The sequence below is a fragment of the Archocentrus centrarchus genome, chromosome 15 (assembly GCF_007364275.1).
Source record: "Archocentrus centrarchus isolate MPI-CPG fArcCen1 chromosome 15, fArcCen1, whole genome shotgun sequence".
In the NCBI taxonomy this organism is placed as follows: domain Eukaryota; kingdom Metazoa; phylum Chordata; class Actinopteri; order Cichliformes; family Cichlidae; genus Archocentrus; species Archocentrus centrarchus.
This window is the reverse complement of record NC_044360.1, coordinates 9,945,986-10,090,164: the sequence shown is the minus strand read 5'-3', so window position 1 is coordinate 10,090,164 and position 144,179 is coordinate 9,945,986. Positions and strand designations below refer to the sequence as shown.

Genomic DNA, 144,179 nt, shown 5'->3' with positions numbered 1-144,179 from the left:
AGAGAAACATTAGGAGTACTTTGACCTGAATATCTATCTGATCACATTCAGTGTTTTCCCCTCTAATCAAGGGCAGCCTAACTGCTTACTGATACACTGAAACATACTGTGTATCCTTATGTGGAGAGTTGATATAGGAGGTGGTATATTAAATCTTGTGTGAGGTTAGAACTTCAAAATTACACGACCTTGCCAGCTGTAATGTGTATTCACCATTTCTCCCTGATATTAAGTTAATGAGTGATAATAAATGTTTCAATATTTTGTACATTTTGTCTGTGCTTCCTGAATAATTATTTCTGAATGAACTTAATACTTCCAACAACAAAATGTAGACCAAACCAAGAAAAGACCCCCCCCCCCCCCCCCCCCCCCCAATTAAAAAGACAAACAAACTACATCACAAATCTGATTAGAGCTACAACCACTGATAAATTACTTGATTATAGCATCACTCATGGAAATACACTATATGGATAAAAGTACGGGGCCACACCTCTGAATTATTCAGGTGTTTTCAGTTCCATTGCGACAGGTGTATGAAATCAAGCACCTAGCCACACAGTCTGCCTTTACACACATTTATGAAAGAATGGGTCGCTCTAAAGAGCCCACTGAATTTGAGCATGGTATTGTAATAGGATACCACCATTGCAACAAGTCAGTTTGTGAAATTTCTTCCCTCCAAGATAATTAATTCACCATCAGCTGTAAGTAGTATTATTACAAAGTGGAAGCGTTTAGGGACCACAGGAACTCAAAGTGGCGCACCATGTAAAGTTACAGAGTGGGGTCACCAGGTGCTGAGGTGTATAGTGGGTAAAAGATGCCAGAACTCTGCTGACTTAATACCTGGAGAATTTCAAACCTCCTCTGGCATTAATATCAGCACAAACTTAATGCCATGGAAACCCATGGCGTGAAGCTCCCAGTGTCACATGTACGTGGAATACTACTTTTGTCCATATAGTGTATTTTGAGTTTGTTTTTTGTTTGTTTGTTTGTTTGTTTGTTTGTTTGTTTTACAATAAACTGAACATGTTTGGTTTTTGGAAAGTTTGAATAAGTTAAAGATTTAATTTTGGAGCCTTTATTGAGTGTTGAGTATAATATTTTCTTACATAAAATCAATCACTAGTTTATAATTCATAAAGTTCATTACTCACAACCCTGCTGTTATTGGCTGTAAGTTGAAAATGTTCCTTTATAATTTACGTACTCATTTTTGGACAACATTATGGAGGCATGAGCACTAAACACATTAGTCCTACAGCTGCGGCTGGAAGAGTATGAAGTCTTAAATGTCGACCTGAGGATACTGTTAAAATAATTGCAGTTGAATCTCTCTAGAAAACTTTTATGTCATTAGATCAATTTTAGAAAGGATTGTGGCTACTTGTAGACTGGACACTAGTGGTTTCTTTCGCTGATTCATGCTTATTCTCCTCTTAGGGTTGACTGACATTTAAATTACCCATTTGTCAGCAAGTGTACCTTTGTTTTAATTCTTAGTGCTTATTTCTTTTTACCCGTTTCCTCCCAAAAGGAATGCAAGCATCTTTCGATGCTCTCGTTCCCATATCTCCAATTTTTGCTGCTTTCTTTTGGCTCGAGTCATTGCATGAAAGAAATACAAGGAGGTAAAGTAGAGAAGCGAAGAGAAGATTATCATGTTAAAACAGTACGGTGTGAAGGGCAGGATAAGAAACAGATGAAGAAATAAGATAAAGTTTGAATTCAGGATGATCTTACTCTGGTGAAATGGGTAACCCTCCTGCTCTCGATTGTAAATTTCGGTGATCTTCTTTCTTTAGCGGTATGGATGAATTCCTCCAGCCGGTTAAGCATTCTTCTACCGATGCTGATTTCTTCTTAACCTTCCTCAACTTATTTTACAAATTCATCCATTTCTTCTCATCTCTGAAGATGGGAGCTGCAGAAACAGAACTTCAGTGCTTTCACTCTGTGCTGCCACATGTGTGCCCCGCGGATGACAGTTCCTGACAAGATTTGATCATTCACTCTCTCTGAAGATTAGCGGACTTTGGAAGAACTCTATCCACTGCATTCCTGAGAGGGGCTTTGGCTTGTTATAAAGTTGCTAAATACCAAGTATGTCTTCAGGAGGATCCAGTAGGCTTAGCGCTACAAGAGGATGGGGATCAGAAAGTTTTTTTAAAATTCCAAATTTTAAAAAACTTTGTTGCGGTACTACTGTGTAAGATTGTATTTTATTATTTTTTCAAACAAATGTTTGCATTTATAAATGAGCAAAATGAAATGTTTTGTATTTGTTTATTTTTATTAAACCAATCAGTCAGAGAAAAATCTACTTCAATCAACCAACTGAAGTAACACTTATTTGATTTCATTTTAGATTAAATTGCACGACTAATCTATTTTCTTACAGTATTCACACTAATTAATCACAATAGGTAAATTAGTTTGTTAAAACTGTTAATTATTGAAATAATTGTGTATTTTGTGAATTTAAATACAGTGTTTGTGTACATTTTTTCAGTGTTTTCTAGATAGTTTATCACATTTTTGTATCATACTGGAATTTCTTTTGAGAATCCATTTCCATAATTCAAATTGAAACCAGTTTCTACTCTTTTCGGTCTCATATAAATCATGAATCATCAAATGTAGTAGGAGCTTTAATGTTTCAGAATCAGAAAACTTGCCTAGTGTTCTATAAAAAATAAATAAATACTGGTATTTTCAATATTTAAATTCACTGACATTTAAAATATCGTCACCCTCTTAAAATAAGCCTAAGTCATTTTTTAACGAAAGTTTTATTTTTATGTTTTATCATCATATTTTCAATGATTTGTTTGGTTTTTTGTCTTTTATGAAAAAAATTACTTAGGCCATTGTTTTAGGAGGTTGACGATATTAAGCTTGACTAGTAATCTAAAAGAGCATTGTAAAATCATTCATAGTTTTTCAGTCATTACTCTCATAATGTACAATTAAAGCTATAAAAGTGAAATTACATTTCAAATGTGCTCAAGAAAAGAAAATGATTGTTTTTCCCTTTTCAAGGCAGGCGGTGATTATTTCTGAGTCTGGCTCAAATTCTCTGGTCTCACTGAGCTACTAGAGAATTTAAATTATCACATATAACGAACTGAACAAAACTTATGTGATGTGTATGAATTTCATATTCAAATGAGCAGAATACACATAATTTATAACTATACAGTAGTTCAGCTATATTAAGGTTAGGCTGCCAAAGACATCAAAAAGCTGGACAAGCAGAAGGAAGGTTGTTCTGAGGACTATTCTGGAGCCTCAAGAGTTAGTTGGACAATCTGCTGAATATAATGGACAACACCTGAAGTCCCCATTGTGAACTACTAGCCAAAAAGCACAGCGTTTTCAGCACCAGGCTCCTTCAACTCCATTGTAATAAGGACCGATATAGGAAATCTTTCCTGCCCACTGCAGTTAAAGTATTTAATGACTCCCCTCTGTGCAGGGAGAGCACACTTATCTGAGTGGCATTGCCAAGCATACTCTGCTCCTTATATGCACGCTGTACTTTACTACACAGTAGTAATATCTGAATTATCTCAATTCTATTTTAGTCTCTAACACACATACACACACACACACACACACACACACACACACACACACACACACACACACACACACACACACATATAATTTGAAGCTCAAACCTTTTTTTTTCGCCTTGTGAGTCTGCGTGTGTGTTAGTTGTTCACAGGTTGTAGTGAAAAGGGCATAAGTGCAGTGGCCATAAGAGGTATGTAATATGTTTAAATAGAGCAAAGTAGTGTTTGGAGAATTAGTAATTACTTACATCCCTCTCAGACCATAGGGACACTGTCCAGACCACCTTCTACTGAACCATACATACACAAAACACGTGCAAACTACGATGAAACGCAGTTAGACACTTCAACACAAATACCTAGTCAGCTCAAGTGTCACTGGTTGCCAGGTGGCAGACCTGGCAGTCATATTTTGTGGACAATAAACAAAATGAATGAATAAAAGAAACAACAAACATTAACAAGAGTAGCCTATAGAGAACTTATAAAGCTCTTCTTGTAAAAGCAAATATGTTTGGTACAATGATGCATTCGGATCATGATTCCGTTTGTGAAAACTGCCAGACATGACAGGCTTAAAAAAAAAAAGTGTCACTGGTTACAGCATTGATCAGCCGTAGCCAGCATAACAACGGACATAGTAGTTTAGTAGTCGTCAAGAGTGGCAAAATACCACCCATTTGTATTACAAATAGGTGGTATTTTATAATTAATAACAAATGTTATTACAAATATACAAATAGTGTATTGTTACAAATTGCAAAAATGCTAATTATAGTTACATTTCTTTACCTATCCCTGGTCTTCTCTGCAAGGTTAAGTGACCTAAGACACTCCCATTGCCCTCTACAGGACAAAACCTGAAACTCCTCCCACCATAAACCAAAACAAGTTGATGTTTTTCTGCAAACCCAGAAACCCAGTTTCATGCTGTTGTGATAATATATTCCATAACAGAAAGTGAACTAAAAAAACTGACTTTTAAAGACTGTTTCTAAAGATTATTTTTATTTTAGATAAATTGCTCTACAATTTAGCACAAACTACATTAAAAGCATAGCAATTACAGAATCACACATAAAATTTATTTTGCCTACATAGGTGAACAGTGCCTCTAACCTATTAATTTCCCTGCAGAGTTTTGCAGTTATGAACATTAATGTTATCAAGCCTCTGGCTGTTTTGCACCACCCTATTGAAAATAGCGTGCATGCATATTCCTTGTATTTACTAGAAGAACAGCATCATTGTGTATGATCACTGTCATATGCTGAAATAAATGAACACTTGTGACTCCAAATGGATTTTGCTGGAATAAAATTCTGCATATTTTTCTTGAAATTGCAAAAATTGCTGAATTAACAGAACAATATTTTTTTTTTGATGATGACAATGATGATTAATTAGCTTGTGATTAATCCAAATTAACCAAATAACAATTTCAGAACAGAAGTATTAAAGGTATTTGCAAAATAAATTGTAAACAGAAAAAAGTATTTGTCACTTATGTTGAAACGTCAGCCATGAGAACTACAACAACAAACACACTGGTACTTTCTCCTCTGAGCACTTTTTACTACAAGCCACATACATTAATGTGTTGCTTGCTCTATGCCTATTTTGGTGTTTTCTAATATAAATTAGAAGCAACATGGGGTTCAGTATCTTGCCCAAGGCCACTTAAACAGAAGCTGGAGATCAAACCACCAACCCTCTGATTGGTAGACAACCGGCTCTACCTCCTGAGCCACCCCAAGATCGTAATCACATGTGCGTGTGTGTGCATGTGCTCATCTACGGGTGTTTGTGTTTTGGGTAAGAAGGTCACAGGTGGCGCCAAACTCGCCTTTGGCTAGAGTGTTTAACTTGAATTTCCACTCTGCCTTTTACTAGTTCTGGCACTTAGTGCAAGGGAGACATCAAGATGTGACCACAATACCACATTCTGCGTAAGTGGACCTTTTTCACACTCATAATATTGACTCTGATAATGTTTTCATCACTGCATGGCAACACCAGATCAGATGAACTGCACTCTGCACAGACCAAATACACGACAGCTTTTGCGTGATTGAAGGACAGAACGATTTATGTTGCTTTTACCTTTTTACCTCTGAATCAATAGAAGATACTCTTTCACCTTTTCCTGAGTTGAGAAGCACGTGTGTGCCGTTCGCTCATCAAGACGCACACACTTGCTTTGCTCTTAGAGGCCAATCGTTTTGAGTGTTTCAAGGAAATGGACATGAAAATATACAGAATTGGCTGTAATTATATGTGAAGGTTTATTTAAGTTTGAGGGTAGCGTGAAGAAAAAAGACAGGCAGACAGAAATCCAAATGAGGGTCTTGTACGCCCCGTGAGCACGGTGGGTTAAGTCTCTGTGAGTGTGTGTACTTATCCATGTATGTGTGTCTGTATTTCACATTGTGACTTGATGATGTTGTCTGGGCCAATCTAGCAGAGTGAATGGTTTGAATTTACGAGCCCGCGACAGTCAAATTGTCCTAATCACTAAGTAAATAGATACTTCCCCAAACTATCAGGGCACACACACACACCGACAAAACTGCCTACAAGGACAAGGCTGGAGGGGGTGAAAAAAAAGGAGAAAACTTTCACTGTTAATTGTTGTTTTCCTTCTTATTCCAACTTAAAAACACTCGGTGTAATTATTCATAAGTGCCACTTTGATTTGGGCAAATTTGTTTGAAAGAGGCTTAAGGTGTTTTGGTTGAGTTATTCTCTTACAGAGTTTGGGTTATGCACGAAGGGTCTTTTGCTTACAGCGTTTTCAGTTAAATTGAAGCTGAGAGCCGGGGTTTGGATAGAATTACACACCTTGTGCCCCTTTCTGAATGACTTGCCTCTAATCTAACCCAATCTGGCTTTCTGCAAACCTTATGGTGCTATATTTCTTTACATGCATTAGGTCTTAAGATAGGATAACAACTGATGAAGATAATCCACTAAAATGAATTAGATTTGTAAAAAAAAAGAAAAGAAAATGCTCTTAGCTTAAGTGAATCCACCACGTCTTGTAAACATTTAGTTAAAGTTTACAGCACAAACAAATGTGCACAGATAACACAGGAAATCTGCTGTAATAAGCATCTGTAACAAGGTAATTACATCAAATTATGTTGCTATGCGAATGCAAATACAAAAATCATAGAATTCAACAGCCAAGCAATCTTTCAGGACAACCTGTTAGTTTTCAGATGTTTTGTGTTTTTTAATTACATTACCTAAAGGTGATGTACTGTTAAACATACAACATTGTGTACGGTCTCATCATTTATGTCACCTAAACTCCAAAAACTTTATATTTCTGCTGACAACACAGGTAAAAGTGCATTAATCATTCACAAAAAAAAAAATGTAACAACAGAAATGCTTTTAAAGGTGTTGGAAATCAAGGCATACACCACTCTACGTATGGTTCACCAGTGATTTGAACATTAGAGTGTAGCTCAGGCCAAGTAAGCAACTCTACACCAGAGTATAGAGTGTCTGTCATGCCTGGTTTACACTGGACCCATGTCTGGAACAGGAGCAGTGAGGATACTGTGACATACCGAAGACTGAAACTCTCAAGTGGCTCATGTCTCACGCAGCATTGAAGAAAATAAATTCATTTAAAAAAAACAACACTGAATATATGTGACACAGATCGGACGTTGGATTAACTTTCAGTTTGAAAATTGTAAAAGAAAGTTTATGAACTTTTGGTATATTTTATTTCTCCACACTTCACATGATGAAAAAAAAATACTATTTGAAATATGAGCTGCAGGACAGTTACATAAACTATTTAGTTGTACTCAAGATTGATATACAGTATAACTCAAATTAAACAATAGCTAGGTAGTCAACTTAAGACAAAATGTAATAAAAAAAATTAATGTGCATTTTTTTTACTTCCATTTTTCAAAATTAGTATGATGGGCTAGTATTTGAGGACACAAAAAAAAATATCAGAAGTTCGTCTAGACACTTACGTATCACATGTCCACATAATGTGGCTTATAGGAGCTCTCAGTCTTCTTAACCTACCTACACAGCAGCCGTGAGCTTTACAGTCTAACATTAACGGCCACAGCAAATACCAGAGCCAGTGTTTAAACTGTAAACTGTAAACGAGGCAGCTCAGTGTATGTGTGTAATTGTAGGAATGATACTAATCGCTTTTTAGCAGTTTGTAATAGACACAGTTTCTACTGCACGTGTGTACGCACGTGTGTGAAAGTGTCTGGCTATGTTTGAGAGTGTGTGTTTATGGGCTAATTAGGATTGCAGTTACACCATAATTAGTTTTGTGGCATTCCCACAGCACAGAGTATCATGTTACATCATATGCATAATTAGGCAAAATAAACACTCGGTGCTGTAGTTGGCTGTTATGACTCTTTCATCACCTTCCTGTTTTTTTTTCTCTTTTTTGACTCCCTCCTCTCTTCTTTTGTTTCTCTTGTTTTGTCTAACAGGAATGCTGACATGCAAACATACCAAGATGCAATGTGAGAAGTGGTGCCTGCAACACCTTTATTCACACACACACACACACACACACACACACACACACACACACACACACACACACACACACACACACACACACACACACACACACACACACACACACACTTTGATTTTTAAAGGGTGTCTGTAAAAGTGTGAAGACAGAGTTTCTATAAAGATCTAAAGGAGGATCAATTAGATGTTTGAGCCAGAGAAAATAAAAAGATTTTTAAAGCCTCACACACACATGTACATACACACACACACACACACACATGCGCGTGTGCACACACACACACACACACACACACACACACACACACACACACACACACACACACACACACACACACACACACACACACACAGAGCATTGGACAGTCTGGCCAAAAGATGATATGACAGTGTTTTGGTGTAGATTCACAATCCACAATCTTAAGAACTATATTTCTTACAAAGTCAGTGGCACTTACGTGAGCACGTGATGAGTTACACATGTGTAGTAGTAGCTGCCTCAATAAAAACCCTCTAAATAAAAATTCCCTGCATCCTTTTTTGTTCTGTTTTTTAGATCTGAAAGTTCTTCTCACTAGACATCGTGATTTGTGTCTCCACCACTTTAACACCTCTATAAGCAAGATTTTCATTTTACAGAAATTGCACTTTTAAGTTGTGGAGAGCAAAAGCAGCAAACCCTCAAAGATTGCAGTTCCTCCAGTGGCCACTCAAGGCTGACTTAAAAAGAAAGGCAATCTCTGAGGAGAATTCAGGCGACAGTATAGGTGTACACACATCACTGATAATCCTGAACACTGCAAACATTTTCATCAGAAAAAAGCTTAAGTGTGGCTTCTCTGTCTCTCTCTCTCACTTGCCAGCATTCTCTCTCTTCTCCCTGACTTCAGTTAAATGGCACTTATATTTCACTGTGATTGAATTTAAACTCTTGATAGCAATGTTAGGTCACCAAAGCTGTGCAGTGCCTAATGCACTTACAGTATCCCAACAAGTCAGTGAGTCCACTTTTTGGAAAAAAAAAAAAACACAACACAAACCAGAAACACATGAATTAAAGACCCATTAATTCTGGTGTGCAAGTGTTGGTTAGACATCCAGTTAAAAATAATAACCATAAAAATAAACCCTTTGCCTTTCAGTTTCTCTCAGCTCTTCCTTAATAAGTCCCCAGGCTTTTTTTTTTATATATATATATATATATTGGTGCTCCAGAGCAGACACATGATGTCAATACCACTATTTATTATGTTTATTTTGCTCTCTCTCCATACTGGAAATGTCAGGCTCAGTTTTTGCTCTGTGTCTCTTGGCTGGACCTTAAAAGAAATGACAGCAAGGCAGCAAGGAGTCTATTTTTCTTGTGTGTGTGTGTGTGTGTGTGTGTGTGTGTGTGTGTGTGTGTGTGTGTGTGTGTGTGTGTGTGTGTGTGTGTGTGTGTGTGTGTGTGTGTTAGTGTGTGTGTGTTTCCATGTCTGTGTGTGTGTTTCCATGTCTGTTTGTGTGTGCGCATGTTACTGACAGATTTTTCTTTACACTTCATGCTGACATTGACACTAGCCATTTAGACCTCTGTGTATTTGTGTTCCTCCAAAATCACGGGCGATGCTCAATTTGCCACAGCTGACATGAATTTGTTTGTCTATGTACAAATATGTGTGGATGGTGGATGTGTCTGTGTGTGTGTGTTTGCCTCCATATTTACAAATCTCTCTAATGAGAAATAATTGAGGTGCAGCACTAAATTAAATTAGCCACAGTCAATTTATTTTTTCTGGGAAATGTCCATATTTTAAAACCAGCTAATGCTTAACAAATAAAATGAAATTTCTGAACAAGTAAAACTGTAAGTCTCCACTGTCCACTCCTTAGATTTGTGTTTACAAGGCTGATTTTTAAATGTTTCTGACCTGGGGGTGTTTATAACTCAAGTTTAGCTTGTGAAAGTCTCAGCAGTCACTGAAACATGCTGGCTAGAGGGGGAGAAATTACTTCCAGAGAGAAGTGGGAAGACTTGAAAGCAAGCAACGGGGACAAACGTTATCATGTCTGAAAACCTCCCACATACACGCAATCACCCAAAATATAATTGAACTTCAAATATAACTTTGTGTAGACATACATGCATTCAGGCTTATGGGTTTCTGCATGACAGCGACCACATGTCCGCAATGTGGTAACTAGCTTACCTGTAATCAGGCTGCTACTGCATGTGCGTGCACACAAAAACTTGAGAGGTACATGCTAGTAGCCATGGCAGAGAGGGGATAACCTACCCTTCTTTTGTAAAACAAGTAGCAGTGTGCACACACTCACAGTCTCACATTATTCATCCATATCTTTGAAACAAATAAGTGAGAACTGAAATAACTAATACAAGTTCACATTGTAATCAGCCTATGCTGTAAGATAAAGAGGTTTCAGTATATGTATTCAAGCCTGCCTGTTTGGTCAGAATTAATCTATTACAAAGCTGTTTTCTCTCATAAAGAATAAATTAGATAGGATCACACTTTTCAGCCTCTCGGGGAAGCCCTATGCCTGGATAAGCTCTTTATCCCCTTGAGGATCCTCTAGGGTGTGTTGGACTTGGAGAAGGCATTCAGATGTGTTCCTCTAAGTGTCTCCATACTCCTGAATCACCTGTCCTGGTGATTCAAGAGTATGGTGCATGTGGCCCTTTGTTACAGGCTATTCAGTGCCTTTACAACTGTGGTGAAAGCTTGGTTCATATTTCTGCCAATGAGTCAGACTCATACATGGTGGGGGACTTATCAAATCTGTTCATAATTTTTATGTACATAATTTCTAGGCATAGATGAATGGCAGAAGTTCTCCACTTTGGTGGCCTCGAGACCTCACCTCTTTTTGAAGATGATCATCAGGAGGTGACCACCGGGGTAGTTTGGAGCATAGCATGAAGCACCGGAATGAAAATTAGCACTTCCAAGTCTGAGGTCATGGCTTTCAGCCAGAAAAGGGTGGAGTACCAGTTCAGAGATGAGTCCTACCCCAAGCGGAGGAGTTCTTGTATCTTGCTCATGTCAGCGGAGAGTGGAGCAAGAGACTTAACAAATTGATGTGGGATCTGCAGCATCTCTAACACTGTGCTGATCTGTTGTGGTGAAGAGAGAGCTGAAAGCAAAGCTGTCGATCTATGTTCCTAACCTCGCCTATGATCTCTGGATAGTGACCGAAAGAATAAGACTGCAGATACAAATGGCAGAAATTAGTTTTCAGTGAAGGGTGACCCTACGTATCTCTAAGGCCACAGCCACAGCCTTAGAGATAGTGTCAAAATCTCAGGAGGGGTTCAGAGTAGGGTCACTACTCCACCACACTAAAAGGAGCTAGTTGAGGTGTTTTGGGCATCTGACTAGATGCCTCTGAAACACCTCCCAGAAAAGGTGTTTTTTGGAAATGTCCTATTGAGAGGAAGCTCAGGGCAAACCCAAGACATGCTGAAACGTGATGCGTTCGTGTCCCCCTGGCAGAAGATGGATGGATGGATGGATGGATGGATGGATAAGCACAGGAGAGGGGAAAAAGACTATTACACTCAACATGGCTGCAGGGACTGAAAGCAAGGCACATACACTGCCCCACTGTGGCATATCTATATAAATCAAAGGAAATACACATCTTATTCAAACACTATTATTCTTAAAGTATAAATTCTAATAAAAAGTTAAATAGTAGCATTGCTATTTCATTTCATGGAATACTATTACTTACAACCATAGTGCATTGAAAGAAAGAAAGAAAGAAAGAAAGAAAGAAAGAAAGAAAGAAAGAAAGAAAGAAAGAAAGAAAGAAAGAAAGAAAGAAAGAAAGAAAGAAAGAAAGAAAGAAAGAAAGAAAGAAAGAAAGAAAGAAAGAAATGTGCAGTCACTGTTGAGATTTTGTTCAACAGCTGCACTTCCTCATGGCTCCTACTCAGCACATTTCCATCAACCACCTCTGCCAGACCACAACACACTCCAGAAACAGCCTGCTTCAACCAACACACACACACACACACACACACACACACACACACACACACACACACACACACACACACACACACACACACACACACACACACACACACACACACACACAGCTGAGTGCATTAGCTGTGCAGATTAATGAAAACATCTCACTGAACAAGGAAGGGAATACCTTGCACTGTGAAACTGCTTGCAGACTGTTTTGTGTGTATGTGTCTCAGAGGTGAGAACAGCATGTTTCATCTCAAACCTTGTTTCTCACTGCTACTCCTACTCTTTCTCTCTTTCCTTGTCCCTCCCTCCTTCATGCCCCCTTATTGGCCATTCATTTACACTTGTCAAGAGGTAGCCATTAAGCCCAAAAGCCTGTACCAAACTTTTATTACAAAACCGTTTGTATCCCTGAAAGAAAAATAAATCCAACATTCCCTCCGACTGCATTAGGGCCACGGTTTGGTGATCGCTTTAGGCTGATAACACTCACAGTGTACCAGCCTCTCAAACGTTAATGTGACTGGAAAAATAACTAGGCCTTCATTCTGTCTTCCTTGCTTGCTTGCTTTCTTTCTTAGGACCCATAGAAGGGCCCTTGTCTTAGTGTTAACCAGCTGGCTGTAACATAAAGTCATACTTTATTTGACTTCTATTAGGGGAACAAGATATCTAATGAAGAGGACTGTTTATGCTATGTGTAAGCCATAAGAAAGAAATAAAGAGAAGTGAGGAACTGGTCTCAATAAAGCAGTTGGATTGCTCAGCGCTCTTGTAAAATCAAGTGGGCGCAATCAAAACGGGCCGAGAGAGGGGGGGCTAACGGGGCAGGTCTTTCTGGAAAAGTCTCCTACTAACTCTTCTGGTGTGTAGATTTCTGTCCTGAGTGTATGTGGGTTCATGCAAGTGTATAGGCACTTTCATACATGTGTCTTTCATCCTGGAATGAAAAATTTACTGGAGTGTTTCTCCATTCGGCGCTGAAGCCCAGAGCCACGCTTTTTTTTTTTGTCCCCTGTTCAAAAACTTGAGCCTGATTTCCAGACTATTTGTCTGGCTGTTTCATGGTCGCAGTGATTTCATGACAGTATCCATATGCAAGCGCGGGCGGATTGGGGTTTTATCTTTCTGACATAGTAGCAATTGTACAATCTGATGGCCTTGGAAAGGTAATGGCTATTCACATTGAGCTGCCAAAATGAAATCCAACTCTAGATGACTGGGAGAATGTTCCCACATCTCTTGTTAAATTGTCTCTGTCTGGTCATTCATTTGTATGCTTTTTTTTTCCCTTTCTTTCTTTCCTTCCTTCTGTCTTTAGCTCTTGTCTTTTTCTCTTCTAGGCTTTGTTTGAAGTCTGCTTTAGGCCACTAAAGGAACTCCCCCATTCTTCCTTTGGCAATATAAATGACAGCTAGTGAAACTTGATACACTAACGCACCATGTAAAAAAAAAAAAGAAAGCCCGATAGCCATGGTGCTCATTCTGTTAATCAAATTTGCTGTAATTGTCATCTGTAGAGTTTAAAAGACGCAGAGGGAAAACCATAAGACGAACCTCTGAACTTAGAGCCCCGGGGTCAGAGTTGTGCGTGTCTTCAGGGATCGTCTGAGAGTTTGTATTTGGTCACGCTGAGTTAAGGAGCTCCATCTGACTTCTGGATGGCTAGTCTCCTAAGGGAAAGCCTATCATCCACCCACTCTGTCTCTCAGTCTAGTTGTCTGTCTCCCCATTCCTCATGTTAAACCCTCCCACCCATTGTGTCTGTTTTTACTTTTTCTCTCTCGTCCTTTCACTCTCTCTGCCCTTGGCCATAATTTTTACCTGTTGTTTAAAACAGAATTTTGCCACAGTTATCAGAACAGTTACAAAACAGTGTCAGGTTTTCAGCTATTTTAAAGACTAGCAAGTGATACAATCTAAAAAGAAAAAAAAACAAATTATTGAATGATGGCTATCTTTCTCTCTTTTCTCAACTACTGCATTTTGCAAAGATGCTCCAAAGCCAACACGAGTCCACTGTTTGATAACGTTACATTGACTGTAAATCTCTCTAAATCTCTACTGTAAATCAAAGTAGCCAGGACCATATAAATGTAATGGCCATTAGTGTTTTATATATCTGAGTTTAGAACTAAGTTCCCAATTCTGACACCACAACAATGCACATTTTTGAGCATTTCTCAATTTCTTTGTCAACAATGATTCATAGATCAGTCCTTTCTGAAAAACTCAGATCAGCCCGTCTGGCACCAATAACTATGCCATGCTCAAAGTCACTTGAATCACCTTTCCTCCCCATTCTGATGCTCGGTTTGAACTTCAGCAGGTCATCTTGACCATGTCCACATGCCTAAATGCACTGAGTTACTGCCATGTGACTGGCTGATTTGATATTTGCTTTAACGAGCACTTGAAGAGGTGTATCAAGCATAGCGGCCGGTGAGTGTATGTGTACTTTTTATATCATACAATAAAGATTTTGTGATAGAATGGGGGAAAAAGAGGATGGAATTTATTCAAGGATATTAAATACATGAAGGCACCAAGAAATGACAAGTGGCCATTCTCTTTGTTCCACCAGAAGTCCGTCAGAAAAAGAGGCTGAGGCTGATCCCCACTGGACAACCTGCATGATTTCACATCACTCTGCAGGCATTTAACAGTGTAACAGACCATATTACAGCACTGGGCAAATATGTACTTTATCGCCTACTCAAGTCTTTGATTTTCCTTTCTGCTCCATTTGGATTGACATAAATTGTGTAAAATGGTATTCTTGATTTCTGCTCCAGGCAGACAGGCAGCTGGCTGAAGAAGAGGGGAGGGGGCCGAGAGGAGAAATTTAATTCTGTTCAAATGAAGCCTTTGAATCGTGACTGTGCGTGTGCGTGTGCGTGTGCTTGTGCGTGCATGTGAGAGCGAGACAGTGGATTCACACCTACGCACCACTGACCGCACGTTTAACAGGACATCCTGTTGATCCTGCAGGCACAAGTGTTTACCCAAAGTCCTGACCTTCTTACACTGACACTTTCACTGCTGATACAAATACCACACACACAACACATACGCAGCTCACACGGCAGTAGCAGTGATGCAGGTAACTCAATCCTCATTGTCCTCCATTCTCTCAATTGGCTGACACCTGTCACATGTTCTCACTTTCAACCAATCAGAGTTCCTTTCCTTAATGATACAAAGGATATTTTTACATCATGTACTTGTTGTTGAGAGGCCTTCTGCAAAAATTGCGTTAGGGTGGGAAAAGGATCATATTGAGTTGCAGTGTGTTTATGTGTACGCATACACATGTGCATGCATGTGTGTGTGGTTTGAAACTAGATAGGTCAGAGAAGCCTGTGCTAATATGTCCTAAAGAATGCTTGTGACGAGGTGCTAACTCGAAGTGATTGCAACTGCTGGTGGCAGGGAGAGAGAACACTGCAGTTTTATTTGGGTGGCTGTGGAAAGGTCCCATCATGCATCATGTTGACAGGACATCTGTCAAACAGGAATGATGCAACTGCTCCTCTGTCACATGGAAAAGCTTCAATAACCCATACATTTCTTAGTGGAAAAAATGACTCTTGAGAAAATAAGTTTGTATTCATGTGTCATCAGGCATTAGCCAGGTGGGTCCCATGTCTGAAAGATGCCAACATTTATTTCATTTTACTTCACCAGCAGTTGAGGCACACTTCTTTCCACCCCTATTCATCATGATAATGGGCTGGTTTTACAGCTCACAAAGATATAATGAAGTTAGCCTGAATATTAGTATTCATGTCTAATCATTACAAAGTTAAATCCGAAAGATGATTATCATTTAATATTGAAAATAAATAAACAAACCACTGCAGGAAAGATACAAAAGAAAATATAATTTCATTTCTTTCATATCATTTCAGGCAGTACAGTGGTGCATCAGATAAAACTGTCACTAACTGCCGCACAACAATAAGGCTGTTGGTTCAAACATTTTAGTGTGGAGTTTGCAGGTTCTCCATGAGTGGAGAACCCCCCCCCCCCCCCCCCTCTGGGTACTCTGACCTCCTCCCACAGTCCAAACACAAGCATGTAAAGCACTTTGAGAGGTCTGTACAAAAAAGTGCAATATAAACACCAGTCCAGTCCATCCCACATCCTTTTATCACAGCAGCACAGTGATGCAGTGGTTAGTGCTTCTCAGTTCAAACATACAAGAGAGTTTTGTGTGTCAAGTTTGCATGTGCTTTGGAGGATTTTCTCCCTTAACTGGTGCATCTACATTGGTTGTAATTGTGAGCATTAGGTGTGAATTGTTTGTCTTTCTGTGTTTGCTCCGTAATGGACTGACATCCTGTACTCCATCTCTGAGCCAAGATACGTTCCGGCTCTAGTTGGATAAGTGGTTAGGACATAAACATATGGAACCTTTTATTGGTATTTTTGAGAAATATGTTGCTTTTAAAGTCATCAGACAAATTATATTGAAAATAAAAATCCTTTTTTGGCTCTTTGAGCTAGTTCTCATTCCTGAGGTGTCAAATAATGTTTTGCCAGAGCTACTAGCAACAGCAAGATGGGTCAGTTACTCCCACCTCAGCATTTTCAAGGTATTGAGTTACTCATGTAAGGGGTGTGCTTTAACCCAAATCATGATCTTGTAATAACCATAACCAAGTAGTTTTTACTAAGCAAAAGTGAAAAGTGAGCAAAAAGGAAACAAATCAAAACGGAAAAAAATGAACTACACCAATGCTACATACCAGCATGACAAGGCAACATGTCAAAAAAACCCACCTTTTTCTATTTGTGCATCTAGTAAAATGGCATTACGTGATATCACAGGGTGTGAGTGTATTGGTATAATAGGCTCACATCTCAATTTATTTCTCTCTCTGGAAAATGTCATCGATGGAAACTCGTGCAGTATTGTTGATCATGTTTGTGCTTTCTTCATCTTGATTTAAGACATGCATCTAGGCTTCGACACAAGCTGTCTCATCAGGTATTAACTCCAGGTATTAAAATGGATCTATCCACTATTCATTCTATCAAAGGTTGGCAGATTTAATTCAGTATCCATATTCTTCTATATCGAGTAGGTCGAGAAGACCAATGTAGCAGAAATGTAAGTGAAAGTCATTTGTTTTCTTCTGAGACAACAAATTTTGATCCTATACACACGTCAGGTCAAAAAGTGCACTCTGACATTCTGTATACAATAAATTAGGCAACTGAGGAAATTCAGAAGACATATGTTCCTGATGTCCAATATCATGACTTTATCTATCAAATTATAAATGGCCACTCCTGTATTAACAGCCTGGAAATGTGTATGTACTGTATGTCTGTGTTGCATCAGAGTCTGTGTGTGTCCACCGCCACAACCTGCAGACCAATCTGTCTATTAAGAGTGGAATTTATGTAAAAGTTCTCATATTCAGAAGTCATTTCCTTTTAATGTTTAAGCTCACTATTTCCAGGCAGGAATTTTTGAACTCTGGAGAAAAGAAAAAAAAAAAAAAAAACACAGAGGAAATGGCACAGAAGAGAGCAAGAAAAACAGAAATGAGTTATTTCTTCACACTCTTTGTCCTTATGTACTCTTCCTCTTAGACACTCATGGGTTTTTTTTGTTTGTTTGTTTCTTTCATAGATGTCAGACACTGCCGATTGCAGCAAGGAAGGTGAGTTTGTATGTTTAAGCATATTTTGATGTGTCCCTGTTTACTGTATTTTCCTGCTGCTGTGTCTGTTGCTCACTTTGCACATGCTTGTATTTAAGGACATGCTTGTCCCCATCTGCATTTCATTGTGTGTGCAGGCATTTATGCGTGTGTCTGTGTTTGTCGATATAGCTAATGGATTTTCTGCTGGCCCAAAGTTTGTTTGTTCAGTAATCCAATATTGCAGTCAGTTTATAAGGCAAGCCTTCAGAATAGAAGCATGACTCATGACTCTGTCTGACACAGCCGTTGATGACCTGACACCCATATCAGGTAGCAGGGGAGAGAGGGCGGAGGGAGCAGGAGAGAGGGAATAAGAGGAATTGTGATGATCGATAGACCATCAAGACAGGATGACATTTTAACCTGTGGAGAGGGAGGCAGGGGGTGGGTGGAGAGGGAGGCGGGGGGGGGGGGGGGTCAGGGGACAAAATGAGAAGAGGGGGAAAACTGTATATTGTGTGTTTCGAACCTTAAAACTCTAAGACAGATTATACTTCAGTGGACAATTAAACAATTATCAGTAAAAGAATGCACAACTGTACAACTGTTAGTAACACAGACAATCAGACAGAGTTCAGACAAAGCATGTTCACACAAACTTGGTAGTTAAATTGGCTCACTGAGTGAAAACTTGAACTTTAGACGAGATCATTACCACAGAGGGACAATGTTTCTGCCTCCTTTTCAGTACTAGATGTGTCACAGCTCTGTCTACCTTAAGGCCCCTCTCATTGGTCTGATATCACGCTTTGCCACATGAAAAGACACTCCAAGCAATTTGTAACACATTAAATGATCTGGCTATCCATTCATGATTCATGTAGTATTTGCTATCATATATAACAAAATGAGAATGTTTCTATTGACAGTTTTGACACATTAATTAATTTTACACAAAGTGTAGTAAAAAGAAAAACTGAAACATACTAAAAAAAAAGAGTGACAGAACAATACTATATTTCCATTAGTTATTTACTAACCTCAGTCTCTCTCACTGTTGGCTAGATCCCTGGATGTAGCAGATTTTAACAGCTGCCTCTTGTCCTGGTTTACTCTCACTTTTGCCAGTGCACGGTTTTTGGCCACAGAAGGCAGATTTTTTTCAGGTAATAAAGGTATATAAATTTGTAGTACACGACCTGTCAAGCACAGACAAGTTAGTCACTCACTAGTGAAGATATATGGACCATTTAGCGAGTATAGGGCCAAATCCTACTCAAGGACTGAAGACCAAGCTAAAAGAGAGTGAATTTTGGCCTTCAATGAAACACCCATCTGCTTGCACACAAGCTCACCGTATATATAAAAGGTCATAATAAACCATTTTTTTCCTCACAGCACTTTTACAAAAAGTTACAAAAAGGGAAAAAAAGAGGTCATCGCAGGTTGACTTAAATCAAAAACTTAGTTTGGTAGTTGCAAGTCAAGCTATGTAGTACATGCAGCATCATCCATCCATCAAGATGGCAGCAGTCTAAGCAGAGACGTCCAGACCTCCCTCTCACCAGCCAGCTTGTCCAGCTCATCTGGAGGGATACACTTCACCTGGGAGGCAATCAAGTCAGATTCCCAAACCACCTCTACTGTCTCCTTTTGATGTGGAGGAGTAGTGGCTCTACTCCGAGACCCTCCCAGTCAGCCTAAGCTCCTTACCCTATCTCTAAGGGACAGCCCAGGTACCCTTTGAAAGGAAGCACATTTCCACCACCTGAACCTGTAATCTCATTCTTTCGGTCACGACCCAGAGCTAGTGGCCATAGGTGAGGCTAGTAATGTAGATCACCCAGTAAATCAATAGTTGTTCTTTCACACTCAGCTCTCTCCTTACCACAATATTGTTTTTGATGTTTTGGTGTTAAAAGTTTAGGTATAGTCAGGATGAGGGCTGATTAGAAAGAATAAATAATTTAAACATAGATTCCGCAGTAAAATAAACCAAGAGGAATGGCAGGATGCTACTTAAAACAAATTAAAATCAAGAAGATTTAACAAAACATCAGAAAATAAGTTGGGAGCTATCAATCAGGACTTGTGAATCATGGGCTGAAGCTTTTATAACAACAATCAACATGGCTCGGCCTGAATCATGGCACATAACACCATTCAGAGCGTTAAGATTTCCCCCATATTTCTCTTTGTCTTCACTGTTTCACTGTCCTTTTCCCCTCACCAGTATGCCAGCCTAACATCCCCCAGCATTGTTCTTACAAAAACAGAGGATGGATTGTCTTACCTTTTCAGGAAGACAGAAAAAAAATAGGCAGAACATAAAACTCCCTAAAAAACACAGGGGAGAAAAGGGGGAAGTGATGGTGACAGAGGAAGGGAGCTGGGAGATGAATAAGTGGGAGGGGTGGAGGGTTTTGATAAGCAGGGTGTAAAGAAGAAGTGCAGCAGAATGGTCTTTGATTTTGGACACATTTTTCTAATCCAATGTGTTTACACGGTTATAACATTAATCGGAATTGACAGTTTGGTATGAACCTTGGTTTTGAAGTCATGGTTTGGTACAACAAAGATATGTATTCAAATACCAAACTATAATTCCTAGTATAATTGTCAGTGCTAGTCTCAGACTACACACTTTTTGCCTTTTACAATGGTCAGTCTGTCAAATTAGGTGAGTTTACAGTTTACTTGTGACTGAGAGACATTACCGACTACGCAGACATCGCGTTATCATACTTGCTGTCTTTCACGATGTGGGCGAAGTCCTCAGAAAAAAAAACAGTCCTCAAAGGAGGAGCTAGCGAGTGATTGCCAGGAAAAGAGTGTAAGCTGATAATGCCAACAACGGTGGTTTGTATGATACTGACTGCCAACTTTACAGCTCCACCCAGCTACAAACAATGTCATTCCTCTTTGGCTATGCCACGTTAACAGTTGTACAGAGCTGAGCAGTAGAAAAAGCCTTTGTTGGCAGAGTACTCTGTGCTCATCCTCAACGAACAGAAAAACCATCACTTAGAACATATTACTCTTCCCACTGGACATTGTGAGGAATACTAGATGCAACACTGGCTTTTATCCATTATGAAACATTTAACAAACCTAAATCATGCATTAAAGTCGCAGTGCAGTTTCACCTTTTTAAAAAAAATGCACAAAGTAGCACTGCCTTTCTGTTTTTGTCAACACTGACGACATACAGTAGCAGTCTCATTAAAAAAAAAAAAAAAACTTCACTGGAGTTGTCAAAAGACAAAAGCAACTAAATGATTGGTATTTACCTTCAGTGTGAGCTCCACCGCTTATTGACAATGATTATATTATTTTTTCCATTGATAGAATGTAATGCAGAGAGTGATAGATGCTGGTTTGGAAAACAGGTCAGGTCCAATTTAATAATTACAAATCAAGAATAACCATAACATGCTGCCTTACCCTCAGTCTATGTTCCATGACAGCAACATAATTCATGTCATCAACATCGCAGGTGAAACTATCATCTATTAATGACTTCTCAGATTACATCCTTCCTGTTAGTCACACTGGAAAACAAAATACCTGCAACACCACAAACACTGAACATTTTCCACTTGGCTAAGAAGCCAATAAATATTTCTTGAATCACATCACTGTTTTGCACTACTGCTAGGGCAACAGTCTTTTTATGTGCTAGTGTGCTAACCGCTGCACCAGTGTTCTGCTATGATAAGAGGATGTGGAATGGACTGCTGTTTATACTGCACTTTTCTATTCTAATCACTCAAAATGCTTTACACTATCCATCCATCCATCCATGGCAGTCCATCACAGGACTCACACAGAGAGTCAGACAACCATCCACACTCACCTCAGCCAATTAATCTAACCTCATGTATGTATTTGGACTGTGGGAGGAAACTCCACACAGGAAGGCCACCAGTCCACGGCATTGTGGGAAGAAAAAAAATGTCCTGGTAATTTTCTACCAGGACTTTTTTTTTTTTTTTTTTATAGAGGATTGTGGGCATTTCCGTAAATTGTAAAATCCAATTCCTGGTTAAAAATAAATAAATAAATTGCAGAAAAATCCTTAAAACATTCCAAATATTTCTTCATGTTTATTCAAAAATAAAACATAAACACACAGAAGCAACATCTATAAATTTGTCACATAAATTCTAACTAGGGAATTAAGTATCACGGTGTAGATAAAACATGTTTCAGACTTTGTGCTACCTTTCTTCTCCCACTCTTAAGTTACACACAACAGTAAGCAATTTCACAGTCATGAGACTTTTAATTCCATCTAGACTTATCTTGAAATTATTTCATATTTTGGGGTAAAAAGGGACAAAGTAAGAGTTCAATCCCTGTCGCGCCCTGCCTGTGAGCCATGAGGTGTATCAGGGGAATTTACAGAAAGCTGAGACTTCTCACAGGCACATGGGGTGGATGTTATCATCGTGATCAGGTATGTATGAGAAAAACGACACACACAGACTCGCTTGCCCTCTAGATAAGGAGGTACAAGTTTCCAGCTTTCTACTGCAGCCATATCCTGTTACTAATACTCTGCCCTGGGCATGCACACCTAGAAACGCACACACACAAGCACAATGCCCCAGGGCACAGGAACGGCAACTTCCACTGTTCCTCAGTTTCTCACCCTTTTGCAGTGTTTCACCTCTCTATCACCTCTTAGCTCACACCGTGACCTTTTCACACCTGTTCATTAACAACTGAAGGCAGACACACATAAACGAGTGTGAGACTTATTTCATCAATGGTATATACACACTATCATGTGTATATACATTTTGCATGATTAAATGATGTGTACACTGATTGATATTATATATATATATATATATATATATATATATATATATATATATATATATATATATATGTGGACAGAATGGTGTCACATGCAGTGATTTGATGGGAGTTATGAAGATAGTTTATACATAGAGTATTTTCTTCAACCCAACACTTTTCTTAAGGTTGCATTTACAATTTTAACTCCAGTAAATCAAAATACTATGCATATGGCCATTTTACAGAAAACATGTAAAGGTGCAGCATAAATAGAGACTTAACAACATGAAATATAAATAAATAAAATGTGGTTTGTGCTGTGCTGATTTGTGCAATGAAAGAAAAGCATAATTAAATCGAGAAGCACAGGAAAATAGATGTAGTAGAATTAAACTAGGACTGATAGTGAAGTGCAGGTGATTTTATTTATAAAGTGCAGGTGAGTGCACTTTGGGTCAGAAATGTAAGAAGATTCATGTCCTCCACCTCTGCTTCTTGTTCCTTCCCTGCTCTAAAACTGGTGCAACTCACTTCCTTAAGGCCAGGTTCAAAGGTCGTGAACTGAAATGCAGTGTCATCAAACATGTGCATTTGACTCTGAAACCTTAGATTTCCTTACGTCTGCCGCATACATTCTGCTCATCTGCATCCTTTCAACTGTCCCTTCAATCATAGGCTTACTCAACTCTACCTTCTTGATAAACAGAAACACACTTCCAAAAATATTTGTAGTAGGCTTACTAGAATTCATATTTATATGTAGACATGAACATAAACACAAATGTTGACACAGTTTCAACCAAGAAAAAGTTCTGCAATGCAATGGTTACTGGAGAACTCAAACTATCATTTTCTTTTGTTTGTTTGTTTCAGTTTCTAAATCCAGCTTTCCGGGATAAATCCGGGATTAAATGACTTGCTCAAACCGGTCAGGTCGGTGTTAACTGGCTATAAATCAGTTGAGTAAATATCTGGAATAAACACTTTGTCCTAGATAAAGCAAAAAAGGACAAAATGCACACTGCCCCTACAACAACAAAATTTAATGCAACAATTATGTTAGTGGATTTGGACATAGTCACTTAAGTAACCATTTCAATAGCACCAATGATAATTGGTTGAGCTATGGAACTCTCTCCCACCAGACATTCGCAACATCGACTCTCTTTATATCTTCAAATCACGACTCAAAACTTACCCGTTCCAAACTGCATACTCACTTTAGTTCTTTTGGTCATTTTAGCTTCTTGTTTGTGCTTTTGGTGGTTTGTCTTCTTTTCTCCCCTGTAAAGCGTCCTTGGGTGTCATGAACGGCCCTTATAAATAAAATGTATTATTATTATTATTATTATTAGCCAATTGTGTTTGAGCAGGCTCTGAAATAAGAAGCAATCATTTGACTTTTTAAAAATTTATTTGCATTTGCAATGCCTGGAAGTGAACAGGAAGTCTTGCCCTAGATATCTTCTGGCTATAGCAAAACCCCTGAAAACTGACCATTGCCCCCTGAGGCTGTCAGGAGACTAGTTGATGCGTTCCCAGATTGTGTCAACATAAGCTTAGCAGAAGCACCTGGATAACATGACAGAGTATCACTGTGTCTAAATCTCATAACATAGAAATATACACACATACACAACTGAGTAAGGTCTTGACATGTTCACTCAAAGCCTTAAGAGTCAGATTAGATGAGTCTATTGACAGTTAACACACACTCTCACACACAGTGAGTGGCTGGATGTTCAGCTCCCACAGCACTAAATGGTAAACAGCAGGTTTTAGGTGACATGTCTGGAATGTAGAAAATGCCTTTTCAGAATAAGCAACTCCCCAACACTGCAGGGCACTTTAATCTCTACATTTCTGCGGATGTGTGTATTGATGTTGATCAACCTTTCGATGAATATACCCATCACAGCCAATTACTGTTTATGCATGCATGTTAAAGAGCCAGAAGAGATGATAAGTGTGAACAGCTGAGGACAGGAGGTCTACTTGCTCAATTGTCCACTTATAATTATTACAAAAAACAAACAAAAAACAATCTGACAGGTTGATTGCATGCCAAACCTGGCAAGATGGCTCTAATACAGTCTTGGTCCAAATCTTTATCCAACTATATGATATCAATAGATGTACCAAAGATGCAGTGCTTGTGATTTGGTCATGGCACTAGATATTCTAAGCAAAAAAATCCAGAAGAAATAGAGTATGTACCCAGTCACAGCTAAGGAAAATAGGATTTTGCACAATTTCCTGTAATATGCCTATTGATTAATCTGTAAATATCTATTTTAAAATAATTAGTTGGAAGTTGACAAAGGCTGTTGGTCATTGAAGCAGCACATCTACCATCAATATTCTCACATTTTGATCAAAAGAGCACCACATTTGCTTGATGGCATATGCTCCTCTCCAAAAGTATTGGAACAGTGAGGTCAATCCTTTTATTTTTGCCTTAGACTGAAAACATTTGGGTTTGAAATTAAAAGATGAATATGAGACAAAAGATCAATATCTCAGCTTTTATTTCCTGGTATTTACATCTGGAGCTGATACACAATTCAGAAGATAGCACTTAATGTCTGAGCCTACCCATTTTTGTTGTGAGCAAAAGTACTGGAAAATGTGACTGACAGGTGTGTCCTGTTACACTGATTATTCAAACAATAAATAGTGCTGAATGTCTTCACCCAGCTTTAGATTTGGGTTTTACCTGTGCAGACTGTGCATTTATAGTGACCAACATGAAAACCAGAGACCCGTCTATGGGTGAAAAACAAGCAGCTCTTCTGGGATGGGCTCATTAATCTTCAATGATGATGTCACGCATGATGGCAGCAGTACAATGAACTCAGAAGTCTACAGAAACATTCTGTCTGTCAATTTAAAGGAGGCTGCAACCAAACTGATTGGGAAATCCTTCATCATGCAGGAAGATAATGACCTGAAACACACTGCCAAAACTATAAAGGGGTAAGAAGTGGAAGGTTTTGGACTGGCCTGGTCAATCACCAAACTTTAACCCTATAAAGCATTTTATCATTTATTTTATCTGAAGGGAGTAACTCCCCAGAACAAACAACTGAAAGAAGCTGCAGTGAAAGCCTGGTAAAGCATCATAAAAGAAGAATGCAAAAGTTTAGTGATGTCAGTGGGTCACAGGCTTGATGCAGTTATTGCAAGCAAATGATTTGCAATAAAATATTAAGTCTTACTCACTTTCATCTATTTTAAGTTTATCCATTTCAAGAAAAATGGGGGGTTCAGACAAAAGGTGCTATTTTCTAAACTCTGTATCAGATCCAGATGTAAATACCTGGAAATAAAAGCTGAGATGTTGATCTTTTGTCTCAAACTGATTTTTTTTTTTTAAACGTCAAACCCAAATGTTTTCAGTCTAAAGCAAAAATAAAGGGATTGGCCTCCCTGTCCCAATACTTTTGGAGAGGAGCATATGCCATCAAGCAAATGTGTTGCTCTTATGATCAAAATGTGAGAATATTGATGGTAGATGATAAACAAAGACAACACACACACACTGTAATAAGCACCTTAAGCTTGATTTCTTATACTGTGGGCCTTGAGGCGACCGTTTGTTGTGATTTGGCGCCCTATAAATAAAATTGAATTGAACTGAATCAACTATGCAAATCTAATTATAGCCATAAAAGACTGCAGACACTAAGTGCCTGTAGGCATGCTTGTGCATTTTACACAATTATATTAGCAGACCCAACCTTGCTTTGTTACTTTACCTGACACACTGTAACAATAGTGCAATTCATGTTAGTTCATTCAACAGACCAACTGGTATAGCAACATTTGCCACTTTCAGTTGTTTACAATGCTACACACACACACACACACACACACACACCCACACACACACGCACTGACTAAACAGTCTTACACACATTTCCCACACAGACACGTTGTCTCATTTCAATAATCATGTGGTTTTCTGCCATCACAGTGATCTACTTTCTGATTGTTACCTGTTTTTAGCCAGGTGGGGCTTGTGCTTGTGCTTGTGTGTCTAAGTGTGTATCTGTGTGTGTCTGCCATTTGAGTAGTGATATACTCAACAAAAAGTCAAAGAGAGTTCATCCAATGTGATCAGGAGACTCTGCCAGGACTGTCATGTCCCAACAACTTTACAGGAAAACTGAGACACACACACACACACACACACACACCCACAGAGAAATGAAACAATGCTCTGTGTACATGCCAACAAAGAAACTTTTAATCTTTAAAGAATGAAGTTAGGAGTTGGAATCAGGGAAGTAAATAAGATTTGCCATTGAGTAATAAAAATAACGCCTCTGAGAGAGTTTAAATACATCCAGAAACCACGTTAGATCCCTCAGTCTATTCCAAACCTATTCTTCCAATTTTCTGTATCAGTTAGAAAAAGGTGTATAAATGGCGTTGAACAACATTTGAACTTATTTCCCACTTCTTCCTCATGTCCTTGGAGCTTTCTGGAAGTCCCCTTGTGAAAGCTGAGAACAGCTGGGTCTCTTACTACAGTCAGGGCTTCATTCCCTTGGCCCATCCCCATCAAAGGCCTTCTGTTTGGGGGTAAAAGAGTCCAATTTCTGGGCCTCCCAAAACCAAGCCCTATGGAGGCTTGAAAAGAAGAGCCTGGGGTGGGGAGGCACTAAGCGAGCAGGGGCCCAGCAAGAGCCTGGGAAGTGAGTAGACAGGCCTGCCCGACTAGTGGTTCTCTCGCTGGGGAGAAGAGGAATTTCTTGTACGAGACAGGAGAGGAAAGAGGGGCTAAATATAAGTGATATGTATGGGTGAGTGTGTATATTTTGTTGGGAGTGATGAGTGTGTGTGCGGACTGCATTTCCCCACAGTGCTTCCATTAGGGAGACTCTGGAGAGAAATACATTCAGCACTTCATTCATTATTCTCAGCAGTCAGTTGTCATGCTGTGTACTCACAGGCAGACAAGCAGTCACCTCTGTATGATCAGAACCATGCACACATAGCAGACATACATATCAATGCACACAGGAATAAATGATGCATGTCACTGATACAGACAGTTTGGGTGACAGGATTAATTCCCAGAGGGTCTACCCAAACTACAACTGTATTCACTCAATGCAATTCTAGCTTAGGTTTGAAGAATACACGCTTTAAGAAGGAAAAATAAAGTCTATATGTAGATGTTGGAGTAAAGACGGACAATATAAACCAATTTACAACGCAATAGCATAAATATTGTTTTCCTTTTTATTGTCTTCTTCTATTTCTTCTCCAATCTTTATAATATTTCATGACCCTTAAGACTGATCTTGGAACCTCTTAGTGGTTCTTAATCCTAACACTGGGAAACACTGCCCTGAAGGAAGGCACTTCTAACAAAGGAGCCACTGTACTGTCTGAAGAAGAAGACACCATGAGGTGTACCACAATCAGCTTGCCACAGCAAAGAATGGCATCACAATGTAAACTTGACAAGAATGAACAAATATTTATTAAACTTAACAGTCATATAACATGTAGGAGTCAATATCTGTGATGTAGAACAGTGCAAAGAAGTTCTGGCAAATATGAGGTGTGTTTTACAAGTACGGAACAAAACCAAAATGCTAACGCAAACAAAAAGGATCCCAGCTGTTGGGATGGCATGTGGCAGTGTGTGTGTGTGTGTGTGTGTGTGTGTGTTGAAAACTGGGTTACAAAACATAATGTAATCTTTAACGGCATTCATGACATTAAAATGATTTTCAAAAATAAAAACTTTACTATCTTGTGGAAATTACTCAATGAGCACAGTCCATCACTGCGTCCACAGATGTAAGTCAAAACTATAATACGCACAGAAAAAAATAATAAAATAAAATCAAAATTGATGTAAGTGGAAAACTATTCTATGATGTGAATCAAAATTTGAAAGAGCAGCATGCCCAAGGCTAAAGAATAGAGGGACCATCAGCTTTGTTATCAGCACACCAAAACAGCCAGCACAGTATTGGGTGGGTGGGGGCATTAGTGGACATGGAATACTAAACTTGCACTTCAGGAGCAAGAAATGCTGCTATCCTTTTTTTTTTAATTTCAAAGAAGGTCTTACCTGTTTCAACAAGACAAAGGCAAATCACTTCCTGCATGTAGAAAACAGCATGGCTTCATAGTAAATAGGGTGTGTGTAAAAGGCGTTAAACTGGCCTGCCTGCCATCCAGACCTGTCATCTACTGACATTTGGCATATTATGAAACAGAAAATAGGACAACGAAGCTCTGTAACTGTTGAGCAACTGAAATGCTACGTCAGTCTCCTCAGTTGTCAAACATGCAGATTGTTGCTGAAAGGAGAGTTGAAGTTATACAGTGGTTAACACAGGCTTATCTCAACTTTTTGAAAGGCACTGCTGGCATCAAATTTATCATTAATAGAATAGAATAGAATAGAATAGAATGCCTTTATTGTCATTATACAGGATGTACAATGAGATTGGAGATTAAGATTTAATTTAAAAAAAAGTAGTTTCATAAGAATTTAATCTGGATAAATTATATTCTTATCTGTTAGACCCTGCCTATTTGGCATGGGGTCTTACTAGTTGTGAGATGCACCACTAGGTTTGTCTTGGTTTTTCTTTTCACACAACTGTCTTTCACTGCACTTATCCCAGTTCTTTAAAAATGTAGTGATGGCGTCAAATTCCTTTTTTTTTTTTAATACAGTAAAAATTCTCTTTTTCAACACTGAATATACTATTGTCTGTGTAATATTTTGATTTACCTATAAGGTTTAAATGATCTGAAATTTATTGCATTTATATGCACTTTATATTTTATGTCCCAGTGTTTTCTCTTTCCAGATATGGTACTGCGCAAAAGTCATGAGCTCATTTTTTAATATTTTGCTAGGAAAATGTCAAAGAGATGCTTTATTGATTGATTGAAATGTGTGCAAATATAAATGGAAATACAGCAAATAAGGCAAAACAAAAGCACAAACAGAGTTTGTACAATTCTAACAAGCTTGAGAGTCCATATTTGGGATGATCACCTTCTTCAACACAGCCTGAACTCTCTTAGGTAGCTTTCTTGTATTTTCTTTAAGTAGTCTTCAGGGATGGTTCTCCAGGTTTCTTGAAAGAGATTCAAAGCTCATTGTACATCCTGTATGACGACAATAAAGGCATTCTATTCTATTCTTTGGATGTTGGCTGCCTTTTGTTCCTTTCTCTATCAAGATGATATCACACTGCTTCAGTAATGTTGAAGTCTGGGCTCTGGGGAGGTCAATCCATGACTGTGTTCCATCACATGTTTTCTATCCAGTTATGCTTTCGCTGCATTGGCAGTGTGTTTGGGATCATTGTCTCTCTGAAAAGTAAAGACGTTGACAGCCAGACACTTTCACGATGGTATTGTATAGATGATCAAAATCTGATGGTACTTTTCTGCATTTATAATTCCATAAATTTTGACAAGATCCTCAATACCACTGGCTGAGATGTACCTCCAAATAATTTCAGGGCCTCCACCCTGTTTTACAGATGGCTGTAGACACTGATGTACTTCCCTCCTAATCTTCTCAGCATGTATTAATTATAATTTGAACCAAAATGTTCAAATTTCATCACTCCATAAGACTTGCACAAGTCTGATCTTCAGTCCAGTTCTTCACTTGCAGCTTGGCATACCTCTGCCTTTTCTTCCTGTTTACCTTCCGTAAGAAGGGCTTCTTGACAGCCACCCTTCCACTGAGACCATTTCCAATGAGGCCATATGCACCTCTCAGGTCCTGTGTCAGGTCTTTGCTGATTTTCAGATATAGTTTATCTCCTATATATATATACATATATATATATATATATATATATATATACATATATATATATATATATATATATATATATATATATATATATATATATATATATATATATATATATTTTTTTTTTTTTTTTAGATCTGCCACTTCTTCTTTTGTCCTACACTTGTAAAGTTTCCTTTTTTTTTTAAAGGACACACTGCACACCGTGCTGAGATGTGCCACATTTTCAGCTAATAGCTCTTCGGGAATCACCTTGCTGGTGCAAAAATACTGTTATCTTTAGCATTTTTGATAGACTCAACTAAGTGAAACAAATTATGCATTTTTGCTACAGGCTGCTAGTAACAAGGTGCGTAAAGATACAATTTAAAATATAAAGTTCTGTGCTAAGTTATCTGCTATGTGTAGCCACAACACTGGTTCATTCCTAGAGTTTAGTCCCTTTTTATGCTTGAATGATTCTTAGGTCAGTGCTAAGTGGTTCAACAAACAAACAAACAAAAACATTCCTCTGAAAACGGTCAAGTACAAGATCTGAAAATGAGTGAAAAAGCCACCAATGCCTGGAGAACTATTGAGCACTTTAACAACTACAAGAAAGTCTGGCTCCTTGGAAGCAAAATATAAAGAAATGATTGGCGACTCCAGACTTTGCACAGTATCGTATACACAAAGACACGTTCGTGTATTTAATTTTAATATTTATATTTTGATCCCCAGCTGACCCCACCCATCTTTACAGCTTTATGCTGCAGACAATAAAAGACGGAAGAAGCTGGAAGGATGGAGGGGAGGATGTGTCTCTCCTGTGAAAATAAACATGTGAAACAAATACTCGGGGCTTGGGGTTTGGGTTTCGCTGCTGTGACGACACTGAGCGTGAGGTCATTGTAATCAAACCCTACTGTAAAGGAATGTCTATCGAAATACGCACACTCTGTCACAGAGATTTTCCAAAACGTGTGGAATTGTACACTCGGCAGTTTAGTGTGCAGTAATTAGATAAATAATGAGGACTGTGTAATCAAAAGTGCATGGTGGAAGAAGGATTCAATTCTTTCCCTAAAGTCAAATTAACAGTGCAACAGTGTAAAACTCTGGTAAAATATTCTCACTTATGTAAGTATTTATATTAATCTAGGTCTGCAGTGTAACTTGTGATTCAAGTTATGGGAATATTTCCCTGTGAAACATGGAAGTAGTGAAATGGAAGTATAATGTAACATGGAAACGGAATATGCTGGATGAACAAACACTGCATGCAAATGCACACAGAATCAACACAGTAATTTGATCAGACCCAACCTCAGCATAGCCACCAACATGAATGGAAAATGATGCACTCAACACAGTTCTGGGAATCCCCTCACATAACTAGCCAATGTGGATGCAAATACACATACATGCATGAGTTCCACATTAATAAGCAAAGTTGACTTTCCAGACTTCCTAGAACGTGTGTGTGTGTGTGTGTGTGTGTGTGTGTGTGTGTGTGTGTGTGTGTGTGTGTGTGTGTGTGTGTGTGTGTGTGTGTGTGTGTGTGTGTAACTGCATTATCTTCCTCTATATACCATATATATTTTAAGCAATTGTATATATTTAATCTTTGAATACTTAAGTATTTTCAAAGCAACTATTAGATTTAACACTGATTTATCACATTTACCATAGGGTTAAAATAAAATAATGTCCTGGAACATCCCCTTGTGAATGGGAATATAGACAGCTGAGGGGGAGGATGAAAATGTGAACAAATTATAATGTGATAACGAACGTGATATCAGATATCAGTGAAGTACATAAGAAAAAAAAGCATTACTCTGTTTCTCTCACAATTTCCCTCTCACACTTGTCTTCTGCCTCACCTGAGCAGAAGGGCCTGGGAACAACATGCTTCCTACTGCCGTGAGTGACAGCTCACGGCCCCAAGGCAGCAAATTCCGCCTTCAGGTGAGGTCCGACCATCTCAAGTTTCACTCTCAACCCCCACATTCATCTCCTGCCTTTGCCTCTTCTCTTTCAATTTCTTGCAATGCACTACTCACTCTGCCACCTGACAACACTGCACTGACTTGTTACAATATAGAACGACAAATGCATTAGAAATGCATATATTTAGTGTATTCATATATTGTAATGCACACAGAAATCAGTGTAAAGATTGGCAGCTATACTCACAACACAAAATACACATGCGCACACACAGACACACAAAGACACCTCCCCCATTAAGGCACAAAGGTGATGGGGACAGAGTATGTCTTTATGTGTATCTGTATTTTAATGTGTGTGTACAGAGCCTGAGGTAGTGGGGTTTCAATTACAGGTAAGCTTCCTTTCCCAGGTGAAAAGCCGAGCAGAGAGAGGCAGCACAAAATTTCACAGCCTCAGGTGGCTTCAGTACAATTCGTACACAGACACGCCACCACTAGTACTCTCGCACCTGTCAATAAATCAATTTATATTCACTCTGATAATGTGACCAAGAGCTTTATGAGTTACTGCTGAAATTAACATTACTGACACATAGAAACTTTAACTCAGGTATCTTACTTGTAATAAAATTAAAACATGACCAAGTGAAGCTCAATTAAGGCTCAATTGTGTGAGTTATATTTACTACACAGGATGCATTTATTCTGGTCTATTTATCATGTACCATCAAAAAAAAAAAGAGTGACTTGTCTCCTTATCCAATACATAAAGATAAAAAAAAATTATATTTCCTACTCATTGTTTCCCATACACCGCTGCAGCCTGTTCCAACCACATATGTAATGCTTATAAACATATATTTTTAAATATTTAATACATTTTTTTCCTTGTAAAGCCACATGTAGTGGATTGATTCACTCAACACTACCACACCCTGTTCTTTGCCTTTCATTGTTTGGTCCACACACACAAAAACATCGATGATGAACCTGATTCTGCATCTCCCCTCCTACATGTGCAAAACATCAAAACGTGGTCATGTGCAGTTGGCAGAGTAAACGGCTTGTCGAAATTCCTGATCAGATCAATTATCCAAGATCAGAATCATAGACCGTATATAAAATATAGTTTTAGGTAACCCCAAGCCTTTACGTGCCTTAAACCTGCATTCTTTCTACTGGCCAGCAGGGGGGTGATTGCTGTGGATGCAGCTACCATAACACCCACTGCTTTCTGAGGTTCTGTTTTGTAGCCTCATGACTACCATTTTCACTGTCGCTATCTTGGTTGCAAAAACAAAGCAGATGTAATGAGGAGGGGCAAGTCTGATTGTGAAATCACACGCTCACTGACTACTGACTTGTGATTGTTGTTAGCAAGTTGTTAGCAGATGAGAATGTGGTTTCATACCACAGATAACCCTCCATTTCGAAACATGGTATGACCAAATTTTACAAAGTAGGCTCAATTTTTTGTTCAACAGACCTCAAAACGAGTGAGCGTGTAAACTCAGCAGGACTGTTTACAGAGGTAAAGAGTAAGCTGTTTTCCCATAGAGTTCTACAGGACTGGGAGTGTTTTTGCAACCACAGCTATCGCCCTCTAGTGGCCTTCTGACAGAATGCAGGTTTTTGCATTTTTCCAACCCAGAAGCTACATCCATGTTTTTTTACTGTCTATACTCCTGTGATTACAAAAGAAGTCCATTTGTACAGGGAAAACTACCTTTCAGCTCATTTAATCTGTTACCTTATTAAACACTTTTCTGATTTGAATTGCTAGCTTCAAGTCTTAAATAAGGCATGCAAATTATGGTCCCATTAATGTCCAAAAGGACAATAAATTGGGTACACTTAAAGGTAAGCTTACCATATGCTTGACAAGTTGTTATTAAATGTGTTGAGTACCCCATAGTTTTAGAATCCAGTCCTTCATGCACTTTTTACATTTAGTTTCCAAGCAGCAAGAACCCTTGAACTTCAAATATGGGACTTTGCAAACAGTTGGTAACATTGTATTAGCTACACCCTCCATCATACAGTCTTGCTAAAATATAGCTGGGTTGCTGCGGTTACAGCTACTAGTCAATATCATTGATGCTTGACTAGTGTAATTCAAATAATTGGTGTAGAACATATCTAGATTTCGCTCAGGAAGAGATAGCAGAGGAGGAGAAAAACAGCAGCCAGTAAGGACGGTGCAACATGTGAGGCTGGCAGCAAACAGAGAGATATCGATGATAACCACAGTTCTGGAAACAGTGCAACTATGCATTACTGAGTGCTTGTTAGACAAATTAATAAGAGAATAAATTATGAATGCATGGGGAATTTGTGGAAGTGCGAATACTTGCTGTGAAAACTGCTGCTAACCTTGAGGAAACCTCACTGGTCCAAGGTTCACAACCTTTTTTTGGATCATATACCTTCAACATCTTTGTGGATAAACTCAACACTCAATCGGTCTTTTCTTCTGATTATAAAAATGCGAGGATTTCCTGGAAAAGCGATTTTCTGTTTCAATAAAAATACACCATTTTCACCACAGTTAAATGAGTGGTATGGTCTTTGGAAGGTTTAAAGTAAGCAAAAAAGAGCTTGCTAAAACTAGAGTCAATCAAATAACCCTCTCAGTCAATGAGACGCTTTAATATTGGAATTTAGATGAGTCAAGCTATATGCATATCTGTAAAGGCACTGTATTTATTCTGTTATTTGTATGTATGTGGATATGTGGGAGAGACATGAGATTGGATTTGCTGTATTTAATACAATAAATGTAAGAATAGACAAAAAGGCAAGGAGTGTTTTTGTACAGTAGGTGGAGTGAGGGGGTGAGTGTGTGTGTGCCCACTTGTTTAAGTCAATCACTTAGTTACTGTATTCTGGTAAAAGCATATAAAGTGGAGGCCCCAGAGTCGCCTAGAATGAGCTATGAGAAATTAAAACAAAGGGAGACGGGGATAATGTTCTCAGCTATTTAAATGAAAGTGCTAAAAAATGAGGTCTGAAAAATGTGTAAATTGAAACGGCCAGCTTCAAGCCATTCATTTCCTGCGGTATCCGGGTAAATATTATGAACTCTACTCCAGAATTCAGAGCAGACTATCCATCACGACTCACACAAGCCAAGTTTGAGCTCACTTTTACTCCACTACCAACATAATTAGTTAGAGAATTACAGTCTCAACAATTGTGTGTGCGTGTGTGTGTTTGTGTTTGATACCACTGTCCTCTGGCCAACTTCTAAGGACGACAAACACTTTGCCTCATTCCACAATACAGGGTTCCTGAAGCTATAACAAGATGGCAAAAAGCCAGTGCTGAAATTTAATTAGACATACAATACATGTATAGACACTTGCATATACATGCATATGCAGATGAATGCATAAACGTATGTAAGGCAAGCGGTCAATGAAATTTTCAGATTGACAGATTGATTAAATTATGTGCCTATCCACTTCTCCAGCCTGGCCTTTCAGAGGCAATTTGGTCATTTAACAACATTATCATCATTTCTTCTGTTGCACCTGCAGGTGCAGTAAATGCACTCAGGAATCAAAATGGAGTTTCAGTTCTGTAAATAAATGAAAAAAAGACCCAAAAGATCCTTTTCGCTTGGATGTCCTGTGCATAGCCTATATCCTGTGTGTCAGAGCACTCATGCTGTCCATCTGAAAGGTAAACTTACTCAAAATAATTCCTTCACCTTCTTTTTCTTCTTATTCTATTACGATACTTTCTCAACTCCTCTCTCATCAATGGTAAAACAATTTTAAGTGTTCAGCCTCCAGATAATCTTCTGAAATACTATATCTATTAAATCTATGCCTATCTTATTTTGTTTTGCACTATAAAAATTCCATGATTTGCAAGTCCTGCCATGCTAAAGCAAGCCAACAGTATCAATTGCTTCAGTTTTGTCATCCTCTCCACAACTGTTGCTGCCAGTTTCGTTATTATCTTAAAGAGCTGGGAACATATTTCTACAAGAAACATTTCAACCTGTTTGGAACTCTTTTCTTGCACTACAAGTCTTTATTTTGTTAAATCTTTATCATCTGGTCTCTTGTACCCACAGTATATGCAGTGTATTTAGGACTACTAAGTCTTGAACTTTACAGTACCTTGCGAAAGTATTCGGCCCCTTTGAACTTTTCAACCTTTTGCCACATTTCAGGCTTCAAACATAAAGATATAAAATTTTAATTTTTTGTGAAGAATCAACAACAAGCCTTTCCACGAGAGGCAGCCTTTCCACGAGGGAGGCAGCCTTTCCACGAGGGGCACGGAGACGGAGACTATGCTGTAGTCACGCGAGACTTTGTGAATCTCGGCAGTATCGTTAATGGCGGCGTGACTCTATCAGCAAACATTTGCGTGATTAGCCTTTTTTTTTCTCGCCAATTTATAACTAGACAGGCTTAAAACTAAAAAAATATAGGTAGTTTCTTAGCCTAACTTAAATTATTTTCAACAATCTGGAGGACGGTGGAGAGGACCTGGATAGTTTGCTGCGGTACATCGACGGGTGTTTTGAGCGAGTCGTCATGGGGAAAACAGACAAGACGCCGACTCCCTCCACCAGCAAAGCAACGCCGTCCACAAAAAGAAGCCGCCCAGAAGATTCCCCAGAGGCAACTTCGCCACCCACCACCAATATTGTGGACATTCTGGAGTCCATTAATAACAAATTGTCCAGCTTTGACGCCCGCTTGGCCCTGGTTGAAATCCTTCACAAGGAGTTTCAGGCCCTGCGGGAGTCAGTCGAGTTCAGCCAGCATCAGGTGGAAACACTGGCTGCTGAAAACGCTGTCCTCAGAGAGTCGGTGAATTCCCTCACCGAGGAAACGACCCGGCTCTCAGAAGAAAATAAGAAAATTAAAGAATCGATTATCGAGCTTCAGGCCCGCAGCATGAGAGAAAATCTTGTGTTTTCAGGTATCCCGGAGAAGGCAGAGGAGGACCCGGAGGCTACAGTGAAGGAATTTATCCAAACTCACCTGAAGCTCCCGGAGGACGCCGTGAAGACCATCGCCTTCCATAGAGTCCACCGCCTGGGAGGGAAGCGACCCGGAGCACGCAGACCCAGACCGATCGTGGCCAAATTCGAACACTTCAAAGAAAAAGAGCTGGTGAAGAGCCGCGGCCGGGAGCTGAGAGGGACGGACTTCAGCGTCAACGACCAGTTTCCAAAGGAGATTCTGGAGCGACGCAAGGCCCTATTCCCCATCCGGAAGAAGCTCATGCAGGAAGGCTCCCGGGCTGTCATCGCCGTGGACAAACTGTATGTAAACGGACAGCTTTACCGAGACAAAAACACCACGCCATGGCTCAGCTGATCGATCAGGTGATCTGTGTCCATATTAACGTTCTTTTCTGAGTTTTTTTTTTCAACTATCTAAACAGTACCATTAAATAGTCTAAATCTGTCTAAGTAGTACCATTAACGCCGACGAGTCAGCATAGTACCGTGATCGTTTGTTTGGTTGTTTGTTCTGTTTTGTTTTCCCCTCATCTAATTTCATTCTTATGTCACTTAGTTCACTTTTTACACGTCTTTTTTCTTTCTGCACTCAGCAATATGTTTACGTCACTTACAATGCTACAGTTTACTACACTAACATACAGCGCAGATGCACACACACCAACATACAGCGCACATACACACGCACACATCAATATAAAGGGCACACGCCAACATACAGAACATATGTACACACACACACACATCCTTAGTGAGCACACAACAGTCCATCAGTTAGTTTAAATATGAGCACACTCAGATTTGTCTCATGGAATGTGCACGGGGCTGGTTCGAGGGAAAAGAGACTAAAAATTTTTAATCGGTTAAAAGACTTAAAAGCAGATGTTGTTTTTCTACAGGAGACACATGTGTCCAAAACATCTGTGCTCACTCTTTCCTCTCCACAGTTCCCTCACACGTACTCAGCCTGCTATAACTCCAAACAAAGAGGTGTAGCTATATTGATTAACAAGAAGATAAACTTTAACATTAGCAACAGTACAATAGACCCTGAAGGTAGATTTATAATACTTAATTTATCTATACAGAATACAGATTTATGTATTGCTAGTATATATGGACCAAATGTTGATGACCCCTCCTTCTTTCATGCTTTGTTCACTTCACTCTCAGATCACTCTGACACCACACTTGTAATAGGAGGAGACTTCAACCTGGTACTTAATGCAGATATTGACAGGCTCAGTACAGCAGCGAGTCAGAGGAACTGGCAGTCTGCAGACATTCTTAAACAGTACATGAAGGATTTTGGACTTTGCGATGCTTGGCGTTCACATCACCCTACTTTGAGAGATTATAGTTATTTCTCACAAGTACACAAATCTCATTCCCGCTTAGATTACTTTTTAGTTAGCAGCTCCATAATGATGGATATCACAGACACTCAGATTCACCCTATCACTATTAGCGATCATGCACCGGTGTCTATGTCTCTGACACAGAAAAGAGTCACACCACCAATCAGGAACTGGAGATTTAATACATCATTACTTAAAGAAGAAGATTTTATTAATTATTTCAAAAAGGAATGGTCAGCATACTTAGAATATAATGATATTCCAGGAATATCACCATGTGTTCTTTGGGAAGCAGGAAAGGCAGTAATGCGGGGCAAAATAATATCTTACTGCTCGCATAGGAAAAATAAAGAAAAAGCACTTGTGTTAGAATTAGAACAAAAAATTAAATCTTTAGAAACTGCTTATGCCGCTTCACCACAAGAACATACAATTATCAGCCTGAGGAAACTGAAACTGGAGCTAAATGAAATAATTGATAAAAGGACACAATTTATGTTGCAGAGGCTGCGTTTGGAAAACTTTGAGCATGGAAATAAATCTGGAAAATTCCTGGCCAAGCAATTAAAACTGAATAAAGAAAAAACAGCTATTTTTTCTATTAAAGACTCGACTGGTATTATTACTCATGACCCACAACAAATAAATAACTCTTTCAGAGACTTCTATGAAGCCTTATATTCACCACAGATTAACCCATCTGATACTGAAATTGAAGAATTTCTTAATAATATAAATCTACCAAAACTAAATGACAGCCAGGCTGCAGCTCTGGATTTACCTCTTTCATTGTCTGAACTTAGTGAAGCCCTACAGCATCTCCCAAATAATAAAGCCCCAGGCCCAGATGGTTTTCCAGCCGAGTTTTATAAAGAATTTTGGTCTGAGCTAGCTCCCATTTTTTTCAGAATGGTAACTCAGATTCAGAATGACCACATCTTATCTCCAACCTTAAACTCTGCTAACATTAGCCTGCTTCTTAAACCAGGCAAAGACCCCACACTCCCATCCAGCTACAGGCCAATCTCTCTCATTAATGTAGATCTTAAAATAATTTGCAAAGCCCTTGCCAAAAGATTAGAAAGTATTACTCCATTTATTGTACATCCAGATCAAACAGGCTTTATCAAGGGTCGGCACTCAGCCAATAATACACGTCGACTGATAAATATAATAGACTATTGTTCTATTAACAAATTAGAGACGACAATCGTGTCTTTAGATGCAGAGAAAGCATTTGATCGGGTAAATTGGAAATTCTTACTAGCAGTTCTGCAAAAATTTGGATTCGGTTCATCCTTTATAAACTGGATCAGAACACTACACAGCTCTCCGAATGCGCGAGTTAGGACAAATGATCTCATTTCACAAAGTTTCAGTCTGCAGAGGGGCACTAGGCAGGGCTGCCCACTCTCTCCCTCTCTTTTTGTAATTTTCATTGAGCCGCTAGCAGCAGCAATCCGTCAAAATGCAAATATTAAAGGGATTCAAACTGAAAATATGGACCATAAACTTAGCCTTTATGCTGATGATGTATTACTTTTCCTTGGGAATTCACAAGGCTCTCTTTTGAAGACTATCACACTGATAGATAAGTTCTCATCTATATCTGATTACTCTATCAATTGGAGTAAATCAACAGTTTTGCCTCTGAATTGTAATTTCCAGAGAACCTCTAGGACCCCACTAAAGTCAGGAAATATTAGATATTTAGGCATAAATTTTTCCGCCAGGCTCTCAGACTTGGTACGATTAAATCATATCCCCTTATTAAAAACAATAGAGGATGATCTCACACGTTGGAACAGTTTACCTATATCACTTATGGGGAGAGTTGCTGCCATTAAAATGATGGTTTTACCAAAAATTAATTATCTATTTTCATTGATCCCTAATAAACCTTCTATTCCTTGGTTCAAGTCACTAGATTCAAACATCTCAAAATTTTTATGGAAAAACAAACCGTCAAGAATAAGCTTAAAAACTTTAAAAAAGCCAAAACACAGTGGAGGTCTAGAATTACCAAACTTTTATTACTATTTCTTAAGCAGTAGATTGCAGTATATTTCAAAGTGGATCAAATCCAACTCATTAGACAACCCATGGCTGGATCTAGAACAGGCGTTTTGTGGAAAAATAAAAATCTCAGATTTACCTTTCATTAGTTCCAGTATTAAACATCATAACTGCTATAAAGTCCTTAGTATAAATACCTCTCTGACAGCCTGGTGGGAATTTTTAAAAATAACTAAGTCTTCACTCATCCCCTGTAAACTAACACCCATTTGGAACAATCCAGATATTTGTCAGAAAAAGAAAATGCTGAATTTTCCGTTATGGCGTGATAAGGGTATAAATAACTTAGAACATATTATCCAAGATGGAAATTTTATCACGTTCCAAGAACTTATATCAAAATATAGAATTGACAACGGTAGATTTCTGGAATATCAACAAGTTAAGTCCGTCCTACAGGGAAGATTTAACCTTAATCAATTGAATCTAGAAATGCCTACTTGGGTAACAGAATTTCTTAACCTCTGTACCCCAAAATTGTTATCAAAATTATATAAATTATTAATAAAAACTGATGATTCAGTTTCCCTCCCAATTACAAAATGGGAGCGTGATCTTTCTGTCAACCTGGATCAAAATTTATGGACAGAAATATGTTTAAATATCTTCAAAATGACTAAAAGACCCCAAATACAACTTGTACAATATAAGATTCTCCATAGAACATACTACACTGGACAAAGGATGTTCCAAATGGGCCTTACACACTCAAACATATGCACCCACTGTACAAGCAATTCAGAGGATAATCATCTACACGCTCTGTGGTCTTGTGTACCAGTTCAGAGATTTTGGCAGAGGATTTGTGAAGATCTATCCACATGGTTTAGCTGTCATATCCCAACTTCCCCCAGACTATGCATCTTAGGTGATGTCAGTGAATTAATTATGGAGTTAAATATATCACACATAGTTCTTACTGCCTTGTGCATCGCTAAGAAGATGATCCTCATGAACTGGAAGACAAAAAATAAACTATGTATTACTCAGTACAGAAATTTATTAGTAGATCATGTTAGTTTAGAGAGAATGTCTGCTTCTTCTAAAAACAAATTGGAGGAATTTGACTCTCTTTGGTTCCCACTGCTCAGCTCCATTACTTAGTGGGGGTGGTGGGCTGCGGGCTCTGCTCCTGATGTGCTTTGTGGGGGGGTGGGGGGGGACTCCGGGGGCCTGGGTAGCTGGTAGCCTCCTGGGGCTGGGGTCCTGGGGCGACCTTCTGGTGATGTCTGTGTGCCTGTCCTGGTTGATGGTGGTGGGGGCTTGGATGGTGCTGCCTTCAGTCCTGGGGTGTGGGCGGGGTGCTTGGGGGGGTGGTGCCGGCCCTCGGTCGGTTGGCTGGTCTTCCCTGTATGGCTTGGGGGCTGGGGTCTGGGGCCCCGGCACTGGGGCCGCGCCGGCTCCCGGTGGGCCCCCCCTGGCGCGGGGGGGGCCTCTGCTGTCCCGGCCGCGCCGCCGGGTGGGGTGGGTTGGCCTGACGTCGGGATGTCCGGTCTACGCTTTTGGGGCCCTGGGGTGCCTGCATTGCAGGGGGGTGGGGTGGGGGATGGGGCCGCGGTGGGGTGGTTGGGGGGGACTGGGCACTGCATTTCCATGCCCAGGCCAGTATGTCCTGTCGCCTGTTTGTGTCTATTGTTGAGTGAATGGGCATCTAGGAGGAGCGGGCCGCCCTCTGCGGTGGGGGCGAGGGCGCCAACCTCGGGTGCTGCAGTGCTCCGGGATGCTGTCACCGCGGCCCCGGGCTCACCTCCCCCTGCCCTGTGCTGGGGTGTGGGAGGTCGGGGTGCCTATTGAGCCAGCGGCCAGCTGGCTCTCTTCTTCCAGGATTTTTCCTGGTCATATGCCCCCCCCCCCCTCCCCCTCCCCATACACAAACACACACACACACACACACACAGAATACACATCACTCACAGATGTAGGATGGAGAGGCCACGTGGAGAGCTGCACCACCACTTGCCTCTCCGTTTTAATTGCACTTTAGTCATTATAACTCACAACACATACACACTTACACCCTGATACACATAGGACCTTTGGGGCAGGCATGTTACTCAGAGGTTGATGAGATGGGCCGCTGAGGTGGCCCCACTCGGATCCTCGTCACTGTCTGTCTCCAAATTTTATTTGCACTTTAGACATGGAGGGTTTTGGGGGGGCAGTGTGGGCAAGCGCTGACGACCAACAGTTGGCGCTTGTGGCATAACTGTCCCCTCAATTTTAACTGCACCCTATACACCTCATTCACTCACAAACATTAACACATAGACCTACAAGTTGGGGAGGAGGAGGGGTGGATGGGCCATCTTACACCCCGATTTCTTGCGTCTCGCCCGGGGTAGGGGTCGGGTGGTTCCTTGGGGACCGGGCTGGTGGCGTCCTGGGGTCGCTGTTGGCCCTGGGGTGGTTTCCACTTGCCCCGCCTTCAGAGGGTGGGTAGCTATGGATGAATGTGTGTCTTTGTGTATTTGTCACCGTCTCCGTGAGTATGGGTGGGTGAGTGAATGTGTATGTATGGCATATCTGTGTGTGGGTAAGTATGTATGGGCATGTATGAGTATCTGTGTATAAATGTGTACACGGGTGTCTGGGTGTGTTTGTATGTATGGCTGGACCTGGGTCTGGGCCTTGTGCCTTGCCTCCTGGCCGCTCCTTGCTGGTTGCCTCCTCCCCCCTACCCCCCTGGGATGGGGGTGCCTCGGGGTTCCTGGGTGGGGCTGGGTGTTCTGGCGTGGGTACTGGCCTGCCCCCCTTGGGGGTGCGGTGCGGGGCTGCGTTGGCTTCTTCGGCGTGGGGGGGGGCTCTGTGGAGGGTCGGGCGGTCCTTGGGTGCCGTGGGCCCGGGAGCCCTGCCGCCGGCCAGTGCAGGGGGCTGGCCGCTGGGGGGGGGCTGGCTTCTCATCGCCTTGGGTTCCCTGGAGCCCTCGCTCCTCGACTGGGGGGGCTCCGTCTGAGACCACCCTCTCCCGTCTGCTGGGGTAGGTGTGCGGTTGTCTTTGGACTGAGTGGCCGGGGGTCTTCCTGGCCCTTGGTGGGCTGCTGGTGGCCTGGGGTGCTGGGGGCTTTCCGTACCTGCCTCTGGCTTCTGATGGGTGGAGCTGCAGCGTTTTGCCCTCATTGGTAAGTACGTTCCATGACACAGACACAAACATGACACAGACACAAACGCCCACTCAATCACAACTCAACAAAATTGTTGGTGTGCGTAACATGCTTTGTTAGTTTTGTTTTTCACACACAAATTTATTTTTGCAAGTATTGATAGTATTTTTTTTTATATGTTAAAGTGATGAAGTATCTGATTAATAGACTTGTGCTCTTTCCCCTTTTTTTTTTTTTGCTCCCTTTCTCTCTCCCTTTTTCTTCTCTTTATTTTCCTCTTCTTCAGCCTGTCAGCTCTGGCTGTTACATAGTATGTGGAAAAATAACTCAGATAAATAAAATAAAGGGTTAAAACAACAACAAGAAGAGCCTATTGAGAACCTATAGAGCTCATCTTGAAATAGCAAATATGTTTGGCACAACAACGCATTCAGATCACAGTTCTGCTTGCAAGATCTACCAGACATGACAGGCTAAAAAAAAAAAAAAAAAAAAAAAAAAAAAAAAAAAAAAAAAGAATCAACAACAAGTGGGACACAATCGTGAAGTGGAATGAAATTTATTGGATGTGTCAAACTTTTTTAACAAATAAAAAACTGAAAAGTGGGGCGTGCAATATTATTCGGCCCCCTTGCGTTAATACTTTGTAGCACCACCTTTTGCTGCAAATACAGCTGCAAGTTTCTTGGGGTATGTCTCTATCAGTTTTGCACATCGAGAGGCTGAAATTCTTTCCCATTCTTCCTCGCAAAACAGCTCAAGCTCAGTGAGGTTGGATGGAGAGCGTTTGTGAACAGCAGTTTTCAGCTCTTCCCACAGATTCTCGGTTGGATTCAGGTCTGGACTTTGACTTGGCCATTCCAACACCTGGATACGTTTATTTGTGAACCATTCCATTGTAGATTTGGCTTTATGTTTTGGATCATTGTCTTGTTGGAAGATAAATCTCCGTCCCAGTCTCAGGTCTCTTGCAGATTCCAACAGGTTTTCTTCCAGAATGGTCCTGTATTTGGCCCCATCCATCTTCCCATCAATTTTGACCATCTTCCCTGTCCCTGCTGACGAAAAGCAGGCCCAAACCATGATGCTGCCACCACCATGTTTGACAGTGGGGTTGGTGTGTTCAGGGTGATGAGCTGTGTTGCTTTTACACCAAACATATCGTTTTGCATTGTGGCCAAACAGTTTGATTTTGGTTTCATCTGACCAGAGCACCTTCTTCCACATGTTTGGTGTGTCTCCCAGGTGGCTTGTGGCAAACTTTAAACGAGACTTTTTATGGATATCTTTGAGAAATGGCTTTCTTCTTGCCACTCTTCCATAAAGGCCAGATTTGTGCAGCGTATGACTGATTGTTGTCCTATGGACAGACTCTCCCACCTCAGCTGTAGATCTCTGCAGTTCATCCAGAGTGATCATGGGCCTCTTGGCTGCATCTCTGATCAGTCTTGTCCTTGTTTGAGATGAAAGTTTAGAGGGACGGCCGGGTCTTGGTATATTTGCAGTGGTCTGATACTCCTTCAATATGATTGCTTGCACAGTGCTCCTTGAGATGTTTAAAGCTTGGGAAATCTTTTTGTATCCAAATCCGGCTTTGAACTTCTCCACAACAGTATCTCGGACCCGCCTGGTGTGTTCCTTGGTCTTCATGATGCTCTCTGCGCTTTGAACAGAACCCTGAGACTATCACAGAGCAGGTGCATTTATATGGAGACTTCATTACACACAGGTGGATTCTATTTATCATCATCAGTCATTTGGGACAACATTGGATCATTCAGAGATCCTCACTGAACTTCTGGAGTGAGTTTGCTGCACTGAAAGTAAAGGGGCCAAATAATAATGCACGCCCCACTTTTCAGTTTTTTATTTGTTAAAAAAGTTTGACACATCCAATAAATTTCATTCCACTTCACGATTGTGTCCCACTTGTTGTTGATTCTTCACAAAAAAATTAAAATTTTATATCTTTATGTTTGAAGCCTGAAATGTGGCAAAAGGTTGAAAAGTTCAAAGGGGCCGAATACTTTCGCAAGGCACTGTATATTTCAACCAATTAAAACAAACCTAGCTGTCATCAGTGGATTCTGGGTTTTCCAATACTCCCTAGCACAAGAATAATTCAATTTTGTTACAAATTATACTTGTTATTTGGACCAATTGATAATTATACAGTGTACTGAAGTCAATTAATGATGCAGTATATGAGAATGTAGAAAAATTTGCCAAAAAGGAATGAGGTCATCATACAGCTTTCTTCTTAACCAGTTGGAGACATACATCAGCATTTCCACACTTTTTGGTTCACATGTATCCATATTTGCCACGGTCACGCACGCAGTTTTCCTGTGCAATGAGGATTTTTTATTTTTTAACGACACTGAAATGTGAGTCCTTTTTTCTGCTTTTTGGTAGTGTTGTCTCAGAATTTTTAATTAATATGACTGACAGAAACAATGACCAAAGAAACACAGACACACAAAGGAATTAGACCTCTGCATTTACACACACATTAAAAGACCAAGATTGGTAGAAAACTATCTATGGGTAGCTTCTGAAACTATTATTACCATCCATAGTTATGTTGTTATATGAGCTGTAATGTTCAGTGTGCATTGGTGCTGTCACCATGAGATGGGGAAAACTTGATATCTTGGTAATTTAGAAAAAGGAGCTCACTCACATGTGTTTAACATTGTAAAAGTGTACGTTTTAACCCAAACCAGTCTCCTGGTTAGGGTTTGCCTGTATCTCCTCAATCTTCTCTGTGTCTTAACACAGACATTTTCTGTCTTTTAAAGTTTGCGAAACACTAATTTGTGTAATTTCAGAAACACTTACATGGGTCATTTAACTCTGAAGAAACAAACGACTGATATGATCGCTTAGTTGGAGGCCTATCTGCTAGAAGCAAAGAACAAATAAGCACACACACTACAAGCAGTAAACACACACTTCATGAGCAGGATACAGCCAGCTGCTGTCCCTAGGGAGTCGCTGTGGGGTGGCGGGGTTAGGTGCCTTGCTAAAGAGCAACTTATCTGTGGATATACTGTATGTTGAATCAAGCTGAAGTGCATTCCCACCCACATTTTTTCATGCCAGTCCACTGAAATGATTACAAGCAAATTCTTTAGGTTAAGGCTGCCTCCCTGAGCAGCCGGGTTGTAAAGCTGCAAAAATGAGAGCAAAGAGAAAAATTGTGAACTTTCTCTTAGCAGGAAAACGAGGAGAGGCAATTGGATAGATTTCTCTTCTCTTTCCAGTGCCTCCAACACTACTTGCCAGCTGGCCAGACAGAAGCAGAGACTTCTGGGATAGATTTATGTGTAGTGGTGGGTCTAAATTGGCCCCACATCAGGATGGCCTCTGACTAAAGTATTAATAATGATGGCTCCTGTTGAAATGTGTGTGTGTGGAGCATTCTGGCAGCCTTTACTTGTCTGAATTGCCCCTTCTAAGCTGTTCTCCGTCAGCGTTACCACAAAGGCACGTACAGACACACACAGAAAGAAGCACATTACCAGAAGCACTAGCAAAGAGTAACACGCAGGCATATGCACAGGGACACACACTATGTCCTTATCCCCACTTGGCTTCTGATGAACTGACCACAACTCAGCAGATAGAGCATGATGACTATAACTGCTTCTCATTCACCAGTCTCTTCAGGTCTCTCTCCCGCCTCTTCACTAACCCATCGTAAGTACCACTGGCGAGAAAATCTTCTCACATGTCCTCACATATGTACACTAAAATAGTCGTTATAACAATTTTTCAAATCTAAGAAGGGTTCATTCATCTTCAAATGAAATGTATTGAGTGTAGTGGCCTCAAGTGCCTGTACTGAACACAAAGACTTTTTTTTACTGGCAGAAGAAGGACGGTTTGAGGCACAATGACGATATCCTTCCTCTACTAAAATATTTGTAAAGCTTTTGAAACCACAGCCTGCCGAGACAAGTGCAAAACTCTGCTTGCTGACCAGAGTTCTGACCACACTTAAAGACCCAATCTCAAATTTCTTACCATATACTTTTCTCGATGAGTTAATTTGGTTAAAAAAAAAAAAGGAATTTATGTCTTTGCAAACTGGTCATAAATGTTAATAAATGAACTGAAGTGCTGTTCAAACATTGCAATTAAAAGCCTTTACTTGTATAAAAAAAATAATAAACAACTTTGGTTTCATGTTGTGAGTTTTGGTCAAAGGTATATATATTTTTAATCACATTTTAATCTTAGGTTACAAGTTGAAGGCTGAACCGCACCTATCAAAAGCATCTTATTGCCTCCTCTTTTAGTTTCTTTTTTTTTTAACTATTACTCATCTGCATTTTGCATCATTGCTCACAGGTGAAGTACTGCAGCTTCCCGTGCTGCCAGTTCTGCAATTTTTAACCAAACACATTAGACTCTATTGACACCTTTGTCATTACAGATATTGAAGCAAACAGTAAAAAAAAAGGGGAGGACAGGTACTGAAGTATTTACTGAAGAAAAAAACAACATAAATGTGGAAACATTTATCGGTAGCGGTGGTGTTTTCTTTCAGTAACACCAAGGGAATTCAAACTGGCTGGAAAGCACCTTTGCAGAACAAAGCTAGGTTAATGTTCATGGCTGTCTTTGAAGTAAAACAGGTTTTGTCGTTAGTGAAGAATATGTTTTACATTTTAAACCTTGTACTGTCAACAGTAAAAAAAAAAAAAAAAAAAGAACAAACAAAAAAACAAAACACAAAGTGCTGTAAACTGAAAAAAAAAAAGTTAAAAATAGTACAATTACCAGCACGCTGGCTCTCTTCAGTATAAGCAGGGGAAAGAGAGGAGAGTTCTGTTTCCTCACAAACCTTATTATCTCTCTTAACTCCATTACTTTTTTCAAAGCTGTCTGCAGCACCAGAGGTTCGCTGCTCTTTAAAGAACATCGCAGCCGTCCACAGTGGCAGCCTGAGAACTGTCACTGAGACTGTTAGAAAACCATTAACAACGGATCACGCTCCTCAACTGTAATCACAGTCTGTTTGCTTTGGAAATGGTGGGTGAAACAACAGTCAGTTACAACATTACCCAAGTTTTGATTAAAAAGACTCAGATGTGAGATTCAGGAACTGTTTATGCAAATAAATCAGGAACCTACGACGTGCACATGTGCATGCGTAATGGAACGGGGGGGGTTAAAACATTAAAGAAGAAAAGGAAAGAAACTTAGACATGTCTCTAGTTGTCATTTTCAATCTACGCAACATCTGACAACAGTATCAACAAGGACCCTAGTGCTCATTTACATGGCTATGATGTTTATGAGGTATATCCTTTACGCATCTGCACATGAACTAACTTGATTCCTCCAAACTAGTGTGTGTAAGTACTATGTCACATACTGTAATACTGTATACTGCAACTATAGAAGCACTGTAAGTAAAAAAAAGGCAACTCTGACTTATGATGCATAGTCAGTATGCAGACAGAGATGCAATGTGATATAGCTTGTGTGCAAACACACAGACATTCGCAACACATACTGTGAACTGTCAAAGAATATAAAAGGAGTCCTGAAGAATCTCAGAGTGGACTGATCATTACAAACTCTCTCTCTCACACACACATACACACACACAAAACACAAAGAAACTCTAGTGGTTTCCAGTGGAGCAGAAATACTATTATACCGTTAACTGTACATTACAAATGGGCTGCCAACTGTCTCTGGAGTATCACATGACCACCAATGGCTCCTCCAATTGGCTGGCAGGATGAACAGCATGGGTATCAGGTTAGCGATTGATTGGGTGATGTGTGGTGGAACAGATGGAACAGAGAGGAAGTGTATTCCCAGGAAACCACACCAAACCACTGGGTTTTTCCACAGGCAGGTGAGGATACACACACATGCACACACACACTCCATAACAAGTCAGTTTCTGAACCTACACCTCGCTCTCTCTCTGACTGGTTTAGGCTCTTCCTGTCTTTCTAGCCCTCACAGGGTATTTGGTTCTGCATAGATCTTCATTATGTTTAATTACCTTCTCATGTTACACTGGAATGAATCCACATGTGAGTGAGTTGGGGGGTGGGATTTCTTTTCCTTTCCAAATTCTGAAGCCATTTTTTTTTTTTTTTTTTTTTTATCTGTCCAAAAGGTAAAATAAATAAACAAAAGACAAAAAGCTGAATTGACATACTTTTCCATGGCAAGATTTATATTGGAGCAAAACTGAAAAATCAGTCTGCAAGTCTACTGTGCCGTGACACCGTTCATGTTGTTACTGGCTGATCGTGTAAAACATCAAACACAGGTGGTATTGTTGACAATAGGCTTTCAAAACACAAGAAATTTCTTAAAAAGACAAAAAAAAACCCCCTCAGATTTAAGTTAAGTAAAAATAAATCAACGTAGCTGTATAGTGGCCAACAAAAGCTGTTAAGCCAATCGTAACAGGGGGTCATTTATAATATGAAACTGGCACAGCTTTAGTTGTTTTTATTTTTTTGTCTGCATTCCCTTTTTGACAAGATGAACAAGTGACAGTAGCTACTACAAACAGAAATGCTGCACATTTAATAATTTTTGTTACAACATGACCCCAGGTAAGGTTGAGTTGTCAACACTTTTACAGTAAAGTCAAATTGGATATGCCTGATGTAGAAGTGCCTGTTCCACCTATATACACCACTAGTACCAAAACATTTTTATTTCATGACTGTTTTCAGTTTTGTTTTCAAACCTGTCTCCAATCTCACCTAACAATCTAAAAGTAGTTAATTAAACTAAAGAAGTAACCCCACTCACTGCATGTCTTTGGACTGTGGGAGGAAGCCGGAGTAGTAAAACTCACACAGACACGAGGCAAACATGCAAACTCCACACAGAAAGGCCATAGCCAGATGGTGGATTGAACCCAGGACCTTCTTGCTGTGAGGCAACAGTGAGTAACCACCTGCCCAACCAGTACATGGACATGTCTGTGGAACTCAAGTAATTTCTCAATAAAATGACAGATAAGTGCTTTAGTTCATCAAAAGCAATCTGACATGGTTTCTGAAAACAATTTTCTCTGATTCTTCTTTGAGGATTGATAAAGTATACATACCCCCTAACTCTTTCATTAGTCACTTGCCCACCACCCCAACAAAAAAATATCATTAAAAAATAAAAATCCATCTGGACAGCAGAGTGGTGCGGTGGTTTGCACCGTCACCTCACAGCAAGAAGGTCCTGGGTTTGGATCTACCATCTGGCCAGGGCCTTTCTGTGCAGAGTTTGCATGTTCTCCCTGTGTCTGCGTGGGTTCTCTCCAGGTACTCCGGCTTCCTCCCATAGTCCAAAGATGCACGTGGGGTTGGGTTAATTGGAGATTCTTAAGTGGCTGCAGGCATGAATGTGAGTGTGAATGGTTGTCTGTCTCTCTTTGTTGGCCCTGCAATGGACTGGCGACCTGTCCAGGGTATAACCTGCCTCTTGCTCTATGCCAGCTGGGATAGGCTTTTATTTTTTAAACAAATCTGAAATACCATGGACGAGTAAATTATGTTAATAGCTGTGTTAATCATTTGAAACTTTAGGGGAAAAAAACTTAAAAGTTTGCAAAGTACTTAAAGAAAAATCTAATCTGCTCTTTGGTTTATATTTAACTGAATCAGGTGGAAGATCAAATAAAAAGCATCTAATCTCATGACTCACTAGGAATGCATGACCTTACTGTATCTGTATTACAGGACAGCACTTTTCAAGATCATCCTAAAAATCCAGTTGAAATGGTGCCATTGCCATAAAACTGTATGCAAAACCCAATATGTGTATGCAAATAAGGTCTTGTATACTGTGAGATATGACTACAAACTGCAACTATACATGCACTGTAAGAACCCATTAGTTACTTTTTATAGCACATCTGTGAAAAATTAGCTTTTTGGTGTTTAAAAAAGTACCACCCACTGTTTTGATTTCCTTTTTTCCACACATTTCTGGGGGTTCCCAAGATGCACTATGAATTCCGGCTGCTGCAAACACAATCATTGTTCACCAGATTCAAATCAATACATCTCACCTACTGGTGCACTTTAAGCTTCACAAATAAGAGAGTTTTGTACCGTGCAACAATACCGATGGGATGATTTTGCAGCTGTTAAGCAGTAAACTTCACGAAAGGGGCTCATTTCACAGTGCCTGGGCAGGTGAGAGAAAAAGGAGAAATCAATGATGAAATAGGAAAAATAATCATACCAAAAAAAAGCCTGTCTCAGTGTTACACATGGCTGCAGCAGGGTGACTCAGCAACCTTCAATCCAGCCCTGTACCACAATGATTTGTTAAAAAAAGAAAATGAAGGCAAGAGAAAATTAACTGCATGAGTACCTGGAACTCGCTGAGCTAGCGAGGTGATTCTGCTGTGAAAGAGATGGGCTTCTTTGATTCTTCGTGACTTCTTTTTCAGTTTCTTTAATGTGGAACACAATATGGACAGCACTGTCCTCTTATTCCCCAGGGGGCAATTAAAATGTGGCAAGTTGAATGAACGTTAAAAGGCTGCACTGTTTTACGTACTGTGATCTTTTATTTACTCTGTTGTAGTTGTTCGATCAGATCGGATTGCATATTACAAATAAGTTGCAGATTTTCTATAGGACCAAAATGTAACTGGAACATGCATTAAACAAATCTGCAGGGTTTTAAAAAAATCAGCTACAGAAAGCGTGAAAATCTCCTTTCAGTGCAATGCACATGCATATAATGTTATACTGTTTAGTTTATAGGGGTGCATTTAAAATATTGTGTGATTTTTAGTATTCATAAAAGGTGCACCACTCCCCTTAGATTATAACTCCAGCTTAAATCCATGTCCAGGAAGCACTACTTTGGGAGCCTACATCCTTGTGTAATCTGTGTCAAGGAAATTGCTCCCATGTGTGTTAATGCTACTGACGGCACTATTAGATCTCAGTATTAATGGGTTGCTGTAACACACAGCTAAACAAACAAGTGCCAAATCTAGCTAACCCTGTGTGTGCTTTGAGGGGTTCACACAGGACGGAGATGGTTCTTAATACAGTAGCAGCTGTGCTGTAGCAGCAGAGTGGTCTGACATGCTGATAATGATTATGACACCACTGACTCCATTGCTTTTGTTCTATTTGTGGTTCTTTTTTCTTTTCTTTTCTTTTTTTTTGAGACAGTGTGAAGGATATTTTAGTGTTACAAATTAACTTCCATAAATTAAACTCCCATAACAATTTGATGAAATTTAATTTCATTGAAACTATGAGAACGTGATAGCAGAATATCAGCTTTAGTTGATTTCCATGTCTAACCACTGATGCTTTCCACCATCCAGAAGAGCCTGACAGCAAGTCTCCATTAGATTTCCATGAATTCCATGAAACATTTATCGAGTGTGTCAGCTCAGTTAGGTCGTTAGATCTCCCATATTTACTTTGGACAACTGTGCCTTGGAGGGTTTAACAGTTAAAGCAGTGCATAAAGTCATTATCACAGAGGCTGGTAAATACAACAGTACATGATGCTCATTAAAATAATCAATGTTTTGTCCACCCAGCTCCAGATCAAAACCCAATTATAGCCTGCAATTACATGCTCCACCTTAAGTGTAAATTAATTCCCCCCAAGCTCCCACTTCCTTCCTTCCCCTAACTTAACGTTGCACTGGTCTCAGACTGTGTTCCCAGTGGGATGAATATAAGATATGTCAATGAGATATACATGGATTGAGTATGCCCGTGCAGTCTGTGTTTGTGTGAATGCACATGCTTTGACACTATAGGTCTCTGTATGAGAATTATCTTGCCTGTGTCCTGCACTTGAGATGTATAAAGGCTTTGCGTTTAGTAAATCCCCAGAGGTGGCAGGCTAACCCAAACATTCAGCTGTCAATCACTTTAAGCACTAACTGTGGTCATGACCCGGTAACAGGAAGAGGCCTTGTTATTCCTGAGCGGATCTTACTGTGCTACTCTGGAGGAAGCCATGTATATAGAGATGTATCTGTGTTTACCTAACTATTTACCATAGTGTATGTTTGTGTGTGGTGAGAGTTCAGCATAGGTTGTGCACTTTTGCCACCAACCTCTGTACCTTAAATACAAATATAAAAAATAAGCATAGTAAATTCTCTAACTCAAACCAATGCATGTCTAAACATGTTAAGTATGACTTCTTTGTGTAGAATGTGCCTATTTCCATCCAACAAGCAAAGCATGTGGGAGCCATGCAAACTACTGAGTACTATTTTTGCTGCAATGAAATTTCAGCAACATGGACTAGCCTGCTGCATAATTTTTTCATTTTGATTTTCAAGATGTCTTTGAATTCAGCCCCCTGCAGGTTGATCATTTTCAGTTTCATCAAACAATGTGGCATCCTTTCATTCCCAACACATTACCCAGTCCATATCAGTATGGATATCTAGTATGATTGGCGATTAAAAGAATTATAATGCTTTCTTATAACATATATATGTATACAGGCTTATAAGGATAGGCCCATAAGTAACTGTACATGACAATGTGCCTTGATACACGCCCAAAACAGATTTTAAATAACTGGAACTGGAGCCAAACTGAAGTCTAGAGAATGGTTTTGAGGTCACTGATGTCTCTTCCAGTTGGATCCATGACTTTCCAAATATGGGAGGAAGGCTGGAGTAGGGGAGATACACTTGAAACTGGATTGGCATATCATTGGCATTGAAAGCAAGTGGCCTGTTAGCTGAAAATAAATAAATACATATATGCACCAGAATCCTGTCTCAATAACTGAAGCGTATACTAAGGAGAAAATTAAATAAGATAAGCTAACCAACAGCAACACTGCTTACTACACTGATAAATGAAAAATAAAAATTACTGTATCATAGCTCAATCAAAACAACATGAAATTCATGTTCACAATGAGTGACCCTACTGAGGGGTGCGATATGAAGTGAGATTGATGAGTTCGCAATGTTGCGCCTAAAGCCAGTTTTCAATGTTACAAATGTGACTCAACTTCTGCTGAACACATTAACTGATAACAAGCAGGATATGTTGAGTAACATTTAATTTTTACAGCTCATTTGGTATGTTTAATATGCAGCTGTCATGTTAGAAATAAAGATAAATTTGTTCTTTTTTTATAAAAAACACTTGACATGCTTGTGATTATCATGAATTTACAAAATTAAGGATTTTCTGCACACTTACCTTATTTGCAACACCGATGTTGCATCTTATTTGTTTAATAATTTTTATAGATCTTTATCACCCAGTTCCCTGCTGCTGTCTCTGATTGAAATAAATCCATTTAATGCAGAAGAAGAATCACTCACTCCCTTCTATGTGAGCGTGCACAGAACCTGAAGCCTGAAAGAAAACCGCTAACCGCTGTCATGATAGCAGTTATCGCTACTACCTCTGTTAGGTTTTGTCAAGCCAATTAACACAAACAAAGCCTGGCTTTGTTGAACTACCTTTGTAGGATACCCTTTTCGTCTGCCTCATTCAAACAGGTTCATCAGTCAGTCCGAACCAAACCTGCTAATTAAGCCAGTAATGCCCCCAAACATCCCTTTATTTGAAAAATGGCTGCTGACACACTGATCAGAAGGACTGAATTTAAGTTGTGGAAAAAATGTATTAACTACCTGATGACAGAAATTCATGTTGGCACTTTTGAAGGTAGCAACCTTCAGTTCTATTGCATTCCTTTCAGTGTTGAGCTGCAGCTGTGGCTGCTTTGTTATTCCTTTTTGTATATTGTTCTGGATTCATAAAGCTTAAGAAAAGTCTAATTATAATCCCCTTTACCAACTCCCCCTCTCCTTATTTATTTATTTTGCTATTTCTATGTGTCTACTTTAAAGGTTTTAATTATGTACTGTGGTCAGGTAAACACAAAAGAAATATATATATATATATATATATATATATATATATATATATATATATATATATATAAGAGATACATTGTGGAAAATGTCAAGTGAACACCTGGCACCTATGAAAATATTTACCTAGACTGGAATCAGTGCTAACAAGACTTTTTTGGCACACAGTACCCCATCCATTGGGGTTCCCTTCCGCTACTTTTCTACTCCAAGAAGATTTAATACTGATTAAAATAAACACACAGTCTTAAGTCATTACCCACTTTATGGAGATAAGTGTTAAGACTGTTGGAGACTGGGAATTCCAAGTGACATAGCTGTAGTTTAAAAAAATGGTTGGCAAAGCATTGGGAAACATATCAGCACAAGATGCCACCCCAGAAAAGAAAGCACAGAGTAAAGGAGGAAACATAAAAGTGCTTTGGAGATTACTCCAAAGTTAAGCAGCTTTGTTTTTACCCAAAGAAATTTTACTAACTGCTGGCTAACAATCAGGTGCCTGCACATCCACTGCCACTTATCTTTCAACTGACTGGATAAGCCAGCTTAAGCTCTGTTGGTGACATAAAATACAAAAAGCTAAATCCTCATCCCACAGGAGGCTTTAGTCTGTGTGTGTATGTTCTCAGAGAGCTTATGTTGTGGGTTCTGTTAATGTTTAATTTAATTTCAAAGAGCCTCATACTTTCATACTTAAAGACAAATTTTCCTCTTTGTCAGTATTTGTGCATCAGAGTCTCTAAGTGAATCTCAGCTTTTTTTTTTGAACATCTTGGTGTGTGATTAAGTATGTGAAACCTTGACAAAGAGAGTGCGAGAAAATGAACAGACAAAGAGACAAAAACACATGTACAGTGTGTTTGTCTTTGAGCCAGGGAATGAAATATAGGGCCTGAAGTGTGTGAGACTGAGTGTGTGTGTCCTGGCACGTGTGAGGTGGTGTGTGGGCGTCGAGAGGGAAAGCTCATAAAACCCATGATCACACTGATGAGGTCACAGGGAGTGAAACCAGAGAAAGCCTTTCATTTCCTGTCTCATTCCATCCCTCTCTCTCCTACTTCCATTCATCCATCTCTCCTCTGTCTATACTTTACTTCTGTTTTTCACAAGTAATGCCAAACGCTAGAGTCTTTCTCACCCCTCTGTCTATCTGGAATTTTTCACTGTGTCACCTAATGTTGGAAAACGGGGATATGAGAGAGTTTTGCTTTTTAATCTGACTGAGGATTGTGTTGAGCTTTTACAAATGGGGCAGGAAAATGTAATTCTTGGGCTTCACAAACTCCTTTTGCATGTGCTCTAGTTTTTTGTTTTTTTTACCACCAATATGTTCACACATGATGTGTTCATGTACGTGCTTCTGTGGATAACAACATCTGTCAATTATACAGTGCTAAGTTAAATGTAGAATTATTGAAACGTAGATAAAACAAAATGTATTACAGAAGAAACACAGTTATCTACATCGCCAAACTTTGGATTTGTGGTAAGATACAGTTAGCACTTAAGTTTGCTAAATAATGGGTTTCAGCACAGAGAACTACCAAGTCCATCACTGCAGTGTTAATTTCATTGCCGAAATATTTTCATCATAGTTTTCGTCAACGACCCTTTTTCTCATGACGATAACGAGAAGATAAGTAAATTAAAACTACCTAGAAGGATAAAAACTATGACGAAATTAATTGGCACTTTCGTCAACAAATGAAAATGAGACGAAAATGCTTGGCGGGGACGACATCCAATCAGAACTTATTTAATTTTGTGACAGGGTAGGGACAAGTTAGGAAAACATCCAATCAGAACGGATTTAATTTTGTAATAGGGCAGGACAAGTTAGGAAAACATCCAATCAAACGCGCAGTTGCACAAATATGCTCTAAACCAGTGTTTTTCGACCAGTGTGCCGCAGCACACTAGTGTGCTGTGGGAGATCGTCAGGTGTGCTGTGGGAAATTATCCAGTTTCACCTAATATGCCATGAGTGTCTGTGCTGTAGTAGTGACTGGGAGCATAATCATGTAATACTCTTCCATATCACTAGACTAGATAGCAGCAGGTAGCGAATTGCATTGTACATAGAGACGAGAATTAAGCCGCGTTTCCATACGGAAGGACTCGCCGCGGGTCGACTCGACTCACTGCGATTTGACGGCATCTCCATTAGAATCAGGTACACCCTGCCGGTCCTTTTTCCGTACTCACTCACCCGAGGTTCTAAGCAATCCGAGGCGATACAAAAATATGACGCGGCGTGCCACTGATTGGCCAGGGAGTATCGTCACTAGCGGAGGCATGAGAGCGACTCCTTCACCACAATCATTTTTAAAACCCCACAGCAAGAAACTGTAAAAAGAGTGCAAAAAGAAAAGATGCTGATGCTGAACCATTTCTTGAAGTTTCTGAGCTGCTTGTGTAATCTTTCCTGAAGTTCTCTGGTAGAGTTGGGCCTCCCAATCCGGTTGTTAAGTGATGACGTAGAATTCCATTTCCGGGTCCAAACTGTCACGTGATCCATATTCTGCAATGCTGCGTTCCTGGTTGTTTCAACCGATCTGACTCGAAAAAAAAACAAAAAAAAAAAACACTCAGCTGTGATTTTACCGATGTGAAAGTGTGACGGTTTTCAGTTGTCTAGGGGTGCCAGCCAGGTATCTCTCCTGACAATCTACCTGAGTAAGGTAGATTTTATGGGTAAGGACCTTAGTGTGTCCTAAGGTCAGGGTACAGACGTGAATTACTTTGGAGCTGGTGCAGTAACTGCTTTTGTCCGAACTCATCCAGTTGCGCGCTATTGACATCTCTCTCCAGAAGATCCACACGGGATGGTTGTGACAACAAGTCGGATGGTGCTATCGCAGAGAAAAAGGCAAGCTGTGAAGGTGGGTGGTTGTTTGATTCAAAGTGGCCCTCTCCAATGAACTGATATTGCTGTTTTTTGTCTGACTTGAACCAGTATTTGTTCCCAGCAACATCAACCTGCAAACCAGAGAAACAAATGAAGTCTAGACCCACAACTGCAGGAAAAGCAAGGCTGTGCCTTGGCAGGATCACACAAGGTAAGGATACCTGCCCAGTTTCGATAGTTAGAGTTAGCTCACACCATCCTAATGGTTTCCTCTCCTCTCCGTTGGCTAAATACAGGGGTCCTCTCACCCATGGTTTCAGCTCCTCCTGAGGCCCTTTCAGTCCTGACCATATGGTTTCATTTAGGAGCGTATATGATGAGCCGGTGTCCAGAACGGCCGTGCCTAGCCATTGCCTGATTTTCAGCGGCACCATTAATGTCCTCCTCCCATAAGAGACGGTTGTGCGAAGGAGGGGCCCCCAAAGGAACCAGGGTGTGAGAGAGAGCCAATAGTAGCACGTTCCTCTGCAGGTGGTTGAGTTTCTTTCATCTGGGCAGTTTGTTGGGCGTTTGATTTACCCCTGCCTGGCTTCCACTGTGGACAAGAAGCCGGTGGATGACTACTCTTGCAGCGCCAGCAGTAGACTTGCGGCGGTCTGGGACTGGGCTGGTCCAGTCGGGTGGTGGGGGTAGCAGCAGGCACAGCTGGGTGTTGAAAAGATTTTACCTGTAGTGTCCTTCTCTGCTCGTATTGTAGCTGGTTTTCCCGGTCCTTCTCCAGTTGCTGACCAAGACGAACAAGACCATCTACGGTCGTAAGTCTACCACTCCTCAGCTGACTGGCTAGTTGTGGGTTGATATTCTTCAAGGTCAGTTTTATGATTTCATGCTCTTGTATCTCTGGTTTCCAGCGTTTGCAAAGAGACTGGTACATATAAACAAAGTCTCTGATGCTTTCACCCTCTTCCTGTATTCTGGTGCGTACTCTTTCAGCTAACTCATCTTCATAATCCTCTGAGAGGAAGGCAGCCCGAAAGTGAACATGGAAGTCCTTCCAGGTCTGGACTTTATACTGGGCAACATCCCACCAATCCCTCGCAGTCCCATGAAGAACATTGCGAAGGGTGGCAATGAGCTCCTCATCAGTGAGTGGATGTAAAGCCAAGAAATCCTCACAGCGCTCCAAATACTTGAGTGGATCAGAGATGTCATCTATCTTTCCAAAGGTAGGGAACTGTAGTTTGATAGGGCTCTTTCCCATAATCCTGCTTCTTGTCTCCCCGTGAAGTGTAAGGCTGCCAGGTGAATCAAAAGGGCCATTAGGCACCCCATTCCTTACAGTGGACTGCAACCTGGGTCGTCCTGCCGTCTCTAGACGACCCCCTCCAGGCATGTCCTCCGGGCATGTCTGCACACATGCATTACCCATGGTAGTGTTTAATCTAACAGTTGTCATGCCTTCTGACATTGAATGCAGTGAGTTTTTGCAGTGAGTGAGCTCCTCCTGTAGGTGCTTCATAACATCCTGGATTGGAGTAAGCACTGAGCCCAAATTCATCAGTATTTCAGTTTGCTGGTGTTTCAACCTCCATCCCAGAGAGGCTTCGAACTGTGTTCTCGAATACTCCAGTTGTTTATTGACGTGACTGAACACTTGCTGTTGTTGATCCTGGATAAGGCAGATCAGTCCTTTACCCATCCTTTCCATTTCAGAAGTAATGGCTTTTGTCATCTGTCCCATGCTCTCTTTCAGCTCCTCCTGATGGTGACGTTGGGCATCCATAAGCCTCTGTATTTGCTCCAGAACGAGCTGGTTCTGGGTATTTGGCACGGGGGAGGAAGACCCAGCCATATTCAATGTGGGTATCTCATCCACTTGCCCATTTCCAGGGCTAGAACTCCAGGGGGTCAGTGGAACAGCAAGCTCAGGGACACCAGTAAGCTCCATGTCCAAAAGAGAATATGCCGTGTGAGGGGAGTCTGGTACAGGAGTTGGTTTTCCTGAGACTTCCTCCAGTCCTAGGAATGACTCACAGTTGGCAGCCATTTCTCTTTAATCCTGTGGTTTTATACAATAAACTTGGATTTATCCACAAAAGCCTGTTTTCCCATTGGTTCTTTTTCCCGTTTTAAGGTTTTGGTGCTCTAGTAGTCAAGTCGTTCTATTCGATGCATTATTAGTATTATTAGGGTCCCATCTGGGGTGCCACTTTTTTATGTGACGGTTTTCAGTTGTCTAGGGGTGCCAGCCAGGTATCTCTCCTGACATGTTAGATTTATTTTTTTCTTAACCCTCACAAAGGATGCAAAGCACAGCGACTTAACACCCTCTAGCACTGAATAAAACAAAACACATTTAAAGGTACTTATGCACACAATGAGTATATTAAATACAGGAAAAAACACACAAAATCATTTAGCACAGGTAACACAGTTCAACAGTTCCCACATGCCCCACAGCTCAGCAGAGTCCTCCAGGTCATTCATTCACAAGAACAAAACCAAAAGAAAAATACACCCGTTCTCCCCAATGTCTCTCAGTTCGTTTCAACAGAAAACCAAACAAAAGAAGCCCACTCCGGGTTTTACTCAGTTCTAGTTCATAAGCAAAAAGAAAGAGGAAAACAAACCAAATCCACTCCGGGTTATCCCTTAGTTCAGTTCAGTTCAAAACGGATGCAACAAAAGGCAAAGAAAGATCCCACTCCGGGTTTTCCGACAACATCCACAACAAGACAAGGAAGCACACTCCCGACTTCCTACAGGCAGCGTATACCAGCTGCTGCTGTCAACAGCTCAAAAACAAAAGAAATCCAGTGCGTCTGACCAGCTGGAGACTTACGACACCGCGGCACGTAGGAGAATGTCCGGTCCCGGGTCGTTCCCGTCAAATGATCCTGGCTGTTCCTTGCCGATAAGGTCCAGTCGCGAGGCTAAGCTACTTGCGGTGCCACTTAGCGAAGGCTAACTTGCCGTGTGTTTGGCCGAGGTCGCGGATAACTCACATCCGTCTTCCAGGCTCTCTCCCATCTACACTGAGCCCTGGCCCATAAGTAAAGTAGTATGGGCGGCGTTGGACGCTACAGCACCAAATCTGTGTCATCCCATTGGTCAGCATCCAGAGGGTGTGTGGGTGAGTAAAAAAACAACAACACGGGTGGCCATAATTTAAAAGCCATGCACTTAGTGTGGTTAGGTTAATTGTGATTCTAAATTGTGCATAGGTGTGAATGTGAGTGCAAGTGGTTGTCTCTGTCTTGACTAATGCTACCCTTGACTAATGCTATCCTAGTCTATTAATTAACAGCTAGAAAAGACAAAAACACATACCTTTATAACGTTCAATGAAGAATTTGTAGCCTTTGTCCAGTTTTGAACGTGTCGTTAGTGAAAACTTGTCTGCATGTCATAGTATATCCTAAAACCGTATTAGACTGTGTAAACTCCAAAGGCGCAGGCATGCACAATCGACCTGCACGTGGATCCTGCCCCTTCCTGTTTATTGACCTATAGTAGAGGAGCTGGAGCAAGAAGGCAGCCCTCCTCCTTTGCATAATGAGGCAGAAATGCATACAGTAAAGGAAAAGAGGAGACGAGAAAATGTAAAAAGAACAAAGGCTTGTATAAGGAAAAGGCAAAACAAAATATATATTTATTGACAAAAACACGTGTAAGAAAAAAAAATATATACATTTCTTGATGAAAAAGCATGTATAAGAAAAAGGAAAAACACTATATATTTACATTTCTTGATGAAAATGCATGTGTAAGGAAAAGGCAAAACAGAATATATACATTTCTTGATGAAAACGCATGTATAAGGAAAAGGAAAAACAATATATATTTACATTTCTTGACAAAAATGCATATGTAAGGAAAACGAAAAAGAAAATTTATACATTTTTTGATGAAAACATATGTATAAGGAAAAGAAAAAACTAAATCTATACAATATATATATTTCTGCTTTTATTTGTAATTATGTCAGTTTTGGTCCTCCATCACCATCCCCCCATTGTGCTCCAAAACAAACCAGAATGGTCTACTTTTTTAGTGCTCCATTTGTGCTGGTTTGTGCAGTTAAAATTTTCGTCCACGCACGGCACAGGGGTTGCTCAGCAATTAGGGTTTTTGACTGGCATACGAGGGGTTACTTCCTTTGAATTTTTGGTATTACGTAGAGGAATTTCTCCTCTTCTGCCTCGTTTTCGTTTTATTTTGTTCGGTTCAAAATTTCAGTCCGCTTGGTCCCGTCGAAGATTTGGCTCCAATTCAATTGACATAAAGTCACACTTCGGACGTATAGGATTGTGAGGGAGCTCTGAGCTGCATCCTTCACTTGATAGGTCCATTTCTGATTGGTGGGGGGTGGTGTTTTCATGAAGCGCGCACATGAGGATATGCCACCTGACTTCCATTCTTAATCAACGGATTGGACTGAACCATGGGATATGGAAGGCAGGGACGGGGGTTATTTTGCCATGGGGATTTTGTTAAAATGTTTTCTATTATTATTTAGATTTGTGCTAGTGTTGGTAGGATGCTCATGTTATTCATTTTAGGGTTTAATACAGGTATCTTATGAGATATTGTGTACATAATTGTAAATATCTTTGGGAATGACTCCCCTGTAGTTATAAGGAAGGTAATCTATAAATAGAGGAGGTTTTTTTGGACTGGAGTTATTGTTAGGTGTGTGTTTGACATCACTGTGTTTCACTGTTTTTTTTTGTATAATTGCTAAGTAAAAGAAAGACAGAGCTCTGGATAATCAAGTCACCTCTCATTTTGTTTATCTCCATGCACCTCAAGCCATGGGGTGGCCATCTTGACAAGGGTTGTGTTCAGCAAAAACCCCACAAGGATTGATTCAAAGGTATGTAGGAATTTAATCCAGCCTTTTTTCCTTCTGTTGATGAAGTTTTATTAAAATTTGTAGATGCGAAAATGTTTTTTGGAGCACCGGAATTTAGGAGGTCTTACCGGCTGGTTCATGGCCGCCGGAAAATCAGTGAAAAATGCACGATTTCTGCCCGATTAAACCAACGCCAATTCATGAAATCTCCTATATATTGCATCATCATGCCATAAAAACATCTTAAATTGACGATTATAATTTCATTTATAAATTTTAATGCATTATATGCTCGATGATCTGTGAGTTTTGTACGAATATTTTATGATTAATCACTAAATATTTGGTTTAAAAATTGTACTGACATGTCCTTACTAAAAACTAATTACATTCCAAATTTCATTTGATTCTGTTGGGAAATATGGAAGTTATGGCCATTTAGCTCCAGAGATCACAGACTTTCTTCAGTTAAACAGTAAAACAGGAGGAGAAAATTGCCTATTTTTTCTTCCCTTAAAATGTCATAACTTCCTTATTTGTAAACCAATTTTAACACAGATGGTGTCATTTTGTTTGTATTTAAAGGCTCCATAACTTTTGAGCCATTTGGGAACTTACATTTTTTTTTTGTAACATACCTAAGCAAGGTGGTGTTAATGATCAGGTGTGTGGGAAGCAGGTGAAATGCTAATGTTAATATTATTAATAATATTCCATAACTTTTGATAAATTTTTAATTTTGTGTAAATGTGTATGACTAATTCGAGGGAACTGAAGAAAAAGCATTTACATTTTACATTCATATTCATATTTTAGTAGACTAAATCCACTGTAGATTTAGTCGACTATATTCTTATAATTACTTCGACTAAAACTAAAACTATTCAGATGACTAAATTATGACTAAAACTAAATTACATTTTCGTCAAAAGACTATGACTAAAACTAAATCAAAATTTGCTGTCAAAATTAACACTGCATCACAGTACGGCAGTGCTTCTCAAAAGGTTTTCTTCTTCCTAGGGGGGGATAACAAAAAATAATTGAGAAGCACTGCCGTATGGTAAAGACCATTATTTTATAGTCGTTACCTTGCAATATAAAGCACCTTGAGGCAACTCTTTTGATTTGGCGCTATATAAATAAAACTGAATTGAATATTGAATCACCAGATATTTAGAGTCAGTATGCAGACTGCACATATATACATAAACACACTGATCTATGGCCACATGGATGACAGTAGATGAAAGAGTTCATACCACATGCACCTGACGAATGGAGACTAACTATAAGAACATGCTTAATATAAATCATCAAGCCTACAGTATTTACTGTATTGATAGCTGCTAACATGCCAAAGAGCTACTGTATATAAAATAAACATTGCATTTTGTCTTCAACATTCAAAGACAGACTCCTGAGTACTGACATGTCTTATGAGTGCGCTTTAAAAATGACTTACCTGTTTGTGATTTACCAGCTAAAGAAATACATTTCTTTAGTGCAGTACTCCAGTCTACAGTAACAGAAACTATCTACATGATGGCATCATCTAGAATTACTGCCACACCTATGTATACCTCTACACCACACTGACAGAAGAAGAAACTGAATTAAGTAAATTTTGCGGTTAAACGACATCCAGAAAATGTGCTTTGGAGAGAATTATGATGTCAAAGTGAAGATGACCTTTGGAATATCAAATTTCCTGAAGATCATTTATCCTCACATTTGTGTTAGAATAGAGAATTGAGAAAATGTCACTCCTAGCATATAAATTCTTGAGCTATGGACAAAAACAAAAACAAAAACGTTTAATGAACTCATTCCTGAGTTCAAACTTGAGTCTACTTTGAGGCATACTCCCATTAAGACTGTTTAGACTCATCAGCTGCATGTTTCTGAGATTTTCAAAACCTTTTTTTATGCACATATTTTGTAGACTTTGCCTGGGGTTAACTGCTGTTATGATGTTAAGCGTGGGGTTACTAACTGAAAAACCTGAAAGCATAAAAGATAAAGAAGCATGGATGTAGCACTAAACCTTAATGTTACAAGAAAAGAAAGCTTTGATTTATGATTTACAGAACTTTGTAGCTATTTGCATTATGACAGTGAATTCCAAATATTTCTTCTCAAATCTGATCAGATATCCCTATTCTGTTAACAAACTCATAATAGTACAAAATATGTTTTGCCATGTTTAAGGTAAAAGAACAAGTGTTGTTCCAATCCTCCACATACTCAATTACTGGCTAGGTGATGTCATGCAAGTCTCTGAGGGTTTAATGATCAGGCCTTTAGAGCATACAGACTTAAGAATGGAACAGATGGATGGAAACCCCAAAACCCCAAAACAGCACCAAATGCAACAAAAATGTATGTTTCATCTGCTCCAGTGTTTAAATAACCCCACAGAAATAGAGAGGCATGTAGCAGAACTCGATACAATTGCAAGTCAACAATGAACAAAATCTTTCCCTATAACACCAACCTTACATTACTTTTTTTTTAAACATTCTCTTTTATTGAGCATTTTCAAAATAATACAGTAAACAAACAAAACACAAAAGTAGTAATTATATATATATATATATATATATATATATATATATATATATATATATATATATATATATATATATATATATATATATATAAATATATAAATAAAAATACAGTGCATTTACAAGCTATTGAAAATATATAGCAGTCAAAATTACACCCATAGCACACAGCAATGTCCTTATTAAATATAATATTTCAGGCAGATGCCTTTTGAGTTCTCAGGTGCTCCAACACACTACCAGACTTTTCTGTAAAAAGGTCATTTTGATGGTTAGTATGGAACCTTAGCTTTTCCAAAGAGATGTAGTCTGAAATCAAAGATTTCCATAAATGTATTGAAGGGGGCTCATCTCCCACCCATTTGGTCATAACAGCCTTCTGGCCTAACATAAGCAAAAAGTGTACAATATCCCTATGTGATCTTACTGATTCTTACTAATGATAGGTCCCAATAAACATAATATTGGATTAGGCTGTAATTGCTGCTTGATTATCACACTAACCTCAGCACATATTTTTTGCCAAAACTGTTGAACCTTCTCACATTCCCAGAGGCAGTGAAATCTTGTCCCTAAAGTAGTCTTACATTTTGGGCAGTTTGGTGAAGCTCCTGTTGTGTATTTACTATACATATGTGGGGATATATAGACATTTTGTAAGATATTATATTGCATTTCTCTGAATCTGTTACAATGGATATTTTTGAGGGTAAACTTAAAATTTACTGAGAACGAAGGCAAAAAAAGTCCCCATCATAGATATTAGGAGCATAAATATTGTCTAACAATACTGATTCTCCATATAGTTCTCCTTTTACTAGAATTATCCTTCCATCTGTATCTTTGTAACTATCTTTGGCAGTAAATGGTACAAATTTATGTATTAGTATAATTTCACCTCTTTTATTTGTTGAATAAGATGTAAAATATATCTGTCCAACCCATTCCCTGAGATATATTTTGTGCTCCTCCTCATTTAAATGGGTTTCTTGGAGGAATGCAACTTGAATATTTTCCTTTTTAAGGGAATTTAGAACAGCTTTTCTTTTAACGTTATTTGAGCCCTTGATATTCCAGGTACAGATCTTAATATTTAAGATGATGTCATTATATCATGCTGCATACTTACTTTATAAAATAGTTTGAATATGCTTTAACCTGAAATCCAGCCTGGACTGGGAAAAAAAAAAAGAAAAAGAAAGCTTGGAAGAGACCTACCTAACATGGCTAAACAGAGCCAAAAAACAAACAAAACAAAAACAAACCCCCCAAAACAAATAAACCTTGTTATACTAAAGCTTTGCTGGTACAACTTTTTTTGGAGGGGGGTAAGACCACAAAAAAATAAAGATTAAACGGTCTCTCACCATCTGGGTTATAACTTAACCTTACTACCAGCATGTCAGTAGGTATGCAAATAATAATAACCAGCAATTCAGGTAACTGAGAAATACCCACATATAAATGTGTTTAAATTGAGGATGAGCAGACTTGAGCTTAATGTTGTATATTGCTCACTGTCCATACAAATGATGTTGTTTACCTGATTACAAGTAGATTTACAGTCATTAGGTAGTCAGAAGCGTTTTCACATAATCGTTGATTTCCTTCATTGTGGAGAGGGAGATCGGTTTTCTACTTAAAGGGAAAACCTTTATTACTGCTGGATACATAAAGGTATATTTAATCCCTGCTTCCCTAAGCCTTCTACGTGCATCTGCAGACTCCTGCCTTCGTTTCACAACCTCTGCAGAGAAATCCTGGTAAAAAGATACTACTTGACCATCCATCGTGATTCTGCCCTTGTTTCTCGCTGCATGTAGAATCCTCTGTCTGTCCATGTAGTTTTGAAGCTTTGCCAGGATCGCTCGCGCGGGCCTTGTTTACCAGTGAGTCTCGTTGGAGGTTCCGCGTGATGAGCTCATTCTATTTTCAGCTGCTCTCCTTGCATGTCCATGTTCAAGACCTCGGGAATCCATTTCTCAAAAAAAACACGCATGGGTTCTTGCCTTCTATACCTTCTTTTAATCCAATAATTCTAACATTTTTTTTGTCAATTCAGGTTCTCATAATTCTCAAGTTTCTCCATCGCTCGTTTCAGCTCTGAGTCCACCGTTTCAAGTCGTAGTGCGTTAGCTGCTGCATTATCCTCCAAGTCAGATACTTGTTCCACCGTCCCGAGTCTGTCCACTAACTTGTCTAGCTTTTCTGACATCTAAGTGACTGGTTTCAGGATACTTGCAAGTTTAGTGTCCAGCATCTCCTCAATATTGTGCGTCACCTGTTGAGCCACTGTGTCACTGCTAATGGAGCAGGTGGACTCTTTCCCGGGATCGGTATCCACAGGTTTCTGGAAGAGCATACAGTACGTAGGCTGCCATGACAGACTGCTACTTCCGCTGTACAGTTTTATACTTCCGGTTACCCAAAGTCAGAGCCAGAGTCAATGACAAAATTCGGTTACTTTGTGCTGTAATGGGTGGCTTTATTGGTTGGAACATGATCTCGGATTTAACTGCTGTTGTCGGTTGTCACTACATCAGTCTGTACATTTTTTCAAATTATTTTATTCTGTAAATTTGTTCTTTTTCCCCAAAATTATACTACCCAGTTGCACATCCTATTACTGTATTTTTTCCTTATGTTTTAAGTTTTCCTTTAATGTACAGCCTCTTATTTTTTTATGTTATTTTATTTATAGTGTGACACTACAGCATACAGCCTACACAAAGCTTTAACAATGCGTGGCTTCCCCATGTAAACATGTAGCAGAGTTAGCAAGATGACAGCTGCATGTCTCCTCGATCACAGCCTTCGGCCAGTCCAGTGTTCTTTTTCTAACTTCGTCTGGTGTTTCACTATGGGAATCGCCTTGGCGTGACCAACTACGGAAGCTCCAATGACACCACGTCTGTCTGTGACAGACCTGTCAAGCCATGCTTAGGGCCCCGCCCCTTCTACTATCACAGCTGACCAGCTCCCTACTCATTCTCGCTTTCTTCCCGTGAGAAACTACATCGGGCTCCCTCAGCGCATCCAGGCTAGCTTGGTTAGCTGTTAAACAGTTCTCAGGCGTCCCGTAGAGGAGTACGTCGCCGAACGCAGTTCTCCAGTTTTCAGTCTGGATTGTGCTGAGTAAGTCCTTCGAAAGAAGTGTACTGGTAGTTATAAACCCTGGACAGCGACCGCGTCGTGGCGAGCTGTCTTCAGTGGTCGCCTGGTTTTAATTAGCAGGGTAGCCGTTGTGTGTGTGTGTAACTTGGGCTAACGCGTCATGGCGAGCTTTTCGGTGTCTGGCTAGCATTAGCTTGTTAGCGGGTCAGTACCGTGTTAGGTCTGGCTAGCATTAATTTGCTAACTGACCCTAAACAGTGTTAGGTTTCAGTTAGCATTAATTTGTTAGCTGAATCCACTGGTAGAGCTCAGCTAACGTGTCACGACGAGCTGACTCTCACGGCGACTAGCTCGGACTTAACCCCGTTGCTAGCGCTAGCTACAAACAGGCTAATGTGTCACAATGAGCCTTGTATAGCTCAGTCTCACCATCTTTCTGACCACAATGGCTACGGCTCCTACCCCCACCAAAGGGTCAGAACCGAAGGCCAAAGAGGCTGCATCCCGCCCATGCCCCACATCATGCGGTGCTTCCATTTCGGGCAGGGACTCTCATCCGATGTGCATAGCTTGCATGGGTGCTAAGCATGCTCAAACTTCTCTGGCGGACCCGCAAGGTTGCTCTCACTGCGCCTTGATGCCAGAGAAAATCCTGGAAAGGAGGTTGAGAGTAGCAGTGGCTAACAGCCAGGACCCCTGTCTGTCAGCCAACAATGCTACGATTGATATCCATCAGCCGACAGCCACAACGAGCTGGGCGGACATAATGGACATAATGCCCCAGTTGTTCGACGGGCTCCTCGACCCAACTGAGGGTGAGCCGGCGGATGAGGATGCGGATGGCGATGCCAACTCCGACCTCCTTGGCCTAGAAGACATGGAGGAAGAGGAGGATGACTCCACCTTCCCTGCCCAGCAGTCCAGGCCCCCAAGTGGGGCTGAAGCTGTACCCCCAGTGGACAGCAACTTGTATGATGTTTGCAAACGGGCTGCTGCCAGGCTGGGCATCACATGGCCAGCAGCCCAGGAGGCTGAAGGGGCAGAACGTGACCTGTATGATGGCAAGAGGCTTCCTCCAGCCTCACCACCTGCAAAGCAGCTTCTGCCAGCAGTGCCTGCTTGCATGAAAGAAATGAGTCGCTATTGGTCTAGCCCTTTTAAGAGCAAGCTTCCTACCCAGGGCTGCTCTAAGCTGGAGATGCAAGGAATGGGTGAGCTGGGGCTAACCGGACCCCCAGCAGTTGAGCCTTCAGTGGCTTATCACCTTCACCCTAACCGCAGGTCAGTTTCAGCTTCTTCTAATATTTCTCGGCCCAGTAAGATGGATTGCCTCACCGCATCCATCTATCAAAGGATGTACAAATATTCAGCACAGTCAGTGTGTTCCCTTAATGCGGTTACACTGCTGTCAGCTTATCAGGCAGAGATTTTAGAGGACATGGGCCGTCAACTGGACTCGGGGTCTCCAAACCCGGCCCTCTGGGATGAGATCTGTGTGGTCAGCGATCTCATCCTACGCTCCTCCAGGGGAGCAGTCCAGGGTTGTGGGCGTGTAATGGGTCTTGCAGTCTCAGGTGAGAGAGCTTTATGGCTAAACCTGTCAGGATTGGGAGACACTCAGAAGGCTGAAGTCATGGATGCAGCCTATGACCCAGCCAAGGGTCTCTTTGGCCCAGCTTTGGAGAAAATGAGAGAGACAAGCACTCTCAGAAAGCAGGAGGGAGAAGCTTTCAATCTCTGCTTACCCAGAAAAGTGAACCCACAATCTCGCCAGGTGCCTAGAGTAGGCTTCGCAGCAGCAGCTGCAGCCGTGAGGGGTAGGCAGAGTGGGGCTAAAGTTCAGAGGCAAGCGGCAAGACTGCAGCCTTCCCACCAGGTCAAGGCAGAAAACCCAAGGCCTTGGGGCAAACACTCCTTTGCAGCAACTGCTGGAAAGAACCGAACGTCACACCCCGGGGAAGGGAAGAAGAAGCGTTCAGCCTAGCAAGCCTGCAACGTTGTGCATCACCTCTCTCTCCTCCCTCAAAGAGGAGGAAGGTGCTGGAAGAGGCAACCACACCTCCCAGGGTTCATGGTTCAGAGGCTCCTGGGGTTCCCAGTTCATCAGGAGCCCTCTCTCGGTTCCCACACCTAGTTCAGAGAGAGGAGATGTGGGGTCAAAGGTCGCAGTGTCACCATGCACTTCCCCGGTTTCATTATTCACTTCAAAGCAATCTATCAGTGTCACCAAGCACTGCCCAAAGTTTTCAGACACTTCATTGTGTTTCGGGGGTTCAAAAAGAAATAAAGTGTGCATTCCTGCAACCAGGCAGTTTGCCAAGGGCAGAATGTCCCCCCAGTTTAAAGAAAATGGAAAAAATGAAAGAAAGTCACTGTCACGTCACCACGTTCCCCGCGGAGGGAGCTCGCGCTCTTCACGAGGGGGACACCTCCATGCGGGAGGCAGAGGTGACGTCACACGTGTTCATGGGCCCGCTCTCTGCGCGGCTGGAGCAATGGCGCGCATGCGCAGTCCATCCCTGGGTTATGGCCACCATTTCCCAAGGATACAGGCTTCAGTTCACAATGAAACCACCGAAATTCAACGGAAAGTTGATTTCAGTGGCCAAGGGAGAGTCAGCAAGCGTATTGGAGGACGAAATTGCTTCCCTGTTACGCAAACAGGCGATCAGAGCGGTCCCGAGCGAGGAGGCTCAGCAGGGCTTTTACTCCCACTATTTCCTCATTCCAAAAAAAGAGGGTTCCTCTCTCCGGCCCATTTTAGATCTACGTGTATTGAACAAACACTTGAGAAAGTACACGTTCAGAATGCTCACACACAAAGCGCTCTGTCGGGCCGTTCACCCAGACGATTGGTTTGTGACAATCGACCTCTCAGACGCATATTTTCACATCGCCATTTATCCTCCACACAGGAAATATCTCAGGTTCGCCTATCAGAACGCAGCATACGAGTTTCAGACTATCCCATTCGGGCTATCATTAGCCCCAAGGGTGTTCAGCAAATGTGTGGAGGCAGCGCTGTCTCCGTTAAGGAACAGCGGCATCAGAATATTCTCTTACATAGACGATTATCTGATATGCTCCCGATCACGGGAGCAGGCGATCAGAGATTCCAGGGTGGTGGCAAACCACCTTACGGAGCTCGGCTTCAAAATCAACCTGGAAAAGAGCCGCTTGAAACCCGCACAGTATACGGAATATCTGGGGCTCATTTTAGATTCCAGATCTTATCGTGTCACGCTTTCAGAGCGCAGGATCGCATCCTTCACTCAGTGCCTCTCCCTCTTTCAAGTGGGGAAAGTCGTGCGTTTCCGGCTCTGTCTCCGCCTCCTCGGCCTTATGAAAGATACTTATGAAAGGGGCTGCTTATGATGAGGGATTTTCAGCGTTGGGTCACGTCCCTACGTCTGTGCCCTCACCGCCATCTCGGTCGCAGTGTAAAAATAACACCGTCATGTATAGCGGCTCTCCAGCCTTGGAGGAACCCAGCAGCTCTTGCGGCGGGAGTACCTCTGGGCGCGGTGTCATCCAGGATGACCCTGACCACAGATGCATCTCTGTCAGGGTGGGGCGCAACCATGATGGGGAGGGCAGTAAATGGTGTTTGGTCTCGGAGGCTCTCTCGGGCTCACATCAACATACTGGAGCTGCACGCAGTGCGCTTAGCTCTAAGGCATTTTCTGCCGTATCTCCAGGGTCAACATGTTTTGGTGAAAACAGACAACTCTACAGTAGTTGCTTATATCAACCGCCAGGGTGGTACTCGTTCCCTGCAGTTGCACAGACTGGCCAGGGAAATAATTGTGTGGAGCAGCACAAAATTTCTCTCCCTTCGGGCAACTCACGTGCCGGGTATTCTGAACAGGGGGGCGGATCTCCTGTCCAGAGGGAACCCGTTGTTCGGAGATTGGCGACTTCACCCGCAGGTGGTGGAGCAGATATGGCAGAAATACGGCCGTGCTGCCGTAGATCTCTTCGCCTCGCAGGAAAACACACATTGCCCACTGTTTTTCTCCCTGTCAGACCCAGTCGCCCCACTGGGCATGGACGCTCTGGCCCACCCATGGCCAGACACACTGCTATATGCCTTTCCGCCTCTCAGCCTTATCTCTCCAACCCTAATCAGAGTGAGAGATCAGGGGCTGTCGCTAATTTTAATAGCTCCACGGTGGCCGTCGAAACACTGGTTAGCAGAAATAATTCAGCTCCTGGCGGGCGAACCGTGGCCGCTCCCCATCCGCCGGGACCTTCTGTCTCAGGCGCGAGGGGAGATATATCATCCTCACCCAGACCGGGTGGCTCTCTGGGCCTGGCCCGTGTGGCTCTCTGGGCCTGGCCCGTGAAAGGTCGAATTTGAATGCTGCAAGTCTGCCTCTGAAGGTTATTGACACCATTCAGAATGCAAGAGCTTCCTCCACACGCTCTCTTTACAGTTGTAAATGGCGTGTTTTTGAAGAATGGTGCTATGAAAGGCAGGTTATCCCTTTTCAGTGCTCTGTGGTGGAGTTACTGTGTTTTCTTCAGGATTTGCTGGACGGAGGGAAAGCTTTTTCCACAATAAAGGTCTATTTGGCAGCTATTTCAGCCTGCCATGTGGGATTGGGTGATAAACCTATTGGTCAGCACCCTCTTGTGTGTCGCTTCATGAAGGGGGCACGCCGTAAGCTCCCAGTCTCAAGGCCACTGGTCCCATTATGGGATTTATCACTGGTTTTGGATGCACTCTCCTACCACCCCTTCGAGCCAATCGAGGCTGTAGGGTTGAAATTTCTCTCACTTAAAACCGCTCTGCTGCTGGCTCTAACTACAGCCAAGCGAGTTAGTGAGTTACAGGCTTTGTCCATTCACCCCTCTTGTTTACAGTTGGCCCCTGGTCTTACTAAAGCACGCCTGAGGCCAAACCCGGCCTTTGTCCCTAAGGTGATAGAGTCATCATACAGGTGCCCCACAGTAGAACTGCTGGCATCTCACCCCCCGCCTTTTTCCTCTGTAGAGGAGCGCAGGCTTAACACCTTGTGCCCTGTGCGGGCCTTGGGGTCATATGTGGACAGAACAGCTGGGTTCAGGAAATCTGATCAGCTGTTTGTTTCCTGGGCCCACCCCCACAAGGGCAGGCCTTTGTCCCGCCAGAGGCTGTCTCATTGGATTGTAGAGGCTATAACTCTAGCCTATAGCTGTAAGAGTACTCAGCCCCCATCGGGGCTTCGAGCTCATTCTACTAGGGGAATGGCTACATCCTGGGCTTTGTTCAGAGGGGTGTCAGTCCAGGATATCTGTGCAGCAGCAAGTTGGGCTACACCACACACATTTGTGCGGTTTTATAGACTGGATGTCGCTCAGTCATCCCTGGCTCAGGCAGTCCTGGAGTCTAGTGCCTCAGGTCTGAGCTGAGATCCTGGGCAGCACTGGAGCACAGCTTCGGGAGGGCTGGCGCAATCCGGGAGTGGGCTATATCTCCCATAGTGAAACACCGAACAAAGTTAGAAAAAGAACGTTGGGTTACGTAACATAATCCCTGGTTCTTTGATAACAGAGTGAGGTGTTTCACCATCACTTCCCTCCTTGCTTGGGCACGGAAAGAAATCTGCTTAGAATGAGTAGGGAGGAGCTGGTCAGCCGTGATAGTAGGAGGGGCGGGGCCCTGAGCACAGCTTGACAGGTCTGTCGCAGACAGACGTGGTGTCATTGGAGCTTCCGTAGTTGGTCACGCCAAGGCGATTCCCATAGTGAAACACCTCACTCTGTTATCAAAGAACCAGGGATTACGTTACGTAACCCAACGTTTCTGTTTCTGATCTGAACATTCTGATGTCCAGATAAGGGATATACCTTCCACAGAATAGCTGCTGCATGTCTACATGATTTCCCTAATTGGGCGATACAGGAACAGCTGACTGTCTCCACCGCTCCACTTTCCCTTAGCATGACCATGCTAAGTGCTTAGCTTGGACAATGCTCTGGCTCTGCTCTACAGCTGCTTTAAGGAAAACGTTGCCTTGTTCGTTCAGCATTATTTTATTGATTTTATTGCTTTGAAGGTAATCTGGTGCTCTTATATGATTCCTCACCATCAACACCTTTGGAAAAAACAAGGGAACTGATAATGTCGATAATTTCATGTCATTTACACAAGTGACGGGTGAGGCACTGCTACCAAATTGTCCTCGCTGCTTTTTAAAACATCCTTGCAATGTATCCATCTCTGGTGTGGTACCATTTAGGCCAGGTAAAAGAAACTGCAGTGTCAAAATGTTTAAATGAACAGCAAGTGTGTAAGCCCGCAACCGTAAACAGCGCAAATGGAAGTAAAATACCGGCTTCCGCTATGAATTATGGGTAATGGGTAAAGTCAGGAATACTGTGGATAGGAGTCTACTTCCCCTTCGTTAATTAGCTCTGGCTCAGCATCTGAGTTAGCTAGCACTTCACTAGCCATCAACTTGCTGTTCTTTTTCTGAGTATCTCTCTTCTTAGGCATAGTAAAAAAAATCTTCCAGCGACGTGTCCCACGTCAGGTTAGGTTAGTGATAGTTTAATCCCCAGTTTTAGCAAAGGATCAACCGAGAAAAATTGTTTTAGTTAACTCCAGTGAGGAGACCAGTAACCGTGTGTCTAACCTGCTCGTTGCATCATGTGATCCCCCTGTACTTTAAACTTTGCTTTTTGCAACACAACATATAAGTGTTACTGGTTGACAACAGTGATTCAGACTTCTAATACATCTCTATCAGGTGGTCTGAGAAATCTGAGCTCAACAGAGAAAGACATTCTCTATTCAATGTTTGCTTAGCAGGATGCATTTACTAGTTGCAACTATTCACTGTACTCTTTAGTGAAAAAAAGTTTATTTCATATCCACCTGTGCAACAAAAGATGTTGAAAGAGGGCCCACACAGCAAGTTGGGATGTTTTTCTTCATTAATTTGACATTTAATAAGCCAAGGACTTAAAAAGTAGCCGACATGTTTCATGAGTGAAAGTGTGACTCATTCAGAAGCTTTCTTAGAATCAATTTTCTTCACATTTCACCAAAACCTCAAGGCACACCTGAGCTCACTCCATAACACAACAGTCAAGAACCAGTGCAGCTGTGGATAACAGAGAACTACACAACCGCTCCTGCAGATACTCTGCTTCTTATTGCAGATTCATTACTGGTCAGTGTTTGGCAAAAACTCCAAGGTGCAGCAGTAGCTGGCTGCAAGATTGACTGTCCCATCTGTGTGCTCACGTTTAGTAGAGGGAGGAAAATTAAAGGCAGGAAAGGCAGGAATGGTGCCGAGGGAAGCTGTGTTTATTTGCACAAATAGTTGCGTACCCCAAGACAAAAACATTGAAACATTAAAATAAGAAGCTGCCAAGCTACAAGATATGAGCTCAAAACAAACAAAAGCAACTAAATGACAAGTGGAGTTAACATCAAATGAAATAAGGCACCTTGACTGTAACAGAAAATTTCTTAACAGAGGAGAGAAATACAGTATTTGTGTGCATTTTTGTAGATAATCACTAAGCAAACTGCCACTACTGATTAATCTTGATCGAATATCTTTGTGTTTGTGGGTCTACGACAGATTTGTTCCCCAAGGGAAGCTAGTGAAGCAACAGCACTAACAATGATTAGGTATTCTGCATCCATTGTAAGGCTTAGCACAGAAGACCTCAGGCTTTCTTAGAACCATATTTCATTTATATATATATATATATATATATATATATATATATATATATATATATATATATATATATATATACACACACACACACTTTTAAAAAATTTATTCCAAACAAACAAATTAGATAATGTGGATAGGGAGTCTGGGATTAATTTTGAAGCAGCTGATTAGTGTGTGTTTGGATAATTGTGTCTGGGACCATGCCTAAAAAGCCTTCAGGCTTTACCGCAGTCTGGAATACAGAAACACTCCCACCTCCTCCTACTATCGCTACCTCTGCCTCAACATACCCCCCCTTCTGTCTTTTCACATTTTCTGGTTGTGTTAAAGAAAAACTTGCTTCTTTTACTTGTTTTTTTTTCCATCATCAAATTGCACATCAGGTCCTCTATTTCTCACACCTTAAGCTTCTCCATGGCTCATGTCATCCTGCTCTCCCCCCCATTCTCATTTATGTGTTTCCTCATTAAAGTGAAGCATATCATGGTACAATTTGCTGAACTTTTCTTTTTTACACTAAGAACACACAATATATAGAACATATTTTAATGTCAAAGCAGTAACTGCAGATGAAACAAGGCTAAGCACAATTTCAATCTGTTTGTCCACCAATTTTCTTTAAGGAATTACAAAGACAAGAGACACTACAGAAGATAGAAAAATGTGAAAATTACTTCAGGGGAAATTAATTCTCCCAACTGTTAATGAGTCTAATAAAGTTCGGTTTGAATTTTGTTTTTATTTCTGAACTTGTAACAGCTGTGCATTCAATTGCACTATTTTAAAACTAGCAAAGGTGGGCCCCAGTCACACAAGTCTTGACTCAGACTGGTCGACAACCATCTGGCAGCAAGTGGTCATGAGCAAAAAAGGTGCATTCCTTGACTAGTTGCAAGTTGCTGCCAGGTTTTTCAATTCAATTCAAATTAAATGTGTCGTTTGCAGTCGTAAACCACAATTTTGCCTGGAAGGGGTTTTCCTTTTTCAGTTTATGCTGCACTTTTTCCAAGTTTCACTACAGCTCAAACTGTGAATTGCAAGTGTTTGCAGACAACTTGACATCTTATGGGTGACTGCGGCAATCTGGTAGCAACCAAAGCAATCACAAGCAGGTTTTTGGTGCAGCTTCCTCTTCACGACCAATTTTGCCTGGCAATGGCTAGCAACCTCCAGCAACCATATGCCAACTGGTTAAAGAATACAAATTTTCCCTATTGACGGGGGAGGTTGCCAGGGGTGGTGTAACCAACCAGTCTCTAGGCCTGTGTGTCTGAGGCCTTAGCAATTTAAAAACTGTAATTACCTATCACAAACCTAGTGACAATAAAGGGCAATAAGTAAATGTAAATCTATTGCAAGACTCTGATCAGATCCAGCCCAATCTGTCCCCTTTGTAGGTCAACATTTAGGACCCGGACCTCCACCCGCTCCCCAGGTCCCAGAACCAGACTGCGACGACGCTGGCTAACCGGCAGCTTGTCCAGAGTAATGTTGCTCTTGTGGATGAGGCCTGAGCGCCCAACGCCGATATCTACAAATGCCCCGAAGAGTGTGGTGTTGTCCACACGGCCTGTCAGCACTGCACCCACCTGCAGATCACTCATCGATACAATGCCCCGCTTAAAGTCCGCTTGGCCAAAATCTGAAGATGACAAAAAGACTGCTAGATGCAAGCTGTGGAGCAAAATCTAAGATAAAAATCATACATGAGTGGCAGATTGTCAAAGTGTTTGGAGTAAGAACTGGGAAAAGGGAATGCACAGAAATTAGTTGATAGAGCAGAAATGACAAACAGATACAGCATTTTGAGCAGTCACTCAATACTTGCATCTACAAGCTTCCAAACTTATCAGCAGTCTATTAAACTCCACTTTCCACTTTACCTGTTTATAAGATCTTTTTCCTTTCTGTAATACTAACACAAACAAGGAAGGACGGTGCTCCAGGAAATAGTCTCATCTAATTATCCTCCCAACAGATAGACAGAGTACTTTATTCATCCCCGAGGGGAAATTCCTATGTTGCACAGTGGCAGTACATATAAACACAATACACATAACTATAAAACTACATAAAAACCCTCATATATACATGTATACACAGAATACTCCAACGATCATTTATAGAAACTGCAATGTTCAGTGAGCAATTTCATTATATATGAAACCTCTTTATCGAGTAGGCAGGAATGATTTCCTGTAGCGGTCCTTAGTACAGCGAAGGTGTAAAAGCCTCTTACTGAACACACTCCTCTGTTTGCTCAGTAGATCATGCAAAGGGTGCATTGTGTTAGCCATTATTTTTATCAATTTGTGTAGCATTCTTTTCTCCACAGTCATCTCCAAGGGCTCTAGAGAAATTCCAAAAACGGATCCGGCCTTCTTTAAGAGTTTGTTTAGTCTCTTTAGGTCTCTGGCTCTGATACCACTTCCCCAACCGGTAATCAATAATCCAGGAGATCATGGAGGCATCAACTTGCATGTTTTTGAGCTTCTGCCTCAGCAGGTAAGGCTGAATGGTGTTAAAAGCACTCAAAAAAATCAAAAAACAAGATCCATACGGCGTTTCCTGATTTATCCAAGTGGGAGTACGCTCGCTGCATCAGGTAGATGACATCATCAACTCCAACCTCAGGGCGGTAGGCAAATTGTAGTGGGTCCAGGGAGGTGCTCACCTGAGGTCTAAGATGAGCTATAATCAATCTCTCCAGGACCTTCATGATGCGTAAGGTTAGGGCGACTGGTCTGTAGTCATTGGGGGAAGATGGAAAAGCCTTCTTAGGTACCGGACCAAGGCAAGATGTTTTCCAAAGCTCTGGAACCTTTTCCTGGGTTTTTCTTTTCCGTTTCACTCCGGCACTGCATCCTCGACGTCTCCTCTTCAACACGTCAGGGATTTGAGGTCTCCATCCGTGCAATAGCGGAGACTTGGAGAGCGTAATCAACTGATCCCGTGTGTACCGTAGGTGAACAGTATGCTCACCTCCGTTTGAAAGGCAAACCAGTCCAAGCAGAGTTAGTAAAACCACCTCCCCAGGTCCCGGAGCCAGACTGCGACGATGCTGGCTAACCAGCATCTTGTCCAGGGTGATGTTGCTCTTGTGGATGAGGCCTGATATTTAGAAATGTCCCGAACAGTGTGGTGTTGTCCACACGGCCTGTCAGCACTGCACCCACCTGCAGATCACTCATCGATACAATGCTTAACATCTGCTTGGCCAAAATCTCAAAATGACAAAAAGACTGCTAGATGCAAGCTGTGGAGCAAAATCTAAGATAAAAATCATACATGAGTGGCAGAATGTCAAAGTGTTTGGAGTAAGAACTGGGAAAAGGGAATGCACAGAAATTAGTTGATAGAGCAGAAATGACTAACAGCATTTTGAGCAGTCACTCAATACTTGCATCTACAAGGTTCCACACTTATCAGCAGTCTATTCAACCCCACTTTCCACTTTGCCTGTTCATAAGATCTTTTTCCTTTCTGTAATACTAACACAAACAAGGAAGGACTGTGCTCCAGGAAATAGTCTCATCCAATTATCCTCCCAACAGCACTGATTTCATGCAGTAGCCTCAGCCCATCTGTTTATTCAGCTGAGCACTGGCTAGGAGGCCAAGTGTAGTGTACTGCAACCGAATAGGGCCAACCTGAGAATGAACTTTAAAGCTTCGTTCCTCAATTTTGAGACAACTTGGCCAGCATTAAGTGGGTATTCAGACCGGACTTATTTCTTCTCCACATAGAATAGTATAGTAATTTAGCATTTAACTGGCCAGTCTGAAAATCATTTTTTTTGTACTTACATTTTTGTTTTTTGAATGCTGGGGAAGGCAGTCAAATGTAATATGTTTTGCAAATATCAAAGCTCTCATTTTTAGTCAAGATTTGAGAGCAGACGTACTTAATTTCCATGTTAGCAATAAAAAGTTTTACTTAATCAAAAACACACAAGAGAAAGAGACGTGTCCTTTTTTTCCTTAAGGAAACAAGTTTGAGCTACAGCAACAGTTTGTACTATGGATGGGGTTTTAGTGGTATGTTTGTATGTGCCTGAACTGAAGCGTTTCAGATTAAGGAGAAAAACAGAGTTCTTTGTGCATTTTGTATGTGTGTGTCTGCAAAGATACTCTGTCCAACAACACAGTCTGTTGGACCCATCACACCCTGTCAGAAACACACTGCTTGTATTGTGGGGCTACAGGGAGGAAGCCACAGCACTGTCAGATCCTATCAAGTTACACTGCCAAGACATGCCTATTATAGTAAAGGCAAGAAAAGTCAGTGTGTTGTAACTAGCAAGACAGTCAAAGAGCTGGACGAATACAAGTTTGATGTTATATCAGTCAGTGGGGACCTATAAAGGACATCATGAAGGAAAGATGAGAGGCTGAGGGAAGTTAGTGTGACCGATAGGCTGCAGATAAGTGTAGTCTACAACATTTTATATGAATCAGAATGCTAAATTTTGTGTTCACTGACAATTTTTTGCAAGAAAATATATGTACAAATAACACACAGTACCAGTCAAAAGTTTGGACACACTCACCCATTCATATGAATGGGTGATCAATATATCAGTGTGAGTGAAAGTGGCAGGAGTCTTACTTTGCCGTATGTCAAACCCAGGGGGCTGCGTCAGGCCATCTATAATAAGTTTAAGGGTCTCAGGTGTGGTGTCCACAGTGCGGGCCAGCTCCTCCACACCGCTGGTCTTAACCTTGCTCTCTACACAGTGTTTCAGGCTTGCGCTTCCAATTTGGTCCACACTCCCACCCACAAGGGACAAAAATCTGGACAGGAGAGACACGTGCAGAAAAGCGAAAATTATGGGATATTTCATTTATAATATCAAGCAATATATTTCATAAACAGTACAAAAAAATAATTAAGAAACTACTTGACTCCACCCCACAATCTGCCCAATTGTGATGCTACATGCACTACAGATAGAGTACTAGAGTACTTTAAACAACAGAGTCAGAACTGCCCATGTGACGACACATTTCTATATTCAGATGAAATGCATTTTTGATGATATTGGTCTGTTACTGACCAATATAGGCAGACAGTACTGACCAACTAATATAGCTAAAGGCCCTGTCACACAGGCCTAAAAGCTGGTTGGCAACCATGTGGCAGCCCCTGGTTGTTAGGGAAAAATGTGTAACGCCTGACCACTTGGCAAGTGGCTCCCGGAGGTTGGTGAAATTGGTCACAAAGAGAGTGTTTCAACAAAAGCCTCCTTAATTTAGTTGGTAGCAGATTGCTGCAGTTTGCATGGAAGATGCTGACCTGTCTGCAAACAATTGCTAACTGTTAGCCAAATGGTAGAAAATTTTGAAGTGTTATAAAAACCACAACTGTAGAACGTTTACTTTCAAAGTAAAAGCTCTGCTTCACCACTGCAGCCAACACATTTCAAAGAGTGCAATTTTTACTTTGAAGGCAGTCTCCATTTCCAGGTTGTATCAGTCTTGACAGTTTCACGACTGCTTGGAGAGTATCTGCAGACAAGTCAGAGTCTTCCACGCAAATTACATGCAACCACAGCAAAGGAGATTTTCATATACTTTGCAACCAATTTTACCTTGCAACTACCAGCAACCTCTCACAACCACTCACCAACCAGTTGAGAATACACATTTTAGGCCATGCAGACCAAGAGATGAACCAGTCTTTAGGCCTGCATGACTGGTGCCTAAAAGTAGACACACACACAAAAAAAAAAAAGGTAAGAAATGAGAAATAAAAAGCTGCTGGAAAAAAATGGAAAAGGAAAAAGCAGTTCAAGCTTATGCAGGAAAAGTGAACAGCCACTGGGGAAAAGTAGGGAGAGCAGTAGAGGTGTGTGAGTAGTATGCAAAAAGTTGTGAATTGTCAAGGTGGAGCTTTCTGTGTTGAATGCAAAAACACATATTTAATTTACCTCTGGTAAATCAGGTAAATCCGCAATGGGCTGTAAACGCTCTAACACCTTGTCTTATGAAACTGTGCTAAGGTTGGACTTGTCTGTCAGCCACACTTGTATCACTTGATTCCAGCACGATGTCCTGCCACATAATGTCTAGACAGTCAAGTCGCACCATTTCAAATTCACTGAGCCGGAGATATAAATCCAAACTAATTAGCTGCACTCTGTACTCTAAACAGACACAGTAACAAATTGGCATTAGAGCCAAAGTAGTAAGCAGGGCTTGTGGAAAAAACTAAGAGGTGTGTGTGTGTGTGTGTGTGTGTGTATGTGTATTGTACATACTGTAAATATTATTTACAACGGGCACTTGGCATATTTGGTGATAGATGTGACTGCATTTGTTTCTATGCATGTGTGGACCAGCTGGGTAGCGTCCGTGATAGATGTCGCTCACTGGCAGGCTGACGCCAAACAGACTCCGCAGCTGTCCACCACATGATGGACAGAACAGGTGGACACACACAAGAGCACACACACACACACAAACTTGATTCATACACAGTGTTGTTAAGAAATGCTCATTTGGCAATAGGAGGGACAGTACCGATGTAACATAAAACAGCTTGTGTACAAACTATGTTTGTGACAGCTGTGAGTCAAGAGGCCCCAGCCATCGAAGTCACTGTCTACGGTCCAAAAGAAGGAGACAAGCGGAATCAATCCCTCAACACCAGTAAGCTAGATCGGTACAAAATAGTAGCTGAGTTTGTGCCAGACACAGCTTAGCAGTAAGGAAACAACATCTTTGGTCCAAACTGGATATCTGTCTAACAATAAGGTCTTCTCTCCTGTGTCTCTTTCAGCTTCTTAACTTTCCAACCATATATCTTTTAACAGGAAAAGAAATAGTTGTCTCTTGATGGCTTACTGATCTAAGCCAGAATAAAGCCAGAGAAAGGAGGTCGACATATTTTAAAAGAAAATAGAATATTATGTACAACTTTTCCAACCACGTCTAATTATATCATTAATTATCATTTCTGATATTTTAACTCTTTACAGATATCAGAGATATTTTACTTAATATATTAAGGTGTTTCTTGCTCTTTTTGGTCATATACACAGTGGCAGAAGGTGGTCTTCTCCACTGGCACTCAAAGCCATTCCAACTCCAAATTTATGAGCACACTGGTCAACAAGCAAAACTACTTTCAGTTTGCAAATCATGTTTAGGACCATCTCTTAAACCTAAATAAAAGCAAACAGTCAGGAATCCAGGAGAGGGGAAAGGAGAAGAGATTTCTTACGTCTCATTTTTCAGTGGTGTATGTTAGTATTTAAGGGGTACCAGGAGTCCAGAGGCCTCCAACACTGTTGGTTTTATACTTATATAATTACTACCAACTCTGTGTGTGTATTTTTGGTATGTGTGAACGTGGGGTTGGGTGGGCTATAATACAGATTTTATCCAGGCCTACAAGCAAGGACCCACTCTGTGTTGTGTTATAGAAATATTGGGCCCAAATGTCAGCCCTCTGCCTCAAACTAAATTAATACTAAATATTTCATATAAATGTATTCATAAGATTATGCTTTAGTGATATTTTCATGTCAAATATTATTATGAATTATAATATTCATGAAAGAGAATAGTTTCACCTGAGCAAATAATTCGTACATTTTTATAAAACAAAGATGGACAAATTGTGTGTGCGCTTGTGTTTCTGCTTTTGTATGCGTGTGTGTATATAGTTACAAAAAAGGGATGGATGTGGGGGCTGTGAACAGTAATGGAGGATCCAGTTCCACTAATGTGATGAACATGATATTCTTTATACAGCATAAAGTCACACACACACACACACACACACACACACAAGCATTCCTTCACAATTCTCTCTCTAAACCTTGTTTTCACCATTTGTATGTGAGGAGGAGCGAAAGAGGAGCGGGGCATCTCAGTGATGCTCTCACATCAAATTAATCTAATCACTTCAAGATTTTTGATTTTGAGGGAGGATGTTGTCAGTATTCTAATTAGGGATTTTAAAGGAATTATAAAGAATTTCAAAGTAAGATTCACTTTCAAATTACCCTAAAAAAATTACAAACATGTTGAATATGAATAAAACTCACCAAATGGTAAATGGACTAGTCCTTATATACTGCTTTTCTACTCCAGCTGAGCGCTCAAAGCACTTGATACAACACGTTACTCATTCATACAAGCACTTCCTTCTACAGCTAAGTATTTACATTCACACACATTGATACTCCGACAGCTGCATCGGAGAGAAACTTGGGGTTCAGTATCTTGCCCAAGGATACTTTGGCATGTAGACTGGAGCAGCCAGGAATCGAATCACCAACCTTCCGATTAGGAGATTACCTGCTCTACCCTCCTGAGCCAAAGCCACCAACAGTATAAGATTATATGACATAGATTAATCAGGACTTTAACTGCTACTATCTGAGGGTTCATATAAAAATATAGCTAAACTAGCCCAATCAATGATACGCTCAGTGTTAAAGTGGATGATGATTTATTTTTTTGTTTTGTCAAAATACAAGAGCCAGTACTGAGATGGCTTTTCCTGCACTGACCATCTTCGGGAACATTTACAGAGACAGGCTGATGTGCTGTAAAAACAACAAACACTTTGAGATACTTTCAAAAGCCATACTGAATGGAGTAAATTCCCAGACTTGGATTATAATACAGCCATAACATCAGCTATAACACTTGCCAATAGAGGATTAGGAATTCTGAACAGCAGGAAAAATAGAAAAGCAAAGAACCAATGAGAAACTTCAAATGTTGCACTAAATTCTGTGGGGAAAATGAAAGACATCTTTAAACTGTCAATGGGTCTGGTTAAAAGCAGATTTAATGTGAGGCACCACTGAGAAAGTGAAAGGGAGGAACAGTGAGAGGGGCTGAAAAGATGGATGAGAAAGATGTCGGTCAGAAAAAAAAGATAAAAACTAACAAAAATTAGCTGCCTGGAAAGGAATGATATGTATTAGAAAAGAAGAGGGTAGTAATGTGTGCTCCCTTATTTTAAGATGTTTTTTTTTAAGACCTCTGATCCCTAAGACTTCTTTGATACATTCTAGTGCAGTCTGTAATGAACACACAGACAATAAAGTATTAAGATTTTATATATATATACATACATATACATACATACATATACATACATACATACACATATACACACACATATACATACATATACACACATATACATACATATACACACATACACATACATACACATATACACACATATACATATACACACATACACACATATACACACATACATATATATATACATATACATATATAGACAAGTTTCATTCAAGCAACATCAATCTATCTGCATGTGTGTGCACAGAGATCCCCCCACCCCCACACATATGTACAGACACCTTCAACATGAGGGGAGCAATGCTTAAAACCACTAGTGTCAGAACTTATGTAGACTAAACACAGTTGAGTGACTACAGCTGGAGGAAAGAGGGCTCTCTCTCTTCTACCCCCTTTTTTCTATTACACACACACACACACACACACACACACACACACACACACACACACACACACACACACACACACACACACACACAAGACATAGAAGTCTTTGACAGATGTTCAATGTGCTTCTGATATCAGCATCAGCAGCGCTAACAATCATCTCTCACACAAGGACACACACACACCACAGCCAACGCCTCCTCTCTTGTATCCCATGTCTGCGTAAATCAAATCAGAGCCCTCCACCACTATAACCAATCCCATATGAGCTGGTGTCAAAATCAACTCCATCATAGCCTGATCATGCTTTAGCCAGTGGGGTGGGCTGCTGTTCAAGTGTTTGTGTCTGTTTGTATGTTTGTGTGTACTGTACCTCTGTGCTACATGGTAGGACTCTGGATGTATACAGGTCTGGTCCAGGGGGTTAAATGAGGTTGGTATGTTGACACCAGTCTTTCCTTTGGCTTTCTTAGCTGCAGGTTTCTCTCGTTCTTCTGGTGTAGGCTTAGAGGATAATCTAACACTGTTTTGACAAGAAAGGAATACATTTTAAATCAATGAAGTACTCCTGCTCTCAGACTTTATAATGTGTAATAAAAACATTAACGTCACCCTCCAAAAAAACAAACAAAAAAAAAATTAGGGATGGGACTTGATTAAAAAAAAATTTAATCAAATTAGAAGCTTTAATCATATTTAAATATTTAACACGAGAAATATTAATTTAAGTTTGGTTGATGAATCAATCAATGTACATAAGCTTAAACTTCAAAATTTTGTTTATTTTCTCACCAGTCTACTACACAGACCAACGAAGGGTTGAAGAGCTCCTGTGATAAGCAAAGTTAAGCACCATAACTGGATAGTTTTATTCAACATTAATGTCTCACTTAATATAGTTGGAAATTAATCATTGGCTCAGCTGTATTCCTTGATATTGAAAGGTGTTATGCTTGTTTTATCAGCTTATTTTGAATATAAGAATTAAAATTAAACCACAAAAAGGAGCAAAACTTCAGTCTCGGTTGAACCAGCTGCTTTTCCACAGCTGTGTTTTGCACTCACGGTTGCTAGGCAACATGAGCGACGCTGAAGTGAGGGCAGGCGACGCTGATATAAAGGCTAGACCGTCCAATTTCACAGCCGCTCACTTCCAGCCTTTGCGGTCTTCGTGGGCTGCATCCTTCAAAGGATGCGGCCCCTGAATTTGGACAGCTCATCATTCTTATCACATTGTGCGTCGATATAATCTGTATGCCTGGAACTTGTGCACCAAGAAACTTTCCACGGTGCAAAGTGCGATTAAAATGTGTTAACATTTTTAATTCGTTATTTTAACCGTAATTAATTAATCGAAATTAACGCGGTAAAGTCCCACCCCTAAAAAAAAAATGTAAAAATCTATCAAGCTATTGAAATATGTTGCGTTTTACTTAACTGAGCACTGTGAATCCTGCTTCTACCCAAATACAATGGCAGTTCATTTTGTTTGCACCACTCACTACATTAAAAATTTATAATCAAAAATTTGTCATGTTCAGTGGTCTCAGGATGTCATCTGAAGCCATGGTTCTCAGGTTGGAGTGGCCACTCCAGGTTGGGAATGGATTGATTCCCCGAGTGGAGGAGTTTAGGTATCTTAAGGTCTTGTTCACAAGTGAGGGAAGAAGGGACTGGGACATTGATAGGTGGTGCAACATCTGCAGTAATAAGGATGTTTGGTCTGCTGTGGTGAAGTGCTGTTGGTTTACCAGTCGGTCACCTATGGCTATGAGTTGCGGATAGAACTCAAAAGAATAAGACTGTGGATAGCGACTTTTCCTCCACATTGAAAGGATCCAGTTGAGATGGTACAGTTGTCTGATTAAGATGCCTCTTAAGTGCTGGGAGGAGACCATGGGGTAGACCTGGGACACCCTGGAACGATTATAATTCTAAGCTGGCTTGGAAATGTATCAGTGGCTGGGGAGCAGGAGGTTTGGGCATCTCTGATTTGACTGCTGCCCCCACGACACGGACGCAGACAAGCAGGGGAAAAAATAAATGGATGGATATTTAAAATAATGCAAATACAGAGTCAGTATTTCCCAACTCTATTTCTACCTTTTTATGAATTATCTAGAGTAACTGAAACACTGTTTCTGTAGACTCTTTTCTGCTCCACTTCACAGTCCTCACACAACCACAAATAATTTACTTCTTTTACCCACCTGTACATGCATGATATACACTCTTGCATACTACATTCAGCTGTTTTTTTTTTTTTAACTGTAATTTTTAATGCTTTGAACACTACAAACTAAATACTACTGAAAGAATTCTCAACACTTGGCTACAAGTAAACCAAAACTACCTGCATGGCTAAGTACTGCTAAATGTCCCTCAATGAAGGTTGTTTTTGCAGTTTGTTCTAGCTGACCCTTAAATGAAAAATAAATGAGACAACATTATAAAACAGCACTTGAATGTTTATCTGCCTGTTTTTAGATCCAGCTATCAGTATATACAGTGTATATGAGTGTGTACCTGGACAGGGTTTGTGGGTTGATTCTGATGAAGCCGACACACTGCTGGTAGGACTTGGGCCCCATGCCTTTGACCAGCTTGATCTGTTCCCTGTTGATGAAGGGACCGTTCTGCTCTCTCCATTCTGTGATACTCCGTGCCCTGCCCATATTTAGGCCTGCTACATGCCTAGGAGATGATACAACAAATCAAAAGGAGAAAAATTCCTCCTCTCACAATCAATTTAAATGACTTGCATAAATTCTGTTTAATTTTGAAGGCTTTGTTCTACACTGGACGCTAACGCAACAAAACAGAACAGTTAATTAACTTAGCTTGGTTATATACCTATAAGATCACCTATAATGACTCTACAGTATTTGGTTTACACATACCCACATACACACACCAAACAAACAGCAGATTCTGCAACCGTGACCTGGCATTTAAGCAAGCGCTGGAAACACAAGTGGCACACATAAGCCAATATTAAGCATGTATATTTGTCCAGTTCGAGCTGAGTAAAGACGAGAGGTGATTTGAAACTCAATTAGGTCTGCTCTGTTAATGCCCACAGTGACTCACTCATGCTAAAAAACATGGCTATGTCAACACTCCGCATAATACCTCAGTCATCAACACGTCTGTGTGTGTTTCATGTGCGTATGTGCATAGCTTAACTTTGTGGAGGAATGGAAAAAGCTGACTTGCAGAGCAGACAGGTAAATAGATGACCTGATGCCTGCCTTGTAGCTAATGCCAGCTCAATTCATACTGTTTTTATCGACTGCAAAAACTGTGTATATGAAATTTCTGCACTTCCTACTTTTGACTCACGTTTATACTGCATGAGCTGCATCAAATAAGCAGATGTGTGCGCATTTGAGCTGTGTTCATGCATTAATTTTTCCCACTATATGTAGACATGTTTCTTCCTCTGTATATATGTTTCTGTGTGTGTAACTGTGTCCACTGTTCCTAATCCTATTTGTTAATTCCAGTCAGTCCAGTAAGTGGGCGAGGGTGTAAAGCATTAGTCTAAACAAAAAACTGGCAGGCCAACTGTCTGTGTGTGTGTGTGTGTGTGTGTGTGTGTGTGTGTGTGTGTGTGTGTGTGTGTGTGTGTGTGTGTGTGTGTGTGTGTGTGTGTGCGCATCAGGGACATGCCTGTACATGAGTGTGAATGAAGCCTTGCCATGTTGTGACTGCTAAGGGAAAGTATGCCAGTGGTCTGAACCCTTCTTCATCTATTTTTCAGAATTTTGTCTGTGTGTCTCAAACAGAGTGGTTTGAGTGCAAACATGCTCTTGCTCTTTGGCACAGATGTTCCGATTCTTATTTATCACACAGTAACATCAGGGAGACATCTCCTTGGTCCAAAGTCCTAAATTTATTCTTAGTCTGAGTATACAACCACACTCATTAAGAACTGTCATCAGTGACAAGATGGACAAAGAATCCTGCAAACATAGACTGTGTATAAAAGATGAACATTATATGGGGTGGGGTGGGACTCGATTAAAAAAATTAATCTAATTAATTAGAAGCTTTGTAATTAATTAATCGAAATTAATCGCATTTGAATATTTAACATGATAAATATTAATTTAAGTTTGGTTAATGAATGAATCAATATACATAAGCTTTTCCCACCAGTCTACTACACAGACCAACGAAGGGCGGAAGTGCTCCTGTGATAAGCAAACTCCTGAAATTAAAGTTAAGCATCATAACTGGATAGTTTTATTCAGCATTAATGTCTCACTTAATATAGTTGGAAATTAATCATTAGCTCAGCTGTATTCCTTGATGGTGAAATGTGTTATGCTTGTTTTAACAGCTTATTTTGAATTAAAGATTGAACATTAAAACACAAAAAGGAGCAAAAGTTCGTTCTCCGTTTAACCAGCTGTTTTTCCACAGCTGTGCTTCGCACTCACGGTTGCTAGGCGACATGCAGAGGTGAGGGCAGTTGACGCTGATATGAAGGCCAGCCGCTCACTTCCGGGCTTTGTGGTCTTTGTGGGCTGCAAAGGTACGTGGGCCGGGTCCTTCGAAGGATGCTGCCCCTGAATTTTTGACATTGTGCGTCGATATAATCTGTATGCCGGGAACTCGTGCACTGAGAAACGTTCCACGGTGCAAAGTGCGATTAAAATGATTTAAAATTTTTAATTCGTTATTTTCCCCATAATTAATTAATCAAAATTAACGCGTTAAAGTCCCACCCCTGATATATATATATAGATAGATATAGATATAGATATATAGATATAGATATAGATATATAGATATAGATATATAGATATATATATATATATATATATATATATATATATATACATAGATATATAGATAGATAGAGATAGAGATAGATATAGATAGATAGATAGAGATAGATATAGATAGATAGATAGATAGATAGATATAGAGATAGATATATAGATAGATATAGATATAGATATATATATAATGTAATTTGAGCGCTGCTGTCTGACCGCCGATGGCCGAGGCATCCACACCATTCCGTGGTCTGCAGCGATATAACCTCCAGTATGGCACTTGATTGACCAAAGATCCAAAGTGTCACCATCAGATGAGAGGAAATTAATTAGGATGTTCAGGAACAACCCAGGAACCCAGGCTCAAGTCTGCCATGAACTGAAAACTGCTGGAACACTGGCATCACTGTCCACAGTGAAGCAAGTTTTACATTGCCATGGACAGAGAGGGCGCTGACTAAAAAAGAAGCCCCTGCTCGTAAATCAACACCTTCAAGCTCAATTGAAATTTGCAGCTGTCCACATGGGCAAGCCAAATACCTTCTGGAGAAGGGTTTATGATCAGATAAGACAAAGATGAGCTATTTGGCCACATTGACAAGAGGTATGTTTGGAGGAGTGAAGGTGAAGCTTTACTCCAACACTGTAAGAACATTGTACCATCTGTCAAGCATGGTGGTGGTAGCATCATGCACCGAGGGCTGTTTTGCTGCCAGTGGTACCGGAACATTGTGCAAAGTGGATGCAAATCAACAGCTAGACAGCTGAAACTGGGTGTTCCAACAGGGAAATGATCCTAAACACAACTTAATAGCTTCTGGAATGACCTTCCAAAAAACAATCTCAACCCTACTGAAAATCTGTAGAATACATTTAAAAGACCATAGTCCGTGGTCTTTTAAACGTCCATACGAGGAAAACAACAAATGTAAATGAACCCCACCAATTCTGCCAAGAAGAGTGGTCAAATATGAGGTCAGAATTATGCCAGGAGCTTGCTGATGGCACCCAATTCTTCTTTTTTTTAAAGTCTTTAAAAATGTATGCTGTACAATCATCTAACTCTGGAAAAAGAACAGTTCACAAAATAGTTAAAAAGCCCAAAATTACCATCATGACATGAGTATATGTAAACCTCTGAAGACAACAGCACATCATCTACGTCCTAGATTACATAAAGAGAGAGAAGCAACAGAGACAGCTAAAATCCACCTACCCAGTACCTTTAAAGTTGTGTAAAAGTGACCAATTTGTCTGTTTGCTAAACTTAGTATGAAATTAATAGTCATAGTCTTATTAATTTCTTTTGTTAGACACTACAGTATATGTAATTTTATGTCCTTTACCTCATCAGTGTCTCAGAGCAGATGTTAATATCCACGCCAACAAAGCTCACACACTCCTGCACCACGCCATTGAGCGCTGCCTTCAAAGCTCCAGCTGACACATCATGCTAAAAGAAAGACAGAAAAAACACATTAACAGAGACACAATTTTGAGAATACACACATATACACACAGAGAACGAAAGACACAGGCCAAAAATTGGTTGAGCACAGAAAACATTAAATCACTGCTTTCATTGGTGTGTGAGGAAGTAGAGATTCTTAGGATTTTTCAAATCTCTTTGAGACAAAGAAACACAAAAAAGTAGTAGAAAATCAGGATTTATTCTAAGACTAACACAGCTGAATTTTGCTCTATTTTATTTTTCCATCTAAACCTGTTTATCAAAATATTTTACTGAAAGATTTTAAGACTTTACCTGAGCATGTTCTGTTTAGTTCCTATGTATTCGCTATTTTATTCCAATTTTACCACATCCTATCATTTTATCTTGTGTTGGCAAAATTTCCCCAAAGAGAGTGATAAAACTGCATTGTGAAGCAAATGCAGAAAGAGAAACAAGATGTTGGCATGACACAAGCTTTAAATGACAGCAGTACAGCAAATTAGTGGCACAGTGGAAAAAACACTGAGTGAGAGAAAGCTGATTGACAGGAGAACAGAAGGGAAAAGAAAGTGGAGAATGTTAGTTTGGCCTTTCAACAATCTTTCCCACTAATACAGTGTTTTTGCCATTGTAGCACTCTGTCTATAAAACAAGACCCATCACCGATGGGGATATCTTTCTTCAATTAATGAAAATATAAAATAAATTTTGAAGTCAGGTTAACGTTACAGTCCCATTTCATAATAGTAAACCCTTCAGCAGATATTACCTTCTGCAAAACTATTTTGCCCTAAACTTTTATCCAAACTACTTTTAGTCTACTTTTAGTCACCCCTGGGTTATTAAAGATAGGATACATATTCCAGCAAAAACATGTTTTCAATTTTAACAATACTCATTAAATCAAAATCATTTTAAGCATGCTGTAAGTAGGGCTGGGTGATATAGACCAAAAATAATATCACGATATTTTCAAGCTGAATGGCGATGACATATGTATATTTTTTTCCTCCCAAAAAGTTATAAAGAAAAAGGCACTTCTGAGCCAAAGCTACATGTCCCAAATGTCACATTGGCACTATTTTTTTAAAAAACATTCAGCTGTAGATGTACATAAGAAATTGCTCAAAAATAAACTATTGGCATATATAAATAGAATAGAATAGAATGCCTTTATTGTCATTATACAGGATGTACAATGAGATTGGAGGGCCACTCCTGTTCAGTGCCATGTAACAGAAAATCAAACTCTCTAAAATAAAAATATTATAAAAATATTATAATCTAGTATGATCAATATAATATAATCAAGAGATATAATAATGCTTCAAATAATAATGCTTCTCAAATAAATTAATGAATTTTTCCTCCATAACAGAACACTCACAGCGCTGCTATTGAAATGTAAACAGGGGCGCCTGGGTGGCTTAGTGGTAAAGCCGGCGACACATGCAAATGCAGTGTTGTGGTGCGGGCGGCGCGGGTTCGCGTCCCGGCCTGTCGCCAATTTGCCCGCTTGGAGTCATTTTTGACCAGGATATGTCCTTCAATGCACATATTAAACAAATATGCAGGACCGCTTTTTTGCATTTGCGCAATATTTCTAAAATTAGAAACATCCTTTCTCAGAGTGATGCTGAAAAGCTAATTCATGCATTTATTACTTCTAGGGTGGACTATTGTAATTCATTATTATCAGGCTGTCCTAAAAGCTCCCTGAAAAGCCTTCAGCTGATTCAAAATGCTGCAGCTAGAGTACTGACAGGGACTAGAAAGAGACAGCAGATTTCTCCCATATTGGCTTCTCTTCATTGGCTCCCTGTTAAATCTAGAATAGAATTTAAAATCCTTCTCCTCACATACAAGGTCTTGAATAATCAGGCACCATCTTATCTCAAAGACCTCATAGTACCATATCACCCCAACAGAGCACTTCGCTCTCAGACTGCTGGCTTACTTGTGGTTCCTAGGATACTTAAGAGTAGAATGGGAGGCAGAGCCTTCAGCTTTCAGGCGCCTCTTCTGTGGAACCAGCTTCCAGCTTGGATTCGGGAGACAGACACCCTCTCTATTTTTAAAATTAGGCTTAAAACTTTCCTTTATGATAAAGCTTATAGTTAGGGCTGGATCAGGTGACCCTGAACCATCCCTTAGTTATGCTGCTATAGGCCTAGTCTGCTGGGGGGTTCACATAATGCACTGTTTCTCATTCACCTTATTTACTTTGTTTATACTCCACTCTGCATTTAATCATTAATTGATATTAATCTCTGGCTCTCTTCCACAGCATGTCTTTCTCTCCCCTCAGCCCAACCGGTCGCGGCAGATGACTGCCCCTCCCTGAGCCTGGTTGGCTGGAGGTTTCTTCCTGTTAAAAGGGAGTTTTTCCTTTCCACTGTCGCCAAGTGCTTGCTCATAGGGGGTCGTTTTGACTGTTGGGTTTCCTCTGTATTATTGTAGGGTCTTTACCCACAATACAAAGCGCCTTGAGGCGACAGTTTGTTGTGATTTGGTGCTATATAAATAAAATTGAATTGAACTGAATTGAATTATAATAAGCGGACTTGGCAACACTGTGCCTGACCCACGTGAGTGTAATCCACTGCGTGGTGGGGTGACGTATCTACGCCATGAAATTAGCATATCATGATATAATTTATTTTCCCGGGCAAGAATTTTTTACCAGTATTATCGTGAATATGATATGATATGGCCCAGCCCTAGCTGTAAGAGACTGATATTCTGTGCTTATTTTTAACATTTCTACAAATACTTTTTTGGTAAACACATCCTAGAAAAGATACAAAAAAAAAAAATTCCATGGTAAACTAATTTAAGAAAGTACATACTGCATTCTTGTACAAGGGTGTTTACTGCATAATGTCTATTTATAAAATCTATAACAATAATCCAGATATAATGCATACTTACAAGGTATCCACTTCACCCTCTGGAATGCATTATGTAGTAACTGGAATATTCCTACATAATGCACCCACACTACACAATCTGCTTGTATTCTGCTTGCATTATGTATAACATCAACATAATGCAACCATATTGTTTACATTCAATCAATACTGCTGAGTAGTAGTTATGGCTTTAAGATTGCTCAATGATGAGTCAGTCTGTACTATTTATGGCCATGAGTCATCCCTGACAAACAAGTTGGACAATGCTCAGCCAATCAGAAGTTAGCATCACAGCCTAATCAATAAGGCTGCAGCCTAGAACTGCTGCTACTATAAACAGACTTGCTCTTTTACCTAGAAATTTGGGATTCCCCAGTTTCTCACTATCAGTCAATAATAGTGAAGCAGGTATAGCCAATCACACAGCACAGTATGATCACATGATTAGGCATGAGAAAGAGGCGGTATCTCATTTGCATATATTAGCACTAGCAGCCTGAAAATCTCCATGTAGTTTACTCTCCACTTCAGGTGAATACAGCCAAAGTGTACAAAAGGTTACTAAACATATAGGAATATAAAAATAATGTGTTTCACATCTTTGAAGAGCAAAGAACATATATGCCAAATTTCATGACTCAACTCAACTTGTGGTTTTGGAGAAAAGTAAAACCTCACAGACAGACAGATGGTATGATGACAATATCCTCTTGCTTTATTTTGTACAGGAGGATAATAAAAAATACCTCCAAATGATGAATCCCACAAACTTCTCAACAACCAGCCAATCAAACATTAAACAGGAGATATTTTTCAAAAGGAAAGGAAAGAAAAGGAAAATATTACACCGACAAATTTTTTGAAAACACAACAAGTAACTTTAAAGAAACATGAGGTCTGGCAAGCAGAAAAAAAAAAAAAAAACAGCCCTGTGTTGTGGGACAAGGTCAGAAACCAAGGAGTTCAGCTAGAGACCGATGCCTCAGCAACTAGCTGACAATCTAAACTAGACTACTATTGGTGTGTGTGTGTGTGTGTGTGTGTGTGTCTGCCTGTCATGTGTATGAATATGACAGGGACTTGCATGAGTTGTCCTGTAACATGATCAAGCCTTAAACAAACACTGACTTGTAAACAGACAACAGCAGCAGCAGCTAGCAAACACACGCTCCTCTGTCAGCGATAAAAGGGTAGCAGGGCAGATGAGGACTCGTAGGTTTTTGGCCTGGCCAAAACTGTGAGAAGGGCGTACATGGGTATTCTATGAATATTCCACAATTATCGTGGCAAGACACAGTGCTGACAGAAAGGATTAATAGTATTTTTGCTTTGGACAGATTAATTTGTAGTTATTTGCACCCCATTTCAGACACAAATCAATACAATAAATAAGTAACCAGAAAGAGTCATGCAACTGATAAACACTGCATAGGCACTTAAAGAAATAGAAAAGGCTTAGATAAGAAAATTAGGATTTTAATTAAAGCACATTAATAAAATGACTACATTTGGTTTTCGTTTGTTTTTTCAACAGCAAACAACAATGTTTAAAATACCACAAATAATTAGGAATAAGCAAAAGAAAATGGATGGATGGATGGATGCAAACCATCATCAAGAACTGCTTATCCTTTTCTTGCAGCTAAGCTGAATTTACTAATTTCAGAAGAAATTTTACAATTGCAGCATTGGTATTTAATGAATACTGTTCATCCTGCTGTTTCAAAGAAAACAGCATGTCAGTGATTAAACTAGTTAATCTTATTTCAGATTAGGGTTTTTTTTTTTGTACTCTAGCTCTCCTGTTAACAAGAACATCCTTTAAACCCCTGTGTACTGAATTACTGCAACATCAGCAAAAGTTAGTACCTAGCCTACAATGAATGCTTGCTTTATTCAGCAGGGAGATGATGCCATAGAGAGACAAGACAAAGTCCCAAGACAGCATCTTCAATCTGTTCTTTGTGAGAATGCTGTGGCACTATAACCAGTGGCACATTGGAGACAAAAAAAAAAAAAAGATTCCAAACAGGAACAAATAAAACTAAGAATCAAAGATTTGATTTCTAGCGAGTGGCTCTAGAAGAAAAGATTGCGCGAGACAAAGAAGACAAGGAAGAGGAAATCACCTGTAATGTCACACCAGAAGTGAATGTTTTCACATGGGAAGGGTGGAGGTGTGTGAGTTTTAACCTGCAGTAAAAATCTAATGAATGTGTTCTCACATTCTTGCTAAAACCTTACCGAGGTGGGAGAAACACTAGAATACTTTTGGTATTGTAACTACTAACTGTGCCTAATTAGGGATGGAAAAACTAAAACTAGTGTTTCTAGTTAAAAGATAAAGGTGAAAACATTTAGACAATGTTATGCAGATTTTAAAAAGCACCAACAGCATACTTCAAATGTCATTTATTGCCAAAAGCAAATAATAATCAAATTTACACTCAGCAACCTATGTCTAGATTTCACTCAATTTTAAACACTTTTCACAGATTATAATTTTTCTGCAACAGATGTTATAGGCTGCCCAGGTCGAAATTAGTACAATGGGGTTGTTCGTGTGATATTGCTTACTAATAACAGGTATTTTCATAAAAATATGGGACTGCTACACAAAAGAAGTTATGCAAATATGTCATAAGAAAGAAAGTAAAGAGAAGCTACAGGTAAGGAAAAGCAATCTTCAGAGGCAAAGCAAAGAACTAACAGCAGTTATTAAAGAACTGGAGTGAAAAAGAAAACATGCAAGTTTAAACATACACAATCCAGTGTGTGTGTTTCTGCCTTAACATCCAGGCAGCAGAGGCCCGCGTGGCTCTCACACAGTTTACAGTGGCATTAACAGCACCAGTGAAGCATGCTGCACTGAACCTTTTATCTCTCAATCCACACATCACACCTTTTCAGCCTGCTAATGTAACTAATAAGCCAAATAAAATGACCCATAATTACGCTTTTCAAACTTTAAGTATTAGTAGATGATGCTCAGACCTAGTGCCCTTCAATTCTCTTATCTTTCATTAACTCACCTCAAGGTACACAAGGACATAAGAACATTAGAAATCACATTGGCAACTTAAGTAATGCAAATTTTTCTCTAAGACAAAATTGCACAATCCTGTTGAGCATTTATTCTTAGAGATGACCCTGTTGCCAGTATAACTTGGCTTTTCTTTACACTTCCTTGTTGCCTTCAGAGGCTTTCTTTAAATTAGTGGATTTCTCTCAGTATCCCTCTAAATGTTATTCTTAGTATTTAAATTAGAAATGTAAGGTGATGTCGAGGCACAGACAGAGATGGTGTACTAGACAGCAAGCTGTATATGCTACTATCTGATTTAAAATCACTTCCACTCCCTCATTCCTTGGTCCCAACTCCCAGAACCAAAACCTCAAATTCATACAGAACCAGTGGAGTGGATCCCTCTGTGCGAAGGTCATGTTTGGATTGGTCTGAAACCAGCCAAAGCCAGCCAACCAATACACAGGAACAAAGTGCTTCTGTCTGCACCTCGAGTACTTAAACGCCACTGAGTTACCACATGTCAATCAGTGAGAGTGAGAGGAAAAGACACTGGTGAACACGAGAGAAGAGAGAAAACACCCAAAAAATTACATTAGGATTTTTGAGAAGTACTTCATCAAGAAATCTAAAATACATTGTAATGTGTTCTTTATGAATAAAATTACAGATACAAAGGGTGAAAAAGTCAGAGAGGGAAAAGGGAGGCAACCAACTGTTGACTAACAATAATAGCTTAAATATTTGGACTGACAGCAGTCTGAAATCCTTTCTCTGAACAAAGAGCCTAAGGGATGTAAATGATGGCAGGAACTGTGACATAATTAGGATCAAATGTCAGTTGGGCTCTCACTGTTGTGTTCAACCTGGGACATGAAGACTTATTTTCATGTATTAACCCTTTAATGCCAAGTGTTTCATATTTGATCTGTGAATTTTTCTGAATTTTTGAGACATTATCAGTTGATTTTTTTTTTTTTCACAAAAACACTGCACAAAACATTAAGCAATAAATTGGAAAAAAAAAATGGTGGACGTAGCAAATATGATACAAATTAAAACAACTTTATTTTTTATTTAACCAAAGGTTCAATAAACACTATTTAAAAAAAAAAAAAAAAGATTTTCCTGGCAATTATTTGTTGGCTCAGGCTTTACAGGGTTCATTCTTGTAATATGGAGACGCTACAAGTCAATGAACACTGGAGATGGAAATGAAAGTTACCAGCTGGAGGTTGATTAGCTAAAATTGTTTATTTAAATTCACCAGACCAGCAACAAAGGCATGCTGCATCAGAGGCAGACATGATTCTAATTTCTGCATCATTAAACTCAAACCTCCACCTCTTTACAGAGCTCCTCCCAGCTGTCCATAAACATACTTGGCACTAAAATACTAAGGCTTGGCAAACCAACTTCCAAGACAGACAAACAATGCAAATGAAACTGCCACTTTACGTCATTCATTCTCACGTAATAAGTGAACTATGTACAAGTAAACAAGGTGTCTAAGGTTATCTGAAGGTCATAATCTTGACTGGCAGCTTTTAAGCCCTCTGAGACCTGTATAATTTCCTAATTATGTAGGCTTGGCTGATTATGCTTCTGTTTGTGCATGCCTGTAATATTTATGTTTTGGGAACCTAAATCTGTTGACAACAATGACTTTATAAAAGACAGACTATGTAAGGACTAATCACTGACTCTTTTCTATAGTCATTAATTCACAGAGGCACATTGTTTGTCTTCCTTGTAGGGACAAAAAAGCAAGCTTTTAAAATGAAAATCATTTTATTTTAAGATTTAAGTTTAAGTTAAGGGTTTGGCAAGCAGTACATACAGTTATGGTAATTAAGGCACTGTGAGTCATCGAAATAATTGCAAGTGCATGCACACACAAGAGTGATCTTTATGAAAACTCAGGAAGTTAAGAAATAGCTATCAGGTATTTATGAAAGGTGATAGAAAAATAATAAACATCTCCTTGCTGTCGTATCACCTTCAGGTATTGATTGATGACTAGCATTTAACGAGCTAAGTAAGCACATACACACATGCACAAACACACACACACAGGGTGACACATATCACCAGAGGGAGTGCAAAACTGAACGTGAGAAAACTGGAACAGAAAAGCATGAAGAGAGGCACAGGAAGTCTCATTTATATACTCAGAAAACATCAGATTTAAGAATTTGGACAAAATCTTTTAAGCAATGTTCCATTACAAAAAAATTTATAGAAGCGATGTATGCATTTTGCTTAATATAGACAAAATGTTAGGGACATAGGTGATTTAAATCATTGTTCCAGGCATCCCATAATGCACCATTCCTTCTAAGTTTCAAGTTTTGCATTTCATATTTAAGAATCCCACTGTTTGCTATTTATGATGTTGGTGTGTTTTTTCCTTTGTATATCCTATATAAATTAATCTTGGTATAAAAACATACCATTTTAAAAAGTATATACCCATAAGTTTTACAGCTCTAAATAAGTAGCCTGACAGCCAGACCAGTATTATTTATTACTTAAGAAGAGAATTGGCACAAGCCTGTGTAAATCCATCATGCAAACAAAGATGGAAGGTTCACTCATTTCACACCCTGCCTAAACGCACAACCACTCAAAAACATGCTCGAACAAATCTAAAGGAAATCATTAAAATAGTATCAACTTTTATTTGGCATCTTAAGCCAAGTTTTAAGAGCGTGTTTTTTCCCATGCTCCAAAAAGGCTAGGCAGGAACTGTCAAGCCTTCATTTCTTACCCTTCTTCTTTCCCTCTGCTCTGCCTGCTCCTGTCTTCCCCCGTAGGCACTGCCATTCAAGAGTAAAAAATAGCACTCACATCCACACTTTCGTAGTAACATAGCCACAGAGCACTATAGGAGAACTGACCTTGGCGTGAAAGTGACATCACTTTCACAACCTGCAGGGTTAACCCTCATATTCAGTCAAGGAAATCTTAAAATAAGTGCAAAGGTTCCTGAAAATGAAAGTCATTATCGTCAACGGAGAAGCTATTCAACTTCTCTCCAGGAATACAAATATATCATTAAAAATGAAACCATTTAAATTGTTACATAGTGCTATTTACCTACCAATCTTCTAGTGACTTTTTTCCTCAACTTTCTTCATTTGTCAATGATGCATCATAAATATGTAAATTACCACAATTGCAACTGATCCAAACAACTGATAATGTGACAACCAGCAAACACAGCTAACATCAGATGCTATTCTCTGCTATTTGCAGTGTATACGCAGTACATTGGTACCAATCAGTACAGCTATGGTATTGTTAGGGATTAGTTTTTACTCAATGAATAAATGACAAATGTTTAAAAATAAACTCCAGTAAATTAATTAATAAACAGTGGATCAACCAAATAATAAACAATTAAAGAATACATTAGACAGAGAGCAACAGATCAGAAAGTGCTAACTAACTTCTCTGTCTCAGTGCGGTTCGGCCACCGTACGTACCATTAAAACATCACCAACGTCACCACGTTCTGTTATTAATCTAGACAAGATTGCTCTTTATGACAAAATTTTTTAAAAAATCAGGAAGAAGATGTGCTGTATAACTCCAGTGCTGATGAGAGAAATCTGGGTCATGAAAAACCAGCTTGAACAAGACCGAAGACAAGGCCAACTCATAGCGCTCAGAAGTTGTTTATGTTTAGATAAGTGGCAGTATAAAGATGTTATGGTTAGAGAGCTACACAGGCTCGGAGACAAAGAGAGCACACACACAGGCCTGACTCCTCTGAGTCATTGCATGCATGTGTGATTTTTTTTTTTTCCCTGATTCTTTAATATAATAAATGTTTCACTTTTTTAATTAAAGTGTTTCAGGTGTCTTCCTTCGCAAACAACCTGTTTACCTGTCAGTATATCATGACATCCATGATAATGCCAGTATAATTTTTATGTGATGAAAAAGCATCATATTGCAATGTAGTGACACAGTGTTTACTGTTCCCAGCGCACACAACAACACGACAAATGGAGGTTTCGTTTTTCTACTCTGAACACCAAAAGCTCTTTCTCCAGTCTCACACTGGACTTCAATGATGTCAGTAACGTGCTACTTAGTAACGCGTTACTCTAATCTGACTACTTTTTCTCGGTAACGAGTAATCTAACGCGTTACTATTTGCAGTCCAGTAATCAGTCCAAGTTACTCATCCAAGTCACTGTGCGTTATTATTGTTGTCATTTTCCTCAGTACAAAGATGTATTTTTGCTTTCTTCTTGCGTCTCGGGGAGTGACGTCTGGCTGATGCGACAGTTAAGTCCCGTTGTCGGCATGAGGACAATACCAGCACAGCGACACAAATGTAAACAATGGAGGGAGGAGAGAGATAGGCATTTTCTAGATGAAATACAAGCATTATTGTGAGTCTGTCAGCTAAAGATGACAACATCAAGGTTAGTTGTGCACTCTGTGCTGGCGAAAAAGTGCTATGTAGCTTCAAAAACACTACGTCAAATATAAGAAACATCTGGAGTCAAGGCGCAGTCAAACTTACAGAGTGAGTCGCAACAGGTGGAGCGAAGCAGAGCTGCAGCTAACCCTTACGAAAATCCACTATAGTTAACTATGGTTTTTATGCCGTAACCATGATTTTACCTTGATTACTGCATAAAAACCATAGTTAACTATACTCGATTTTTGTAAGGGAATGCAGGAGCCCCCCAGCACCCAAACAACAAAAGCTGGACTACAATTTGCTGGACTACAAACCAGTAAGTGGGGGAGAGCTGAAAAAGTTGAAAAGCCCTCTGCTAGAGTATGTAGTAGAGGGCTTCATAAATCATTTTGAGAAATCATGTTGTCTTTGCTCTATTTACCAATATAAGCAAAGACATTACACATAAAAATATACAGAAACATCTGAATCACAGACGATCACTTTTTGGCACAACACCGGCCGCTGTTGAAAGTAACGAATAAAGTAACTTGTAATCTAACTTAGTTACTTCTAAAATGAAGTAATCAGTAAAGTAACTAAGTTCCTTTTTAAAGGAGTAATCAGTAATCAGTAGTCAGACTGCATTTTCAAGGTAACTATACCATCACTGCTGGACTTACAGTGCTATTTAGCTAACACACACACACACACACACACACACACACACACACACACACACACACACACACACACACACACACACACACTATGATGAATACATCAGGGGGAACTCGGGGTTCAGTCTCTTGCCCACAGATACTTTCAGGAGGAACACAGGATCTAACCACCAACCACTGACCTTCCGATTAGTAGATGACCTGCTCAACCACGTGTGCCACAGCTACCCAAACGTGTCTCAAACTGAGAACTGCATGTCAGCCTCCAATGACGATTTAGTACCTAACAAGAAAGCTATTTCAACAGCCTCCAACAAGGCACAGTACTTTGAAAAAGATGCAAGAAAACTGTTCCAGCTAAAGACAGAAACAACACATTTGTTTTACTACTTGAGGCAAAACTACATAGAGTAACCAGACCATGAAGGCACATGGGGAGGGGATACTTGCAACTATTTCTGCAACCCAAAATTAAACAAATAGCCATCCATGCATCGCTGGGGTACTTGCTAGCAGCACTCCATATGACAGAAAGAGCAAATGTTGGATGGAAATTTCTGATGTGGTTACATGGCTGTAAAAAGAGCGCTTTCAGCAACTTATTAAAAAGCTCAATCCAAGACACAATATAACGTGACAATGTTGTGTAGGCTCCTGAAGAGTTACAAGGTTGTCATAAATATCATCAAAAATGTTTGATGTTATTGCAATATAATTTTGTTTAGGTTGTAACACCCTAACATGTTGTGCTACTTGAAAACCAGAAGAAAACATGAAATTAAAAGAAGGCAGCTGAAGGGCAGTCATTGTGACAGAAGTGTGAAAAGGTACACAAAAAGTTAAGAGCTGGGGTTGAAGAACGGTCGACAAAGGTGAGGGGAAGAGTGACAGTTTCTTTAATATCCGGCTGGTGGGTAATGTTTTCTTACACAGCAGTGTGTGTCTGTGTGTGTATTTTCCAGTAGCAGTTTGTTTCATAGCCCTGGGGATTTCCAAGCTGTGACGGACCATAGCTACATAAAGAGGTGACTGACAGATGAAGGACTAACTCAAAGGCCACACGTAGGTAGGGTCTAATTATTGAAGAACAAAATAATCCAGCAATGTTTACTCACTAAGTGTTCTAAACTGCAGCGATGTGTAAGCAGTCTTTTAAACAGCATTGTTACAGCTCATGATGCTGGCTCTCCATTCAGACATGTTTCTGGTTTCTCAGTGTTCAGAAAAACCTGTCAGCCAGCAGTGAAAACACAGTTCCCACCCCAATACTTGCGTCCAATCTGATTTTAATGGGCCTCACTTCTTTAGCCCTCAGCTCATTTCCGCCTTTCCCTCAGAGCTGTCACTCACTGGGTCAGCAGAGAGAGAGAAAAAGAGCGCATGCTGTGCCAGCTGTCTAGAGTTACATCTGCCCTTATGCTTTTTGGGTCTAATGGCAATAAACTTTCCAAAAGCTCAAAATGCCACAAATCACACAAAAGAGCTTGCTCAAAACACACATATGCACAAGTGCACTTTTGTCACACACATACATTCATGCATACGCTAACACAAATGTATACGCAGACATATATATTGACTAAAAAAAATGATGGGGAGGAAAGTGTGTGTATGTTTTGTGTGAGCTCACATGCAGGTCAAGATGATGTCCCATCTTATATCTGTCAGCACCCAGAGTTTATTTACTCGGTAAGATTAGCATTTGTTGACCTAGTCACATGATCTGAGAGCGGGAGGTGCAGAACCCTAAGCACCCAAGAGAGTCCAGATCAGGACGTGATGAGAGACACGGGCCTGAGACTAACACACACACACACACAGCCACACATACATACACATAAGCACTTGCACAATTTGACCTGCTCCTTTCACTCCTAAATGTTAATTTTTTCCCATCATTCCTTTACTTTGACTTTTGTCACCCCTGCTGTCCTTTTTTTTTTTTTTTTTTTTTTTTTTTTAACCTCCCCCCTTCCACTGGTGGATTCTTTTCCTTAACTCTGAAATATTAGCCAAAGCAAATGAAAATGCTTCTTATGCACCTTGAATGACAGCTGCCGAATGCCAAAGAAATCAACCTTCATAAAAGATATCAAACAGTTTATCAATATAAGCTATACAACACTGACTTAGTGAGCAGGAGCCTCCTCTCAGCAGTTTGGATACAGAGCGTCCCATCAACTGACAACAACTGTAAGTACATTTGTCTCTTTTCACTAAGCCAAAAATCAGCTTTTTTAACAATTAATTAAAAGTTCATTATAATAAGCTCAGTCCTACAGTGCATCAGCTCCTCTCTCTCTCTCTCATCATTTCCCAGTGATTAAACAGGCTTCACATTTCTAATAGGAAGAGGAATTCCACCAATTTAACACTACACCTGAAAACTCACTCAGCCTTACAGCACGTCAGCTCTTCTCTCTCATCACTGCCCAATAATTAAATGGTCTTCACATCTTTATCAGGAACAGGAATTCTACCAATTTAACACTTTAACCAAAAAAATTACCGCAGCAAAAAAGGAGCACGTTCTGCACAACATCCTCTCGGCTACCTGCTTTAACTGTCTGATAAAACCTTAAAAAGGACTTTATTATTACTTTTTTGGAAGATACATCATCTGGATCCTGTAACTTTCAATACTTCAATCCTAATACTAGTTCCATCGTGTACAGCTGATGGTCTTTTAATTTGACCTTATTGTGTTTGCCTGTGTCATCGTCATTCCTTCCCCATTTTCTTCTTGTTTCCATCTCTTCATAGTTTTTCCTTCCAAGAACACATGGAGAACAATACCGCATTCATAGCTGATGCTAACAGTAAGCTCACTGATCAAATGCTCATATTGCCTTTCTCAGACAATTATATACCCACCTGCAATGTAGAAAACAAACACTGAGCCAACTGCTGCTTCTCTCACACACACACACACACACACACACAGAGTGGAAAGAGTATAAGAGAGCTGTTGGCGCACACATATGGACAAAGAACAGCAATCAAACAAGCAAAAACAAACGTCATGCCTGATCTCCACTAATTGAATTAGCTATCTTTAGCATCATCTGTTGACACAGCTCTCAGTCAAGTTTATCTTCTTTGTTCCTGTTCCCCTGTTTAACTTCTTTTCTCATTTCTCTCGTCACATCTTTTGCTTACATTCTCTTTAGGACTTCAGTTACTTTGGTGCTATCTTGGCTTCACCTAAAAGATAAATGTCACACCTGAACTCTGCAAAAGGTTGGCGTGGAAAATAACTGAACAAACAGCAGAACAGAACAGAAATACAGCAAAGAATGAAACAACTAGCCAGTCACCTTACATGTTTTTAAACTCATAAGTGGTTGGGAGTTTAAAGAGCAAATGTACATCTTTGATATTTTTGGTATGACATATTTGGCCAAGACTCTCCTAAAGGGACTATCTTTGCTAACTGAATTCAATTTGAAACAGAAAAAATAAAAACAAATGGCACACTTCAAAACTGTACTCAAATAAGTACAGCACACAATCAAAAAAAACACAAAAAAAAAACACTTACCTGATATGTTCCAATGCCTATGTGTTTCGGATCAATCTTCACAAGCTCAGCCAGTGGATCTTGGACACGTCTTCCAATCGACACTGCCATCACACACACACACACACACACACACACACACACACACACACACACACACACACACACACACACACACACACAGAAAGCAAGCGTAAGATGTCTATGTCTCATGAGAATCCATTGTTTGTTTTTCATGAACTTGGTATCTGATTCACAGTTATTGAATATGCAAATCCATAGTAGTATGTGTAATTACTGAATATGCTAATTGTCTGCATATTACTGCACTGGCCTGAGGGCAGGCCAAACCTAATTGTCATTCCTCCACCCCACCCCCACTAAAAATAATTAAAGCTGGCATTCAACTGGAGTTGCTGCACCTGTCATTTAGCTTCCTGATAGACGCTGAACCCATGAACCTTTAAAAACACGAATTCATCTGGTTCCGTGCCCTCTGCCAAACATAGTCAAATGCAGCACACAAATAAACACAATACTCATCGACCAAAGTAGGGGTTTTTTGGGGGGGTTTTTTTATGATAGTGTCTTTTCGGTCACGTCTTTTCTGATTGTGCTGGCAGGGTCCAGTGACAAAGAGAAAAATGACAATTTTATTCACATACACATGGCATCACCCCATGAGCACACACAGAGGAGAATAACACAACCAAACAGTTGTTCATTTACACAGCTGTGCACAAGACAAAGGGTATGCCAGCTCTGGGTAACGACACCTTACACTGTCATTTCTTTGCTATTCTTGTCATTTTTGGGGAAAAAAAACGATCTATATTGAGGTATCTACATTTACTTAATGGTTTGAGCTCTATAAAGAAATAGAAACCCCAAACTTTGCCTTCAAAACACAATTATGATTAACCATTTGCTCATTCGTTGATCAATTTCAGAGTTGTCCTTTCAATTGTCCTGTGTGTCCTTTTTGTCGCCACCGTTTTATGTACGTAGCATGCTGCACGGGATGCAGCAGATTCTGATCGTTGAGGCAGAAAAGACAGACAAAGGGAAGAATAGGATGTAAGAGAGGGAGTATGTCTGGAATCAATGGTTCTCCTCTCTCTCCTCTGGCTTCGGCAGGAGCCTGCTGCCTGAGATAATATTTAGACAGGGATGGAGTTTCAACCTTAGCCTTGCTCAGAACACCACCAAAACTCTCCTATACTCTTTCCATTTATCCTGTCTCTGACTCCCCACCACCACCCCCCCCCCCACCCCCACCCCCACCCACCCGAAGGGAGGTTATTTGTAAATGGAGTCCAGGAGAACTCTCCAGCACTTATTGAAAGTTTATGAGCCAAATACAGTACTACAAAAATGGGAAGCAATGAAGAACGCAAAAACTAATGAGGTTCCCTGGTCAGACACATTACTCAGGAGAAGTGGGAGAATGTGACATCTAAAACACTGGTGATGTGGCTGCACCGTTCTTGCTGCAGAGCAATGAATTGAGAAAATTAAAGGCTCGCACTCCCCAGGGCTCCAGAATTCACTTTATTCGACCACAAAAAAAGTGACATCTCGAGCAACGTTGTTCTTCATCAGACCATGAGCTGAAAAAAATTGATTACAATAGGTGAACTTTTAAAGAGGTGCAGCACTCCAGTGAGTGACAGCAGTCCTCTGATTAAACAGGAGAAGCGAGGAGTACAGAAATAAGCAGAACAAAAAACAGCAATCCTGGAAAACGGTTGAAATATTGTGTCTCACCACTAGGTGTCTCCAATATTACAACAATCAGTGTAAGATGCCCATAAGTCACAACTCTCCATGTACACTGTTACATAGCCATTCATATAGACTGAGGCAGAAGAACAGATACTCCCAAATGGCAAAACAGACACACACTGATATTCACTGTGTCATGGCTTAGCGTCCAAATTCAAATGCAGTAGATTTCTTGAGGTTTTTGTTAGGGGTATAAATATGGCTCTCTGCAGCGCTCTGTGCTGCTGACCACAGGAAACTAGTGAGGAATAATCCAGCCTTGGTTGATTTATGGTTTTTATAGAGGAAGTCTGCTGGAAACATTTATTCTCCAAAACTCAATGTGATTCCTTTATATTCTACTGTGTTTTCAATGATGTAGTACGTGGAGAGAGTTAGGAAGAATTTGGCAAGGGAGGCAGAGAGGTAAAGGAAAGCCAGAGAGACATAAGAGAACCAAAAAGCAATGGCAGAAATTCACTGATGTGTGAAAGCATTTTGTGTTGCTTTAAAAAAAAAAAAAAAAAAAAGTGGAAAATCAAATTAAAGCTTATATCAGTGGACATATAGTACTTTCTGACTTAGCGAATTTTGCAGCCTTATTCATGTTATCCACAAAACCAAACATGGGCCACAAAGAACATCAAATAGCTAGTTTTGCAGCTTGACGTACCTGCACTCCTGAGGTTAGGGTCCAAGTCTGGCATCTCTTTGACTGCCTCAGGACTCACACTGTAGATGGATGCTCCTGCCTCATTGGTTATACTAGGGAAAGGATGGGAAAGAAAAAGGTGTGAGTGATAAAAGTAAAGGATGGAGTGGATGAGGTAATGGCAGAGATGTATACAGAAACAGGAAATTGTACACAGGTTGGCCAACAGGAGGGAGAGGTGAGAAAGAGGGGTTTGCAAAGGGAGCAAATTATGGGTTAAGAAGATGGAGGAAGAACTCAGTAAAGCAGCTACCATTACTTGAAAGACATTCTCAAAATAAAAGATGTCTTACATCTTTAATATGGTACTCGACAACTGCTTAAAAACAGTTCCTCATTTGAAAGTTGCTCATTTGTAGCCATGACTGGCCAAAATAGTATCATGACCAGCAGTCCTGCAGACTTAACATTAAGATCTCAGTTACAGTCTTTCAAATGCCTTTAAGTATTCTGACACTTGACAGCAGGTGTAAAGAACAACTTGCACTCCAAATGCACGTATGAGTCACTGCCTCATGTAACTATGAATACTTAACATGTTCAGAAGAGGTTATTCAGTGAGTCGTAGCTATAAATTAACAATCACACATTTTTCTGCATATGTGATTCAGAGTACAGTCACTTCCACAGTTAGACAGTCTGACTCAAGTGGTAAAATACAGAACACTGAATCCAAAGACCTTTTTAATGCAATTCATGTGACACTGCTGCCATCTAGTGGTAGGTTTAGCACACTGCTCCTTGTCAGCATCAGTAGCGTATTAATATAGAGCAGTGGTTCCCAAAGTCAGTAGAGCCCATTTAAAAACCAGAACCCTGCCCCCGTTTGATGGCGACAGCCTGTGAAATTTTCCTGGCTAGAAGCCTGTCTTCACTCTCATCAAAATACAGGAGAAAGTGATGTATTTACTTGAAAATTTGATTAAAAAAAAAAAAAACACAGGCTGTTGGCTATAAATTGCTAATACTACCCAGTCATATGTAAAGTGCTAATGCCAATATATGACTCACTCGCCACTGGGACACAAATTTCAGTACAAGAGCAGTAAATTTAGGTGAGAGTAATGAGCAATTTTACAAACTAACCACCTCCTATTAACAGTTTTAATTCACTTTATATATAAATAAATACATTTATATAAATATGTAACTGTTCATACTTGAGTAATTTCAAACTGAATTTCTGTTACTACCCACACTTTGGGAACCGTTGCTATAGATTATTACTATTATGAGATAAATTGTGAATTTTAAAAAAAGAGTGGTTTTAGCATTGAATTCTGACCAATACTTTTCAAACTAATGGATCAAGTTTCACTAATTTCTAAGTAACATAATTTTTGCCTAGTTTCTGATAAACTTGAAAAAACTGATCAGTTTGCATATTATTTCAGAAAAAAATAATTAAATACAGAAAGTTAGAAAAAAATCAATTGCAAAACTACTTAATCTACAACATTTAAAAACAACATTTCTGTATTCTTGTTATATTTCATATGTAGATCTTATAATGAAATTAACTAAAACTAAAATTAGGTTAACATGGCTACAAACGACACCATTTTCCTGTTAATGCATTCAGTCTAAAGTAGGCTGCTTATCATCCGTCACCACACAGACAAGATAGTGGTACAACAAAGCCACTGATACCCTGGTTAAAGCTGGTGACACACAAATGAAACTGTCAAATTGTTTAGTCCTCCTATTCTCTCGAGGGGGATTGGAGAAAGAAAGAAGGGGGAGTTCCCTCAGGGTTAACCAATATGACAAGGGGGTCAACCCCTCCTCTATGTCCAAATCTGTCTTCTATAGTGCACCCACACCCACACACACAGAGGCCTGGACCTTCCTACAACCTTGCCAATTATAAGTATCTTTTTAATGAGGAGTGGCACAGCCCTTCTGATGAGAATCACATTTAAATTAACTTGTCTATCCACCCTCCCTTTTTCTTTCTCCTTCCCACTATCGATATTCAGCCCTTTCTCCGCTACACTGTTCTTTTTGTCAGCTTCCTATCCATCCTACTGACAGCTGACATATCGCCATGGTGACACTACTAACGAGCAATGGCACATGACCTTCAAGGAGGTCAAAGCAAAGCTGGTCATTAACCTGACACACATGGGCTCACGCACAGACATGCAGGCTCGCAGACACACAAAGGCACATGGTAGGTAATGTAGATTAAGACAGGAGATTCATCTGTGCACACAAAATCATCCACTATACCTAAATCTCACTCTTCCAAGAACATAGTTATGTGTAAAAACAAGGCCAAATTAAAAAATAAAATTTATAATTATATATATATATATATATATATATATATATATATATATATATATATATATATATATATTAGGGGTGGGACTTTAAAACGTTAATTTCGATTAATTAATTATGGGGAAATTAAGGCGTTAAAAATTTTAACACATTTTAATCGCACTTTGCACTGTGGAACGTTTCTCAGTGCACGAGTTCCCGGCATACAGATTATATCGACGCACAATGTCCAAATTAGGGGCCGCATCCTGCGAAGGACCCGGCCCACGTCTTTCGCAGCCCACGAACACCACAAAGGCCGGAAGTGAGCAGCTAGCCTTCATATCAGCTGCCGTCACCTCTGCGTAGCTCATGTCGCCTAGCAACCGTGAGTGCGAAGCACAGCTGTGTAAAAACAGCTGGTTAAACGGAGAACGAACTTTTTCTCCTTTTTGTGGTTTAATTTTAAGTCTTTAATTCAAAACAAGCTGTTAAAACAAGCATAACACATTTCAACATCAAGGAATACAGCTGAGAGAATGATTAATTTCCAACTATAACAAGTGAGACATTAATGTTGAATAAAACTATCCAGTTATGATGCTTAACTTTAATTTCAGGAGTTTGCTTATCACAGGAGCACTTCCACCCTTCATTGGTCTGTGTAGTAGACTGGTGGGAAAATAAACAAAATGTTGAAGTTTAAGCTTATATATATTGATTCATTCATCAACTTAAAATAATATTTCTCATGTCAAATATTGAAATGCGATTAAAATGCGATTAATTACAAAGCTTGTAATTAATTCGATTAATTTTTTTAATCGAGTCCCACCCCTAATAAATTTATATATATATATATATATATATATATATACACACACACATATATATATATATACACACACACACACACACACACAGCTCTGAGCAGCAGCCTCAACAATGGAGGTGCGGAACATGGTCCATTCGGACTCAATGTCCTCAGCCTCCCTCGGAATGCTGTCGAAGTTCTGCCGGAGGTGGGAGTTGAAGATCTCCCGGACTGGGGCTTCTGCCAGGCGTTCCCAGCGCACCCTCACAATACGTTTAGGTGTGCCAGGTCTGTCCAGCATCTTCACCTCCTCTCTTCACCCGAGTGTCCAAAACATACGGCCGCAGATCTGATGATACGATTACAAAATCGATCATCGACCTGCGACCTAGGGTGTCCTGGTGCCATGTGCACTTATGGACATCCTTGTGTTCGAACACGGTGTTTGTTATGGACAAACTGGTGTTTTGTTATTGGACTTCTGTGCAAACCACATTCGGGTTCAGATCGGGCAGGCCGTTCCTCCCAATCACGCCCCTCCAGGTCTCACTGTCATTGCCCACGTGAGCGTTGAAGTCTCCCAGCAAGACTATGGAGTCACCAGATGGAGCACTCTCCAGCACCCCGCCCAGCAACTCCAAAAAGGGTGGGTACCCTGAACTGTCATTCGGCGCATAAGCGCAAACAACAGTCAGGACCCGTTCCCCAGCCCGAAGGCGCAGGGAAACTACCCTCTCGTCCACCGGTGAAAACTCCGACGTACAGGCAGCAAGCCGGAGGGATACAAGAATACCCACCCCAGCTCGCCGCCTCTCACCGAGGGCAACTCCAGACTGGAACAGAGTCCAGCCCTTCTCCAGGAGACTGGTTCCAGAGCCCAGGCCATGCGTTGAGGTGAGCCCAACTATATCTAGCTGGTATCTCTCAACCTCACGCACTAGCTCAGGCTCCTTCCCCACCAGAGAGGTGACATTCCACGTCCCAATAGCCAGTTTCGATAGCCGGTGATCAGTCCGCCAGGGCCTCCGCCCTCGGCCACCGCCCGACACACACTGCACCCGACCCCTACGACTGCGGGTGGTGGGCCTGCAGGAGGGCGAGTCCATGTAACCTCTTCGGGCTGCGCCCGACCAAGCACCACGGGCTAATGCCTGGCCACCAGACGCTCTCCCTCGAGCTCCCTCCCCAGGCCTGGCTCCAGGGTGGGGCCCCGGTAACCCTATCCTGGGCAGGGTAAACTGTTCCCTTATTTTTTCACTCATAAGGGTCTTCTGAACCGCTCTTTGTCTGGACCCTCACCCAGGACCAGTTTGCCATGGGAGACCCTACCAGGGGGACAAGCCCCCAGACAACATAGCTCCTGGGATCACTGGGACACACAAACCCCTCCACCACGATAAGGTGGCGATTCACGGAGGAGCCCCTATCACGTCTGACTTAATTAAGGCTACTACTGGGGCATCTGGGTAACCACTGTCATGGATACAGCTCTGAGCCCTCATCACCAAAGCATCCATGACTGTAGCCATAGTGAGGGCATCGCCCTGGCAGCCAGCAGAAGGTCATCTGTGGTTTAGGTGGATGCATAGACAGATATGCAAACACACATACTTTAGGAAACAAAGTCAGTGGTCGCCTCTTGGTGTAAAGCAATGACTTCTGGCCCTGTAGGGATATCTTTTACTCGCATGTTCATTTGCTCTCTTAATTGTGCACACATATATATGCAGGCTTGCCTTTAGCCCTGCCCTTTCCTGGGGCAAAGTCACAAACTGGATCTTCACCATGCGTTCTCTCTCTTTTTCACTCTCTCTCTCTCTCTCTCTCTCACACACACACACACACACACACACACTGACTCCTCAAGAAACCAAACACTGGAAGAGAAGAATGCACACTTTAAAATCTTATTAGCTCCAACTCTAAATTAAAAACAACTGATCATTCAAAAAGAAATGGGCAAAATAAAACAACCACCAAAACATGGAGGGAAGCTGTAACTAAATATTTGCCAATTCAGATATTTGTTGGGTAGGCCTATGGTTTTATATTTCAATACTTTGATATTTTTATTTTTTTTATGTGGGAATGTGTAACCTAATATACACTTGATACCCCTCTTGCTCAGAGAAGCATTCAGCATGCTTCAGTTCACCTCACTGTTGACAACCTCACAACTTTCTATACCTATTTTGTGCCCTTTTTCATAAAAGGACCTAGTAAAAACAATAAATAATAAAATCAGTAGACAGGACTGGTTTGCTGCTCAGAGAAGAACTCTCACCACTATATAATGTTAAATGAGCTGCAGCATCCACACACTCTGTGCACATTCAATCACCAGCAGGTGGAGTCACTTGAGAGAGTAAAATCAAGCAAAATGTGCCAGGTAAAAAAAAAATAATAATTACATAGCATATAATGAAAGGTAAATTGACTACTAGGCGAGTTAAATTACAAAACTCCAGATGGCTTTCAAGTGGGACACTTGAGAGAGCTGGCACACTGGCATTTTGTAATGATTTCAATGCTGAGGAATAAAGCAGCATTCTGTGTGCTCAGATTCAGTCCAATAAACTCACCAGATGATATTTCGTCATTCAGCAAGACAACAAGCATAAACCTACATCCAAAGCACCCAGAGATCTTTTTTAAAATGAAGATGTGGAATACCCTTGACTGGCAAAGTCAGTCCACTTGAACTCTGAGAAGACTGAGCATGCGTTCAGCCTGCTTAAGAGAGCCCACAAACAGGAAGAGCTGGAGGTGGCTCCAGTGAAGGAAAGGCATTACCAGGAAAGATACAAAGACTCTGCTGGTTACTATGCAAAGGAAACAGCGAACGCTATAGATCTCCCATAGATTTATTTCTATATTAATGTACACCTACTCAACCTAAAGTAGAAACTTTCTTATTAATTGTTTTACATAAATGTGCTGAAGAAAGCAGCCTTATAACCTGGACCATATTTTCTATTATGACTTAATCTTTGAAGCAGCTCTGTTTGTGTTCAAGATACTTGGTTTGTTTACTGCCTCAGAAGGAGCTGTAACATCAGATGTTATCACCCAAAAACGCATTTGCACACACCCACCCACCCACAGACACACACACACACACAGTAAGTTTCTCTGTCCCGGCTGTTCAAACAGCTTGGTTCCATTGTTCAGTCAGCTGCAAAGCTTGACCTGAGGGAGACAAATTGAGGGATGCGCCATATCTCTCTCTCTCACACTCTCTCTCTCTCTCTCTCTCTCTCACACACACACACACACACACACACACACACACACACACGTCGGGTCTGAAGACAATGACATTTTTCACAGAGAAAAGCGTCCAAATGGCAGGTGTCAGAGGCCGTCAGTCTCTATGGAGGCGCTAGAAGGCAGGCAGGCGAACGCACACACACATAAACTCTAACTGCCAGTGTGAGGAATGTCTGAAAAGAGCAAAGCCTCACAGACACTTATGTCAGTCTGGTAGCAGGAAAGGCCTGCACTTGTGTCATACACAAAAGCATACACAGCCACATGCAAACACACAACCAAATGACAAATCCACACAAGGCATGTCACACACACTTATCACATGTTTGTCACACACACAAGACTATCGTAGGGAACAGTGTAACCCTAAGGGAAGATGCAGGGTGAAATGTGGGGAAGAAGAAGGGACAGAGGCTGGCCACCAGTGAGGCATGGTGGGAGGAAGGACAGGGCTGTGGCTGAGCAGGATGAAAGTGGCAGATATTTACTGTCCACCACCTGCAAATGCCAAACCCTCAGACTAACCCAAACCATCTGTCACTATGCTAAGCTTAACACAAGTCCAAATATACCTTCTTCAAGAAACAATAGCTGTTATAGTACTTTATTATACAAGCTGTATAGGCTAGTAATTAAACTAGCAAAATCCCTATAAGAGCTCCTTGGGGACGGAAGGAAGGAAAGCAAGAAAGGCTTTTTGCTTTGCACCCAAAAGAAAGGGCAAACGAGATGAAATGAAAAAGCTATGAAGAGCACAGAAGGTGGGCACAGATGTCACAGTGCTTTTCATGCCCTTCAGACTTTCACACTTTGATGGGCAAAAGGTTTCGAGACAACGCTAGAGATGGGCTGCAGAAAAGCAAAAATGCATCACGCCACCATTTTCCCTCCAACATGCTTTCCCACTATTATTAACAGGTAAGTCATCCTATTGTAATCTCTATCAAATTCAACTAAATAAGAATTTTTCTTCAAACTTATCTTCATCAAAGTCATTCACTGCTCTTATCTTTTAGACATCAATCTTTTTTCATTTCATTCAACCAAGCAGCACAGTTACATTTTGACAGGGACTGGGGATTTGATAGAAGAAATTTCTACTATCTGTAGTTTTGTCGTTAATAAATGCCAAAATCCATACATTTTACCATTAACTAATCTATTTCTATAACCCATCTTTTGCCATTTAAATAAATACATTTCTATATACTTATTTAGTTGCACTCTACACTCTGGAGGTGAAGACTTACCTCAAATAATCCTGATAAATGCAAACAATAGTGCTTGCCTTCTGTAAATAACCTGTAATGGACAAAGCAGCATTTTACAGTTTTCCACACACTAACACACGCTTGCTGACTCATCTGAACTTGGGTCCTGTTCAGGAACATTTGGTTAAGACAACCGCATTTAATGAAAATGCCACTCTACATCATGACCCACAACCTGTCCACAAAGAAGTAAAGAAAAGATTTTGTTCTGTTACAGTTTTCTCTCTGAAATGTTTATTCAGCACCTCCAATATTTTCGGAGTCTGACTCATTCATTGTGAATTTTAAGGCAAAGTCTTAACCTCTTTATTTACCCGTGGGTTTATTTTCCTCTTCTAATATGAAGATGCACCCCAAAGCCAAGCTGAGGCCTTTCCATGTCTCTAAATCCATCTGTCCCTCTGCACCACCTCATATCCAACCTTCAAACCTTCAATGGGGCCTGAGTGCCTGGATGTCATTCAGTCATCACTTGTCCTGCCACTGTATGTTCATCACTCTCTCTGCTTGGCCCTGGGAGCATGCCTGGACACAGGACATGACAGGGGATACACATACCCGCACCCACATACAGTCATACATACAGTCTCCACCACTGTCCTCCAGGTCCATCAAGTAGCCAGTAATAATGATCTCATCCCAACAGGAGCGAGCTAGAGGGCAAGACAGTCAAGGACTTATTATAAGCATGCCTGTGTGTCAGGGCAGGCAGAGGCTGTTATTAGACACCGCTGTTTTGAGTATTTCTTCTGCTGCTTGTGTTACTCTCAGGTACCTCTACAGTATGATCCAATTAAGGAAAAAAAATAATGACTAGTACTAGAAAGAGAGATGGCATACTACTTTTATCACCTACAGAGTACAATGTAGCTACAAGTCAGAAACACACCCAAAAAAGATTTAAGATAAACTGTAGCAAAAGTCATCAAATGGCCAAAGTAGTTTCATTAAGCCACAGCAAAATAAAAACTATGAATTTCATAATAATACATTGCAATTAATCAAGTCATTTATTCAGTGCAAACAGAACTGGTGGTTGGAGCTGTGACATGCAGGCCCTGCAGGAGCTGATTATGTGTTTATGAAAAAGAATAAGAGGGTCGGTCATCCCGTTGCCTTGAGGAGCGACAGAGCAAGTGGTCAAGAAATTGGATGTCGTTTCTGTTTGCCTTTAGCAGTGGTCAGAGTGCGTGTGTATCATCACCATTGCCCAAAGTTCTCTCTAACCTTACCCCCACATATTCTTGCCCTCTGATATAATAACATCAACTTGTTACAGCCAAACACTGTCAACCTGCCATCCTTCATGCTTAAAGCTCAAAACATGTAAAGCAATGTAATGCAGTGTTAACACTGTGAAACCAGTTAGTGTTTAAAGCTGACCAATTATAGAGATTTCAGCTCAATATTTTTTTAATGCACTCTCGGCTTTTATCATTTGTACAGCTCAGTCCAATTCAACATAAGCCCCTTCAACCACAGACCCACAGTTATCAACCACTAGATTCGTGTCTCTTTATTTTGCTCAAAAGGTAAAAATAAAAATCTTTAATCACTCATATTGCAACCATAATCCAACACTTAAGAGGTTGTCAACAGTTTACATATAGTTTGTGCATTTAACCAAAGGCTAAAGCTGCAGCACACAGAGAATGGCAAAAGCATTTTTGAATTAAAAAAATCCATAAAACTCATCCTCCAGAGCTCACTTCTCTCTGCCTCAAGTCTATATGTGTATATGTGTGTGTGTGTGTGTGTGTGTGTGTGTCTAAGTGTGGCCTTCCTACCAATAAGATTCCCTCCCAAAAATCTGGAGACCACCTGACGAAAGAGACAGTGACCACTGTTGTGTCATATCACCAAGCAAAACACTCCACCACACCAACATTCCCACTCAAGCATCTGTCTGACCCATGTTGTGCACTCTTATGAGCTTTGACAAAGCCTGCATGCTCTATCAGTGGTAAAGCACAATGACAGCTGAGGTCACGCTGCTCTAACCAGGCAAGTAGGAGAAAGAGAGACGCGCGCACACATACTGGGCACCGAGCTAGCAATGAGCAGGTGCTAATGACAATACCCAGGCAATCAGAGCAGGTGCACACTGGCACATACTTAACACCTAAACTCACATTTATATAGACATTTAAGTCACCAACAACCTAGAAAAATAGTTTACTTAAGTCAGAAATGTGGAGTTTTCTTCTAATGTGTCACAAACCGATGTGCAGCAGAAGGTCCTAAAATTATTGGCTCACAGCTGTATGACAAGTAACCTAATGTGCATTCAGTGAGGGCCATCATCAGCACAGACAAACCTTGTCAGTTTAATAATACCTCATGCTGTATAATGTCCTGCAGGATACTGGTCATCCATAGAGGCATTGTTCAAGCTTAATCATGCAAGGTGACTATGTTTTAAATCTAACAGGACTATGAAGAGTCAGACTGTAATTTAATTCTCATGCTGCAAAAGAAAAAAGAAAAGGAAGATAAAGACTGCTCCATCCGATGCACTTAAAAGCTGTTCCACTTAATCCTGGGGTCTTCTCCATAATTAACATCTAAATACTATTTTTTTCTTATGATAGTCATGTTTCAATAATCTTAATTTTTTTATGCTACGCATATAGTCCTAACATTTATTTGTATAAACTCTCAAGCTTCTCTTGAATATAAAAGGTTTTATATCATTTGAGGAAAATGTTTATAAACATCACAGAGCTTATCCACTTAAGTGATCAGGAAAGCCAAGTTCACTCAACATTTTTTCCATTATACAAAATCAACAAAAGAGAACCAGACCTGCCTTATAATAATCAGTGTGCTGAAATCTAAGACAAGTACCCACATTGTAGTCAGTTTGTGTAATGTATCATTTAAATGTGTTAATTGAAAAAGGCCCTGTATAGCCACAGTGATACTGCCAACCTGCCTAAATATTTATGAGGTCATATGGCTGTTATTAATATACTCTGAAGTAAGCCATCATTTTAGTGTAAGATGAGACACCAGAAAAGGCTTGTAAATGGATCCTGACTGTAAATCTGTGCTGAAAAAAAAAAAAGAATTACCCAATCAACAGAAAATTATTCAGCAACAATTTTAATAATTACTTGGGTTAAATTTCACTTTCAAGCTGGCTTTTTCTGTTGAATTTCCAAGTTTAAAAAATTGAAAGATTAAAATAAGGAAAATATTAACTGCTAACATTAACTACATATAAGTTAACCATGGTACAATGTATTTTTTGTGGCCTAATGCAGTTACTATGTGCAGTCCATTATACATAGTTTCTCCATTAACACAGAAACAAATTAGCATGATTATTACAACTGCACAGAACAAACAGGCGATCACACCTTTACCTCCAAAATGACACTACGTAGTCTTACACACAAAGACTCAATCTGTGCCCTTGTTTCGCCGTCTTTGAAAAAAACATTATGGTGATGCTGAGCGCGAAGAGTCGATTCAAACAGGACTAAGGCAAGGAAAACTGCATGCACACACACGCACACACATAGTCAAAATACAAGTATGTATGTCCCGCAGGCTGCCATTTCTGGCTGTCATTCCATCTGAGCACTGAGGCAGAAGGACAGAGAGGGAGAGAGAGACAGGCGGGTGGAGAAGACAGGGTGCTGAAGGGTGGGGGTAGTGACACAATGAAGGCTCACAGGGAGACAGGAAGCAGACGGTGCAAATGAGGCTGAGGACTTTAATGAACTACGGCATAGTCAAAGCTGACAGTAAAGGGGAGGAAAGGAGAAGAGAGGGGAGGCCTAATTACCAACACATGTGTTCGCAGAGGTACACACAGCGTCAAAGAAACCAGCCTAATCTAATACCTCTAAAAGTACAGTAGTGGGGGAAAAAAAATGTAAATACCAATAATTCCACACATTTAACATACTACTTAAATTAGTAATGATGTCTTAACTAGACAGAGAGAGCAGGGTGGGGGAAAAAAAAACCCAAGGAACACCAAAGGAACATGGACAACAAAGACTCAACCTGTAAACACCCTGAAACACGGTGTTTACAAAGTGATCATATTCCACTCAAGAATATTTTGTCTGTGCTGGTGGTTTTCCACCACCATGACTCAGCCAGCAACTGATGCATAAAAGCCTTTCTACACCTGTCAAGTAAAAGCTATTGGGAACCAATCTGGTATTACAGCAGCCTACAAAAGCTAATGCAAACACACAAAGTATACCAGAAACTAGGTCAATTAATTATACTGTGGTCATTCACAGCAAGCGCAAAGACCCCTACTGTTTTTGATGCTACACAGCTATTCTCCATCACTGCGATCATCCTTGCTGTCCCAGTAATGAGGATGTCTTAGAAGCAAGTCAGGGTCAGCTGTGGGTTGGTCAGCGGGGGAGCGAGACCTTCACAGTAAACAACGGTCACTCCTTGAGGCCAGTTATCCTTTAATCAGCCATGTAATCATTATCATCCTGCAAGGGACGTTTCTGTCAAAATTGACACAGTTAGCCAGTCTTAAGTAAAAATAAACACACATTACTAATCCAGCAGCAAAACAGGTATGCCCAATCCCAAAACATGCGCAGGAAAGAGAATTAGAATTGTATGTTTGATAACCATGAGGAGTGGCAAAGAAAAAAAGCTCAATCAGTGTTGATTAAAAAAAAATATATAGCAACCAAGGGGATGACTACACAATTTCCACATCCAATAGGCTATTTGTTCCATTTGTGTTAGTAGGAAGGCTCCTTCCAGCACAAAATCATTTTCCTTAAAACAGGAATGGCAAAATAAAAACATGCAGAAATAAGTATACTTACTGATATACAACTGATGTAACTTGAAAGTATAGCCTGAATACTTCATAGCATCTCAGGCACAGAGTTAATGTTGCTTAATAATAATAATAACAATAATAATTAAGGAGGCAAAGTCAGGAAAGGGACACATGATGTTAAAACACTGATCAATATGGAGGGAGAGAATAAGAAAAGAGCAGTAAACAGGCCATGAGAATGAGACAGAAGTCTGAGAGAGAAGGGGGTCAGAAAATGCAGCTATTGCAGAGTGTAAATTTTGCATTTGACAAATGTAGATTCTATTTTAACATCTACTTTATCTTCTATTTCCAAGTCTTACTCAGCCACTGTCCAAAGAAACCAAAGTGAGACATAAGACCAGATGATTCTGGAGAGATGTTATCTCTGGAAAGCAGCAACCATATTTCAATAGCTAATGTTAAAATAACATCTTTCTGCTCTTCTACAGTTCACACACTTGCAAATGCCTTTATTCCACAAACCATATCAAGGCAAGGACAGACTATTTACACGTGTTGCATGTTCAAACAAAAATGTAATAATCACATTGGGTGATACAGGACATTCAGATAGCACCACGTCAAACAGAAATCCAAAATTCTTCTGTTTTGTGAAAAGCATGAATGCCAACAGCTGCAGCAAAAGAATGAACAAGAAGGTTATTATATCAAGATGTAAAATTTTGCTGCTCTGGAGGTGCTCAAAAGAAAAAACATCTGTCATGAAAATAATCAAGTGGACATTAACTTGCTAAACGCCTCACTTTCACCGTTTCTGTTCTTAATAGACAACAGACAATGTAACATTAGAGAAAAAAATATGGGCTATTATACCCAAAGTACAACCTTTGAAGTTTATGTGTGTATGAACTCAAAAGGTGCTGAGAAAAAAAAACCTTATACATAGACATTCATGTATCTCTTGTGGCTGTGGTCCCATTTCGAACCTCAAGTCAACAAACACACATGGAACTCAGTAGAGAGCGAGTGAGACAGAGTGAGGAGAGGCCGGTGGTTATTATGCTTGGACAGAGGTTCTGCGCTGTTATATTCTTAAGTTTGGACTGGGCCTGGTTACAGACACAACGTTGACCACAAAGCGTCTCTTTAATTGGACCAAAGTGTAACAGAGTCCAGATGGCTTTAATGGACAATATTCACTTGAGGACACATTCCTCTTAGCCTTACTCTACATCTGCGTCCTGCTTTCTTGCTCACACACATTATGCTCCTCAGTTTTTATTCTTCAAGATTCCTCATCACTGTTGTCCCACATTTTCATCTTCATTGTGTTTACTTTATTTCTGTACCAAGATCATAATGTCTTATTTATCATCATCATCAATTCCTGATCTTGGTGATTGTTATTACCTTTATTTTACCATTTCCACTTCTTCCTATAGACATACATACGTATGTACATACATAGTCTCTGGAGCTTGAAAAAAAGGCGACTGGACTTATTCAAGTTTCTTGAAGATTTTTCACCTCTCATCCGAAAGGCTTTTTCAGTTCGGTCTATGGGAAGAAGTGGAAACGAGTAACTAATCCATTTTTCATTTTTCAATATCTGTCTTCAAAATGGAAAAAATGGGAAAAACGAATGACCAAAAAGTACACTGACCCAAACCGAACATCATCTGGATCTGGTCCAGATTCTGGATTTGCAGGCTACACGAATTTAACATGTGAAACTCCATTTAAGCACATTTTTGACCAGCTGAAAAAAGACACATCCTCATTTGTTGCAGTAAGAAGAATATTACTACTGTCCATGATCGGGATATGATCCGGATATGCAAATATATGACACAACTTTTGACTCTATTAATACAATCACTCAATTCCTTTAACAGAACTTGGATTTTATCATAATTGAGTTGCACTTAATTCTTAAGGTTCTAAATATATTCCAGGTAGCTGAAGAGTTTGAAAATCTTTCCTTGGGCCATGCCTTGTTTCTTAATGAAGTAACTGAAAAACTATGTAAACCAAGGATTAGTCCTACCACAAATCCTAAACTTCTTAACAGGAGCATGTTTATTACAAATAGATAAGAATGTTGAATGAAAACAATCCAAGGCCAATTCACTATCTGGAATCAGAGTAACTGATACCTCCCGTCATCCCAATGACTACCCTTATCCTACTCTTTCATAATGACAGAGAGTACACACTGGCAGTGAAGTTGTATAAATGACACTCAAGGCTATTTCATGAACATCTTGTCAAAAAGTATATTTCAGTCCTGAAAGATCCCTGGGGGTTTCTCTAAGAGTGGGACCTATAACTGCAGCTCGTTTTTATTGAAATATAAAAATGTACTGTGAAATATTCATTATTATTAGCATATATTATTATTAGCATATATAATTACATATGGCAAGGTGAATAGCCTTGGTCTAGCCCAGCAGAGTGGTATTGTGGTACAAAGAGCATAACATAAAGCACACAGGTGGAACAAGACGCGACAGCTAAAGTTAACTTTAAAAGTAGGCAGCGCAAATGGAGTTCCTGTTAGTTGGTTGCAAATGTGTCTCTGATTTTATGCAGAATCATTTCAGAACCAATTCAGTTTGTTTGTTTCTGGTGCAACATTTTTACTACACAGACTCACAAATCCCTACCTACTTTGTAATTTTCCTTTTAGAAAAAGTACCATATCTTGCAAAACATCCAAAACATCTAAAGAGCCACAGTTTATAGTGTTCTGTTACTGTTTAAGATGCAAATCATTCAAACCCAATAAACATTCAACTGTGCCATGGAAGTCATCCATCGGGCATCTTCTAGAGGCGCTTATGCTTATAAAACATCAGTTGAGGACTATTCCATAATACACATGATCTTACCAATAGGAGACATCCAGGGGATGAAAATAATGCCTGGAGATGAGGTCAGCGAAGAAGGACTCAGTTTCCCGACATGCTGTCCCATTGCCAATGGCAATCCTATTACAGCTAATATGGACAAGATGAAGAGGAGAAAAGTGAGGATTAAGAAAGAAACCCTAAACTGCTGAAAAACTATAACTAGGTTTTGAGTACCCTTTAAATTTTAATAATATACAGTTCAGTGGACTTTGTAACACTGAGCAAGCACAAATATACACAATCTAAAAAGAAACACTATACTTAAACAGACTCTTTAGCAGTAATACCTGTATTTGAGCATAAGGTGGCGCAATTTCTCTGCTTCACTTTGCTGGTTTGAATTATGCAGGTATACAACATCAGTATGGAGAATCTGACCTTAGACGGAAAGAAAATGAGAGGGAGAGAGAATAAAGTGTTGCTGATGAGGAATTTTGATGACGAGAAGAGCTCAACAGACTAAGCTTATATGCCATCACCTCGTGTCTCTTCTCTATAAGATGTCTAATGAGACAGAAAGAGGCACATTTTCAAAATGGCAGGAGGCATTATAGAGGAGAAGATTATGTATTTTCAAATAAACTGACTCATCATTATTATAATTCACATTTGAATGAGTTTACACAACAATAAACATAGCTGAAACCACTCACTTTTACCGACTCAATTTGAAACTGGTGGAAGGGTGAGCCAGGACCCTGTGGCGGGCCCGATTTGGCCTTCAATTCAATTCAATTCAATTTTATTTATATAGCGCCAAATCACAACAAACTGTCGCCTCAAGGCACTTTGTATTGTGGGTAAAGACCCTACAATAATACAGAGAAAACCCAACAGTCAAAACGACCCCCTATGAGCAAGCACTTGGCGACAGTGGAAAGGAAAAACTCCCTTTTAACAGGAAGAAACCTCCAGCAGAACCAGGCTCAGGGAGGGGCAGTCATCTGCCGCGACCGGTTGGGCTGAGGGGAGAGAAAGACATGCTGTGGAAGAGAGCCAGAGATTAATATCAATTAATGATTAAATGCAGAGTGGAGTATAAACAAAGTAAATAAGGTGAATGAGAAACAGTGCATTATGTGAACCCCCCAGCAGACTAGGCCTATAGCAGCATAACTAAGGGATGGTTCAGGGTCACCTGATCCAGCCCTAACTATAAGCTTTATCATAAAGGAAAGTTTTAAGCCTAATCTTAAAAATAGAGAGGGTGTCTGTCTCCCGAATCCAAGCTGGAAGCTGGTTCCACAGAAGAGGGGCCTGAAAGCTGAAGGCTCTGCCTCCCATTCTACTCTTAAGTATCCTAGGAACCACAAGTAAGCCAGCAGTCTGAGAGCGAAGTGCTCTGTTGGGGTGATATGGTACTATGAGGTCTTTGAGATAAGATGGTGCCTGATTATTCAAGACCTTGTATGTGAGGAGAAGAATTTTAAATTCTATTCTAGATTTAACAGGGAGCCAATGAAGAGAAGCCAATATGGGAGAAATCTGCTCTCTCTTTCTAGTCCCTGTCAGTACTCTAGCTGCAGCATTTTGGATCAGCTGAAGGCTTTTCAGAAAGCTTTTAGGACAGCCTGATAATAATGAATTACAATAATCCAGCCTAGAAGTAATAAATGCATGAATGAGCTTTTCAGCATCACTCTGAGAAAGGATGTTTCTAATTTTAGAAATATTGCGCAAATGCAAAAAAGCGGTCCTACATATTTGTTTAATATGTGCATTGAAGGACATATCCTGGTCAAAAATGACTCCAAGATTTCTCACAGTGTTCCTGGAGGCCAAAGTAATGCCATCCAGAGTAAGTATCTGGTTAGACACCATGTTTCTAAGATTTGTGGGGCCGAGAACAAGAATTTCAGTTTTATCTGAATTTAGAAGCAGGAAATTAGAGGTCATCCAGGCCTTAATATCTTTAAGACATTCCTGCAGTTTAACTAATTGATGTGTGTCATCTGGCTTCATTGATAGGTAAAGCTGAGTATCATCTGCATAACAATGAAAATTGATGCAGTGCTTTCTAATAATACTGCCTAAGGGAAGCATGTATAATGTAAATAAAATTGGTCCTAGCACAGAACCCTGTGGAACTCCATAATTAACCTTAGTGTGTGAAGAAGACTCCCCATTTACATGAACAAATTGGAGTCTATGAGATAAATATGATTCAAACCACTGCAGTGCAGTACCTTTAATACCTATAGCAAGCTCTAATCTCTGTAATAAAATGTTATGGTCAACAGTATCAAAAGCTGCACTGAGGTCCAACAGGACAAGAACAGAGATGAGTCCACTGTCAGAGGCTCTAAGAAGATCATTGGTAACCTTCACTAATGCTGTTTCTGTACTGTGATGAATTCTGAAACCTGACTGAAACTCTTCAAACTCTTCAAATAAACCTTCGAAACCACAAGTTGAGTCCACGACTTTTCGTCTGTCAAAGCTGCCACAGAATGTCAGTCACTTCACTGATTTGTTATAAGGGAAGTTTAGATCTGAAGCTGTGAAATGACGTGAGCCAGGAGTCACAAACCTGTGACCACACCACACAGTATCTGATACTATTTAAGTGTGTCCGCATAACTTATAGCCACACAGTCGGTCATCCAGAATGTGAGGCAATCCCTTGCCAGCTTGAGGACTGAGACAAATTTTTAAAAAAATGATAAAATGGACACACACACACACACGACTCACAAAGTTCATGCCAACTTGTCTTCCTTTCGCATGCACACATACCTTGTTGGTAATAACAGATAGAGCCAAAATATTTGGTTTCATAACTGGCCCAATAACACTGAACAGGTGGTACTTCCATTATCAATAGCAAAAAGAATTAAGCACAAAAGGAATTAATACACTATACTGCCAAATGTATTTACTTGTCTGCTTGAAACACATATCAGTAACATCCTTAATCCACAGGGCTCGCAGTCTCTGCTCTAATTGATCCCAAAGGTGTTCTGTTGTGTTCAAGTCAGGACTCTGTGCAGGTCAGTCAAGTTCTTCCACACCAAACTCACTCATCCATGTCTTTATTCGAAACCCATTCCCTGAAGCTCTCTACGCACTGTTCTTGGGCTAATCTGAAGGCCACATGAAGTTTGGAGGTCTGTAGCAATTGACTGCTGAAAGTTGGCGACCTCTGCACACTATGCATCTCATTTTACGTGGCCTACCACTCTGTGGCTGAGTTGCTGTCGTTCCCATTTGCTTCCACTGTGTTATAATACCACTAACAGCTGACTGTGGAATATTTAGTAGTGAGGAAATTTCAAGACTGGACTTGCTGCACAGGTGGCATCCAATCACAGTACCACTCTTTTATACAGTTGTAACCGTGGAAGTGATGGGAACACCAGAATTCAATGATTTGGATTGGTGAGTGAACACTTTTGGCAATATATTGTATTATAGAAAGAAACAGAGATAAAAGAGAAGAAAATATAAATCTATTAGGCATAAATTTGAGTGAACAATTTAATTTGAAAAATGTGATAAAATACAGTTGATGAGAAACAATAATTTAAGTTTATACCTAATGAATGTATCAAAATATATTCACCAACTTCATTAAATAATGCCGTTGTAATAAACCTCCTTTGCACAACTGCCCTCCTGAGACTATACTACAATGTACAATGTTCTTTTTTTATTTGCTTGTTTGTTTTGTTTATTGTGTTTTTGTTTTTTTTTTAATACCAGTTAGTGGACAAACATTCCCAGGACCTAATGAGTCCATTTTTGTTTGTTAGTTTTATTTATTTAATCTGGTTGTGGAAAGGTCCTTCATAAAATCATCCTTTGTAAAATCTCATAATTTGTGCTGCATTTAACAGTACTTAAATGTCCATGTTTGCCTTTTTAATTAACACCAGTGTGTTTCCACATTGAGGTAATCATTTATCATCATATCTTAAGCAATAATTTTTATTTTTTTTTTTGTATTATTATTTGTGTATATAAGTGATAACTGACACTGATTCCAGCACACTTTTGTGTTTCCTTACCAGTAGGGGAGAGAACTGCCAGCTTACAGCCATGTCTGAAGCCAGGGTCCACCCCCATGATGACACAGCCTCTAACAGGACATACCAGAAGGCGCTGGCGGAGGTTGCGCACAAACATGACGACTGACTCCTTCTCCGCTGCAGTCGTCAGTTTAGTCCTAAAGAGAGAAAATGCCAGATAGATACAGAAAGATAGGGTAAAGAAGTGAATGAAGTCATCAACAAAGTAAGAAATTGAAAAGGTAAAAGAAATTAATAATAACAATAATAAACAGGGACATAGAATAGGGACAGGTATAAATGAATAAATCAATATTGAAGGAAAAAGAGCCTTAAAATACAGTTCACACTTACCTGTAACTCCTAGTGAGGAAAGGCAGAATAAGCCTTTTATAAGAGTCTTCCACTGCATTCCTAATGATTGCATGAAGTTCTTTTCTTGCAAATGTCTTTGGCCTCCACCTGCATTAAAGCAGTGGGGGGGTAAAAAAAGTGTGCTTTTTGCAAGTCATTTCTACTGCTTAACATATTTTGTCAAAGCATATGTGATTCTGCAAACTGACTATTGTGCTCTCACAGGACAGTGTTGCCAATGTCATCGTATGCCCATTCTGTACAGAACACTATATTTTAATCAAGCTGAAGTGTTCTCATGATTAAAGTAACATTTTGTTTCTGTGTTTACAAGATGACTCAGAACACATTTCAAAACGTTAATTTCTAATTGATATTCTACTTTACACACAGCACTTATAAACCGATACAGAATTTTTTCCAACTGATCATTTAAATAGCTATTTAAGTGTGACAAAACAGAAGCACAAATTACTGTCTGACCTAGAAAAGTGCTCTCACTCTCGCTTCTTAAAACTGCTCTTTGTGGTAAAGAAAAGAAAATATTCCAAATTATGAGTTTTGGCTTTCCTTTTGCAATTATTTCTCAAGGTAAAATCTAATTGAAAGAAATCTAAAGCGTAAGTCATAAATAATAGACCGTGTTAAAGTTTGGATCCTTCATATTTTTCTTGTTGAAAAGCAATAAAATGTTAAGTATTTCTCCACTAATTAGGTGGCAATTCACACCAAAAGGCTTTAATCATCTGTTCTTAATATCCAGTCATTTTTTAGTACATATACTGTCAACTTCAGCTACCGGCATGGCCACAGACAAAAACAACCACTGTACATAAAGCACTGGTATGTCTCATACTTCAGGTCTGTGTCTTTTGTACCAGCGTCATTAAGTAAAATGCAAATACCACAGTTAATAACAATTTTAATCTCACATCATATGATTATGGCAGACACAAGTGTAGCAGTGTTTGTGTACTCCTGTGTGTCTGACCTGTTGTTGATGCACCACCTAGTGAAGTCTCTCTTCACCCCGTCGGGAATGTTCACCTTCACTGTCAAAATCTTGAGACTCTCCCCTCGGTTAATAGCCAGCGTCTGCACACATATGCATGCATGAATGAAATGCACACATTTCCACCAGTTACTGCACTGTATATCCAGCACAGACAGTTGAACAAGACTCAGTGTTATCTCCAAAACTCCCACACACTGAAATCATAAATATTCTGAGTAATTTATGCTCCTATATGTGACGTACTTCATTTTGCTTTAAATTTAAACTACGGTAAATAGGAGGGGGTGGGAGAAATATTTTCAAAAATATATCTCAGTTGCTTTATATATAGGTACATAAATGCATGCTTTACGCACACACAAGAAAAAAGAAAATCTTGGGACTCTCCACACACATGCATTAAAAGTGATGAGCCTGGGAGTATATCCCGTGGCCAGGCCTGTTGTGCTCTGTGCTGGTTCCCCCCTCAGAGCAACTGTTACATGCTGTTAAGCAAACAGTAGTAAGTGTCTGACCTTTTCAGTGGGGAACCTTTAGCCTGCCACAGAACAGGGCCAAGAAACAAGACGTCAATCTGGAGCCCAAGCGGAAGAAGCAAGCTGACAAATGCCACCACCATGCCACCATCAGCACTGAGACCGCAAGGCCTCCCCCCGCACCCACACATGGTGCCACAACCATTACCACTCAGCAGCACCCTCGGAAGGGATGCGCTCATATTCAACACATACACACACACACAAATAAAAAATATAATGGCACGGCAGAGACACAGATTAATGCAGCAAGTTTCCTTGAATAATGATGAAAGTTAGATTTCTCCTCTGTTGGCATGTTTCCGCCCAGGGCTGCCTGACTATGAAGAGATTTCTCAAAGAATCTTCATCAAAGAACTAAAGTTTAGGAGGTAGTCAAAGAAAGCAGGCAAAACACTTCTTTCTGAATTATCTGAAGACTTAGGAAAGCCCATGAGTGAAATTAAAGTAGTAAATACAAAACAAAGCCTCGTTAAATCTATGCTCTTGGGGTTTAATCACTTTGGGTAATTAAGAATGACATGACCTATCTAACAGTGTGTGTATCATCAACTTGAAATAAGAAAATAATAATAAATAATAAATAAATAATAATAATAATGTTTTCAGAAAAATCAAGAATCAAAAATTCATAATACTTTAAGCATACTTTAAACGGAAGCCACACACATAAATGTAATGGTTTAGCTATACACACAGCAATGGTATAAATACAGTATAATTTTATTAATATCACTTATTAAAGAAATTCTCCATAGTTTAGTGGTTTACACATTTGCCAAGCAAGCAAAAGCTCCCTGGTTCAATTCCAGGAAGAGATGCAAATCCCTTTGGAGAACAACTAAGGACTGAACTGCGAATGATTAATACTCAGCTTTGGCCATTAAAATATTTGATATCATATACATTATATTAATGACTCCTTAATTTAGTGGTTTTTACATTTGCTCATCAAGCAAACAATTCCTGGTTCAATTGCAGGAGGAGACACAAATCCCTGTGGGGTTTGCAGGAAGGGCATCTGGTTTAAAAATCAAAGCTACCTGCTGTGGAAACACCTTGTGAATAAGGGAGCAGCTAAAAGTAGCTTGGGGCGAGGGAAGTTCTTGGTTGTTGCTATACATTCCAAATGCAGCTATGACACCAACAAAATTAAGGTAGTTGACTTTATCCAACAGCAATTTCTGTTCACGGTCATTTTTTTCCTCTATAGCAGATGACTGTCCTCAGTGATGATAAACAAGTGTCTGTACTTCTCTCAGTTTCTATCTGACTTGGGTCACTGGTGGGACACACAGGGTGATCTGGAAGGAGGGGTGATGTGAGACAGAGTGAGAACTCTGTTTGTGTTTTAGATGGGCCCAGAGTGACAGGTAGCCAAGTACTGGCCAAACCCTGACAGGACCAGACAGACCATCTCTTCTAGATGCCCCTTTTTTCCTTCCACCAGCCCCCAAGGGAGGGCAGTCAGCCAACAACTATACTCTGTCTGTCTCCTTCTCTCTCTCACCCTTTCTTTAGAGGAATACTGTCATCAACACATCTATCCATCCGACATATCAAGGATAAACAAACAGACACACACACTGGCACACACATATTCAGAGCCAACTTGCACATTTTCTGACCTCGCTGACACATAAGGGACACATTGTATATGAGTGATGAATGTGGTTGTATAACAGCTGAACAAAGCTGTCAGTAGAACGCCCTGGATTCCTGTAAAAGTTAAGCCTTTGTCACAGTAGGCCAAAGGGATTAAAAACACAAAACTGAGAATATTCAGGATAAACGATAACCAGCAAAGTGTAAAGAATTAAAACAAAACAGCATCTGTACAATTTGATTTCAGTTAAAGATAAGCTCTGTAAGGAACACAGGCATGAAAGTTTCCTGTTCTCACTGTTGCACACAGCACATCTGTGTCAGACATGTTCTCACTACTGGTAAAACTCCGCCTGGTTTAGGTAAGGGAACTGATTGAATACATTGGGTACGGAGCACACAGGGGAAAGCAGACCTGACATTCGCTCACCGGCAGTTAATGTTCCAGAAAATTGATTCTTCAATTACACAGATTTTGTACTACAGAGCTGGCAGGATAAAGACCATTAAATGTCTGATCTTTTAGTTCTCTTGGCAGTAAGTATTCTCACTTACAGAGCCCTGCCAGGTAATATAAAGAAAGGTTCATGGCTGTGATGTTGTGAAAACAGCTTTAATCATATCCAAAAACCAGAACCAGAGACAGTATCAAGCAGCAATTGCTGCTTGGAGCTTTGAAATTTTGCTTTACTAAAATTTTAATTTATAATTCTAAAATTGTATTATCTCAGTTTTCAATCAGTATAATTAAGAGTATAAAAATGACTTAAATCCCATATTAAAACAGCTCTAACCCCTCTAGAAATGTGTATTTGTGGTTTTTCTTAAGCTGGAAAAAGCATCTGTTGTCAATGTGGTTGATGTGATAACTGCAGTATTTGATGTAAATTCTCTGGAAAGTTTACCATATTTTATGTTTGACCAATGAATTCTATATTTGATTCAATATACCATAACAAGAAGTACAAAGTCATCATATTGTCAAAGAGTCCCTTGAGTATTAAAACCGTTACATTAACGCAAACACACATACAGATACAAACACACACACACAAAATGTGCCAATACAAATAAATGTTTTTCTCCACCTGTCCATCAAACTGAAGTGTTTAATTGCTAAAGCAGTTCCATTTACCCAAGCTTCTCTGCTGGCAAGCCCCAGACTGGAGCGCTAAACTCCATTTGATCACAGTGCAAATCGCATTAAAAAAAAAAAAGCCCCCCTGCATGTTTAACAAATCTTCCCTGGCATACTCACGAGTGTACTGGCTGCTAATAGCTATAAGGTAAATGCGTACCCTTCAAAAGCCTCAAATCATGTTTGTCAGAATTCAATCAGAGCTAAGGAGTGCTTTAGGACGTACTCAATATGAGCAATTTAAGTACTGTGAAAAAAGTCTTGTCACCCCTCATTTCTTTATATTTTGCTTCCAAGGAGCCAGACTTCCTTGTAATTTTTAAAATGGTCTCAAGCAATTGTTCTTCAGGCTTTCTGAAGGTCTTTCAAAGTTTTTTTTTTTTTTGGCTGCTTTTTTGCTCATTTTCACTCCAGTCCTCATACTTGACCATTTTTAGATAAATGTTATTGTTGTTTCTTAAGCCACGTAACACAGACCTGTGAATCCTTCAAGCATAAAAAAGTGCCTAAATCAAGGGACGAACCAGAGCGTCTACACATAACAGACAACTTAGAACCTCTTTTGTTACAAGCAGCCTGTTCCAAAAACTAGTTGTTCCCATTCCTTTAGCTTAATCTTCAAATGGCAAAGATAACACAGTGTGACAGACATAACAATAATATTTTTGTACCAACAAGGTGATTCTCAAAGAGCTATTAGCCAAAAACTTGATATAGTTCTCAGCATGGTGTGCAGAGTATCCTTAAAATAAAAAAAAAAAAAAAACTAAGAAGCTGGACAAGTGGAGAACAAAAGAAGAGGCAGACCTTAGAAAAAACTACCTACAGCAGATGAGAAGTATCTAAAAGTCATGTTCTTAAGAAATAGGGGAGAAAATGCAGCAAAGGTCGGACAGATGCATCTGAATCTTCAGTTGATCCATCAACTGTTTGTTGAAGCCACATCAGTAATGGTCTCAGTGGAGGGGTGTCGAGAAGTCATTCTTAAGGAAAGAGGTACGTCAAACAAGAACTGGTCTGAAAATCAATTCTAAAAGTGTCACGAAAGAAAAAGCAGCCAACATCCAAATAAGAGCTTTGGAATGTCGTTCAAGAAGGCTCGAGAACTATATCTGAAGACTACTTAAAGAAATTACAAGAGGGCTGCCCAAGAGAGTTCAGACTGGGTTGAAGAATATATTGACTTTCAAGCTTATTAAAATTGCACAAACTCTGTTTGTGCCTTATATACTATATTTCCAATTATGTTTGCACATTTCAAGAAATCACCACCTATTTCCCATTTTACTAGCAAGACATGAAAAAATGTGGAGTAGCTGAAGAGACATAAGAGCATAAAAAAATTTTTTTTGTGCCTAAAATCATTAGCTGATTAACCAGGCAACAGAAAATCAGTATTACTCACCTGCTCCTATAATCGGCTAATATTTTCAGTTAATTTCAAATAAAATATGCCAAATGCCAAACTAAAAGGTTTCCACTTCTATAGTTTGGAAATGCACAGCTTTTCTTCACTTTACGTGGCCATTAAAAAAAAGAAAGAAAAAAAACAAACAAAAAAAAAAAACTCAATTAAATGATGGTTGTTCAGACAATACTAGAAATACCATCCACCATATCTGGCAATATGGATTAAGTATTAAACTTGCAGTAGTAGTTGCAGGCCCAGACATTTTAATCACAAAAAGCACTTTAAGCAGACAGTGAACACTCAACGTTCAGCTTTTATCCTTCACTAGTCTTTCCCTTAATGTATTTGCCTTTGATGGTGAATTAAAAAGTACCAATCCCAAAAACTGAGAATGTTTTTTATGTGTTACTTTATGCATTTGGTAAATTGAAATCCTGAAAATGTACTTTCCTTGCTACTTAATTTTGTTTTCCACCACAGGAGATATTTGCCATCTAAACTTCTGTCTTTCACTAGAAGAACAGCACTAACAATCCACCAGAGCAGGGGCTTAGTAAAAATGTGCTAAAGCAAACGGGCAAGTGCGTTTACACACATGCCTCCTGTCAAAACACATCTCCCACCTGGTCCCCATAACTGCCAACTTGACGGCTAGAAAAGGTTCACATTAGCCGGAATCTGACAGCTTGGAGGGTCACAGCAGCCTGTGGATTAACGCTTCGTGACAAAGGCAAGTCGTCAAATTAAAGGCCTTGCATAGAAAGGGGAGAAGAGGGGAAAAGGGGAGGTGAGGAGTGGATTGGAGGGCTGAGATTTAGTCAGAAAAAGACAGAGGCAGAGTAGAGCAGAGCAGGAGAGCTAAGTGACGGACGCACCTCAGCACCGCTCATCTGTTCATGCTCTGCCTTCCCTTACTGCCCCCACTCCCTCTTCCCGTCCTTTCGTCCGCCTGTGGGCCCAGCAGCAGTAGCTGTCACTACAGGAGAGCACCTGTCAATCAAAGCTCCCTAATCCAATGGCATGTCGGCAGGGGACATGTCACATATGTTAAGAAGAGAAAATGAGGGGACTTGCAGGGTGTGCTTGTGTGTGAGCAAGTGTGTGTATGCATGTGCGTATGTGATTAAATGACTGTAGGGCAGAGAGCGGTTGCCAGAGAGTGTGGTGTGGCAGAGACAGAGGATGATGGAAGCTGTGGTGACACATGAGGCCCGGCCCCAACTCTGAGTAACCCACCAGTCACTAGAGGGATGGGGGGGGGGGACAGGATGCAGGAGGGCTAAATATGAAGGCACAGACAAAGCTAACTGCGACTGACATGGCTAGCATTCAGAAGTGGCACACATTAAGCAGACAGAAATGACATGAGCAGATGGTGTGCATTTGTTCATGTTTATGTGCATGTGTGTGTATTTGAGTTCTAGGGGAGTCAAAACACACTCCACAGCTGTAAATGACCTTTATTACGGTCAAGCACACTTTACTAATTTGTTCCTTTTCAAGTTAATTTGTTTCACATGTATTTTCTGTCATGGTTGGGTTATTATTTGTCTCTTATTTCTTGTCAGATCTATCATGAAGACAAGTAAGGTGTTAAGAGTCTCTGTGGGAGTCTCAGCACACTACACACCTTATAAATACATTTTTATTTTAGCACCTGGCTCATATAAACACAAAGTATTCCAATACTTTGTTTTATAATATCTGTAATATTTATAATATGTGTAATAGATTTTTAGAGTTTGAAAAGTGTGTGTATGTAGTTTCTATGTAGAATTTTTTTTTTTAGCAAAATGCACTGCAAATCTGTCTAAAGGACCGTGATATTAGCTTTCGCTGATTACATTAAACTTGCTAGGCTATGAAAAATATGAAAGTGAGTATGTTCTGAAGTGAATCTGAGATATAAATTGAAGCATTCTTAAACAGAGTAGAGATATATCTAGAATAGAATAGAATACAGCTGTGTACATTCCACCCGATGCTAATGTTAACATGGCGCTCTCTCCTGCTGAACACCATTAATGAACAGCAGCGGGCCTCACCCACCCCACTATATATAACAGGCCTCCTTTAAGTTAACAGTAAACCTGTAACTCCCAGTGAGAGACTGTAAAGGTGATACACCAACCGCCTGTTTAAGGTCATGCCAAAGCAACAAAGTGCAGACTTTGACTAGGCCACTCCAAAATTGTATTTTTTTCTGTGCCATTCAGAGGTGGACTAACTGGTGTATTTCAGATCATTATCTTGCTGCAAAACCCAAGGGAGTTTGAGCTTACGGGCACAAACTGATGGCAGGACATTCTCCTTCAGGATTTTGTACCAAGAATTTTAAGCAATCTTGCAGACAATTGTCAGAAGGATAATCTACCTACCTGATGGGGTTGGATGCGCTGGATGTTGCAGGTAAAGTCAAAGTAGAGGTGGAACTTGTCAATGTCCTTGTTTTTTTTGTGCTCAGCACCTGGCTTTGATTTTTGGCCTTGGGCAGATTTCTCTTCCTTTTCTTTTAATGCTGACTTCGACACAGAAGACTGTATGGTTACAAAACTGTTCTCGCATCTGGCACAGAAAAACAAAGACATACAATGTTAATAATTCATGTAGATAGAAAAAAAAATTGATCTCATGTGTATGTAGACAGATTCCTACAATGTCTTCACGTAGGTGAGTGTCTCAGGGTCTTTGGATATCATATCAGCCAATATATGCTCCACACCTGTGGCCACGTCATCCACTGATGAAAGACCTGCCACACACAGACACACATCAGTAATGTACTTTCAAATTATCTATAAATCTGTAAGAGCAAAAGTCATCTCAACAATGTATTATAACACAGTTTGTAATGTGATTGCAAAAATGTCATAATCTGAACTTCCCTAATTCAAAGAAAACTAAAAGGCCCAAAAATTTGACGAGAATAAATGACTACACCAAATATCTCTTTATGAGTCTAAACAAAAGATCAAGAAAAATTCATCAGGTTTACAGGGGGGTTTTGGTCCAAGAATTATTCAGTGCTATAGTTAATGTAATTGTATATACTATATGCACATGTTTATCATACCTTCAGCACCAGGTTTTACCCATGCCCTTAAATCTAGAGTGTGTGGCGTGTTAATCAGTGCAGAGGCGGCCTCCTCAAGGCCAAGTGCTTTGGCTCTACGAGCTTTCGTCAGCTTGCTGCCTTTCTTATAGGGAGAGTACTGCAGGCAAAAACACAAAAACACTGGACTGAGCTGGTCATTCAGGAGTAGTGAGAGCCTGTTTGATATGTGGACTGCCACGAATGAGCTAATCTAATTACACCAAAATGATAGATAATACTTTGGAATAAAAATTTGATTCTGACCACATGATCCAATTCATCAGCTGATCGGCAGCTCCTGAGGTTTCGTTCCAGCTCAGCTGTCAAAACCCCGTCCTTTTTCAGGGCTTGAATCACAGACTGAGTCTTCTTAGCCAGAGAGCTGAAGCCCAAATATACACAAAGAAACACAGATTATCCACTGTGCAGGACAAACACACAAAAATGAGACAAATAAAAAACAGCCAAACTGTTTCAGGCCTCAAAACCTGACATATAGCACCATCTAGCTGCCATACTCAGTAAAGTCAGCTCATTTGGTTTCACATTAATAATTGAATTTTTTTACTGAGCATATTAGTGGTGTAAATTGTATAAGATTATGTTTTTTTTTTGTTTAAGTTAATGCGTTACATTTGCCTACCATAACTCCTCATACACCATATGGACATCTCGAACAGCATCAGCATCCATGTGGTTAATCATCTCTTTCCGGTAGCGCACCATGAACGGCACAGTGTTCTCCTCACGAAGCAACGTAACAATGTTTGCACAAACCCACTGCTCCACACATGTCAAGTGGGACAGCACCTGAATGGAATCACACACACAGATATTACAACTCTACAACTACTGTACATGCATGTATATACACAGTTAAGCAAGTAAGCAGAAAGATACAATGTATTGACCTTTCAACATAAAACATTTTATCATATTTAATATACAGAATTCAGGATCTTTTGGCACATGTACATTATCTCTGCACAGATTTGTAAACATGTGAGTACTTGTATTCTCTTGATTCTCTAACATTATGAAGCGCATTGCATTGCTAATCATTGTTGGTGGCAAGTGATTCTACTCAACAACACAAATATATAAATGTACAGTTTCCCCATATGGGTAGCTGCTTGAGTTAGGGTATTTTAAGTGTGAACAGAGAAAAACAATAGTATTCACTCTAATTCTTTGCATCCACTTGGAGTTTAAAATGTAAAAAGCAGCTAGGACTTTCTTTTTAAGAGCAGTCTCCAACCAGTAGCTTATCACCAAAACTGCTTATGTGATTTGCTGTCACATGGGCTAATTTGTTCTCAGGATTATGCAAATGAAGATAGAAATATGTTGCTTTCTGCCAGCAGCTTGTGATGATCACATTCACACTGTCCATGTATCAGAGCATTTAGTTTCTGTCTATACTGAGGTGCATTTACCACCTTACAGCCCCCGACAAAAAAAAAAAAAACACTTTCCCAGAAAAAAAAAAAATACCTCTATCAAGTCCCAGTTCATATTGAGATCATTCCTCAAAGACTGTGCCTCAGATGGTGGTAAAGTAGTCGGTTGTCCCTTCCAGGAAGCACTGGTCTTTTGTTTCTTTAGACAGGGCTTGTCAAAAGTAAAATCTTCCTCCTCTACTTCCTCCTTCTTAACTCCAAGCCCAGCACGTGATGACCCCTCACCTGCCCGTCTGTCTGACTGATGGGCTTCTGACACAATAAATGACAGCCTCTACAAAAAACAGAGTGAAAGGAAAAATAAAAAATAAAAATGCTAACAGCAGACATTCAGAAAATAGACCTTTTCTGCAGAGAACATCAATCAGACCAACGAAAATAATGGTGTCATACATTTTCCAGTTTTATAAGTTCTTATTACAAATCAGTTTTAGTTTTCTGCAATTAATGCTTCATAAAACAAGACTTCACTTATAATTACAGCAAATATATTCCATTTTCTTTCACATCTTGTAGTTTTTCTGTAAGTTTTAATGACATTAGAAAAATTGAAAATCAGCCTTACCTCTTCCTTCATTCTGACGCTTGTCCCACTCTCTTCAGCTGCCCTCTCTTCCACTGGAAAGTCAGTTTGAGTTCCTTCTGTGTCTTCTCTAAAGTCACCATCCACTTCTTTCCTCTTCATTCCAGCTAAACCCGATGCCTGAGAATCCTTCAGACTTTTAGCAGCCTGTGTTTTTCGTCCCGCTGTAGATTTACGTGGAGCCCTTAGCTTTGGTTCTTTAGGCAGTTTGGGAGCTTTAGGTTCTTTGGGTGCTTTCGCCTCTTTTGGTTTAGTAGTTTTCTTGGCAACTGCTTTCTTCTCACCAGTTGCTCTGGCAGTTTTACTGGGGGCTTTTGGCTTTGGCTCTGGTGGCCTCCATTCCTCAGGATCCTCATCAGTACTCAGTGTCTGGGAAAAAGATCTGATGGTGGAGTAAAGACAAAGTTGCAAATCTGTAAATTCTAATACTAAAACCAAACCTGTCTGCTCTGAATAATGTTTTCATGTTTTATACAGGTAAATAAAGAATAAAATAAAGAGTCTTATTTGTATAGTCTAACAAGTAACATGCAGGTAACCTGGACAATTACTGACATACCTAACATAGCTAATATTGATTCCAGTAACAGTTAACCTGTAATGCTCTGTTCTCAGGCCTGACAAAGAAATCCTTAAATTTCAAATAATCCATAATACAGCACAATATATTTTTACCAAAGATAAAATAGAGAGTGTATAACTTTTAAAGGTGATTCATTTTATAATTTATTTCCTTTATTGTCATTGTAATGTGGGGGGAAAACAGATCTAGGAATTCTACTCCTTTCTTCCTCTGCTTGTCCACCACTACTACGTCCAGTCCCACGGGATCTTAGTTCGGTCATTCTCACCCACTCATAGCCCATTTTGACTTCCGGACTTCCAGGTCATATGTTCCTGTATACTATGCCAGCCACTTGGTTATGGCGTCCCATGTATGCACTGCCTTCTAGCATACATAACTAATGTTATGTTCTGGAGCATGTTATGTTATGTTCAGGGGCATCTCTGCACAGCCTGCACGTGGACTCCTGTCTTGTGTGGTACACCTCATGATTAGTGCCTCTGTGCTGTCCTTCAGCCAAGCTTTGTCCAGCCATTGAGGGATTTTTCGACATCAGCCAGTTCTTTTATCGGCTGATGGTACATGCCGTGAAGGGGTCTCTCCTTCCATGATGGCTCCTGTTCTTTATTGGTTTCTGCTGCCTGAGATATTTACTAGGCACGTTATCATTTATGGTCATTTTCGGTCCCTTAAAACAAATACAACGCTACTGAATAGGTGAAATGAACGAATGAGTGAAAATCACTTACAAGTCGGAGTCCACAACTTTGCAGTTTACAGCGTTGGCAGTTGATGCTCGGGGTCTTCGCATCATCTGTTAGAGAAGGTGTTATGATAGCAAGCGTCACATCACATTGAACTGTAAGAGTTTGCTAGCTACCCTCATCAGCGTTTGGTTGGCTAGCTAGCTATTTCAAATTTGGCGCTGCACAATGAAGCCAGCAAAGTTAGCAGTTTAAATGGCACAGTTACAAAGCATTTTTATTCATGACACTATTTCCCCGCACGACATAAAGCGTAGTTAGCTATTTTACCTTTATACTGTTGAAAATTGTGATTATTCCACTGCAATCGCACTTTGTGAAGTTGCGCGGCTGCTTCCTGCAACAGAATGGACTGAGCCAATCACAGCAGCCAAGTCTTAAAGGCCAAGAGTCTCTTCGTTGTATTTGTCTATGGCGCACACTGCCACCTACTGTGCAGGAGTGTATATAGATCAGTAAAATATCCTTCTTTAATGAATGTAACAAAGTACATTCTGAAAACGTTCACATTTTCACATTTAATAACCCATATGCTTCAGCAAGATGAGGAATAGCCTGCAATATTCATTATCTTGTTGGAAAAAAAAAAAAACGTAATACATTTTAACAATAGTATGTCTGCATTCACCCATCATATCCTCCTAAGAGTAAGATCTGATGGGTGAATGCAGTGCTTGGTGTAGCGATCTCAGACTCACCCGAGTGTGCACAATTTATGCACTTTGAGTCCTACTGTCAAGAGGACATTCTGGACTTTCTAGTGATGCCACATTTCTGGGGGTTTGACTAAAAGACAACATGAAATTTCTTTTAAATAGCAGCTTCCACATCTTATGACAGCAAAGACAGTTAAGTGATTTTTTTTTTTCAGATTTTATTTTTCTATTGCTAAAAAAAAATCAAATTGTTTCTTCAATATGAGATTGCCAACTACAATTTAGTAGGATTTCAGAAATGTAATGTAATTTTAACCCTTTCAAAGATGCAAGCTCAGCTTTTGAGGAGCCTGAGCAGGGACAAGGTGACAACACCATTATGGATAAAAAGCAATGTGTAACATAGGGCTCTGAATTTTTTTTGGCATTACAATATGTAGAAGGGGAAATAAGAACCATTTTAGTTGAATTCACAAACACATGCATAAATGTAGAGTACGTAATTAGCTAAAGGTCAGATTTTTAAAAAAAACTTTTTTTGCTTATTGATTTATATAGTAATAGACTGCTAAGTTCACTACATCCATATATCTTATCTGTGGTTTTCCCATTTTCCTCCTGCCTGGCAGCTTCATCTTCAACACTCTTTGCCCAGTATATCCACTATCCCTCCTCTGCACATGTCCAGATCATCTCACCCTTGCCTCTCCAACATTGTCTCCAAAGCACTCAACCTGAGCTGTCCCTCGAATATACTCATTTCTAATCTTGTCCATCCTGATCATTCGCAGTGAAAATTGTAACATCTTCAACTCTGCCACCTTCATAGCACCAACTACTGTATAGTGCAGTAAAACCACACTACAGACAGACCATGTGTTTCTATTTGTTTTCAGCTGAGTGGTGGTTTCACTACTACCACTGACAGCGTGTGACTGATCTCACTCTTTCAAACATATATGATAAAAAGTTTGAACTGACTTGATTGAAATCACAAATCCAGTGTTAAACAGTATTAAGGTAATTGAGAGATGTGTAATTCTGAGTGACAACAGCACAAACCTGTCATGGCATGTGTGTGGCAGGCAGGATTGGACCCCAGGATGCAGACTCACAAAACAGGACTTAAAGGAGGTTTTATTGGGAAAATAGAACAGGAACCAGAACACAGCTAGGCAGGGGCTGGACAGATGCCAAAACTAAACTAAAGTCACTACAGAGAAGGGCCACACTACGAGTGAATACTGAAGACGACGCAGCAAGGAACAGATGAACACTGAGGGCTTAAATACACAGCAGGTAATCAGGGCAAGAGGAAACAGCAGGGAGCAACAGGTGAAGCAAATGAAACTAATAACAGGGGAAGCAAAACTAGACACAAAGCACAGGGAACACAAGACTGTCAAAATAATACAGGAAGTGACTAACCAAGGTGCACGCAGACTACATACAGGTCAGGGACAAGACATCATGACAAAACAGACAAGACCATGGAGCAGGGGAGACAGAGACAAAGGGAACAAGATCATCAAAACACACTGGGAATAAAACACTCAGGGAAAATAAACTAAACACAAAACGCTGGGCAGACGGCCCAGGACCATGACAAAACCTTTTTCCTGAGTTGCGATAGATTCAAATGAGAAATGCATCAACGCAATAGCAAAACATCTTCAGTAATGAAGTATGTTTAGGAACATGAGAAAGGCTCATTTGGGTGGGGAAATGCCTTCCTCATTTTAGAAATGCATTAAGAGTGGTGAGAGTGATGTTTCTGATGTAAGAAAGCAATCTAGAAAAACTGTGAAAAAAAAAAAAAAAGCCCCAGAATCACAACCTGTTGCTGTGTTTAGCCACAAATACGTATCAATTTCTCATTTGCGTACTTCTTGTACTGTCAGTTCTATACTCTGCACTGCTCCCTCTGTTCCCTTTGCTGCTCTACAACACCCTACTCCTCTTCTTGTTCCTCTTCCTTGGCCAGGCTTTATTTCCTGTAAAATATTCATCTGAGCTGGCTCCTCCATGTTCGTAAACTATTGTGGTGAAATTCTATAGTTGGTTTGGTTCAATTCTCAGATGGCTGTTGAAGTTTTCATTACAGTATATGAACTCATTCAAAAGACTTTGTTACTTGTGTACATGAGAAATCTTTGACAG

At 40.1% G+C, this 144,179-nt stretch overlaps 1 protein-coding gene and 1 long non-coding RNA gene across 2 annotated transcripts; one reads left to right on the top strand and one right to left on the bottom strand.

The window, feature by feature from the left end:
• The first annotated feature begins 58,538 nt into the window (after positions 1-58,538).
• LOC115792921 (uncharacterized) lies at positions 58,539-59,404 on the top strand. The gene is made up of 3 exons (XR_004021084.1): positions 58,539-58,607; positions 58,695-58,784; positions 59,331-59,404. It is a non-coding gene; the product is annotated as an uncharacterized LOC115792921 (long non-coding RNA).
• Positions 59,405-76,874: 17,470 nt separating this feature from the next.
• On the bottom strand, positions 76,875-141,745 carry srbd1 (S1 RNA binding domain 1). Its single transcript, XM_030747461.1, has 21 exons — positions 141,634-141,745; positions 141,349-141,413; positions 140,017-140,416; positions 139,486-139,725; positions 138,635-138,801; positions 138,256-138,373; positions 137,971-138,109; positions 137,553-137,649; positions 137,276-137,462; positions 130,184-130,287; positions 129,193-129,300; positions 128,839-128,996; positions 125,119-125,209; positions 124,811-124,918; positions 109,484-109,575; positions 107,068-107,150; positions 92,383-92,489; positions 88,776-88,943; positions 86,623-86,772; positions 81,400-81,584; positions 76,875-78,433 (listed from the first exon to the last, which is right to left on the bottom strand). Exons 2-21 carry the CDS (start codon positions 141,411-141,413, stop codon positions 78,141-78,143), a joined length of 3,060 nt encoding a protein of 1,019 aa, XP_030603321.1. The 5' UTR covers positions 141,634-141,745; the 3' UTR covers positions 76,875-78,140.
• Between the last annotated feature and the right edge of the window lie 2,434 nt (positions 141,746-144,179).

Excerpts from the sequence above, each read along its gene's own strand:
- srbd1 (XM_030747461.1), bottom strand. The coding sequence starts at position 141,413 with ATGATGCGAAGACCCCGAGCATCAACTGCCAACGCTGTAAACTGCAAA. Across the intron at positions 128,997-129,192 it reads TTCCTCACTAGGAGTTACAG|GACTAAACTGACGACTGCAG; the intron begins GTAAGTGTGAAC and ends TTCTCTCTTTAG. Across the intron at positions 86,773-88,775 it reads AACCCACAAACCCTGTCCAG|TGTTAGATTATCCTCTAAGC; the intron begins GTACACACTCAT and ends TTGTCAAAACAG.